The following is a 116,803-nucleotide window of genomic DNA, read 5'->3' as shown; positions in this document are numbered from 1 at the left end:
AATTCATTAATTTATTTTAATCAGTTCTTTATCATCATGGAAAAAATTACTATCATGTTCTCTTTTATTCAAAAACTGTGTTCGTAACTTCTGAAAACATGTTGTTACTTCAACCCCACACAGAGGTTTTACTCATAATGTAATAAAGCAAGCCAAGACTTTTGAAGACTCTGTAATGGTTTGAAAAATGAAATGTTAAAATTATCTGAAGTTTGAACTGGGATAATATCTGAATTTAAAACTCCTAATTATGCCATTAGATAACTTAAGACCATTTAAGAAGACCTATTATCACCTACTGTGCACATAGCATAAAACTGGCTTTCAGGTGAAAAGCAAAACCATCAAACTCAGATAGAAAAGGACTGCCCTGTGACAGGGACACAGCCTTCCTCTGCAGTGTGGGCAAAGGCAGAGAAGGGTTCCCCACAGTTGTCTATAAATATACTTTTAGTCATGGACATCACGATGGCAATAAGGCTTAAGAAGTTAAACCAGTCTGTCTGCCATCCAGTCCTTCCTTTCTCCTGGACATCCCAGCAGGAGTCCTAATTAGACAACTCTGGTTAGCATAAGCCTGTGCAGGAAATGACATAAGATGATCTAATGTTTCATGGCTATGTGACAATAATAACTTTCAGTCATCCAGAATCTAGATTTGAACAGATCTGCAAACAAAGTTCTCCGTACTCCTTAATTCTCTAAAGCACTTACACCCCCAGCCGATTTTAACATGGTGTGTACTTTCACCACCTAAATTCAGGTTAACTCCTGTTATATTCAGTGGAAGTAAACAGGCTCTTCAAGAGGGTGATTTCTAAGGAATAACATTTGATTTACACCAGTTTACAGAAAGAAGCATTTAGGCTTTGAATGCTATATTCCAGGCCTAAGTTCTAACTATTCAATAAAAGCTCTAACAAAAGGTAGGCTACCTTTGGTGACTTGGTACTGTGCGTTGTTACTCAGCAAAGTCAGTGGGGAAATTCTGTGTCCTTTTAAAGGCAATAAATTCCCCCTGTAGCGCAGACACCCTTTCACTCAGTGAGCTTTGAAACAGTCCATGGTTAGAAAGTTATCCAGCCCCAAAATCTGAAAACTAGGGTTCCGGAAAGGCACAGAAGCCATATACCCATTACTACTGCATATGATTCAACAAAATTGCAGGAGAATGCACCTTTGTAAATATTTTCCCAGAGAATAACAGAAAATTCTTACAAATGATTCCAAGCCTTTTCATGCTTAAATGTTATAAATTTGAAGTAACTCCACTGGAACTCATGGAGCTCCAGGGCTGTAAAATCTGTATCAGTGATCAGAGACTCCAATTTATTCATTTTTTGGCATATCTACCAAGTTTTCTTTATGTATCTGACTAGACTTCTAGGTGTAATTTAACCAAGAGAATAAGCATTATTTGAATTTGTAGACTAAATGATTGCATGTTCTGGGAAATACTTCTAACAGGTGCACTTTCATCTAAAGTAGATTTAGCTGGGGCATCGTTGCTAAGATTGTTGGCACCTGGCTCTTTATTGTATAACAATCTAGTAAGAGTTATGGCAAAAGAGTGAATCGGTTTTGGAGCAGACAATGTGCATTAGACTCTGGGTATGTGTAAACCCAACATATCCAGCTGCATTCTAGGCATTAAGGAGTTATATATACCCACTGGAAGTGTACCACGGTTTTGGCAGAAGTTCAAGAATCTCTGAACTTTTATAAACCCCAGAAGACTTGTTTAATAACTGAAGTGGGGGAAAAAAAAACGTTAGCATATCAGTCATTTTTTGTTCTTATATAACAACAAGGCCTTTTTCAAGCAATGAAACTGAACTTTCACTGCAAAAGTCCTAAATTACCTTTCAAAGACAAAACTTGCAGAAAAACCATGCTGGAACAATCCCAGGAAGAAATTGGTCTAAAAGGCAAAACAGAAAGTTAATGAGTTAAAGAAAGAGAAATATACATAGTAATGGATATAGTATCAAATGTATTACAGAAGGGACATAACCCCAAGGGTAAATCAGAGACTGTAAAACTGATAGCAGACAGAAAACAATTAAATACAATAATTAATTTGTGCATCCAATAAGTTAACAAGTACTTTATTGGTATAAACTGTCCATTCCCAGTACGTCAATTGACATGAATGCATTCTGCCCTGAAAACTCATACCACTTTCAATATCCTCTTTATTTCACAATAGTTAGTAGAGCTGATGCAGCACAGGTTCTGATATGACTTACTCTTTTTTGATTTTGTATTTTGCCACAGACTCAAGTGGTTTTGAAAGCAGAATCAGCCCTTGTTGCTAAAATAGTAAATCTGCATAGCGGGCACTTCACACCTGAGATACAGATTAATTTCACAAGAGACGGATTAATTTCACAAGATACATCCACAACTATACAAAGCCAAGCAGTGTTTTGTAGCGATCTCACCAATCTCTTACTCAAACATCCTGGGAGTCTTGGGGGCCTGGCAGTGGTCACCTGCAGGGACCCATGTGGATTTTGCTCCTTTAAGTTAAAAATGTTCACTGCTTCTTTCTTCTGGACACCTTTTAACTTTCTTCCCAGTTCTTTCTTTGAGGCTCACTTCAGCAGTTGCTTTTCCTCTCTCACCTCTTAGATTACTTTCTCTATCTTTCTAAGGACATTTTCCCCAGATTTCCTGTTCTGTTCCCTGTGTCACATAACAGCGCGTGCCAGAAACTATGCTTGACTTTGCAAGAGAAAAATGCTCAAGAAAAAGTTATTATGCTAACTATAGCCCATGTCAGCTACTACCTGTTTGTCCCACCTTCCTTGAAGGCCCTCTTGTGATAAATGAAACCATTACCAACATCAAGGCCTGGCATGGCACATGTCTGTGCCATTTAAGGCTTACTGGGTGGTGGTCAGTAATGTAGCCAACATTTCTCGGTGGCCAAGACACAGGCCTTGTCTTTGACTAAGACAGGAGGCACCCACCCAGTCTTGGTCCGTGCAACAGGCTGTTGATTGCTTCTAATTGCAATTAGGAGCATGGCTGCCAAGTAAATTACAACCATATGGTCCAACAGACAGATGGATTCAAGGCATGTTAAAGACAGTGTCAGCTACACACCACCAGGTAGCCAGACATACATTAGAAGCAAATGTTCAAAAGATGGATAAAGTAGCATGCTTGTTGCACCTGGTAGAATGAAATATTGGCGACTGAGTAACAGAGAGCCAAAGGGAAAAAACATTTGGTGCTTTGCTTGCCTCAACCATTAATGAGCCATTTTTATATCAGTAGACACATTATTAGCATTATTAGCACTGTTAGTAGGACCACAATGAGATCCTACAATGATGCATTCAAGATTCTAGCAGCTGTGAGTGACCACCCAAAGAAAACCCCACCAGTGATATTCTTCCTTCTTTCAATTCATTCCAGTATCTGCCACTATGATATACAATTATCAAGGCCATTCTGGCTGCTTCCATAGCATTTCTAATAGTTATTGAAAATTTGCATGTTCTAATATTTCTTTTACAGGAGATAATTTCATATCAGTTGCGTTTGGGGTTATATTTTGATACCGGGTACAGTATTTAATGAGTAATCAACTAGAAAACACAGGTGGTTTATACAAAAAAAAGATGGCATCCAATAACAGCTACATTGGAGTCAGTAAACACGGTTTGATTGGAAATGTCATTAATTAAATCATATTCACACATTGTTCTGAAACACACACGTCTTTTTCATACATAAGCTAATGCTGTTTTCTTATACTTCTGCAGAGTGGTCTTAAAATGGCTGGCACACCAGGCAACCACTTAACTGAGGACTTGATCCTGGATAAAAGTGAATAGTTTCCATCAAGTCTTGCCACTCTTTATCCGAGCTGTATCCAACACAATCCTTCTGATCTCAGTGGGGAGGACTGTCTCCATCTCAGTACATCTGCTGCAAGTGCTGTATGCAACCAAGAACAAGGGAGCATATTTTATAATATTTTTTTTTACTTTCTAATACTTTCAGTAACACTTGATCTTTTCATTTGTTTTTTTCCAGACAGGCAACACATCTCCTACCAACCACTTTTCCAGTACTACAGCTTGGCTATTGTTCAGTTAGGAGGACACAGACACCTTGTACAACACTGCCGCCTCCAGCTAACTGGCAAGGGCTCCAGCATTCATGCTACTGACTTGCCTGAGTTTCCCAGTCCCTGCTCCTCTCAATGCCATGGCCAGCAAGTAGGATCAGCCAGACTTCATATATGAAGCAGTCATGTAGCCAAGTCAACTATCTTGTGTCTAGGGTAGACAGAAAAGATGTGTCATGTAGCCTAAGTGTTGAATGTTAGACAAGTTTAAGCTTTTTCTGGATTTTATTTTCATATTTCCAATATCTTTTCATGTGGGTTTCATACCGTGGCCAATCTGTGCCACTCTTTATCTGTCTTTTATTTAAATATGCACTGGACTCTGACTCCTTTGTCAGAGTGTCTTTCCAACTGGGAACTATTACCTTTCCCTCTAAACTTCTCACAAGTGTCTAAGTTTGGTCAGGTTCATCCTATACTCAGTGCTATACACATACCAGCAACCAAAGGAAACCCTGAAACCACAAATTTGAAAGTACTTGTACTCAAACAAGGCCAGAGATGCTGTGAGGTTTATCATTTTCTCAGTCCCAGTCAGGCTCCATTTTCATTTTTCTGTGAAATAAAAGTCAAATCCTCAGCTTCATTAATATCTTTTCCATTAATTTAAATTTGAAAAATTGAACATTTTTCTGGTCTTTCTTCCCCTTCTCACTTTTAGCTGGTGGGGCTGGCCTATTTGATATTTCTGAGAGGTCTCATCCTCTGAAGTCTCAGCATGTGTTTTTTCCCTTTGGCTCTCTGTTACTCAATCGCCAATATTTCATTCTACCAGGTGCAACAAGCATGCTACTTTATCCATCTTTTGAACATTTGCTTCTAATGTATGTCTGGCTACCTGGTGGTGTGTAGCTGACACTGTCTTTAACATGCCTTGAATCCATCTGTCTGTTGGACCATATGGTTGTAATTTATTTGGCAGCCACGCTCCTAATTGCAAATGGAGCATCCTCAAGTCTCTTCTGTTCCAGGAGATGCAGCAGTTCCTCATTCCAGCATTAGGATTATTGGGAGATTGATTTCTCAGGCTTTTCCTTGCTGCTTTACAACTTCTCACAGAGCCGTCTTCAGCGTTCAGCAGTCCTCCCTGGGGATGTCCAGCAATGCGAAGCCTTTGTGCAAACCCTAATGCCAGATGCAATCATTTATAATTTTTCCTGTGACATACAGGCCCCAGTCATAGCCAGTTTCTGTCAGAGAGACATCTGTCCTATCAGCGCCCGAGCAGCTGTGCTGGCTCTCTTGCTGTAAATTGGAAATACTTCTGTCAATTGGTGAAACTATCATAAATGCCCTCATGGTCTTCCATTGCTTTTTCTTCATCTACTACCAAGCCAAAGACAGAGACGAGACAGAGACAGAGTCTGACCTCCTACTGTGACCCCTTTGTTCAGTTGAGGCACTGACCACTTGGTTAGCCCAGGGTTTGATGCATGACCCTTATCAGCCTTTCCTGACATAAGATGCATCACCAGGTACGCCACAAGTATGCCTCCTGACATGTCATAGGTCACCAGATGGGAGGGATATACATTTGAAGCATGAATTGCTAACTTCCAGTTATTTCCAATCTCTTCTATAGTAATGTATGAGGAGATAACTGCTCCTATTTCAAAACAAAGTTATCTTAGCGTTTGCACCTTCCTTACATTCAGAGAAGGAAATTGTGATCCTTCAAACCTCTTGTCCTGGAAGGTTATCTCTCTCAGTTCAATTAAGCTTCAAGCCCACCCAGAAATGCCAAATCCGTTGCCAAAGTGATAAATGTGGGCAGTGGGCAGTCAGCAGCTGAGATAAAAAAGTCTACCCTCTAACAGACAAGCTTTACTGGAAGATACACAACTATGCAGAGCTAAGCCGTGATATGTAGCCTCTGTTAATAAAATCTCGCCATTCTGTTGGCCAGATGTCCTGTGAGTCTTGAGAATCTGGAGATGGTCTACAGCAGAGATCATGCAGATTCAACTCCTTTAAGTTCAAAGCATTCACAAGTTCAAAGCATTCACAAGTTCTCTGTTCTGGTCACCTTTTAAATTTTTTTTTCCAGTTCTTTGTTTAAAGCTGGTAATGCCTCCGCTTACCTCAGCAGTCACTTTTCCTCCCTCAGCTGTTGCATTCCTTTCTTTATCTTTCCAAGGAGGCTTTTTTTGGCTTTCCTTATCTCCTTCTGTTTTGCTTAGGGAGTCTTAGATAACGCAATGGCAACAGCTACTCTTCTTCATTAGGAGAGAGGGAGGAAGGTTCAACCATAAATTAATCATGTTAGCTGTTGCTTATGCCGGCTACAGGCTACTTGGCCTACAGCCGACTGACTTAAAATAAATTATAGACTAATTTAAATGTAGCTTTTAATTGTTTAAATCTAGTCACACTAACTCATCATTAATAATTCTTTACTTCATCAATACTTCAATAGATATCAATAGCTTTTAAAATTCAAGCAATTTGTGGCTATGAATTCTGTCTATCTGTTTTTCTGCTGAAGTATTTAAAGGATTCCTGCTCTACAGATGCAAGATTTTCCTTTACATAAGCATCATTCATGTTCTGTCGTATCATGTCATCTGGATGCTTTATAACTATTTCTAGCTAGCATTTCATCCAGTTCATCTAATATAAGTTTTATTGACTTTTCTAGGATCATCCCCAAATTTGCTACTATTCTCTTCCTTTGTGTGGTGGTTTTAATCAGTGGCAGTTTCAATCCGAGTCATGTGTCAGTGCTGGAAGCTCTAACCAATATCCTCATTACCGGGTGTCTTTGCAGTTCCTGGGTGTTCTCTCACAGAGCCCTGGAGTTTTTTTACCTCTTCATTTGAAAAATTGTTCCTTGACACTATTCCATCTTTATTTGACACAGGTAAGATCAATGTAGTGAACTCCCTGAAATCTTCTGAAGGTTTTTGGCAGCCTGTTCATCTGTCATAACCATTTGTTTAATTCTTCGAAAGCTAGTAAAAGCCATCACTTCCTTTATAGGTTTGTTGTTCCTAATATACTTAAAGGTTGTTGTTTGTGCTAATGCCTTTGTAGAGGAAAAAAATGAGTCTTTAAATAGTATGTACTCCAGACAACACAAGGAAACAATTCAAATATGTAAACACATGTTTAAAAACATGGAGAACAAGAACATGACTAGGAACAGTCGGCATGGATTTACCACAGGCAAATTCTGCCTGACTAACATGATAGCTTTGTATAATGAAATGATTGGCACAGTGGGCAAGGAGAAAGCAGTAGGATAATTTATACGTTGACTTTAGCAAGGCCTTTGTCATGGTCTCCTATGGCCAAGTTGGTGAGATATTGGCTGGATAAGTGGATGACAGAAAATTGTCTGGACTGGCAGGCTCAAAGGGTTGTAATCAGTGGCACAAAGCCCAACTGGCAGCTGGTTACTAGTGGCATCCCTTGGGGATTGATACTGGGGCCAATACTGTTTGATGTATTCATTAAAGACCTAGAAGACACTCTCAGTAAATTCACAGATGAGATCAAACTGAGTGGAGCAGTTGATATGCTGCAGGTAGAGATGCTATGCAGAGAGACTTTGACAGGTTTGAGAAAAGGGCTGGCAAGAATCTTGTAAAGTTCAAAGAACCCAAATGCCAAATATTCCAACATAGATGTAGTAATCCCATGCAACAGCATAAGCTGAGAAAAAAAATGTAAAAAAGCAGCTTTGACAAAAAGGACCTAGGTGTCTTGGTGAGCAGTACATTGAACACCATCAGCAGCATGGCCTTGCAGCAAAGGCGGCCAACACATTCTAGTCTGCTCTAGCAGGACTGTAGCCAGCAGGGTGAATCAAGTGGTTGAATCAAGTGGTTCTTCCTCTGTTTGACATTAATGAGATCACATCTGGAGGACTGTGTCCAGTAGGGGTTCCCAGTACAAGAAAAACATGGACATACTGCAGCAAGGCCAGTAAAGGGCCATCAATATGGTCGCGGCTAGAGCACAAGATGTATGAGGAGAGGGTGTGAAACCTGGCTTTATTCTGCCTGGAGGAAGAAGGCTCAGTGGGACATCTTACTGCTACCTTCAGCTACAGGGGTACAGGGAAGATATAGCCACTTTCTTCTCAGAGATGAATGGAGATGTGACCAAAGACAGATGCAACAGACACCAGCTGGAACATGCAAAATTCCCATTAAAGATTAGGAAAAACTTTTCCACTACAAGGGTGGTCAAATACTGGACCAGGTTGCCCTGAGGCATTATGGATCCTCCATCTTTGGAGTTGTTCAAAACTTGACTGGATGTGGCTCTGAGTAAGTTGATCTAATTGGACCTCCTTCAAACCTTAATGACAACCTCCATCTGCAAATATTATACATCCACCCTGGCAAGTCCTAGGCTGTTTCCACTTTCTCTGAGATTTTCCTTTGCAATCCAAAGCTCCCAAATGACTCCTATTCCTGTAACATGAAATCTTTAGCAATGGCAGCTGTGCTAGGAAGGAACTGGAAGGGCTGAGATGGTGCATCCCCATTAATAAGATCCAACAGCTTCTGACAAGCAAGTGACTTCTCTGAGTCAGAAGCTGGGTGCTTCTCAGCAGCTGTTTGTTATACATAGTACCTATATATATGGTACCTAAACTAAAGATGGCTCAGGTATGTCTTCTCCAAAGCAATCATATTTCCTAGCTGATATTTATGCTTAGCCTGCATCCTCTCCCATTACTAGTGATTGGTAGGAGGAGGGTAGTGGGATAGTGACATAGTTTTAGGACTTCTCCTTCCCACAGTTCAGATCTCATTCAGATCTCCTCTTGTCTTTTGAAATTTTACTCTCAGGCACCCCAGCATGATTCCTGAGTTACTCTGAATTTCCACTTTGGTAACTGAGAACAACATTGACTCTTGTGTTGCATCCATTCTTCCTGTGCTTTTATGGTCACTTTTGAGAGAAGACAGAGACACCATGTAGGTCCTATTATTTACACAAGTCGGGGGCGGGAGGGGCAGACTAAATTATATTAATACAACTCCTGTTAATTCAGCTACACTTTTGAAGGGAAAGAAGTAGATTTGCCATTTATACTTACACTCATACACTGTCCAAAACAACAAAAAAATAGCTCTCCACTTCCTCAATGGTCCCTTTAAAGTTGGCATTACAATTAGCAAATCAATTGTCTCCTGACATGAAGAAGGGACAGAAGTTATCCAAATAGAGGAAACAAGCAGGTTTCTCTGCAGTGGAGCTAATGACCCCCTATTGATTTACATCTCAAGGGGGAAACCTTCCATGGGGATTCTTTGATGTCTTTTAAGGACAGTAGCCTTCCCTTTAGTGAGGTCCCTAAAAGGGCTTCTTTCCTCTACAAGGATTTCTATATTTCACAGAAGGTATAAGAACACAGTGACTGTAAGACTTCATTAAATTTGGTAGAAATCAGTCACTAGATTGAAAAATTAACTGCGCAGGCAAGCATTAAGGCACTAAGGCACATGTATTCATATGCCTTCACAAACATAATACACACACGTGTACATGCCTGTTACAACATAAATCTCATTTCCTTAAGCAAGCAAAATAAAAATACCTTTACAGAAACACACAAAAAAAGGTCCAATGAATAATAATCATCCTCAGCGCTTTCATTAGAGAAGATTATTTTTAACAAAACAATAATTTAGGAGCAATTATTAATATTTCATACGAGCAGACTACCCACTGCCTGCTAACAGAGGCGGCACACAACTATGCTATAAAACTCCACGAAACACCAAGAAGAAAAGCAAGGTAAATCACCGCCTTTTATTTATGTTATTCGTACTCTTCCAATTATGAAAATCCATTTAAGGGATGACAATCCCAGCAGGATTACAAAGGGTCTGTGTCAGCACTTCCAGCTGTTCCAGCCCTCCCCAACAAACACGCGCAGTCGCTGCTCTCAACTACTCAACATTCATTGCAATCACCCCCACTTCCAGCTCCCCACCTAGCTGGCGAGGACTCCAGGCAGCAATATCCTCCTCTGCCCCCATGACCCAGGACAATATGGGATTGGCCACGGCACCACCCATGTCTGCTATCAAACTCATACTTCTAGCTGTGCCCGCAAGGCAAGTATTAAAAATAGTTGGCAACATTGACAGGTCTAAGTCAAAAATTCATGGGAGGCTCTTTAAGCTTGCTCGGCTGTGTTTTCACTCAGTAATTTCCAATCTTTTCTGTGCCTGTGCAAATAAGCAGCCCATCATGCCCAGCTACCACCACATCTTCCTCACCGCCTGCTCGCTGCCCTGACCTTTTTGTCGCTGGTACCTTGGGACCATCCACCTCAGTCAATGGAGACCGTGGGTGGTGACATCGATACGAACCAGACCTACTGCTGGCACGGGGCTGAAAGGTTAGCTTCTGTGTGTGTAAAATGAAAAAAGCTGAAGGTCTTGAAGCGCATTTCAGCAGTAAAACTTAAACTGATGTAAAAACTGATACAGGGGAATCACTGCAAATGTGTGTTGCAAACACCGTCATATCCACTTAAACTTAGCTTGCATCTTCTTTGTACCGGTATCTATCAACCCAAACCAAAATTTAGTCAAGATTTCCACAGATTATCTAACAGTGTGACTTACAATTGGCTTGGTTAAACTCATGTAGGTTTTGAGGCTAGAACAGGCATAAATTGCTAGTATGATCTTTCCAACCACCAGACTAGAAAAATTATATATTCTAAAGAATACTAATCATCTAAAAGAATTCTAAAATTATTCTAAGTGAAAATTATCATCTCTTTGGGAGCTGAAAGTTATAGAGGCAAGCTTCATTAAAATGCATAATTAGGTACAGGAAATACAAAAGATTGATCATAAAGCAGCACAAACTAAAGCCCTGAACCACTGAAGGTATTCCTGAAGGATTATCCCAGAGTCTTAAAAAAGTGATTTGGATTTGATCAAGAGATTTTAAACCAGTAAGAAAATGAGTAAAATTTAGGCTGCAGTTATGCCAATGGGAGCTTGGTAACTTAAGTGTTGTAAGAACTTTGTTCTACATTCATAATTTATAGTGAAATTTGCACATTGGCATTAAGGATGAAAGCAGTACATACACAACTTTAACTTGTATTTATCTGCTTTTCTGTAATTTCATAGCATATGAGGGGTGTTCTTCCTCCAACATTCCCTCAATGCATCAGCTCCCTCCTACTCAAGTCAACAGCAAGAGTTCAATTCCATTATTTTTCCTTTGAGAAGTCTAGGGCAAAAGAGGTAATGAAAAGCTGCAATGCTGTATTTGTACCTTGGTGCATACCCAAGTTGCCGAGTTATTATCCTTCTCTTTTTTCTCGTGCCTTCTCTGTTATCTAGCTTTCTAGCATATGATGGACATCTGTCTCATCACAAATGCAGCTCTTAGGACAAGGACATGTTCTTGTTTTGTAAGGTGGCTACCATATTCTAAATGCTTATAAAAATATGAATGATAATATTGTACAGCCATACCTGGCCACTTTATCTTAAATCCTTATCACTTATGGGCAACAGCGTAAGTCTGGGAAGGTAGCAGGGAGCTTCGTGAGTAAAAGGATTGATAATTAAAATTGCAATTTCCATCAGTTTCTCAGAAATGAATTGACTGACACACAATATAACACTTTGTCTGTCGGCCAATTAAAGTAAGTGTAGTCACTAGTTAAGCTGTTTACAATGTTGTAACTTCACTTTGTGCTCAGCTAAAAACATCTTTGACCATGAGGCTGAGACAAAGCCTGCTGAAGTAAGTTCAGACAACAGCAGTTCCAGAAGAGAGACTGCAATTAAAGGAACAGGTATCATTTCCCAGGCTAAATGAAATACTAGGAAGATCCTTGGGACAGGCTAGGATACAACCACTTATTATTCATAACAGATTAGTATTTATTTCCATTTGCAGTTTTTTTCCTACTAGAATAACAGTGGTGCAGTTAAACAGAGCATCATCTATAGACACTTTAGCCAATCCTGTAGATTTTTTCACTGGTAATATCACTGCCTATTACATTTTGTGGGTTTTAGAATCACTCTTTTATAAAACTTCTATTTGACTAGTTTGAATTTATTCATTTCATCTCCCAGATTAATTCCTGCAGGACGTTTCAGTTAGGAATGGCCTTTTTTTAAGCAGCTGAACTCAAGTCCTTATTGTTGTTTGCATCACAGAAATAAAAGTCACTGTGTATCTCTTAAGAGTCCCCAGTACTGCGTGGAGAGGAATATGGGTCAAATCCTACCCCAGGTTATCCACAAGGTACTCTTCCCTTGAGGCTGTGGTGTAAATGCCAGGAACCAGGAGGCTCTGCACATATTGCAAGCAAGCTTGCTGAAATAAGAAGGTGAGAACTGGGTGATTAAGCCTTCTGTTTAAACTCTTTTACAGGGCCACCCTGCAAGATGTCCACACTCCTACATCCCCATCAACATAAAAGGAAATGATCTGAGCTTATCCTTCTTTCTTTGTAACACAGACCTCAAAAAGAAGTTCAGGTTCAGCATGCGATACCATCTTCTCTGCACCACCTTGGTAACACAGCAGCTTTTTACTTTCCCTGGGCTACATATACATATCCTCCTCCAAAGTAGGCTTCTTTAAGTGCCATTCTGCTGCCAGCTTCTGACAGCCCCACTCACCCACACGGACCCCAGCTGGGGCCAAGGTCACAACCAGGTAGGACTGCAGCAGCATCATGTGGTCGGTCGGTGGCCCTGGCACTCGTGGTATTCTCATAAAATGTTGCACTGTCTCTGTCACAGCCCATAAACCCTCACAAAGCACATGCGTGTCTGCACCGAGCTCTGAAAGTACACGTTTGGATGTGAGGGGACTGCCTCTTCACAGCACGTTACACTGGATAGATAGACGCTGGATTTGATTTAAATATTTTTTTCCCTATCCTCAGCCAAGAGATGCTCACTCTCTCTTTTGTTTAATATTCCATCTTAATGAGACTATTTCTATTTTACACTAAAAGTGAGCAATTTCATCCTGCTGCAGAGTTGTCCTTTTCTTTTACATACATATATTAGGTCTAATTTGCAAGTATATATAAAAATTCCTTGGGGATGAAAATCAGTCTTATCTTAAGCTACACAGTACACTCCACATATAATATTTTCCTAAGAATCGGTGTGTACTTCCCTACCCATCATTTATTAATAGGCTTACCATCTGTATTCATCTTTAAATTCCACCAATTAATAGACTCAGGCCTGGAAACATTGTGGGTACAGCTTTCATAATGTGCAAAATCTGATAAGCAATTCATTTTACACTGAGGAATTTAACCCAATACCAAAAAGATTGTAAGAACAGATTTGTTGCAAAGACTTAAAATAAATTGATTTAGTTGGATGAGACAACTTTCACAGGCATTCATTTAAACACTAAACTTCACTAGCTGCACAGAGTTAACAAATGTGCTACAAAGCTCTTCAACTCCCACACAAGCTGACTCACACAAGATAACAAAACTATTAGTTCTTGAAAGAACTCTATATTTTTCTTTATTGTTCCAATGACTTCCCCAGTTTTGAGGGGCACAATTTCAGAAGTGTACACTATAGGGAAAGCGATGTTTGGAGATGGATGGGTGACCATGTTATAAATCAAGGAAAAGAGTCCTGGTGACAAGTGGTTTATGTCACCATCCCAGCTGCAAAATCCATTCAAAACTCAGTAATTTATCCAGCTGCATCCATTAATTTTCCCACTAGCTAGCAGCCCATTCCAAAGCAAGCACAATCATTGCCGTTCAGTTCCTTCTTTTCACTGCATCCCTCTCATCTCATCTTTCTTCTTTTGTTGCTGTCATTTCAAAACTTGTGCTGGATGTCCTCAGTTAATTTGCCCACACTACTCATTTGTGGGTCCAAATGTCATTTTCTGTGACTCACGTGTTTTCTTCTAATACTTTTTATCTCAGTTGCTCCACAGTGAAAGACTTTTTTGTCTGCTGGATCAATATGGACCTGCCAACCCCAAATCTGAAGTTCAAGATTTGTAAATGTCAAATTTAGATCAGATATGTCTTTGTTTTAATTTTGATTTGTTTCTATTTTTATTGGTATTCTCAACGAGAGTCCATACAGTTATTTCTAGGAACATTATTTCTTTGCTTTGTGTAATACACCTGAATGTATAGTTACTAAAAGCAGTGACTTGCAAAGCAGGTAACACAAATGCAGCCTTGTGTTTTCCTTCTATTTTGTCTGACTTAGGTCCAAATACAGATAAGTAACAAAAACAAAATAACAAAATCCCTGGGTGTTCTGGTCTTTTAGGCTGTGTCCAAGTTGGGGCACCTTGGAGCACTTCCAGCCTCCTCGGGCTGGAGTAAGCGCTCCAGAAATTTGGACTTTGGGCAAAGAGCAGGCACTCACACCAGCTTCTTCACCCTGACATCTCCTGTTTTCCCTGGAGTGAAAGCCAGAATACATGAGTCAGATCTACCCATGACCTGAACCTTCAGGGGACTATGACTGCAGGGGTGCTGCTGTACCACATGCACCAATTAGTTTATATATAGCATTAGAAAAATAAACCAAATTATTGAACCGTATGAGATGGATTAAGTCTTGTACGGGTAGCTCAATGAGAAAGTCAGGAATGCCAAATAGCAGTCTGGAACAAAAATGCTTATAAAAGAAAGCCTGCTGTTTTTGTGAAAGGAAGGGCAAAAAAACTCCTCAAGTAGGTTTGTGGGAAACCACCAGAGAGAGGACTGGGAAGGGGGCTCCACAAAAGAGCTGGGCAGAGGAACCCAGGTGGCACCTGATGAGAAGCAGGTGCAGAAATTCCCTAATGTGCCAGTCAGGTACAGAAAGAGCTGATGGTATGTCTGAAATGTGAAAAGAAGGAAGGGATGGAAGAAAGAAGATTGAGTTTGGATTAAGATCAAATTTGAACTGAGAATGTAATGTGAATTGCTCAAGTCTGGATGTGGTTACAGGGAAATGGCAGAAGGGGAGGGAGGGTATGCAGCAGGTTTTTGGATCCATCCTGTCATTAAGAATGGGAATTCTTGAATCAGTATTGAAGAGGCTGAAGAGAAACAAACAAAACTCTGTGCTGATCTGTGCATTGATATGTAGAAATAAGATTAACTGCAACTACCACCTGATCTATTGATTAGATGCCACCAGATGATGAACTGCAAGCTAATGGCAAGCTATTACCCAATTCAGTCTAGGAACAGTGGAGTAAATCAATACATAGCAGATATGTGACTTTTTCTGCTGGTTTTGCGGGGAGGAAAACCTGTGAGTTGTTACATTCTTTTAGGTACATACAATACAGACATGCACCTTAGGAACTACATTTTCCTCTTAGATTTCATGGGACAATTAAATGTGTTTTCTCTGCTGGCTTCAGTGGACTGACTGGACCATCATTTTAACAGCCTTAATCCCAGAAGTATCAGCAGCTTCATTGTTCAAGCTACACAATGGATTTCTGCCTGAGAGGTAAAAAGAGGAAAGCCTGTACAGGGGATGCAGATAATACCTGGAACTTTTCCATCGCTGGAACAGCCAGCTTAAGTCAACTGTGGAATTCTCATTAAAATTCTGGAGCATGTGGCTTTCATCCTGTCCCTTATGCAGAGATTAGACCTTGTTGCCCTTTAAACTTAATGAGTTTTGACAATGTTTATGACATTATTTCTAGAAGGTGGAAGAAGAATATTTTTGCAATTGTCACTTTGAATATTTGGGGAGTTATAGTGCTCTCAAGTTGAAAACCCAAATTGTAGAATCAGCAATATCAGTCACCAGATGTCATATACTTCAGTGCTGGGAATAAGTATGATATTATTGTCTCTCCAGATTTAAAAAGTCATTGAGATGACAAATATGAAAAGGAAGACATCGGTTCAAAATACTACAACTTCAAATGATGGAGGAGTACAGAGAAGGTGTAACCACTCTGTTCTCAGAGGTGAACAGTGATGTGACCAGAAGCAACAGACACAAGACGGAATATACAATATTCCCATTAAAGATTAGGAAAAACTTTTCCACTACAAGGGCGATTAAACACTGGACCAGGCTGCCTTGAGAGGTTATGCGTCCTCCATCTTTGGAGTTGTTCAATATTTGACTGGATGTGGCTCTGAGTAATCTGATCTAATTGGACCTGATGTCCACAAATTTGTCTAATCTATTTTGAACCTCCTGATACTGTCCCCTGCCTTATTCTGAATGCCCTTTCTGATGATTTCCAACATTCTGTCAGCTATTTTTGCTGCTGCGCATCAATCCAATAAATAAATAAAATAATTTGGTTTAGTCATGAAACAAAAAAATTATTAATCCCATCGTGCTATGTATTAGTCTTTCTGAGCTATACTATGAGTTTATTGATTTACCTCAGCCTCAGTCTTGATACCATCAAATAGTGTCATGTTTTGAATAAGTTTACAAGTTCCTAATGACAATGAACATGTCTTCTATTTTATTGTGAAGTGCCCGTGACAATCTTGATCATCCTTCAGGCCTGATATAGCAGAAATGAGAATAGCAGGTATAGCATGAAGCGTGAATTACTGCACTTCGGGGCTAATAATAATAATTTTTGTTACCAGTTAGTTTACTAATACTAGAAGGAGAGAAAAAAATTAGGGTTTTTTAACTGATTATATGGTTGATCCTAATCAAAGGTGTCAAGCCTGGAGGTGATTTTGGTATGACAACTCATGCAATTTAGGATTAATCGGATGATGCAAAAAGAGGATTGGCACTACTGTCATTGGCACCACGGCCAATGGTAAATCCTGATTTGGAATGCTATGCATCAGCTTGGTACCCATTTTTACAAAAATTGGAAAAGATGTTGGGATGGTCTAAAAGAACAATTGGGAAAGAAAATAAAAAGAGTCAAAGAGCTCAGTTCATTAACCCAACAAAACAAAGTCTCAGCTGAGATATGATTCCTCTCTAGGGATATAAAAGGGGTAACATCAGGGCTGGAAAGAGCTATATAAATCAAAGCAAAACACCAACACAAATGGCTATGAATAAATTTACATCAGAAATTGAAGACCAGAACCAGAAGAAAGGGGGTAGTGGGTTGCTACAGGAGGACTTAATGTGCAGTGACTTACTAAAAATTGACCTCTCTCTTCAAGATTGTGCAGATCTACTTGAACAGTTCCTGAGAGCAACCATCTTCCTTAGCCAGGGACAGCCTAGCACCTTGACCCATTCTCTGTCATAACAAGTTTAACAACCAAACAGAAGTTTCTGCTGCAGGCACTGGTCTCATAAAAAGGCCCTAGCAAACATCAAACCTCTAAAATTCCAGAAACTAGATAGTGAGGAAAAAAAATCTCCCATGAAAGATTACAAGAAGGTACAAAAGATTCAAAACAAGATGGATATTTTTAGCTTAAAGACTATGGATTTTGTCAATCTGCCAGGTCACTGCTGTCTGTATCTGCCCTGAACTTGCTCCTCTCTCTCTCTCTCTCTCTCTCTCTCTCTCTCTCTCTCTCAAAGCAATGCTGTGGTAGAGGAATTCTGTTCAGCAACAGACCTGTTCGGTCTCAGCTGGAGAACTTGATTTAACTGCTTTCAAATAGCTGTTGAGAGAGTTCAGAGAGAAGGCATGCACACACACATGCAGAAAACCAGTTTTCGAAAGTATCCTCTTGTGAAAGGACAGGAGCAGTAAGCCTGCCCACCCTGGGGAGAGAATCTGACATCTGTTCACAGATAGAGATGACTAGGACATCATGAAGAGAAAGGCTCTCACACAGTGAGATGACTTAAGTTCTTCCTTCCTAGCAGAAATGAGATAATGAACTGCAGAATGTGATTTCTCAGGAAGATGAGAGGCTGTTTACAAAGGAAGAATCAAGGATCTGGTTCTAGCAATTATCAAACTAGAGACTCGATACATGCCAAAAATAAAGGTGAAGTCCTGCTTTCCCTTTTATTATTTTCAAACTGTCTGCAAAGCTCATTTTTCACACAAATATTTCACAGGTCAAGTACGGAGAGGAGCATGAAGTTTGCACTATCCCTCTCCTCATGCCGCAGCACTTATTCTGGAAACCAAGGGGGGCCTTTAAATGTAAATTTTGTTCTTTGCAGCTCCTGATGATGTTACAAGAATTAACACTCTGGAGTTTCTGGGAGAAACCAGCAGTTTATTTGATTCATTTTGCTTTCTTATTTCAGAGCCTCTCCTTGTTAGAAGTCATTGCAGCAAAATTATTTCCACTGCAAAACTGCTTCATAATTTTTTCGGCCCTCTGCCTGGGTTTTTCAGTACATAGAGCAGTCCTAAGGAAAACGTGGGGAGGCAAATATTGGCCTAGTATATCAGTTAAAGCCTATGAAGTGGGAACATAAGATCAATCCACTTTGGAAAGCCTCATCTTCAAATTTTTATTTATTCAGTATTGCTCCATTCACCCACTTTGATAAAAGATTCCAGACAGTACAACAAGTCATGATTATACATCAGCTAAGTGCTTAAATTGACTCTTTATCCACGGCCTGACCAGGAAATGACAGTCACTCTACTAAGAAATTTCACAAAAATCCTTCTTATTGAAAAATAAAACTTTTTTTTTTTTTTTTTGAGAGTGTGCAGAGGTTCCCATGAATCACATAATTCTGCCTCTTGGCAACTTTTCAAAAGTTACCAACATCAGGGAGAAAGTCAAAGTGTTATGAAGTGGATGAGGGCAAGCTCTCCCAGGGAAAGAAGAGAAAAGCTTGAAGATGCCTGTACATGCCCTACAGGGAAGCTTTCAGACCAAGATCCCTTCTGACTCATTTCTGGTGTCAGCTCAGTGTACGTTAATGATCACTTTGATTTTTCAAAAGAAGCCAAAATTTCTCTCAAGTGATTACTAAAGCTGCACATAGCATATTATTAACCACATAAAGACCTGATTCTGCCACTAGTAGCAGCTGGGCTTACTGCTCTACCTGCATCTCATAAAAGCCGTGGGAGTTTCCTGCAGACTTAAAAGTCTACTACAGAGACTGCATCTCACAGGATCTGGGTGCCTCAGTAGGATCACCGATCTCTCAGGGAGCCAAGTTCAGCTGTGGGGTCTCGAGTCATACCTTCCCAGTGCTGCAAAACTGTGACAGACCACCAGTCATACACCAGAAACTCAATGAAAAGCAAAATCTCAACTTTCAATTTCAAAGTTATCCTTCGCCCTGTTGCCTTCAAAAGAATTCTCACGAGTTGGATGTATTTCCCTGACTGCTTTCAGCTGTAATTTCAACCATCAGCCTCCTTTTGCTACCCAGCGTGCCTTCCCTGTACTGCACTCAGCTGATGCAAAGGCAGCCGGCTGCCCGCTAGGTCCTACCTTCAATTTGTGCCAGCCCGGACAACTTGTAACGAGTGAGGTTAATATTCACAGACGTGCCTCTCCTCTGAAAAGACATGTATACACAAAGCCAATGCTCAGCAGGTGTAAAACTCACAGGCCTCACTAGGGACCTCGAAGGAACCAAGAGGAACCCCCGCAAGCTGCTGGAGACAGCTCTCCTGCTGCACTCCCTGGCCAGCTGGGGCTGCAGCCTTGTGTCTATCAGCCTTGAAAGGCAAAGCCCACGGGAGGCTTATCAAGGATCCTTCTCAGAAATTTGATGACTGATTGGGTCCGGAGCAGAAGGCAAAAGGAGTATCAGGTGACTCGTGACAGAAGGGCAACTGGTGGAATGCCATCAGAAGTTTCCCAGCCTTGCACAGAACACGGCTCACCAAGGAGCAAGTTGCCACCTGGAGCTCTCCGATGCCTCCAGACCTCTACATCCAACCAAGACTTTTTAACCTCTCTTCCCCATCGAAGCCCCTTGCTCCTTTACAGCCAAACTCACCAGCATCTCATTGCGCTTTCTCTGTGGTCATTGAAGTTGCCTTCCATCAACAAATATCAGTAAGCGGTCATATAGCTGCAACTTGAAAATAAAATACAACCCCCTGCCAACAAACTAAGTGTACTGATGATACAGGCAGTTTAATTCAAAACCTGAGTGAAAATATCAAGCTCCTACTAAGAGAGCACAAGGTTGACAGAAGAAAAAACCCTGTCTAGTTCCATTTGTGTTTTCTCTAGCAGAAGAGTAGACCCAGTGCACCAAGTGTCATTTACTATAATTGAATTATTCAGGGAAGTGTCCTCTCTGCTTTTATTTGGTGTTACCCCAATAAAAGTTATTGAATTTTTTAAAAAAGGAAAATCAAGAACTTGTGAGCTGAGATGGTAAAAAAAAAAGAAACACTATTATCTCATTTTAAAAAATAAGGAACAGTGTTTTATTTTAAAGAACATTTTATAAAATTATGATTTATTTTTAGCATATCATGCACTTTCCTGTTAAGTACGTATCCTGTTACTATCAAATATAAGGTTAAATTAACACAAGCATCAATTTATTATTTAAATGATACTTAACAGTTGTAATATAGTTCACTCTCTTTTGGTTTTCTAATCAATTCTTAGAACTCCTCACATATACAACCAAAATTAACTTAATTGAAGCTTAGCTTTAGCAGAATCAGTCTTCAGCAGATTTCTGTAAACTGTCCAAGTATGTTTGCACTAGGAACGTATCCTCCTGCTGCCATAGTAGAGATAAGAAGGGACTTTCTGACTCCCAAAACAAGCACGAATGCTCAACTGAATCTCTCAGAACCCACTATTTTCCAACCATGCTTATAATTTAGTAAAATATCAGCATTTTTTTCACCATCACTTTCCATTTTTTTCCTCTTTTTTCATGAAGAGTGCTTTATGCATGAATGCCTACGGCCAAAATTGTCACAAGCTTTTTGTTGTAATTCACCGTTCAATTAATGAATTATGTCTTAAGCTTCAGCACACACAAAACCAAACATTTAATTTTAAAAGTGTATTAATAGAAATCTTTTAGCAGATTTTGAAAGAAATATAAGTAGTAAACTGTCACTGGAAATATCTCTGTGTTTTCCTTATTTTCATTTTCCTGGAAGAATACAAAATTGCAGTTGTGCAGTTCATACCTAACAGTAATTTATATGAGATAAAAAACATTTTAAGTTTCTTTCAACTGTGCAATATAGAATTAACCACCTTGTGGGGACATGCTTCATTATTTCCTCATCTTAAAGGCTGACAAAATTACATCTTCCTTGTAACTTTTAAACTCTTTCACAGATGCAGTGCGGGGTACGCAAACTTAAATTACACAACCTCAAGAATAAATAATAATGTAGCTATCACATATATTCATGTATTATGTAGTACATGAACTAAACAATTAATTGAAAACATGTAACTTTCCAATTTTCCATTAATCTGTATACAGTATTATCTGTTACAAATGATACACTATCATGATGATGTATTATCAAAGTTCAAAGCTGGTGCATATAGATCTCTTAGAGTTGGAGACGCTACTAATGGGGTCTTATTAATAATCTTGAAAATAATCATGCATATGGTGGATGATTCTGCTTTAAACTGTGTAGTTAAAAACAATTATGGGAAACATTTTGATATTTCCATGATTTGAGTCCAAAATAAAAAACATGTCCATTTCAAAAGTCTTCGTTTTCTCAACTGAAAAAAGGATCTAATAGATTGTTAATATACTGAGTATCCGCTCTACCAAGATTTATCATTTTAGCTAAGGTAATCTTAGAAAACAACACTAATTTGTCATCATTATCACCCAAGCTCTGCAGGTGACTATAAGTATTATTGTGCATTTTTTGTTGACTCTTAAGCAATTTTATTTTTATAGCCCTTAAGAAAAAGTTCTGTGCATTTTATTTGAAGCCATGCTTAAACTTTTAAGACCTGCTTTTGCCTCACATCTGGCAGTGCACTACGATTAACTGAGAAACTTCTGCATAAGCTACAGCAAGCCTGAAGTGACACGCTCCATTCCTGTCTTCACTGAACCAAGCAGCTCACGTCTCCTTTCCCTCTAGAAAGCATAAGGGTTGAGCGTTCCGTATCAGGGCAAGAAGGTGACATGACCGGGTGCTCCCTAGCTGGTGGCTGTGCAGCCAGGATGGCAAACTCTCTGGGAAGAGCACGACCTCGAGACAGCCAGGCCCAGCCAAAACAACCCTTGGCACTACCTTACAGAGCCTTGTGGCAAGCACCAGCTGAACCTCTGCAGTAAACATCTCTTGTCTCTGTTCACACAGCCATTAGCACACCTTCCAGGGGTATTTTTCTTGAGTGTCAGTTCCCTACCTGAGTTTAAAAGAGCAGACAGGCCAGGTTTAATAAAATCTTTTAAAGGGCAAAAATGAATAACCATTTATCTTTTTTTGTGTGAACTTTATTGCAACCTTAGCTAAAGACGCAAGGAAAATCTTTTATTATGTTATTCTTAGGGTATGGCATTTTCTTCTTAGCTTTGAGTTTAGTTTTTGTCAAAAGATTTCATTGCTTTGGGCTGCCTTGATCACTGAAAACAAGGTTTAAGCAACAGTTCCACTGCTTAGTGCTGCTTTTTAAAGGTTTGTTTGACTAAGTCAACTTTTACCTTACTCATATAACAAACAAGAGTCTATTAAAGTAAGAAGCCTGTAGAAAAATATAGTGTAGCATGACTTCTTCATCTGACAGCAGTGTCTCTAGGAGAATCTGAAATGAAAACTTGTAGACTGTATAAAACAATTTTCAATGTAATTAAGCAAAAATCTCTATTTTTATTAAGTTTCTGCTTGAATTAGAAGGGGTTTTTTTCCATTTTATGTGTGTGCGTGTGTGTGCATGAAACTCTAGCATGTGCACATGGATAGTTTGTACAACATGGACAAACTGGGATGAGTTTATTGCAGTTCATGTTATAGTACAGCAAGACTGCCTCCACATGTGCTCTGAGTGAGACATTGGATGGATTTTTTAGGAAATTCAAAGCATCAACAAAGGTTAATTTCATTTATTTCACTCCTGTCAATCTGAGGAGGGGTTTTTTTATTGGCTCGTAAAGATGGCCAGTTTTATTAAAGTAGAAGGACCAACCTCCTGCTGAAGCTATCTCCGTCCAAAGAAAGGAGCCTGTTGCAGGGACCCCCAGGTGAGCTGCCCCGTGCACAACGCACTGCTGTGCAGAGACACCAGCTCACATCCATCAGCCACCACAGCCAGCACACACCTCACCAGGCCGGCTCTCGGAGCCAGCGCTGTCCTCCGCACCCCTTGCTGCACTTCCAGCTCCAAAGGCAGCACACAGCAAAGCTGTCTCTTCTGCCCACAGCATAGTTATGCCCAGATATAGCTATAACCTGGGAAGGTATAGAGAGCTTTGAACTCAGTCTCAAATTTTCCTCGGTTATCTCGGTCCTTAACTTCCCAATTGCTTTGCGTTTGAGCTTGTGCCTGTCAAACAGGTTTACTCGTCTTCTTCTGTATCAAAATGAAAGTATGGCTAGTTTAAAAGGGCTGACAACAAAATCCTGTAAACTGAATGAAAGAAAGCAAAACCAAAAAAACCCCTACCTCAGCATAATCATCCCTCTATAGCATGAGAAAGAAAAAAGTGACAGCAATTCTCAGATTTTTAAATTATCCTTATTGATTCATGTTGATGTCATTGCTGAAATGTGAATAAAAGATTGAGTTTGTTTACTAAGATCTATTCAAAACTTTACTGATAGCTTAACAAATAATAACTGTATAAAAAATTCAGCTGGGTGGAGGCAGACGTACTAAAAGGTATCTTCTTAATAAGGGAAAAGTTCACTGCCATAGGGCAGTATATTCACCCTTGAACACACCAAATGCATTTCCTGCACGGAGGTTGAAGGGAAAAGTACCAGCATGGGCACTGACTCTGCTGGTTCTGCCCTGCTAAGAGAAGAGCAGATAGGGAAATTTATTTTTGTGAGTAGTCAGTTGATTCGACTAGCACAAGGAACTTATTTGTTGAATTATCTTAAAATCATCACATTTCAGAGTAGAACCACACTTTAAATATGGGAAATGTTATTTGCTGTATATGTATTACGAAATTAAGCATAATTAAAGTTGAAAGCCACAGAACCACACTCAATGCTACTACAAGACTATAGAACATTTCTGTGGCCAACACACATGCTGAAGATGTCAGCAGCCAAGAAGTAATACACTTAGTAGCCTAAACTACAGCATGCTGTGGGCCAGTATCTGTGCAAGTATTTCAGAAATGAGTAATGAATAATTATTCCAAGAAACAACTATGCCACTGCAAACATCATTTCTAGATACGCAGACTGCCAAAGACTAAATATAAACCTTGGAGAAGAACAAAACCTCTCTTTATAAGGATGCAAAATTCTACAGTAATTCCCTGTTTGAGGCATCTCAAAGATACCATATCTAGCTAAAGTATTTCACCTCTTGACTTTTCTAGAAGCCTTGCTGTGATTTTTTCAGGCACTAAGTCACACAGAATATTCTATGTTCGCTTTGTACACTTCAGAAGTAGACAACAAAAGCTTTCCCCCCACCCCCCCTTACGTTATGTTTTATTCATAATCATTGAAAAGAAAAATTGAAACTATGGTGAGAGTCACTCTTTAGACTTTTCTCTGTTAGCAAATTGAATCAGAACTGTAAACGGTTTCAGACACAGATACCCAGGACCAGCACTGAAAGCAAATCAAGAACTGATGCAGACCTGGAAAAGGCAGTTCCAGTACAATTTTTTAAAATGCAATTGAAATGAGATCTGATTTGCACCAGGGTTGCCACCAGAATCGTTCACTGGTGAATGAGGTAAGGGCTATCTCTGAGACAAAGAAAATAGCTGTAGGCTTCATTAGACTCCAGAAGAGCCACGGTTTACAGCGTGCATCCTCCTCCCAGCAGTTCTGGACTCCAAGCACCTTCAAAGGAACAAACTGCCCCAGGAAAGGCCACCATTGGCAAGGGTGCTGTGAACATGATCCACAGTGGCTCTCCCTAAACCAGAGGCATCTGATCTGATGCTCTGGGATGTTTCTCAGCTAAAAGAGAGTTTCTTAGTCTGTATTGGAACAATCTCATTTCTTGACCTGCATAGCACTGAAATGATGACAGTTGGAGCCTGATTCTCTTACACTGACTTATTTCTGATACTCTGATACTTGGTAAGAATGCCCTCTAGGCCTGAGGATATATGAGCCATGTTCCCAGCCAACAATGCAGATTTTGCATTATCAGAATGTACCGAAAGGTGGCTGTTTTCAGTCTTCTACATTCACAGGTAGCCATAAGGAATAAATCATACATTAGAGAACCTCTACAATTTCATCGGCTTGTATCTGCAGCCAGATTGTTCCCTAGGTATGAGGAGCACAAAACTTAAGTTCTTCCTAAGCAAAGGGCCAAAGAGATAAAGAGTCAAGACATACTCACTAGAGAAGTTGTTACCTGACCAGTTCCCACTCCTCTAGCTCTGCACAAATTTGACTAAGGTAATTTTGAGAAGAAATTGTGTAATTTTTCTGAGAGAAAAGGAAGTCTAGCTGAAGGTATCATGGGGGCTACAAATTTAGAAAAACTTCTATAGTGATAGACCACTGACCAAGAAAAATATAAGGGTTATGAGATGTTTAGCCAATTTATCACCATTTATATTACACTACAGGTATAAGCTTATATGTGAATATACCAGTGCTATGGTAAGGAGGGCTATAGAAAAACCTATGCATAAATAAAAGTGAATTACATTTAAAATAAAACTTTTACTTACCATCTTTCTTTCTTTTGATTGCATTAAGCAACACTTTTGAATTTATCAGTAGGGTTTTCTTCCAAAAGAGGGGGCACCCCCCACTATTCTCTACCATGTGTGGGCAGAGAAAAAAAAATCATTCACATTTCTTTAAATACCACAAAACAAAACAGATAAAAAACCCCAATGAGCTAATATTTAGATAAAAACTATTACAATTATGTCATGTATTTTTTTATATCAGATGAATTGTGGCCTCAGAATGTTAATAAAAACCATAATGTTTGCATCCATAGTTCACACTGTTTAAAACAATGACAACTGATAACAGGAGTCCAATGTATTTTATGCACACTACTTATCCACTTAAAAAGTGGATAAGGGAAGACAGCAAGGAAAGCAACAGGGGCCTGATCCTGTTCCCATCAAAAAAAACGGGAAGTTTGCCATTAACTACAAGATGCTGGATTGTGCCTTTGGTTTGCTGGCAGAACTGTATGTGAATTTTGTAATTTTCTCTTGCAGCTAAAACACAGTCATTTGCTGCCCTCTAGAAGCAGACTGATGCATACACTTTGGTTTTCTTCAACAGAGGCCTGTTCCAAGCTGTAATTTTTAAAATATATGGAACAACAACGCAAAGCAATGTCAAAGGACTACAGAGATGTGATGAACTACGAGGTACTGAGAATGTTGAAGTGTTCTCTGAATTCAGAGTCATTCGATAACAAGACTGATTATTCTGGTGGAAACATGGAATGGTGTCATGTATTGCTCCTGCGATTATCAAGCAGAGTTAACTTCCAGGAAGAAATTAACTCAGATTATTTCTTTACCCTGTTTAATAAAACTGAAAATTAGCAAAAGAGGATCATGACTGCATTTTTTAAAGCACAACCCTCACCACACTGATACAGACTACAGAGAGGAATAGGAGATTCATCAGGTTATGCTGAAAAAATCACAAAATAAATCAGTAAGTTTCAATTATGTGTAATGTTTTAACAGTTAAATTTTTATTGCCTCCAAAAGTAGTAGCAATCTCACTTATTAATAAAAACTATTTACTTATCAAGCTTTTAGAAATTTTTGTTCAATTTTATTTTGGTTTTATTAGTAGGAGAAAAAAAAGTCTAAAAATTGCTGGGAAGTACCTGGTTTCTACCAACTCTCCAATGACCTCGGAATGGCTAATGAAATTTCCTTTAAATTATAAAAAAAAGACAACCCTCAAACCTTCTAACCTCAGCTCCAAGCAGAAGTCAAAGAATCTAGGTGTGAAAGCAATGAATAAGATTCAAATGTCATTTACCATTCAATTACCATCGCATAATGCAATTAGATGACGAGTATACAGTTTTCGTAGGTAAATGGGTTTTTTTTATTTCACTACTACCACAAGTGGATTTTACGGGTGAAATATTCAAAAGCAGGAATATTGCTCTAGCACCATTCCACAAACTGCCAAATGCCATTTATTTAGATCTCACACCATGCTCATTACTACATTATGTTCCCTAAAGCGACCAAGGACTTGCAGACCAAGACTTGAACAGCTGAAAAGTTGTTGATTCTCCTCACATCAGACTAACACTATCAGAAAAACTGCCCACTTAAGGATATCTGCACTAAGCTACCAAAAATCCAATGTATTCATATTTACCACCCATTTTAAAAAAATCTTGTCTTGCTTCTTTTCACAGTACTTTGACAACAAATACAAGGAGGATGGGCTTGCAACTTTAAATCTGAAGCTAGGTACTCATTAGAATCAAACTGAATGAGATTGTTGTGCCATATATCATTTTAGAGATGGATAGAAACCTCCAAATTAAGATTTTGGTTGGTGAAATATATTTCTGATGTCTCATTTAAGTGTCAAAAGTTAGGTAAAGTGAATCTGTAGCTGTTTACATCTCCTAATAAACCTTAATTTATTAGTAATGCTAATGTTACACACTTTCCAGAATAAGTCTGAATATTTTTCCTTTGAAAAGTGCAAATGAAATATTCAAGAACTCATTTCATGCACACTCTCCTCCTAAACAGATCTATGCTATCTTTGCTTCTAATTGACTTATCTAAAATCAAAGCTTGGTTTAAAGTGAGGTACACGGCAAGGTCAAGACCAAGGGTCCAAGAGTTTAAACAGGTTTTCCATGAATAAAAAATAGTTGTAGTTTTCCAAAGAAGAGGATGAAGAAAGAGTTCAGTCACTTTACTTTGATTACTTGAGTCAACGGCAAGGTCAGTAAACGTGTATACACCCACACTAAAATACAAGCAGAAGGTGGGTCATGCACATGTCAAGCCCTGAGCATACCAATCAAGACTAGCATAAGGTTAACTATTATAAATACCTGTAACGAATGTCAAGCCAGGAACTCAGAAAGTTTTCTCAGCTTGTTGGCTGTGGAGTTTTCAGCTAAATAAAGCATGGAGTGGATGCCACCAAGTGGTAGCTGCTATCACGTACCAGTATCTTCAGTATCACCTCACTTTAGGCTGCCACTTCAAATGCAGAAAATATTCCTGATACAGCAGTTTGTTGGGAACAGAATACTACTATTGTAAAAAGAGGAAAACCATTTGCTAAGAATAAAATTTGATTCCTACTGCTAATGACAGAACTGTCACGGACTTAAATGGAACAAATATCAACTTCCTTTTGAAGCCTTATAAAATACTTAAAATCTTCTGAGAGCAAATCCAAGGTCACCCGAAAGATCAGATCTGCAGTTCATGCAGACAGCAAACCTGCAAGAGAGCCCCTAGGTGCATCTGGAAGAGATCCTCTCAGTATAACTAATTGTTTGTTTGGGTATATCTAGACTGCTAAATGTTACAGGGCCATGAGACAAAACCAAGTATTGCTTAATTGTTTTATCACTCCCCTACTCTTGGCAGTTCCAAATTGTTCTCTCTCAGTCAAAGTACAGGCACAGTGCTGGGAATAATTTACTCCAGGGAATGATCACAAAAGTCAGTTGGTTGCAACTGCACGAGGTTTGCTGCGTCTGCTCTGCGATTGACTCCCATTCTCTACCATCCTTCAACTTTATTGCAGCAAATTTTGCCCCTCAAATACCTCATAAACCACATCCCAGGACATATATACCCTCAGTTCCATGCTATAAAAACACACAGGAGGGCTATTTCATGCCTTTGCATAATTTCAGCCACAGTGGCACTGCAAGAGACCCAAAGGAGACTTACATGCAAACAGTACAGATGCAGCCAGCCTGCTCTGCTACCAATACGGATCTAGTAATTACAGTGAGGGCATAAGACAACCCCTGCCACTTGGTGTTGGAATCTCTGGGAAGCAGTTGCTTACATGAGAAGCAATTCAGAAACATGCCCTGTCTACAATCTCATTATTGAAGAGCAGTATAGACATCCTTCAGGGATCCTGCCACAACTACCAGTATGAGTCTGACATAGAAGACATGAAGAAACTTCCATCAGAGGTATTGCACCCTGGTGCATGTTGCAGACACCTGGTCCAAGCACATGAGCTCCATTCAACTCACCACTCTTCCAACATCACTCACTTCAGTTGTGAAGGATCTAGAAGAAATTCCCTACCTGCTGAATTGGGCAACAAAGAACTCTGTACTCTCCAATTTGCTTCTCAGGCAGCAAAGTGACTTGCCACCAGTTTTGTATTTTAATAAATACAAAATTGAAAAAGAATAATTCTGACTTGCTTGTTCTTGTTGACTCATACTCATTTCAATAATAAAATATGTCTGGAAAATAACTATTTACTAATTAAAATTATGTACTACACTAATAATACAAGCATCTATTTAATTAATGTGTGTATCATCACAGTTATCTGAAAGCAAAAGGCAGATTACATTGCTTCTGGCACTAGCCTGAGGGGAATGGCAAAACAGCCTGGCTTCACTGCCTACCCTCATCAATCAGAGTCCTGGAAAGCCAAGCGGGCTGCTTCAGTGCTACTGCCACTGAAGGAACAAGGGACGGTGCTGTAGAATGAGTAGCAGGCCCACTCTCCAAAGCTTCTTTTCCTCACTATCTATACCCTAATTTCAAACAAATCTTTTGCTTCTTACCAAAGATTCCCATGGAGAAGTGCAGTAATAGTCTCCTTCCAAGAGTCCCCTCCACCCTGTCTCTCCAGCAACACAAGTAGATTGGCATAGGCTCTTTGTCTTCAACAATGTTCACAATGTGCCTACATGGCTCAGGAACCTTGAGCAGGCTTCAGTAAAGCACTTTGACAGCCTAGTCTAGGATTTCTACAGTGCTACCAACAATAACTGGAGCACCATTTGTTGACACTAATGAATAAGAACATTCAGAATCATCTAGACTGCGGATCCAGGAAACATGTTTTCCAGCGCCTTCCCTGGCATATGAATCAGTACTCACTACACGTAACTGAGATTGTGGTCTGCGTCACAACAAATGTGATTATCTTAAACAGAGTATCAAACATCATAAAACAGTGTCAACACAGAACATCTTCATCTGTCGATATCTGAGCAGTAGGTCTTAATGATAAACCAGAAACAATGTGGATTAGCTAGACTGGGGGAACAACTCAAGGAGATAGGGTCCTGCTACATAAATGAGAATCTGGGAGAAACAAGTCTGAAAGTGTACATGGTATAAAAAAGTGGCTGTAAGACTGATACAAAACCTTACTTATGACAGATTACTGAAAAGAAGAGACATCAAACAAACTTGTATAGCAGCATGTTCCAGACATATTTTGCATTTCACCTTTGAACTCAGTTTGCATAAAGAGAAGCACAGGAGCAGAAATACTTACCCACAGGTAAGCAAGGAAGCAAACAAAAGAACTCTTCTTAGTTTATAAAAAACATAACACCATAAAAGCATGAGTGCCTGTACTGAACAAGATCAAAGATCCTGCTAGCCCAGCATCCTACCTCTGACAGTGGCCAAAGCTCTTTTAAAGAACTAAGAACACAACAGGGAAATGCATAAATCATCAAGAGGCTTCTACGCTCTAACCAATACTGACAAAATGGATGACAGAAGGTTATACCAGCCTACGGGTATTAGCCTGAGGAAACAATCTTTTACTGTTTTTCTAATTATGTTGTCAATTTTTTCTCTAACAAACTAACTGATTTTTAATTAAGATATCTGGAACTTGGTATTGGAGACTTGTGCATCAGGGAAGGATGGTTCCCACAAGCTGTCTTTTATTCTTGAGAAAACACAGAGCTTTGAATAAGACCTGGTCTAGTTTCTGCATTAAGGGAACTGCAGACCCAAAGAAGTGAAATAGCAGGAAGACTGGAACTGCTGCAGCAGAAGAAAACACTTGAAATTATTAAATCTCAAAGAAAAATCCCCAATCCACTATGAGCTAAACTCATGTGCTAAAATTAATGTTGTTTGACATCCAATGTCTACAGTGATTGCCGTTCTGTACCTACAATGGGATTTGATAGCATAGGTGGACATGAAAATGGGAAACTATAAAAAAAGTTTAAAGAATGTAAAAAATATTCTGAAGTTACAAAACACACTAGGATAAAACAATTAGTCACACGAACATACAGGCAGCTCATCAATTACATACAGAAACTTAATCACATAAAATGTAGTGCACAGATGAACCTCTGGACCTGTATGGATCAGTTTGTAATTACTATACCATATAAATTAACATCAGTTAACTTAAATGAAAGTGACTGAATATTCTTTTGGTATTTTACATGTATATCTAGGACAAACTCATTGATGAAATGTGAAATTCCAACCCAGAAAAATGGATCTACCTTACCAATGGCTAAAGTGTTCCCTAAATATTACAGAAGAAATTCTATCCCAATTTGTGCTCTTGAAGTTTCCACAGACTCATGCATACCCTGTTTTTTCTAGCAAGCAATGACAGGCAATTCTTCACCGCTGCTGAAAACTGCTGGAGTTTTATACTGTTGTTCAATACAACAGTACAGAGAATTTACTCAAGTTCATTTAAGTCAGGAAGACTCTGTTGCTTATGCTCTGGAGAAATATTGGAAAACACTGTCAATTGGATATTTCAGAGCTTTCTTATCTTCAGAATTTGTCATTTATAAGATGTCATCATCTTTAGTATGTTATTCTGGAAACTTACTTAGAGGTAATGAGCAGGAAATTTGACATTACTTTCAACATCATTCTCCATAATTATTTCTAAATCATAGTACAAAAATATTTTTCCACTCCATGATTTATGCAGCTTGTGCTCTTGTGCGCTCTTTGATGACTCAAAATTTCAACAGGCCCTCATGACATTATTTTCAACTTTCTATGTGCAGCTGGAGCTGGTGGGCCATACATTCCAGGACTATCTGCAGCATCATATTAAGAACTATTAAGTCAAGTCATGTGCAAAATCAGCATATACAAATTAAGTTTTTTAATGTCTATGCCAAGTCCTATACTTCAGGACTGAAGTAGATTTGCAATAGCTGCAGATGAGCTGTCGTTCCTCTTTTGTGTCTTGTTCCAGTGACAGCTACTTCTTTGATTTTAATCACAAGCAACTTTTCCTTATTTTCAAAGTCTTTTACCCTCCCATTAAGTGTCAGTCTCTGTTTCTCATTGGCCTGTAATTTGAAGCAAATAACTTTGTACTTCTTCTTACGATGTTTATATAGCACCTCATACAACACCATTCTGCTGTTTTTTAAGAATTTCTGGGTATTCTGGTACCTGCTTTGCTTGAGCTTTCCTGGGTGACCAAGTCTAAACATGCTTTAAGTAGCAGAATAGATATTTTCAACTTTCAGAGCTCTTAACACTACAGAAATGGGTTACAATTTATGAGCTAGAGGTCCAGTATGGGGCCTCGTGAAGAGCCAAGACCACTGCAGGAGACCAGGAGATTGTCCAAAGAACATGTCAAGGGCAACGATTTGTACTTAAGCACTTAAGAGCAGGATGCTGGGTGAGCACAAAAACAGTGAAAAAAAACCCAACACATTTAACAGGATAAGCCTTGCTTTGGTATGTCAATTGTTTGCATATAGGATAAAGGGCTTAGACTTATTTGGAGCTAGGTAGAGGAATCAAGACTAAAATGGAACAGTATGTCTCGAAGTATTCAAGGTAAACAATACGCAGACAGTATGAGCTAGATAACTGAAGGGCAATTTGGGGGACTTTTTTTGGGGAAAAAAAATTTCCCCCAAAAAAATCTGTCCAGAGATGGATCATATTGCACCCCGATAACAAGCAGTGTGACATGCTAGAGAGACAGGTCATAGAATTGTAATTCAGTGGTAGTTGTGTGTAATAAATAAGACTTAGAGTGATAAACTCAGATCTTGCTACAGTGTGAGGAATTACAGAATTGCACATTAATAATAGTGATGTCATTATTAGCTAGGTCATTTAACTGATTTATTAGATTATTGGTAGGGGGTTGATTTAACAATAAGCATTATAGCCTGTCATGTCTAGCCTGCAGTCGAAAGAAGTTAAGAACTTCAGGTAACAGCTGACCTCTCACCCCTGCATCCTCTGAAGGACATTTTGGGATTGGATGTATTAGTCTGCCAAGTCCTTAAGGGCTGCAAACCTTTGGGGTAAGTTTTACCACTGATTTCACAGACTTTCCTTAAGGAAAAATGGCACCATTTCATTTTAGCTTAGTTGGTGCAAACCACTAAATAGATCTAAATAGATCCTCATAATTTGAAGAGTAGTTTGCTTCAGGTGAATTAAAACTTCAGCTTAAGTGATCTAAATAATATACTTTTAACAGAAAAAAAGATGGAAAGTTTAGAACCAAATCTTAACTAAATCAGTTTCTATTCACATGCTCAGGCAAGCCTGTAAAATTTTCACACACGTGCTAAAACCTAAGTACTCAGCTTTTGTGCATTGCTGTATTTTCAAGTAGGTTTGTATTGGACACAGCACACTTCCCACCTTCCCTCCTTTAAGAGCTTTTCCTGCATTTGTCTTGCACAACACTTGCTGGGACTTTGCCTGCAGCCTCTTTCTTCAGCGCTGAGACAGGGTGATGCCCGCACAGTCCCTAGTCACGTTCCCAATACATTGCCTTTACAGAGAGGGGACTTGCAGGTTTTTTAACTGGGTTGGGGCTTTTTTTTTTTTTTCCTTTTTTTTTTAAAGGCCTTTCCTGGCACTCCATGGGATTTTTCCCCACGGCTGCCCAACCTCAGCAGCTCTCCCTCAGTGGCGGCAGACCGGCGGGCCACTTCCCCTGGTACTGTTTCTCAGTTGGCAAGCTTGGATGTACAAAAAAAAAAAAAAAAAGAAAGAAAAAAAAAGAGTATTTCCCCAAAAATGAGTTTTCTGAGCCTTCCCGCTTTCTGCTCCTTCGCCAGTCCGGGTCTCCTGGGGACAGCCCGCTCGGAAACGGGAGGCCTCCTCAGCCCCTGCCCTCCGGCGGACTCGGGGCCTAACCGCCCTCCGGCCGCCGAAAGGGACGGGGCCGTTCGGCGGGCGGGAGCCGGTCCCGGCGGGCGGGAGCCGGTCCCCGCGGGCCGCCAGGACTTGGCGGCCTCCCCTCACGGCGGGGCGGGGCGGGGCGGGGCGGGGCCGGGGCGGGCGGTGACCATGGAAACCGAGCGCACGCGGAGCACCGCCCTCCTTCCCGCCGAGCCGCCGCCGCCGCCATGATGCTGCTGGGCCGAGGGCTGGACGCCAGGTAACGGTGCGGTGAGGGGCGGAGGAGGCCCCCGGGGTGCCGCCGCCTCGGTGCCTGTTGCGGGTCTCTGCCCGTGCCCCGGAGGGCTGCTCCTGGGGGCTTGCGTGGCCGGGGGCTGGCTGCGTCGCCTGGCCTTGCCGGGCAGAGGAGGAGGAGGCCCTGTTTCAGTCAGGGTACCCGGGGAGCGGCGTGGGGGGCGATGCGGACCCAGTCCCCCTTACGGCAGCGAACCTCCCTCGGGGTGGGGGATCCGCCTCTGTTTTCCTCAGGCAAAGGCCGCAAAACTTTTCTTTGCTTAGTGTGCTATGCAGGGATGAAGTAAAAGACTTGCCGATTTAATCGGGCCTCTCGCTGACGATTTTGTGGCCGCCTTTAAGCGGTCACAAATAATTAGGAGGGGAAAAAAAAAGAACTCTTCACACCCCCATCAAGGAAATGTAGTGTTTCATGTCCCAAAATTAATATTATTTGCATGGGAGTACTGTGAGATCAAAATTGTAAAGTGGGTGAGGAAACGTGCTTAAGGCTTCCCCCTGGGAGAGGAACGCTTTCGGACATGAAGACCTTCCAATAAAATAGGAAAGATGTACCTTTTACTGCAGATTTTATCAGATAGTATTAATTTTGAAAAACAACTTTATTAATACTTAATGAGACTTACTTTCCCACTCACTGGGTGAAACCTTTCCTATTCGAATGGTTCTATGCTCAAGCATGTCCTGGAGGACTGAACAACTTACTGGGAATTTTTTTTTTTCTTTGAACAAAATCTCTTTTGAACAGGCTTCTAGCTTGCTTGCCATGAAGCAACACAACTGGGTTTTTGCCCGTAGCAGAACTTTGGTCTGAAATATTTTTCCTGAAGAGTTCCTGAAGAAAGGTGTCCTCATTTGAGTTGACTGCATTGTTGTTTAAAGTATTAAATTTCTTCCAATTTTTCTGATGTGTCCTGATATTAAGTCAATATTTAAATATTGGTCAGCATTTGGAGTTGGGATAGCTTAAGGATATGAAGGGAGTTTTTGTTTCTGTCTGTCAGCGGGACAGTAGTATGAGTGAATTCTCTTGCTGAGAATTTCAGCACTTCACATGAACCACCTCATGTAGACCGTGGAGGTTTCTTGGGACCCAGTATCTGGCAGTTACTGTTAGCTAAATTGTCCTGTAGTTGATTCAGATCAACAACTGGTATGAATGCACTGACACTGATTTGGTTTAATATTATCACAGAAGCATAACTAAAGCAAGACCATCAAATGTGGGAATAGGAAAGCAAAATATCAAGTGAAATAGATGAATTAAAAATTCAGAATGACTTACCTAGATCATCAATAAAACATACAGGCATTTGGTTCAAATAAAAAAAATGAATTAAATTAATATAATTTAAAAGAAAACAATTTGTTGGTGTGATGAATCTCCTTTCTGTGTTTTTAGAGTTTTCATCTCTGTACTTGTGTCCATTCACTTTTCTTCTCTAATTCACAGGGATATTTATCCTCTAGTGCTGACCAGGAGCAGTTTGGTACCTGTTCACAATTTAAAGAACACTTAATACCTTTACAGATTTGCCCTGTACTGCCTAATTTCTCCAACCACTGATTTGTCTGTTTAGATTGCAGACTCTTGCAGGAAGTTGTATGACCCAGTCTTCTTTGAGACCTGCAGGTGTTACCACTATGTTAGTAATTAATACCAACAGTAATAGCGAGATTTTGCTTAACCACAGGAGGAAAACTTCCAAGCTGATTTTTGTGATTTGGGTTTTCCTCTATTGGTTCTTTATTTTTAAGTATAAATCCTGCTTTGTTTCTTTGTTATTAATTCATAAATAAGCACATATTACATCAGACTGTTACAACATTATCTTTTTAAGAATAGATTTCCATTTTGCACTGAAATGAGACATCTAAATTATGTATAAATTATTAATAATATATAGTTTTTCTTCTGTATGTGTTGTAAACATTTGCCCCCTTCTTATTTTTCACTTATTTTTCTTTGGTATCCAGGGACAATCAGACTAGACAAATACAAGATGCTGTTTCAAATGTGGAAAAACATTTTGGTGAATTGTGCCAAATATTTGCTGGATATGTTCGTAAAACTGCCAGACTACGAGACAAAGCAGATCTTCTAGTAAATGAAATATATGCATATGCAGCCACAGAGACACCAAACTTAAAAGTTGGACTGAAAAACTTTGCAGATGAATTTTCCAGACTTCAGGATTATCGCCAGGCAGAGGTACAAAATTAAAGCTGTACATGTTTTGTTTGCCATCTGAACTTTGCAGTTACTTATCTGTGATTAAAAGGCAAAAGATATACTCTGCAGTCAGGAGAGAAACATAGAAGACGCTTAAATATATTAGTGGCAAAGCAGGATAGGGTGCCAAAGCATTCATCATTTACTCTGCTAATAACTTTAGTGAAAACTGCCTGTGGTTAGTCCTGTTGAAGTCAGTGAATTTATCCATATGAGCACTCACAGTATTTGAGACAGAATAAGTCTTTTATTGGTCTCAGGCTTTGGATTATAATCTATAGTTAATAACGTGTTCTTTTAGTTTTGTGACTTGAATTGTCTAGCAGCAGCTGAGGTAAAATCAGTCATTTTCCTTTTGCTGAGTCTGTTATCAGGAGCAGTATGGAAGAGAATACTAACTGGAATCCTTCACTGGGCACTGACAGCCCCTCTGAGGTGCTATCAGGGACCACTGTAGATTTTGTAAGTCTGTAGTTCAACACTAAAAGTACAAACTTGATTTGGACTACATGTGAGAATATAGTCACATTTCTGCTAGATCAATGAGAGTGTAAAGAAAGGTGTTTATGCCACTTACACATCTCTGTGCAGGGCCAGTCAAACTGTAACTTATGATCCAGAATTCCAAATGCTGAGATTTAAGAAAAATTAAATTCATTCACATGTACTCAAACTACGTTTTTGGAGTACATATGTATTCTTGCAGTAGGGCATAGAAAATTCCCATTTATCATTTTGAAAAGCTAAGAACCATTATAATTTAAAAAAGAGACTAAAGTAGTTGACATTCTTGGTGTTTTCAGATAGGATTTTTTTTTTTTAAAGAAGCATCGCAAGTAGTCTCTATATTAACGAAGTAGAAAAAGAAAAGCTTTTAATTAATCTATGAGGTATCTAGTCTACTAAGTAGAGGGTTTGAAAAACAAGGAATACACATAGAGCTTTAACAATGTATTTAGGGCCAGATTTTTAAGAAGTAATAAGAAATCCAAGGGTGTGGATAGTGTGGGGGGTTTTTTTTGGTTTGTTTTTTTTTTTTATTTTTCCATAAGCTCTTATGCATCTGGCTCCAGCTGAGCCAGATCTAGGTTCTTATGCTTTAATTGATGTAATAGGAATTTATCCCTCTGTTAATAGGGTAAATTTATATTATGGCTAAAGTTGTATGTGAACTCAGACTGCATGATCTCTCTGTCTGTTTTCGCCTTTAAGCTATGACTCTGAATTTTGAGGTGCCTGTTTAACAACCTGATTTTGCTTCTTTTGATTTTTTTTTTAAGTGTGTTTTTAAAAACTAACATTTGGCCTACAATTCTCCTACTGTGTCTATCCCCAGACCACCACTGCCCTTTGAAGGAGAAAAGGCAGAAGCAGGAAAGGAAAAGAGAAGCTTTTAGCCTTTAAATCAAGTTCTCCTTTGCTCATGAAAACCAAATAAATAATCTCAGCTTTATTTCTTTTGGGCATCAGGTTAATTAACAGTTTTCCTATATATTGACAATGTGGGCAAGAGAAAATTAGCTTTTAGGGGTTATCGATTTCTGGTCTTCAGCTGCAGTGCTAGATACATAAATGCTGAGGTGTTAGGTATACTTGCACATCTGGAAGGGTAAGAAAGCAAGATGGCCAGGTTATTTGGTATGTCCATATCATGTGCTTCATTTAGAGCCTTACTGCCCTATTGCATTCTATTCTATTGTTAGTTTAAGTGAAATTGTTTGACAGTGCACTGGTAGGGGGTAGTAAAGGAGACATGTTTGCTTAGTTGGCATAGATTTTGACTGACTGGTGACTGCCAGTTTAGAGGGGAGTGTAATGTCTGTCCCTTCCTAGTAGAGGTATGTACCTTGTCCTAATGCAGACACAACAACGATGGGCCAGATGACTCACTGGTCCAAAGTCATCAGCAGCTTATGCTGGGGCCACTCAGGCAGTATTGTCAATTTTGACAAGCAGGCAGGTCTTATCCTATTGCCTGTCTACCATATGTAGCTGTTTTTCTGACTAGGAGAACTGAAACAAGAATTCAGATGCACTCATCCATGAGAGCATTCATGCATTTTACACAACCTGTTGTTGGTATTTTTAATATTTTCAATACCTGTGATGCTGTTTCCGTTATTTTTAAGAACAGAAGTGTTGCATTTCATACAGTATGTTTGGTAGCAAAGATGGCTTAGTCCATAATCTATCAACAAGTGTAGAGCAAATACATTGATCTTTAGGTAGAAAGCTACAGATCTCCAAGATGCAGTGTTTGATGCATTTAGTACTCAGTTGTTAGAATCGCCATGTTTCATTTATCCTGATGTATTGCCAATGAAGAAAAAGGAATTCCATGAGAAATCAGCTTGAGCTCCTCAAAATACAAATTTTTTACTGCTTAATTTAATTGCCTCTGGTTTTTGCAATATTTTTAAAACCTCCATCCCACTATATTTTCAGCATATATGGACTAAATTCCTAATAAGATGAGTCACTAGTAAATGAATTGTTTCCTGTTTCTGCACACCATAGATGTGGATGATTTTAGTGACCTTGTGATTTCTTTTGTAGGTTGACAGGCTTGAAGCCAAGGTTGTTGAACCTCTGAAAAGTTATGGGACCATAGTGAAGCTTAAAAGGGTAGGTTAAACATCTGTTTTCTTACAAGGTACATTTTGGTGTTCTGGCCACTCAGTTGAAAACTTCTACTTTACAGGGGGGAGTGGTTCTGATTTTTCATATTGCAGTAATCAGTCTAGCTAAATTATATAGTAATACATCTGAATTGAAGCTATATATATATGTTGGAGGGAAAAGCTTTGATGTGAAGACAAGGATATTCAGACTCTTGGAGCATAAGCAAATGCTAAAAAAAGGCATTGTGGATAGTGTGAAACTTCCTGGATAGTGCAAATTAAGGATGTTTTTCATTATAAATAATGTTGTTCTGTTGTTATTCAGACTTCCAAAAGGTGAATTACATGTAATGCTTTTGGCTCTTTGTCATCTATATGCTGCCTTTAACAGCTTTTCTAACTTAGAATTGCATTCTACATTGAAGTTCATAATGTAGAAGACACTTTTTGAAACTGATAAATAGGTAGTGGCCCAAATCCCTCTCTGTCCTGCAAAGTCATCGGGATGACCTGAAGATACACAAAAAAATGAGGTCCCTTCATTCACTACATTCTGGAAACAGTGTATATAGGGGTTTGAAATATACCCACAAAATATGTGTAAATTTCTTTCCTCCAGGAGGAATAAGCTCAAGCAAGTAAATTTTAATAAGCGGATACTAGTTTATAGGACGAAAGTAGTTCTTTATAATACTTGTATATTACATAGAGGATACCTTCATCCTGTAAACTGAAATCTGTAATTTATATATATATCTGTATCATAACCTATATAAATCAAAATGTAAAATTATCATTATTTGATGATATTTTACATACAAAAATCTTACACTGTGTTCATCATGGTTAATTTGAGTACATCGTGGCATTGCATCTCAAACTAGCATTTTTCATATGGTTTTGTTCTTGTACCTTTTCAATACGGTGAAGAACCAATTATAGTGTTTGGAACTTGCTGCACAGCTATCTCACTTGGTTGTTAGAGAAATGGTTATGAAGGAAACGCATCCTGCACTTGAGCAGTACTACGTGTGGTAGTCCTGAGCAGAGTTGTAGACTTCAGAGCCTGTATCCTAGAATTTGGTATCTTAACAGTCACTCTGAAACCCAGTTTCTGAGACCTGGAACTGATTGAGTATTCTACAGGATATAAACGTTGAGGGTGGAAGACAAGTTTCATGTGTTTGTAGCAATAGCGTTGCTGAGGAGACACAGAGCACTGCAGCAGTGCTTCTGAAGGATTGAAGATACTGGCCTGAGGTGTGTTGCCACTGATAGCCGGTAAATGCTGAGGACAGAAGCAACTGAAGGCAGGTCATCCCTTGCAACAGTGAATGGCATTTCCTATCATCTTTGCCGTTCAGAATGCCAGAAAGCATTACATAATATTTATCTTGGCTACAGTGAGTACAAGAGCATTCTTAAACTGTAGATGGTATTAACTATTTTATCAACATACCTGTTAACTAAGAGAGACTCCACTAAAGATGTAGGCCATTAAATGATTGTATTTCTTTTCCCTCTGCCCATTACCATAAAGCTTGGTTAAAACTTCTACTGTCTGGTCTTCAGTTATCATCTCTAAACACTGGGACATTTTTAGTGAAGAAGGAAGTTTTGTCACTCATGTAAAGCTAGCACAGGGTGCTAGTTGTAGGACTGCTTTACCTGTGACTACATTAGCTGATTAAGTAAAACCAGGCAGAATGTGTCATTATAGAGCTATTTATAAAGGGGATGTTCTCACTGCTACTTACTGGATATGTTCCAGGGTGTACACAAAGTATTTTTGTCCTGTATCTAAAAAGAACTGTTACTATTTCTGTGGGGTAAGACATCAATGTCCTGTGATAATAAATGCTTTAAAGAGGCCTAGGTCAATCAGAATAGTGTTGTCCTTTAACTGCTAATGCAATAAAATTGCTTCATGCACATGTCTGGGTTTACTATGCTGAGTAGCTCTCTGGGGCAGGATTTAGCAGCTTCAGTGGAAGCTAATATAATATTCTTGTCCTGTAATGCAGCTTAAATGTAGGATTTTAGGATTTCTTTCTGTTTCATTGTTCTATATATCAATCTTTACTTTTCTGCTTTTTGGCAACTCTGTTCCTGGTTCCTTCATATAAAACAGGACATCATAAAACCAAGGTGATCCACCTGCAGAAGAAAGGATTGGTTTGCTTTAATAACTTCAGTGACTAAAGCAGGTAACAGTACAGTGATAAGGATCTGCCAGCTCATTGTCTGGTGGATGGACTGTAGCTGTACTTCTGTATGGTTTGAAATTAGATGGCTGACCAGAGTTCTTATGTGTGACTTGAATTCATAGTTTAAATCCAGAGAGACTATGAGTAATTTTATATTCTCTGTACCTGTCCTTTATCTCACTGGCTATTACATTCCATTTCATTTTTCCTTGGGTGTAATTAAAGCATATTTTCCAAAAACATGTCAAATCCTGGTATGAAGACACTGGAGGGGAATGTAGGACTGTTTATGGTAGTTATTGGTTAGTTGATGTTTATGGTGTTTTGTTTTAAATGAAAGACTCCATCTAATCTTTGGTTCTTGTTGTATGTTCCACTGAGATTAAAGAGAGCTGTGATGTTCTATTTTTTTCTGGATGAAGGTATTTAGATGCTAGTAAAAGCAATTTTTCATTCTTTTCAGTTAGCTAATAATGTAGACCTTAATTCTTTAACCATAATGTCATTTTCCACAGCTTCTGAATATTTTTTATGGTTTTTTTTCTGCACCCTTTTCAGTTTTTCAACATCCTGGACACAATATGTATGTAACTGTGCCCTATCTTTGTACATCCAAAACTTGTATATAGCTCCACCACTATAGCCACGCTAGCACCAAATCTTTGTCAGGCCTTGGCTAGCAGAGAAGTATGTTTGGTGGCTGTTGTTGCTACAGAGAACAGAGGTAGAGAAGGGAACAGTGCAGTCCCTGTAGGTATTTCCAAAGTACTATGTGCTAGAAAGAAAATAGTGAATTTTATAATGGTAACTCTAGTGGTTTCCTTAGCATGTTCAGGTATACTTTGCATGAAAGTCAGAACCCTTTCAGCCACAGCGTTAAATCTGATTGACTGTTTTAAATGGACCTAGAAAGTCAGTCCTGTTAACAGGGCCCAGTCATTAAATAACACTAAAATTTAAAATGTAAAGCAATAAAAAAATTGTTTTCTATTACTGCTTTTCTTGCAGCTGCATGGTTTTCATAATGGAGAAAGCCTTTTCCAGCAGTCTTTCAGATAGCCTTAAAGGTGGTGTAAATTCCCTTTTGAAAGAACAGCAGAAAAATTAGTTTTGATGAGCTAAAGATGCAGTTATTTTTATTATCAGAAACCAGCTCTGTGTCCCTAAAGATGAAGCAAAATGACAGTGATACACACAAGGACATAGAAACAAACAGTAAGAATAGAAACAAGGAAGAAGCTGCGTGTTTTGATCCTGACTTCATGTACAGACTCATAATTGAAGAAACACAGCACTCTGAAATTTGGCATGCTTGTGCTTGTCATTGATTAGTGATCCAGTCACAGGATCACAGAACTTTTTGAAAGAGACACATTCTTGGTCGCATGTCTTTCTGGGTGAAGGAGACCAATAACCAAGTTAAAACTCTGAAATGCAAGGAAGGAGCACAGACAACTTCCTGACACGATAGTTTTTAATAGCTTTAATCCGCTCCGTTCTGGAGTGGTAGATAAATGGGACTGTTCTTTTTAGAGGAAATGATGGTTTGAAATGCATGCTCAACCCCTGCCTTAGATTTTGTTAGACTTGTTCCTTTGGGCTGTATTTCTGCTTATTCTAAGGTACTGCTCCTTTAAATTAGAGCCATCAAAATTAATGTCATTTTCCCACTCCAGTGTCAATGGAGTGATAAATATATGACTGACAATTTTAGATTCCATGTATGCCAAACTATTTGCAAAATAGAGTTTTATAGCGTGAACAAGAATTTGAGAGTGCTACGTAAACATTCTTAAATTGTCACAGGTCTTCTTAGAAGTACATCCTACTTCTCCTTTGGAAATGAGGAGCAAAAAATAATTATCAACAGTGTCTGCCTTTTCTAGATCAAGAAGTTTCATCTTCTCCAGCTACATCATTATTAGGATGTATTTTGTTCCAAATATATTTAAATACCTTACTAACTGCATATATAAATATGCAGTTTAACACTTTCAGCCATGGATTTTCTATGGCACCTTAAGCTCTGTGAATCAGTTTTGTGTTCTTTATAACTTCTGATTGGTACTGACTGCTGCCTGTTTTGTTTTTTTCTTACTGATTTATTTGATGCCACTTTTTATTTCTAAATGCCACCTTTGTTCCATTGCTAAGCTCAGAATGGGTCTGTCTTCCTACTGTTTTGGGGATCTCGGCTTTTGACCATCTACTATACTTTTCATGAAAAGCTGTAAATATCTTTTTCTTTTTTTCCCCCACATTTTAAATTATAGTGTGTGCTACAGAGACTTGTGCAAGGTGCTAAGCTCTCTTGGTCCCCATTGACTTCTCTTTCAGGGGATCATTTAACAGGATAAGATCAGTAAAATCTGGTTTTGTTAAAAGCAGAAGTTTTGTTCATGTTTTCTAGGCAATGCATGTATGAAGAAAAGTATTATCCTAGATCTATTTCAAACATGTCTAAAACATTTTATTTCCAGGATGATCTTAAAGCAACTTTAACAGCAAAGAACCGCGAAGCCAAGCAGTTATCTCAACTGGAAAAGACACGTCAGCGGAATCCATCAGATCGACACATTATTGTATCCTGTATTTCTAGTGGCTATAAGAAATATTTTTAAAATTTCTTGGGAATTAAACTATTGTGTTTAGAAAGTAATAAGAGAAGAATCCTCTGTAGAGGGACTGTTTCCTATGTTGATGTTGAATCTTTTCTTAAATTTTATGATGAGTTACAGCTTGTAATAGCTGCTTTGTTACTCCCTTTTTGATTGAAAAGAAACTACAAAGTATTTGATATGTTTATGCAAGAGAGCTAGGCATAGATGGCATCTAGGGATTTGGAGGGTTTTGAAAATAAGTGTAATCAGACAACTCCTTTTTTACTTCTGTGGATTTTTTTGTTTTACTGTTTTTCTCCCTGTCATTTTGGTAGTTGCTGTGTTTCCTTGTACCTAGGTGGGGTATGAGTTTCCTCCAACTGTGAGATGAAGTGTGAAAGGGAAAGTTGTTATTCTGTTAGTAGAATACTCAAACGGACTACTCTTCCTTTCAAAAGACCAGTGACCCTCCCCAGTATACTATTCGGTATCACAGAGGGAAAAATTAAGCCTCCACAGAATTTCCATTAAAATTTCATTGAAATTTCAAATTCTGAAGCAATCAGAATCTAGGAAATCCCAAACTAAAGGGGATCAAGGCAATCCTACTTCAGTCCCCTTATGCCTGTGTATTAAGATAGAGATTTTAAGTTCATGATGACGTGCTGTTTGTTTTTCATTACACTCTAGCGTTGGACTCGGGAGTGAAGCAGTCCTTTTCTTTGTTGGATTTAATCAACTTTATTTCAGAAATTAGGATCTTTCTAGTGATTGGGGCATGGGACTGCAGAAAGAGCAAAAATTGTGATGGTCAAATGCCACCCATGAGAATTACATTTTATTTTTGTCTCTGCCAAAGAATTCCCATTTAATATTAATCAAATCAGTTAAATCAAGTGATGAGTAATTTGAATTCTTCATGTAATAAAGACATATGGATGTGAGCCGTAGGGTTAGAACTTGACCTGTGATGCAGAGTTCTGTTCCATTAGAATTAAAGGAGTAAATGGTATTCTGCCCAAAGGGAGACTGGTCCCATTTTTTTCCCTCTTGTGCTAATTCCCAGTTGATTTCATCAGTATATGGCTGGCACCTAGCTTGTTTCTTCTTGTCTCTTGCTAAGCTACTCCTTCTGTGTAATATCCTTCTGTGGCTTAGCTTCTTGTAACACCTGTGTTTTCTGTACTTAAGACTTTGCCTGAAGAGTTATTAAATCTCAGTCTGGTTTTGCATATGGCCAAAGGCACCAAACGCTACATATTTGCATTTTAAAGTGATCAACACAAAATGCATAAAAAGTATTGGGAGCAGGAATATGTTCATTTGCTTTTGAGGATGTATGCAGGTCAGCTTTTCGGTCTGAGAGAGGCTTCACCGTGTTCGTTAGCATAGCTGTTAGGCTCCAGCAGTGGTTCTCTTATTCTTGAGCAACTGTGAAGTTTCAGCAGCTAACAACTTTGGCCACAGATAGCAAAGGATCTGTACTCACTCCCAGATTTCAAGTTCATCTTATAAAATGTGGGGGTAGTACAGCTTTGAAATGAAAACCTTACCAGATATTTTTTTAAATATAAAATTGTATTTTTTAAAATCAGAGTTGATTTTTCTTTTTTCCCCCTGAAATGGGTCTACCTAGGTTGTCTGATTTTTTTTTTTTATTTTTTTTTTTTTTTAATAAATAAATAACCAAACCCTCAGTCCAAGACAAACAGCTGTCCTGAAATATTTTTGCCTGGATACTTGAATTCTAGCAAAGCTGTAACAACCCAAGTAATGTCTTAGAGCAGGAAGCTTCAGACAACATAATAATAGCACCCTCCAAGTATACCTAAGTTTTGAAATAGCTGAGGTGAATACTTCACAACATATTAAAAGTAGAAGTGAAAACAGATACTTTTATGAATATTGATTGTTATTTTGCCATTTTTTCCTTTACTAATATTTCCAGTCACAGGTAAGTGTTTCAGAAGAGAAAATACCAAACTGCTGTTGTGCAAACTATGCAGGTTCTGCAAGTTTAGACATTTCATTCCACAACAAACAAAATTCCTTTCCCAAAGCATCTGCGCACAAAATCTGGCCAGTCTATTTAAGATGGATTGAGAAGATATATTTGATTATCATAGAAATAACATACTGTATTTGCATGTGTAGTGGCTGCTTATGCATAACAGCTGCCTTCATTTACAGAGAGTGATTGTAATAATTGAGAATACACAAAATGTCTTTTCTTAGTCTGTTTCCCTCTGCGTTTTGGGCAAAATCAAGAAAGCAAGATGAACATGTGACTTTATGTACTACTAAAGATCATTACCAGTTTTGTTTGCCCAGTAATGGCAGAATTCTGTCTATGACTTTAAGCTGTTTTTGTAATGAGATTGTTTCAGCTTCATAATCCTGTAATATAAAGTTACCAGCTTTTAATCAAAGAAAAAGAAGTGACAGAACATGCCTTGTACCTTAGGTTTCCATATACATACAACACTAAAAACTAGATCATGGGAACTGGGGCTGTGGTGTCTATTTCCATTTTTTAAAAAAAAAGTTCCTCTCTTAAGTTGCAGTGTTGTAGAAATGGGAAGAATCCTATGTCTTGATCGTAGGATGCAATTACTTGATCCATATACTATTTCCAAATCCCAGGACAGAATAGATTCCTGATGATATTCACTGACAGAGCCTGTAAGTAAATACTGTCTTGACTAGTCTATGATGTTTGACTAGTAATGTATGGAAAATAAGTTTAGACCCAAATTTTGCAGTCTTCAAGTGCAAACTCTTGCATCTTTACATCATTAATTTGTAATAGTATACAGTTCTCAGACTTTACTTAACCAGAATAGCATCAATATCTTTATTGAAATGGTAGTGTGCATTTTTATACAGTTCATAGTTATATCTAATAAAATACATATCTAAAATGCTTTTTGTAGTAACAAAATAAGAAAAACTGTGTATTTATGCATTAGGGATTGGTTGGTGTGTCGCCTTCCCAGTGCCCTGTTGAAGATGGTTTTTATAAAAGATTTTAATAATATAAAAATATAAAATACCTGAAATGCTTTTGGATCTAAAAATGGTATTAACTCTAGTCTGCTGATTGAGATACTTACGGGAGAAGTGCATTAGTTCCAGCTGCTGCTCTATTATCTATTCAAATAAGTCATAAAAACTTAGTAAGACGAGGTTCAGCGCATAACACTGGAAAAGATTCATTCTAGACTCAGCAGGTTGATCTGCACTTGAAAATAAAGGGTGATCTTTTCTGCTCATCCACCACTCTGGCCTGTGAACTCCTACCCTCTCCTTTACACCAGCTTAAAAAATATCTTAACTTTTCTGAAGGGTAAACCCATGTGCTGGGTTAATTCCCTGAACCCAGTCACTGTGTCACCAGTGGAGTGTCAGGGCTGGCTCAGTGGAATTATAGATGATTATTACAGAAAGTGGATTAGGGCAGTGGAACTTTCCCGGCCGGCTGCAGCTAGTCATTTTTCATGTTTCAGATCAAAGTCACAATGGTGTAGAAGGCATCTTTTTTTGTTTATTAAGCTACTAACAAATTTACAAATGCAGCAACACAGATGTGTAGTATCTTGAAAACCTGAACTTAAATGTTTTCATGGCAATTAGAGCAAATATCTTTGTATCAAATACAGGACTAATTTCACCTTTGTGTTACTTTACCAGGCTGAAAGTGAATTGCAGAGAGCTTCACTGGATGCAACTCGAACAACGCGGCAATTAGAGGAAACCATTGATAATTTTGAGAAACAGAAAATAAAGGACATAAAAGTATGTGTGCTCACATTTCAGTATATGACAGCACATTTCATCTTGCATAATAAAGTTACTATAGTTACTCTGGCAAGATTAGGAACATTTAGTATTAACTTAAGCCTACATAAATACAAATCTTGTGGTATTCATTAATATTTCATAATCCAAATATCATGAACTTTGCAATTAAAAAATCAGTTCATTATTCTTACAGTTTATTGAATTCAGAATTTTCCTGTATCTGATTGTTTAGTGTCTGCACCTTCCAACAGTTGCTGTATTCTACTTCACTGGTAGCTGCATTTGTTAGTGGAATGATACATGTGGATTAATATCAGCAAAATTAACAGAAATAGTGATAAGTAAATAATATATTTATCCATGCTGAAATTTGTGTAGGTTACTGCAGTTAAAACTTTTACTGATGCAGCAAGCACAAAATGTTCAGTGAGTGCAAGTAATCAAAGCTATCATTTCTCTCTTAATGTCAAACATAAAGTGGCTTAAGTCCCAAAGACTATAGTGACTGAAAAACACTTGTATTATGTGATCTCAAATTTAATTATAAAATTGCTGAAATTAGATACTTTTTTATTTGGGAGGAGGAAACAGACTAAGTAGGAAAGAATGAAAGATGGTTGAAAAACCCAACCAAACCAACCAGTACTTGGATGTTAGAGTAATGAAAAAGATTGTGTGAGTTCTGAAGCTGTCATCGTTGTTTTTTAATATATATATATATATGTAAAGAATATTTTATTATATAAAATATATAATTACCTGTAAATTATAGGTATGTATAGAATTTATAGATAATTTGTCCCCAACCTGTTAAAAAATACTGCCATCAATACATCAAAAATCCACTGACTACATCTTGCAAATATGTATCAAGGAATATCAAGGGAGTTTTCAGCATGGCATTTTATTTATTCCTAATTAGTCTCCTCTTTGCTTTTCAAGCATTTACTTGGAATTTAGTATGAAATGAAAACTGTGTGACAGCCTAGCCAACATTTATGTTTAATTTCTAAAATTCAGATCCGACTACTTAAAAGTACTGGGTATCATGCAGTTATTTGTATCATATAAATACCAAGTACAGAATTCAGTAATTTCTTGTATTTGAAGTGGAAATGTACTTTACTGCGTTGAGAAAACCTTTGTTTTCATTTGCTTTTAGAACATATTTTCTGAATTTATAACTATTGAAATGTTATTCCATGGGAAAGCTTTAGAGATATATACTGCTGCCTACCAAAATATCCAAAATATTGATGAAAATGAAGATTTAGAGGTAAGAGTGATTAAGATTTGCTTTTCCATTTACTTACTACATAAAAACAGTTTTCACACTTTGGGGCTGCACGGGTCCCAGGCAGAAAATGCAACATGCATCAGGTTCTCAGAACAAACTTCTTAGTATACTGAGCCCTTTTCTGCACTTTTCCAGCAAGAGCATGCAGGTTTATAAACTCAAGAGATTTTTAAAAACAGAGGAGAACTGCAGTGGCTATCTAATCTTTCCCACAAAATACAGATAAGAGACTTTTCCTAAATTAACTGCCACTCCAAGTTCAGCTAATCATAGTTCTTAAAGAAAACCCCTGCAGTGAATCTCATTGTAAACATGCACAGTGAGAGAAAATCTTACACTGCTCTAGTAAGATGTTCTAAAGACTAATTACTTCATTAAAAATATCTCTCTTCTTTCTATTCTGAGTTTTGTTTGCTTGTTTTCACCTTTCAGTCATTGTTTTTCATTAGGCTGTTACAGAATTAAGAGACATTAGTTACCAAATTGCTTTTTTTGCCTTATGGCACTTGCAGCTTCCTCTCAAGTCACCCTTTCTGTTCTCTTTGAGTTATAGTCTCTCTTTTCCAAGACATGTTTTTCAGTCCTTTATTCATTCTTGCAGTTCTTCTGGATGTTGGGCCTTTAAACTTACTATCTTTGACATGTATGTTGTGTATATGCATTCAGCTTGTCAAGAAAGTTGGATCATTTTCTGTCTTTTTTTGTAAATCTTATCAGTCCTTATTTTTTCCATGACGTAGCTCAGGACCAAGGATGGCAGTATTCAGTTAGCACAAGACATACAAAATTGGGATTCTTTGTCACATTTGAGACTACTTGGCATTTTTACTTCATTTAAACTACGCCATGGCAATTTTGTACTATTGTAGCTTCACAATTGAAATGTCATGTTGCATGACTTCAAAAATATCCTTTAAGTTAATACTTTGTCTTTCACAACCAAATTTCTAATCTCATTTTATATCTCCTGTTAATTGGATAATATTTACTTTCCACAAAAATATTGACTGACCATAATTCTACCATCTTCCTGGACTTTATTATTAATAAAGTCTTGCATGAATAGCTGCTTTATTTTTAGTATCAGCCTGTTAGTCTGTAATTTGTTCTTTGGCTATTGTAAGGAACTTGTAAATATAATGGATATTACAGTCTCCCCTGTATTCTAAGGGTTTTCCCAAATTTTTCTTGAGCTGCACATCTCCGGTACATTTCAGAGAAAATTTCTCTGATGCAGCTGTGACTGGCAGCAAGGATTTGCTTATGAAGGGGCTAAGAGTTCATCTCTCCAAGAATTGGAAAGCCTGCAGGGAGTTGCTGGGGTTCATACTTCCAGGTTAGCATGAAACTCAGCTACATATGTTGGTGGGAAACCATTGCAGTTTTCCTCTTGTAAATCCCCTGAGATCTCTGAAGAATGTTTACTTTGACTATGTAAATGTGTTGACATGTCTCAGGTTGAGCAAGGATGTTGTTTCAGCTAAAAGTGATTGAACTACAGCTGATGCATAGCTCTAGAGCAGGTTTAATTGTCCAATGCTGCATTTTTGTTAGTTTCAGTCTTGGTGATTGCTAGCTTGCAAGCTGTATCATGGCACCCAAGTCACAGCTTTCTTCATTTGAACAGGTTTTTCGGAGCTCACTTTATCCACCAGACTATCAATCTCGCTTAGACATAGTTCGTGCAAATTCAAAGTCCCCCCTGCAAAGAACTGGCTCCTTAAAATCTTCATTGAGGACAGTACAGGTAAGAAAGAAAAATTAAATGCTAGATCACTGTATTAAAAGAATGTCTTAAGTAGAGCCTTGGCTAATATACATGTACATGGATCCACGATGTTTACTCAGTTCAGGACAGTTACAGAGGTAAAGACACTTCCAAGGGCATAAAGATCATAGTAAGCTTTTAACAATGCAGCTTCTAAATATCATTTTTATTTGATGAAAAAACAGAATGAGCTTTTAAAGCTGCATTGTTTCCTTTTGAAAAATAGCCATTTCCAGCTATATTATTTCTTTCATCAACAAACTGTGGCATCTTGCAGAAAAAAGATCTAGGAGCTTACTGGAAACAGAAGTGACATTCTTTAAATAACGCATATTCTTAGTCTCAGTATCCAGATCTTAGAGTGTGGATTCTATACCAGATCCTAACTCAGACTAGGGATACCTCCTAGCAGCAGAGCAAACCCATGACCAACAGACCTTTCCTTTTATACTCTGAAAATTCAGAGCAGGTGAGGAAAAGGAGGATGATAAAAATAAGTGAAAGTGCCACTGCCTTTGAACCAGCTACCTTGCAAAAATATTTGACACTTGTTTGCAGCAGTAAACTTGCAGACATTGCAAAATGGCTAAATTATTTTTTCTTTATTGCAGCCTTAATCGTGTAACTTAAGATGATTCTTATCAGTGTTTCGGTTGAAGATGGCCAAATTTAAAATGTACATTTCCCGCTTTTCTTCTTTGGATAGAATCATGCATTGATATTGCAATGCTAAAAAGTTTTCTTGACTTCATACATACCACTACCCCTTCTCTGCTCTCAACACAGAAAGGATCAATTATTAGTTGAGTTATTCTGTTGAAAGTATGAGTTGTGCCATCTGAAAAGATAAAAGAACGCAGTGATGCAGTGCACGAAGACCAACCTTGACTTTGAATAAGTTGCCTATCCTATCAAACAAGCAAATTTCACGTTCAAGCTACTTCAGAAAATGTTTACCCATTCATTTTTTTGAAGACCAGAGGAAGCTGTCAAAAATCTGTTGCTATTTTCCTTGAGAACTTCCTGCAGTGCTGTAAAACTGTATCAGAGGTATAGAAGCATCTGTAATTACTTTGAGGTGCCACACATAGCTATGTTTTGGACTCTCTTAAAAAAAAAAAAAAAAACAAAAAAACAAACCAAAAAAAACCCAGCAACAACAGAAAACAATGTGTGTACACTGTGATTTCTCTCAGAGATGGAGTAGAACTCCATTTTGACGAACTTCCAAGTTTACCTTACTCTTCTCCTAGACCTCTTTTAGCAATAACTTCAGATGTTAATGTTCTCATAACCTCTAACTGGAATGCCTGAAAAGAATGGGAAGTCATCTAGACCTAGAGGGGAAACTGCAATGCATTCAAAATAATGTCATCTTCCTGGGCTATGCAGTGGAGGAGGATCACATGGCAGAAGGAGGATCTGCATGAGGAGGATCACATGGCAGAAAAAAGGCCTGGAACACCCTACTAATGCAGTCACTATAGGGCAGCGAAGAAGAGGCAGGCATCTTGTTCCATACATCCCCCATGCTGCCTTTTCTGATTCTGCAAATAGTATATTGCATCAGGATCAGTACCTTGAATTACCCTAAGGGCTCTAATCTCTGGAACCCACCAAACCCCTCGCTAGCAAAAAATGCTGCATTCAGAAAAACCTTCAGGTGACTTGTTTTACCTTTCTGTAAATCTTTCACTCCCAAAGTTTACACAAGTCTGGTTTCATGCTACATAATAATCATTTACTGATCATTTACTGACCATAATGTAGTACTTTGGAATTTGCAATTTAAAGCAATATAAATAACATGGTAAGCAGTTCACCGAATCACACAGACTAAGACTACACGGCAGAGGGGGCACACAAACACTGACCTGTAGGTGGGGGGCGCGGGGTGGATAGTCAGGGCATACCAGATGGGATAAATGGCACTGGTAACACAATACTTGTCTTTCAGAGGATTTAGCATATACCATCCTTGAATTTATTTCTGGTTCTGTGGACTACCTTTCTGTATTATTTCCATATTAAAAAAACTAAAGTACTCCTTGAGCTTGCTTCATTTTTTCACAAAGAGCTACCTTCTTTTAAAGTTCTGGTGCCTTAACGTGATGTCATGTTGTAATCTAAGTGTCACGTTGCTTTGTGAAGCAACATGATAATCTAAGTGTGTCCTGTCACTTACTGCTGGAGTGAGTATTCTGGAAGGAGTACTGTATGCTAAATTATCAAAAGCAGGAATTTGCAAAGACCACTGATATTTTTGTGTCCATCTTAATGCTTTTGTCCCGCAACTAACTCTTCCCCCCCTTGACTTCCATAGTTGTTTTCAACTCGCACTTGGACTAGCTGAAGCAACTGAGATGCTAGTTTTTCCATCCTACTTGCTAGGCTTCATTTAGCAGACAGTACTATAAAACCGCAAGAAAAGGAGCCATGGCCAATCCTGCTAGAAAGAATTAATGTCCCCAGCTGCACTGACAGTACAACAAGATGACTCGCATTTTTTCATTTCTATGTAATTGCTATGATCACAAGAGAAAACTTCTATGCACCAGGGAAGCTGTTTTTCATAGGATGGCTCCCCATTATGAGAAAACCTCTTCAGGGGTTCAGGGCTTTCTTTAAACATGACTATTGCAGATACTTAGTTTTATACAAGTTCTGAAAAGGCCATTTAAGTTTTCATGACAATCCTTTGTCAGTCCCTTCATTTTGCACTTTACTTGGCAATTTACTTTCAGCATTTCATTTTACTGATTCAGGTTGGTATGCTGTACTTCAGACAGAACTACAGCAGAAGAGAATGACCTTTTCCAGATATTTTAAATCAAGCTTAACTACGCAAGTTTTATCCACATGCATTTAATGTAGCCAACTGTTTTGCACCTGCCTTCTAAGACAGCAAAGCATCATTTTAACCATGGTTGAAGATGTCTGCATCCAGGTGTTCCAACACTGCCCGCCGTGTGAGACATGAGGAGAGAACTGCCATGCTTTCTGTAGTAGCACATGCAGTGAAACATGCAGCTTAACAGCTTAAGCAAGGACAGTCATCACCTACGTGCAAACTTAAAAGAATTCATTTTCACAAAAAATTGTTTCTGATGAGCAACAAATTATCAGATTCCATTAAATTTTTTAAATTAAATTCTTTTTTCAGCATTAAGTAATCAAAAATTAAATATTCAAATACTGGTATGTTCTAGCTTTATGGCAAAGTAACATGGATTTAAACTGCCTAATTTCCTTTCTCACTTTCCTGACTGATCCAGTTTGGTTCTTAGGTTAGCCATCTTGCCACCACCTCACCGCCACCAATGATAATATTTAATTTATTATTTAGTTAATTACAGCATGGTCAGAGGTACTTGAGTAGTGAGCAGAAAAAAGCCCTAAAGCGAAAATAGCACCTCTTATTTCAGGAAAGGGGAAGGGGGAGCTTTTGTTCAGAAATATGATGAAGTTCTGCTTAAGAATTTCAGATGCTCTTAACTAGAAAAAACTTGGAAAATTAGCCTATCCATTGAAATGAAGGTACCTTGGTAAACAGGCTCAATATGCAGCACTCCTTAATCTCCAATTACAAATCAGTGTCATTGTCTTTTTCTTCTTTCACAGAATGAAAGATTGCTGGTTTAGGCATTTAGACTCAAGTTAACCCAGCTTCATCCAATGATTAACTCCATTGTCTCTTATGTTCAGAGATTTGTAAGCAAGCATTTGCTTCAAGCTAAATTATGTACTTTCTGAGCGTCAACAAGACTAAGGATTTTTCTGCTTTCATTAGTTCAGTGATTGCAGTTTGCTTTATGCACACACAAAAAACTTTTGTTACATACATAGCTGTATGAATTATGAAATCTCAGAAGTCAAGTTAATAACCAGCATTTAAGGACTTTTAAAATAGGGGGTTGTTTAAAAAAAAAGAAAAAAAGGCAAGTTTTGTCTTCAATACTGAAGTTTTATTATATCACTTATGTGAGAAAACTCAGAAAATACAACCAAAATTAGCACTGCAGATGCCCTTAGAGAACTGCTGAACCTAAAATCATTTTTCAAAAGCATTCCAGATGACTTGTATAACTATCTTTAATGTTCCTTTTCTCATGGGGAAAGAAAAAAAACAACATATATTCTACTTTAAATTGTAAATGTTGCATCTTCTGTGAAGAATCTGTCTTCAATAGGAATTAGATTAAGCCCTCATTACAAGAAAGTATAGATTGCAGACTGTGTCAGATGAGATGAAAGCTTGGCAGCTGGCACTTGTTTTTAACATTTGATGAACCAAAAAAGGACTACAGCATCATTCTGAAGGGCAAGTGCTGATGGGCAGGGAAAGAAGTTCATATATGAATCAAGACTCTTCTAGTAAAGTTTGTCTAATTTATTCTCAAAAACAGCTTAGAGCAGCATCATGTTTAATTTTTCATTTAACTGAAGAGGTCTGATGTCTTCAAGATAAGATTATGCCTTAATACTCATCTTCAGCCTGCTGTCTCAACAGCCACCCCAGAAAAAAACTGACTTACATCCTGTTGATTTTTTAACATTAATTTGATCAATGCATAGTTTTCCCTATCCTATAATAGTTCTCAGGACTACGGGGATTTTTTTAGCTTTTAAAAATCATTACTGTATTTATATTCTGTGCCATATGTCTTTCTGTTGGCATAGTGCACTTTACTAGAAGTTGAAGGGTTAAAGGATAAAAAATTTCTCCCCCTCCCCTAAACAAAAAACCTACAAGTACTTAGACTGGAAATGCCAACAGAGAATTCTTTCAGGAGAACGAACACTTGATTTACTGTTGCTGGATTTTTGTTTTAGCAGATTTCCAGCAGTATGCTAAGAAAAGACGAAGAAGAGGAGGAGGAAGATGAAGATGAGGAAGAGGAAGAGGAGGAGGAGGAATTAGATGCCCCTAAGGAAGTGAGATAACAAAACTGTTCTAAGAGTCTTTTTATTTTTTTGATTGGGGAAAAAAAAAAAATATTTCCCTTTATGTAAAGGCTTTTGTGTGTTAATCAAAAACTTCACTGAGGCTGTATTTTTAAAATTCCAACAGGAGCAAGAATTGGCACGAATAGTAGAGTGCCAGACAACAAATGACCAGTTTCAAAGAATGGAACAAAATCTGCTGAAAATGGACAATTTCAGTAGCTAGAAAATGAAATATTTAAAGTAGAATCCTGTATTATATTTCCATAGATGTTACATTGCAGTCACATTTGCTTAAACTATATGATGAACAGTGTCCAAAACCTGCACTAAGCTGACAAGCAGTTACGAACATAAGGGTTTGCTTGTTACTTTGCCAGTATATTACCTTATTCTCTAGCTACATGTCTTGGATTTAGTAAGTGCTCTAGCTATACCCATCATAATTGGTTTTATACGTCCTAAAGTAACTGTTGTACTCAAGAAGCTGATGACGGCAACAATCCTGTTAGATTTCATGTTGTTACCCACCTTGGATGGCAGAAGGCAGGGTGAGGTGTATTGTTTTCTCATCCTCATTTTCCTCAGGCTTGACTATGACTTTTGATTCCTTTACACATACAGAATGAACATTCTGAAATAAGGACCTAATAAGGACCTAGCCCAGTATCTACTTTAATGCTGCTTTGCTTTTAAATAAAAGTGCCTTCATAATAAAACTAGTTGATATTTTATATAGTTGACATTTATTATATTAGTTGACATGCTACAAGTTTCATGTGTCTAAACCAGTTGATTCAGTTACCAATTCCATCAAACATACAAGAAATTGCACTTTTTGAGTGTAATTTCTTATCCTCTTTGGAGATGGTGGTTATGCATGTTCATTTTTTAATAGCATACACTTGTCTGCCAGAAAGCTGCTACCATATTGTTTATCTCCAGCTTTAGTATCTGCTAAAGAAAGAACACATGTATAAATCTAAACTTGTAACTGGGAAAACAATCTTAAGTTATAACCAAATATTCTTTCAGTTATGGAAATAAACCAGAAAGTGCATTTTTAATATTGATGCTGCCTTTGTCCACTAATGCAAAGTATGCAATGCATACTTGTTTTGACAGGTGAAAAAAAACAGGTTTTGCAAAAATTAATGTGATGAAAATATAAGTGAAAATGTTACAATATAAGGTTCTGTTTTAAACCCAGAAAATAGTTTTACACAATTACACACTATTGACATTGAACTACTGTTGACAAGGGGTAGAATACTAATGACTAAAACGTAAAAAGTAACTAATTCCCATCTATTTCAGTGAATAGGGCACTTCAATAAATATTTGTATCACAACATCAGAATTAATGATGATCACTTTACCATTTCATATTCAGTGAAGTCATGTAGTCCATCTCCAAAACAGATGGTTAACTTCATGACTACACCAGGTTTTCATATAATGCACATATATGCAATAGCGATTATTTCTGTACTATGTCTTGAAAAAGGAATTCTGAATAAAAAAGGAAGCAATGTTTAGATTAATTCCCACTACAAGAGTAGTAGCTAGGGTACAGAAAGAGAATTTTTTTTTCCTCAGCAGCTTCAAATTCCTTCTCCTCCCCTACTGCACAAAAAAGTCAACTTTAAGAATTACAGAAAAAATTATAAGAAGGGAGAAATATGGTGTTGGGCAACTTTGTCCTGCATATATGATATCTTAAGTTTGCATGGTGGACAGAAATTGCGTGACCTCAAAACTATAGATGAAAAAGTCACTGCTTAAAAGTATTTTAAAGCCAGAAGAATTTAGAATGTAATTACGGAATTAAATACTACCTAAAGATACTTTTGCAAAGATTTTTCACATGGCATTAAGTGCTTACTGCAAGACTGACAGTACTCCATTTGCTCATATGTATTTTTGACTACTGATGCCTAGATGATGCAGGCTTGTATCCATTCTTGTTGTAAGAGTATTTTGCCACTCCATTGAACATGCTGGCCCATCCTTTTGGGACTAAGGATTATCTTCTTGTACTCATCAGATTGTCGTACATCACAGCTTTCCTGAATGCCTCAAGATGCTTCTGTACGTGATCACTATTACTAGTTTTTGATGACAGAGACTATTCTCCTTTAAATCATAATTTTTGGACAATGGTAGCACAAGCAACTTCAGAGTAAGCATAATTAAGGAAATTAGCTATATTTTATATCAGCACCACAAACTGCAGCATGTCATTTGTTATTCTTTTACTATATGGATAGTACTTAAAAAGGAAGAGCAATAATTCAAGCCATGTAATTACAGACTGTCTCTGATTTGTCCTTTATACGGAAAGTACAGTACCTCCAAACCGTTAAACATCTCAAGTTATAAAACCCTATTATCAGTAAATGCTGTCATCACACCATGCACCTGTACCACCTATTCAGGCAGAATCAGAATATAATGCCTGTATGTACGCATCTACATCCCAGTTGGGGGGAAAAAACAAAACACCAACCAAAATGTACTTAACAAGGTAACAGCTATAAACTGTGAATCAACTGTCCTATTAACGTTCTTCTTATTTAACTGATGTACTGGCATCCCTTCCCAATTTCCCTGTGCTTCAGATCATCTGTGCATACTTTGAAGTACAGCTTTTGTCTTTATAGACCTTTAAAACACTTTTTTGGCCTATCAATCAGATATTTCAGATTAACCTAGAGCAGTCATAAACTCTAATCTGGCTTTAAATTAGACAAATTAGCTACAGGGCAAACAAAAAACATTTTGAAACGCCTTATTTATGACCTCTGCCATTATTAAGCTTTATGACTCTTTTTATTTACTATTTATTTATTCAGTAAGGGGCGAAATGTTTACCATCCCAAAAATTAATGGTCTCGCATCAGCAATTAACTCTTAACTTTCTTGAGAACGGATAATGCTTTTTCTAAAAGATAGTATCACACTTAGCCAGCAAAAAATCTACTAAACTCCCCTTTCCAGCTTCCAAATCCTTTTTTTCATTACAATTCATGTGTTTGTACAACACTACACTAGAAGCACAGTAAAAAGTTTACCAATTTATTTTCAGTGTTTGAAATCTCCTGTTGTGTAGTAGCTAGAACTGTAAAACCAACAAATCATCTAGAGCTGATTAACTGGAGAAGTTAGCTGCATTCACATTTACAACACAGCTGATAACACAGAGGCAAAAATTAGTAGTAAAGATGATGTTAGCTTACAAAAATAATCACAATGAAGTTTTCAAAAGCATGATTAGGTCAGACAAGTTTATTTTGAGGATTCTCATAACACATCTTTATTCTCCCTGCAAAGTCTTCTGCCTCCTTGATCACTTTTATAGCAGCTGTGAAATAAAAGCACTAATTTGTTGGGTGTAATTGCATTTAAATTCAGCGGAGGATTCAACAGTAAACTTCTGAAGCTAATTCTTACCAGACAGCAAAAAAAAAGGTATCCAACTGTTCAGAATTTGAAAATTTGTCCACATTGAAGTTTCTTTTCTCAGAGGAATCTATACATACAGACTTGGCATTATCGTTCTTATTCAAAAGGCTTTTTTCCTAGCACTTAAAACAGAGGACAAATAATATGCAGAAGAGATAAAGCTACACTAGCCTTTTAAAAATTATAGAATAAAAAAAGTTTCTCTTGATTTTGTTCGCTTCTACTTAAAGAGTTTACATGGAAGTTTAGTAATGATGATGACTACATAAACAAAGTAATTAAGGTTTGACCACCAGTGAGGGTGACCAGTCACTGGGAACAGGCTGCCCAGAGAGGCTGTGGACTCTCTATCCTTAGAGCTATTAAAAATCCAATGAACAAGGCCTTGAATAACCTGTTCTCGTTGATGCTACTTTGAGAAGTAGACCTCCAGGTCCCTTCTATGAATCCATGATTTTTTGGTATTGCCCAAGCAAAGGTTACAACCAGTTTCTACCGCCAAGTTGCAAATTTGTTGTTTTAGTTTCAGAGGGGACTAAAACTTCCTAAAATTCTTCAGTATTCCAGTACCATCTTGTACAGTTGCAATGTCAACAAAGTCCTTATCCACACAACCAAAGTTTCCTGCTGAGCCTGAATTTTGAAGCTGCTGTTCTTCCTCAAACAGACTAGTTTTTATTTCTTCCTAAAATTTAAATATGCTGGTACCAAACCAATCAAAGCATTCTAAATACTGACAGAAGCATTTATTTTCTTACATAAGACGACAACATGGTTGGTTGTCAGCTTGGTTGCCAGTGACAGATGTTAGTTAAAACTAATCAGAGATTGACCTGGAATACATCCAGACATCATTAGCAACTTAATATTCATATTACGAGCATATGGAGATAAAACAAAGACCACTCCAAAAGCTCAGGCTGAAGTCAGAATTCTTGATCCAATTCCAATATTCATTTTGTGCCTCAAGGTACTACAGTAAGCAAGGAGAACAAGAAAGCCTATCCAACTGATTAATACAGATTTTGCAGTCTTTGTACACTACCTATTCATTGCTGTGTTGACGAACTGTAACAGTTCACTCTTTCCAGAGGAAGCAGCCAGCATCATTCTCACGAAGACCCATGTATGCTGAGCATAACAGTTGAGATCATTAACTATGCAAGTTTTAAATATAAGACACACATTTAATGACAATTTATTTTTTATTTTAAAAAAGTTGCAAAGCCAGCTAATGTGAACAGGAAGCTCTTTTTTCTTGTTTTAATAGGAATACCTGCAAACACATGAAACTGAACAAAACCTGAACAGTTTACACAAAAAAAAAAAAAAAAAATCAGTTATTTTCTAATTTTATTAAGCTAACCTCAGTAAGAAGTGTTATTTACTAATGCAGGTAGCACTGAAGTTCTTCTATTTGAACCGTTTAGGTGGTCAGTCAACCAGCACTTACATTTTTATTTGATGCAAAGTCATAGGACATGGAATTAAAGCAAACTAAAAAAAACCCAAAGCATTACAACTCCATGCCTTTATACCTCGATGTAAGACATTCAATGTCCTCCAGAATTTCTGGGCTCTTCTCTGCCACAAGAAGTAGGCACAATACAGTTCTCATATCTTAACCATACAGATATTTCAACCAAGAGCTAAACAACTGAACTAGGTATTATTTACAACCGTTGATGGAAACCGTTTCTTCTGCATCTTCCAGTAATTAAAAAAGTGAAAATAACTGTCAATACTGTCAAATCTAGAATGTTTTATTCTAGAGCATCTTTTCCTCCTTCACAGCAAGCTCAACTTAACTTTCCGTGGACCAATTGGCCTATCATTCAGTTCATTAATAGCAGCCATAGCTTCCTCATAGTTTGTCATAGCAACGATGGCATCACCTGAAGGTAATCCTTGTTCGTTGTACTGTACAGAAACTGACTCTGGTATCACTCTGTAGCCATAGAAAAAATCCAGAATCTCATTAGGAGTAGCTTTAAAAGGTAAATTTTTTAATCGAATAGGAACAACACGATCAGAACCACCACTGAAATTTGGATCTGGCATAAATCTTCCTTCAGGAAAACTTCCCATTTTATTATTCCCAAACTCCATTCTGCCAAAAGGTTCACTGTCACCACCAAAATCCATCAGGGGTGGCGGACCTCTAAAATCCTTAGGAGGGCACATGAAGTCCTCAGGGGGGTGCCTAAATTCAGAAGGATGCCTAAAGTTCCCAGGGGGACCAAATGAATGCATGGGTGGCCCCTGTGGTGGCCCAGATGGTGAACCAACTGGACGGGAAAGCTCACCTCTGTCATATGGATGTGAATGACCCTGCATTTCATTTGGTGCAGACAATGGTACAGTTACACCAAACTTCTGCATCTGCTCTTCAGATATAAGTCTTATTAATACCTCCGTTCCCAAAAATCTTCGACGATTTAAATTTTCTGCTTTCATGGCTTGCTCTTCAGATTTAAACTTCACTAATGCTTCTCCCAGCCCAAGTCCTTTGTCATCATAAAGCAAGTAAATATCATCCTCATCAATATCAAATCTCGCAAAGAACTTTTGCACTTCGATTTTTGACACATCAAATGGAAAATTCCTTACATAAACACACGTCTTAGGGCCAGAATGACCTTCCCGATAACTTTTTTCTGGTATGGCCTGTCCAGGATGATCTCTGTCTTGTGACCTTTTCCTCTCACAAGAATCAATTATTTTCAACATTGACTTTCTTGAAATGGGAAAAATGTAAACAGGACGATTGAGAAGAACCTTTCTATGACATTCCAAAGCAGCCTGATAATCTCGCTCACTCCTTAACATCACAAAGGCATCTCTAGTCCTCCTCTGATGCTTATCTGTTAGAAGCTTGATTTGTTTGCTGCATATATCCAGATCAGGAAAAAAAGCTCTCAAATCTCTCTTCTCCAGATTAGTAGATAGATTTCTTAAATGTATGTAATATTCCTGGTGGGAAGATGAACGAGAACGTGTTCTTTGTCTCCTTGGTGATCTTGAATGAGAATGCTTCCTTGAATGCATGTAGCCTGAACTTCTTGGAGAATGGTCTTCACACAAAAAGTGATCGATTTCATTTGGAATGTCTACCCTCCCACCATATTCAATCCACCGTTCCTCTGTAGTTGGGCTAATTTCTATAAACCTCTGACCCATGTATTGTCTATGACGTTTAAGTGCTTCTAAGGCATCACCAGGCGTAGCAAATTTTACCAAGCAATCACCATTGTTTAAACCATTGCGATGCTTTATCAGAATCACTCCATCCACATGTATCCCAGAAAGGAAAGCACGTACTTCATCTTCTGTTGCAGAGTAGGGTATACCACGTAGAAATAAGTAAAGATCATCCGGGTTAAACAGATGAGAATCCTTTCTTGACTGATAGCTTGATTTAGGTACACCTATATCACCATGTCTTGTGCCGTTGGTATGGAAACCAGCCTCCGGATGATTTGGTGGACCATAACCAGGTTTATTTATTCCTTTTGGAAAAGCCGTGACTAAATGTGGAATGTCTCCAACACCCGATGCACCAGAACCATTAGTACCTGTTCTTCTAGAGCCCGACATAGTTTCTCGTCCCCCACGGTCAAATCGTTTCCGGCTCATTTCTATGGTATTCTGCATTTCTGCCTTGCTGCTGAGAAAAAGCTCTATGCGCGAGTCCTTGATAAACCCTCCTGAACAGCTCATGGCACGCCGTGCATCTTCGTCTGTTGCAAATATAATAAAAGCCTCCCCAATCTCTCCTCCAATAATATGCACACCTCCATCAGGAATATTCAATCCCAAGAAGAAACGACGAATATCTGCAGGACCCGCAACAACAGGAAGCCCCTGTAAACGGATGACTACAGCCATGCTGAGCTCAACCCACAGCAAAAATCACCTGCAGACAAAAAGGTACACATGATAGCACGTCTTTAGTACTCAGCTATTACAGTATCTTAACACTTAAGAAGCTAGAGCCTTTTTAATGAATGTCCTTGTCTCAATCAAGAGAGAAGGTATCAAAAAACCCACAAGTTCACAAGAACAAGATTAAAACAAGATTCACTGAAAGTTGATTAGTCAGAACAATTAGCTACTCCACCGGCACACATGCACAAGTCTATCAATATTCCCTATCCTAAGGGCAACAAAATCCACCTAAGTCACTTCTCACCATCCACGATACCTAAAGAACACCTAAAGTCTTTCACGGCATAGTTACTGTATGCCAGAGATCTCTGCCCAGTCCTAAGGAACAAAAAAAAATCCCGTTTACTTTTGAACAGGACACTTGTGATCGTAACACAGAAAATACTAGATGATAAAGGAGAAAGGAAAAAGGATAACTGTGTCACTGGAAAATGAAGTAATTCACCAACAGTGATGACTTTACTGCTTTGACAAGTTGCTCTACCCAGTGATCAGTTCTGTTCAATAACGTATGTTTTCTCAGCGTTCAAAAATGTTGTCTCTTTCATGTAGTCAGAGTATTAACTGCAGCAGCCACATGCACTCAGGAGAGCATATCCTAGTTCCCAGCCACAAGTCTGTGAGAAAAAAATGCTGTGTATGATCTTGTCACAATACTCAGTGAGAAGTGTTAAGCTTTTGGCAGCTTACCTGTTTCTGCTTTGAAGACCTGATAAATTCTGTAAAATCAACTTAACTGTGGAAAGAAAACGAAACATAATTAATGGCTGATATCCGTACTTCGTTTTACATACTGTGCTACACTGCCGCAGCTCATCCATAGCAGTGGCTAATATTAAAGCCAAGCATGTAATGAACCCACAGTTTGGGATACTATGAAGAACTCCTTCCATGTTCCAAGATGCTATGCACTGCATCTTTGTGTTTCCATTTTAGAAGCAAAAGAAATTCAAAATTTAAGTTGACTTCTGGAAATGATGAAAACACGATGAGATTACTTGGTCATCAATTCTGCCACACTGAACTGTTGAAATGAAACAGACTGACAGAGTATCGAGGGAAAAGCTCTCAATTCAATTCTTTTGAGTCCTTGAAAGATGCGCAAGTCCATCTCAAGATTACAGGACGTGTCCATTCTTCTGAAATCCACCTGCTTTCAAAGTTCACAACAAGACTATGCTACTCACCAGTCCAACACTGCACTTAACGTACACAGTGAAGACTATCAAATCAAAGAGCAAAAACACCCAACAAGGAGAAACTTCAGGGAGTACTTCAATTTACAAAGCAAACTTCAGTATTTTCCCTATGTTTACTGCCTTTCAAACATAAGAACAAGAATCACTTTAATACACTGACTTAAACATATCCTGATTTTCAACATTATCTAACATCACACAATACATAGGACAGTACTCTCAGAACAAACACAAGCTTCTGTAGCGAATGACTACATGCCTTTAAAAAAAGCCCAACGTGCCAATGACAAGTGTTTGAGAACATCCCTTGTACAAACCCTTTGCTCAGTAACAAACATAAAGCATTAGGATCCTGATGCCAAGTTATCTATTGATAACCGTAACTATCACTCCACCTTAGTTTAGCAAAACAAGAGCAAAGCCCAAATTCTGTAACTAAAGGATTCTACATCACTTCTACATCAGCACTTTGTAAACACAACAAACTGAAAACAACTGCCTATTTAGTAACTTCACTAAAGATCATCTGTTCTCTGTATTGTGGTGGGTTGACCCCAGCCAGCAGCCAAGCACCCTCACAGCTGATCGTTCACTCCTCATCCCCACCAGCAGGATGGGGAAGAAAATAGGAAGAACAAAGTCAAGAAAACTTGTGGGTCAAGATAAAGACAGTTTAATCAGTGAAGAGAAAAAAAGTGAAGCAAAGGAAATCATTCACCACCTCCCACAGGCTGACTGATGTCCAGCCTGCCTCCGAATAATAAGCACTTTGGAAGCCAATAAAAAGTCCACCCCCACCCCCAAAAAAAAGATAAACCAAAACCCTTCTTCTTCCTCTACCTCAGTTTTTGTTGCTGAGTATGATGTTACATGGTATGGAATATCCCTTTGGTCAGTTTGGGTCAGCTGTGCCAGCTGTGTCCCCTCCCAGCTTCTTGCCTACTCCCAGCATACTCGCTGGGATAACAGAGCAGGGGAAAAAAGAGAAAGCCTTGACACTGTGCAAGCGCTGTTCAGCCATAGCCAAAACACTGATGTGTTGTCAACACTCTTTTAGCCACAAATCCAAAACACAGAACCATACGGGCTGCTATAAAGAATGTTAACTCCATCCCAGCCAGACACTGTACACTTTATAATGTATCTTCTCAATAGATGTGACGGCAATGCCAAAAAGCAAGGAGAATTCAAGGGCAGAATTTTCTTATAGGACCTTCGTGTCTTGAAAAATCAAATCCGCTGCCCTGCTACTTCATGATGTATTTAATCTGTAGTATTTCTGAATTTCACAACTCTGCATTCTTATCCCAATTTTTAAACAGCATTCAGAACAGATCTCCTCCGTATTTCTTCGGTGATAAACGGCAAGTTCTCCACGATGTACCATGGATACAACATACAGCTTTCAGTGGTGAAAACTAGACACAGTGATTCCAGATCGTAATGTGGTATTTAAGAAGTCCACAAACAGGAATGCAAGTTCAAATAATAATCTTTTACTGACTGTATATTAAACAATCAAGCACTTGTAGAAAGCGTAGACAAGCCATCCAACCATTTAAAGTGAATGACCAAAAAGAGTGACTTTTGGGATGAAAGTGCCACACAAAACTAAGACCAATTCATTAACTGAACAAGGACTTCAGAGAGCAAGGATTTAGATAATGGATAGATAGACAGCTTCATGCCACCAATTTAAATGCACAGAAGTATGCACACCATTTTAAGAAATTTTAATTTGGACTGAGTTAACTAGAAAACAGTACTATACCTATATACTTCCAGAGCCTCAGCAAATTCCAGATACCATTGAAACTTCACAAAAAAAAACAAAAAAAAAACCCCAAAAACCCAAAACCAACTTGGAAACATTGTAGGAAACTAAGCTGCACTAGACTAGCATTTTTACCACAACGCTGAGAGATCATGCAGTCTGCATGCAGTGAGCATGCAAACTAGAAAGAACACCCACAGAAATACCCCAACTATAAAACCGGACCAATATGAGAATAACTGGTGAATCAGAGAACGATTTCTTATTCTCATCTTCAAGATAAGCCTTAACAATCGAAGTAAGCTGTTGCTAATAGCAGTGTTCACATCGCTGAAGGAAGATGCGAGCGAGCCCTGCAGCCCTGCCGGCGGCACGGCCGGCTTCAACACGGGGCCGCTTCCGAGCGCTCTGGGCTGCAGAGAGCCAGCCAGACGCCCCGCCGCCAGCCGCGCCGGTCGAGGGCCGGCCCGCACCGGCCCTCGCACCGCTCTGACCACAGACGGCGCAGCCGAAGCCCGGAAGGGGCGAGCGGGCCGAAGCTCAGGGTCGCGGGCGGCGGGACGGGGAACAGGGAGCGAGGGGAACGGGGCGAGGGGGAGACCGCCCCGCGCCACACGCGCTCCGGCCCGCCAGAAGCCGCCTGTGATCCGACCCCGCGGAGACGCCCGGCCTCCCCACGGCACCGGGACAGGGCCGAAGGGAGGCACCGGGGGGGAAGGGTGATGGGCAGCCAGGCGGCATGAGGAGGCCGCGGCCCGGGGAACTGCCGCGCAGCAGTTCCGCGAGGGTTGAGGCTGCCGAGAGCCGGCTCACGGCACGAACCCCGCGCCCTCGGCTACACGCAGCGCCCCGGGAAGCCGGGCGCTCTCCCTTACGCCATCCACCCACCGGACGCGCCACTAGGACAGGCTCCGCGCCGAGCCCCGCTCCCCGCAGTTCCCGGCGCAGCAACCACCAAGATGGCGCCCTCCGTCGCTCCCCCCCCCCACAACACTCTCAGAAGAGGCTGAGTTGCGCCTGCGCAAGCCCCTCCCCTTCGCCCCTACTGTTGAACCCGCACGAGTCCTTCCGGCCCTCTCTCGCGCCGCGGCGCCGGGCGAGCCCTGCGTGCACATGCTCCGAGCGCGCGGGGCCCCAGAGCGCCGCCGGGAGACGGGGCGGCAAGTGCCGCGTTCGTCACCCTTGCTCCCTCACCTGCGCATGCGCAGTCTGACGACAGCCCCCCCCCCCGGTCATTTCAGTACGCATGCGCGCCCCTTTGGCGCGCAAACGGGATCGGTGCTGGCAGAGGCGAGCCGCTCTGCAGCTAGTGCGCATGCGTCCCCGTGGGGATCCCAGCGGTATCTGTCTAAACCCAAGGTTTTATACGGGAGACAGCGTCACTTAGATCGCCCTTGCTTTGGCGTGCTAAGCGTTGTCTTCAGTCTCTCATCTCCGTTCGTCCTAGTGCCTGCCCAGCCGAGGAGGAGGGGCGGGGAGGAAGGCGGGCTCGGTGGGGCCCAGCGCTGACTGGCCTGAGCCTGTGGGTGCTTCAGGCGCCGAGGAGGGGGTGTGCACCCGCCGCTTCTCTTCCAATGGCTACAGGCACGATCTCTAACCGAACTCGGGGCTGGCTCGAGTCTGGGGTTTGGGAGGAAAGGCAGGCAGGGACGGAGCGGGGAAGAGGAGCAGGAAAGGTGTAAGGCGGTGTACAGGGAAGGGGAGAGGCAGACTACTTTGGTTGTGCAGCTGAGGTAGTTATTTTATCCTCGTGTTTACCCCACCTGCCTTTCCCTGTCTTTTACATACTCTTCCCCTGTATTTCCAAGCTTGTTCTCTATGCGTCGGCTCCATTTTTGATAGGCAAAAATCTGCATTATCTGTGGTAGATACACCTAGTAAACTTGTTGAACTCAGCAGAAGAAATCTGATGAGGAATAAAGCATTTGGTGCGATAAGCATGTGGGCTTCCAAGCAATGCTAATACAGAGAATCATAATAGTTAGGCAATTAGCACACAAGGAAGGGGCAGCGAGGAGTAATTAAAATCCAGGACACGAAGTGCTCTGCAAAGTTCTGGTAACGTTTGAGGGAATGTGAACAAGAGCGTCCTGGCAGGGGGTAAAGATAAAAGGGAGTAACTTCAGCAGCGCATCCGCTCCTCTAGGTGTTTTGTGTGTGCGTTCGTCCCGTTACCACTTACACACACATATTACATTTGTATTACGCATGGTGTAATGGTTTTAGAGATGAGGCACCGGCAAGAGCAAACCAGGCCTCTCAATGGTTTCTTCCCGCTGACCTCCTCCAGCTCCGTGCTCTAAAATGAGCCAAACAAAACCCTCCTAACTTCACCTCTCTGGCTTCGGCTGCTCCGGCCCTTCCGCTCCGCCGCTCGGCTTCCCCGACCTCCCTGCCCCTCCGTAGCCGGTACCCTAACTCCTTCCGGCGCTCGCCGCCCCCCCCCCGCCCCGAAACGCTTTGCCTCCTGGGGCGGGCCCCTCGCGCTCGCCGTACGGGAGGCGGTGGACCAATGAGGGCGTGCCGCGGGCGGCCGCCGGTAGCCATGGCGACGCCGGGGCGCTGGGCCGCCGCCGCGCAGCTCCTGGTCGTGGTCGTGGCGGCGGCGGCCGCGCTGCCGCCCGCCCGCGGCTTCTCCCTTCCGCTGCAGCGGCCCGCCGAGTGCGGCGACGCCCGCTACTTCGACATCTCCCGCCTGGCCTGCGGGCCCTGCGGAGCCCACCAGCGACAGAGCGCCGGCGGTGAGCGACCAGGCCCTGCCGCGCGGGGTGGCGGGGGAGGCGAGGCGGGGCTGGCCGGGCCCGGGGGCCGTGCGGGGGCTCAGGCAGCTCCGTGCTGAAATCCGCCCCCCAGCTGTGGGAGGTGGCAAGTGTGGGCTCAGGTTTTGGTGGTAAAACAGCAGTCTTCAGGGGCAAGTCTGAAAAGGCAGCGAAAAGGGCCAGGATCCCGCAAAGACGTAGGTGGCCACAGCACGACTTTGATACCTGTGCCTGAGATACATCCCAGAGAAACGTCTGTAGACCTTTTTTTAATAATCTTTCTTTCCTCGGGCACTTGTATGGTTATAAGTATTCGCATTTTCATCAGTAAAATTCCATAGGGCCCTGCATTTATGTTCTCGAACACTTCTGTGACTTGAAATTCCTTGTCACATCTTGAATGTCTGAGATGTTAAGTACCTGAGATCTTCAAGCTGTGGGCATGCTGATCCAAGTCCCACGTGGGAACCTGGAGGATACACAACACACCTTGACAGTGCGAAATGAAAGATACAGATGGTAGTTTCCTTTCCTTAGGAGTTAAGATGTATAATAGTGTTCATCTTTTATAAATACACAGTCCGAGAGAAGTGGGAGTTCAGTGTTGTGTGTTCAGGAACCAATTCGAGACTAAGACCCAACAGGATCTCTTCAGAACTGGTAACTCAGTCAGATGCAGTGATCTGGATGGCTGTGTTCACAACTGCTGTGTAAAAGCTGGTCACTTTTTCCACCACCATCATGGTATCTTAAAAGAGTAACACCGTAGTTTACTTGCAGAAAAAATGCACTGTAATAGTTTTCAGACCCGCTGATAATGTGGGTGTCTAAATCCATAACTCCTTTCTGGGTTTGAATCTTCCTCTAATTCGAGGGCTTCAAGGAAAGATAAATTCCAGCGGGAGGTCAAGGATCTGTTTTTTTCCGCAGCATCTGACTGGAGCAGTGTAGGTAGCTGCTACTCAGTCTGCTGTTTGCATCTTGTCTGAATTTCACTTGGGATTGCACAAGTCTGCCCATGCATTCCATGGCTAGCTGATCACTGTGGATTCTGCTTTCAAGCAACGTGCCTAATTGTTTAGGTGTCATCATGGTGAATGTCACAACTCGAACCTCTTCATTGATCTAATCCTATTGGGCTTTTTCTTCTTTATAGTTAAGTATGAATGGTTGATCATTTTGACAAATGTTTCTGTAAAACTAGTCTCATGAGGACGTACTTTAAGGTTATAAAACTTTTCGCAGAATTTTACATGATTTTTACATGCACAGTTCCATAAGCTTAAATAATAATAAATACAACAATAAATACATTTAAAAATACGGAGAGAGGTCCATGATAGTGAGACTGAAAAAAAAGTTGTTGAGCACTAGCAGCTGTGCACTGTGATGTGCCATGAAAGTAGCATTTCATTTCATACTAAATGTTAAGTATGTTCTGTTATTCACTGAAAACCATTCAATATAAAGCTTGATCCCCATGCACAATTTTAAAAGCTTTGAGTTTGAAATAGCTTTACAACTGACAGTTATATTTTGAAAAACCTTTGCATATAAACATGTTTTGTTTGTAGGACTGACTTCCTATTCAAAGGATAAAAACTGTATACAAACATACAATGCTGGTGGTGTACAGAGGATGGGCTAAGAATGGCACTGTGGCAAGATTTAGAGAGAGAGATTATATCTGTTATTAGACCGACTGATACAGTTTAGTTTAAAAAAACCCACAAAAACACCAGCTCTGGGTTCCTGTTCCGACATGGTATATCCATCAGCCTAGTAACATTTTCCTAAAACATCTTTGTACAAACTGTAACATGAACATTTTTTAAAAAGCAAGATGATTTTCATGCAACTGTCACTCAGGTGTTTTCTTTGTCTATCTAATAATCTATACTGACCTCTTGAGAACAGTAGTGGTTGTTTTTAGTATTCTGTGAAAAAAAGTCAGTTTTACATAGATTAAAAGCGCCTTTGGGTTTTTTTCAGGTAGTTCATGTGTATGTCAGCCAGGATACAGGATGGTTTCTAGTAATGGTGGGTCCTCGGTTATTTGTGAAAAATGCCCAGAAAATATGGTAAGTATTGAACTTTTCATACTTTGCCATAATAATAGGTGCTTTTTTAATTTTAAATTTCCTCCTGACTGCACATTATTTTTCATTAATTTAAAATTATTTTGTATAATAGTCTTTGCTTGGGAATTTTTAAGACCATGCTTATAGGTAGTAATTTTTTTCTCTTTAGAAGTGCTTATTGCTATTATTTTGCAGGCATTTTTTCGTTATAAATTTGACCCCACAGACAAAGTAAGAGTATTTTAAACGTTTAATTTCCTTCCACTGCTTTTCTTTTCTGCTTCATGTTATGTTATCCTTGCCCAGAGAGCACTGTTTTATAGAATGCCAAAGATGCTTCTCAGCTCATGGGTATCTTATTTGATTATTTGTATAAATCTTATTATTGTAATATTTAGGCTGTATCTTCGTGGTCCCTGATACTTTATCTTTTTACTTCAAAATGAGCTGCTGCTATTATGTTACTTTAATTATATATACCTTTGTAGCTTGGTCAGTTCTTTCTACCTTTCTTGACAAATTAAGCTATAATTTTGGGTCCTATTCACAGTGTTGAGCCAGAGGCACCAGGCTTAACCAGCTTTTTCCCGCTATGGTAAATAGAGAAATAATTTTTCTCCAGCAAAAGCAACTTTTCAGGGTGAAAGCCTTCCTGAATACTTCTTTCTCTCCAATAACTGTAGAATAACTCTCAAGAGACTGGCTTAGTTGCGTAAGTTAGGCATTTAATGGCTAATGGGTGATGCAGGTAATCTCCCTCTTTCCATCTTCTTGCTGCATTAGACAGACACATTGACAAATACCTATTGGTGTTTTCATCATTCTGCTGTTTCTTTCTTTCCTGTAATGGTGGCATTTGTCTTTGATTCTATGGCAAGGCTTACGCAAAGATAAAATGATGATAGCGGAGAAGGGAATAAATAACATCAGTATCACCTGAGGATGGGCAGTTATCTTCATTTTCCTCACTGGTTTTGATCTGTAGTGCAGCTACTTCATAGTATAAAATAAGTGTGGATATGAGCTGTTTGGGTACATGCAAAATTCCATGCAGTTATATAAGCTGCTTCACTTAAAACTCCTCCGTTTCCATTACTTCTATATATTTATATGCAAATATGTCTATTGATGCAGTTATGTCTATTGATATTTTTGTTCTAGGGTAGAACCTCTGTATCTTTTTTTAAACCTTCAACTTTTAATCAACTCTTATCTTTACTAAAGGGTGTTAGCTAATGGGTTCAGAAAAACTTAAGAACACTTTTTTTTAGCCTACATCTGCATAGGAATTACTTTTGCTAGATTGTTTAGCCTTTTTTATCTTTAAAAGCTTCATGAATGTTATTGATGTTGTTGTATCTGAACACGTTTCCAGTTAATAACATCTGGATCAGGCATTCTTCACAGATATTTGGTGATGTCTATATTTTTGAAAATTATAATAGTTTTACATTTTATTTTAGAGCGGAGTTACTCGGGATGGGTGGAATTGTATTACTTGCCCTAAAGGCCTAACTTCAGAAGGAAAATGTAAATGCCTCAATAATGAAATATTAGGTAAGAATTATATGCAAGTTATGAGATATTAGTGCTTGTTTTAGATATTTGAGTTTATTAAGACATGCTCTTCTGTTAAATAAGAAAGGAAATGTAACATATGTTTACATAACTAATGTAAAAATTCAACATTCCTCTTGATCTTAAACCTCATTCCTGAAAGACAACAGATAAATCTGTACCGTTGTTCATTGCAGTAAAAACTATTATGCAAACATTCAAAAAATGAATACTGGTGTATCACTTCCTTTAAGCTGGTTGGCAGTTGGTGGAGGTATTACAATTGGAATAAAACCAATGTCAACATAGACTAAGAAAAAACATTAAAATGTTTTGAAGTATGTGATGCACAGGTACTTCACAGTACAGGAATTACACACATATGAGTAGGTGGAACAGAATAGCCTGAGCAAGCCAAGCAAACCACTGTGCATTAATATCAGTGGGTTTCATTCCTCCCTGAAACACGTGCCTCTACCTGTGATTTCCTGCGACGTGCTTCCCTGTATCTGTGCTTCTTACTTGATGCTCTCTAGTAGTTGCAGATGAATTTCAGAAGACAGAGAAAATTAATTTTAATGTTAACTTTAGTGTCTGTGTTAATTTTTGCTTATCTTGCATAGTAAAAAACTAAGAGCAAAGTATAATTTTCATCAAGGGTGTAAAACAAAAAAGCTCTCGGGAGCTCTAGTTTTCCTTATTTTCAAAGACATAGGATGGAAAAGACTTTCTGTGTGCCTGTAATTCTTTGAATAAGTATTACTAATGTCCACTTTGGTTACATTTCTAACAGAGTATACTGGACAATCACTGTTTTCCAGATCATTAATTTAAAATTTTCCTAGGAATGTGTAAAAGAGTGAATAGCAACCTGGTCTAGTGGAAGGTGTCCCTGCCCCTGGCAGTGGGGTTGGAACTAGATGGTCTTTAAGGCCCCTTCCAACCCAAACCATTCTATGGTTCTATGATTCTGTGATCTCCCTTAAACTTTATGAAAGTTACAAAATACATTCTGAGCCTTTATGGTAAAATACTGAGAGCAAAGCTGATTCTGTAATTTAACATGCAGAAAAGTATTAGTATTGTAATTCTTTTGATTCTCTTTGTATCTCTTTTTTTTTTTTTTCCTTCATAATTAGACTTGAAATCTCTTGCCAAATGATTTAATTGCTGGAAGATGCAGTTCTGAAACTTTGAATTTGTGACATATGCATGAATCATTTCAGATGAAAATTAAAAATTTTTTTTCCCAGTAATTTGTAAACTTGATGTTTTGAGTTTTAGCTTTGCAGTGAAGCCTTGGTTTGAAATTTGGTTCAGAATAAGTGACAAAGGAACAGCAAAACTGGACGTGAAATATTGCATTTCTCATTAAAACTAAAGTGCATGTGCATAGCTATAAACAACACACATATACATATATGAATGTGCATTTATAGTGGATGTTATTTGCAAGTTGTGCTCTTGATTTTTTTAAAATGAGATCTTTGCATTTATTTTAGATCTGCATAGACACTTTATTTTTTCACACTTTTCTTAACCTGTGTGACATACTGTGCATCATGCAATTTTATCACAGTTGCTTTTCTTTTCCACTTAGTGGAAAGAAGAATGGATGGCATTTTGCTTAATGAAGCATTGTGCATACATTGTAATGGAAGTGAGCAATCGTTCTCTGCTTCAGATGCATCAGGAAATAGGTGAGTATTCTTTGCCTTTTGTGATGACAAATTTGAACATGTCATGTTCTGTTTAAATGGAATATTCTTGAGGAACAGTCTGTATCTTTGGGATGACAGTTTTAAAAGCAGTGAATTGGAAATCCTCAACCCTATATCAAACTCAATATGTTTTGTGTTCACTGAAGGCTTTACATGACCAGCAGCTTGGTTTGTTTGTTTGTTTTCCTTTAGTGTGACTAAAAAGCCCACTTTGCATTGGAAGCAGAAACAGAGTTCTTATTTTGATAATTAACTATTTCATTTCTTTTTTACTCCACTGACAGTAGAAACAAATCAGTAATGTCTTTTCGATTTCAGTTCGAACTAGTGAAGATGCTGATAGTGTTATCAGGCATACTATGTAACCAGCTTTCACTAAGTACTGAATCTCATACTCAACTACATTTTAAATGCATTCTTCATGTTTGTGATCCATAGGTGTGTAAGATGTGAACAAACATTCATCAATGTAAGCAAGTCTTGTGACTGCAGCAGCCCAAATGTTTTAGTAAGTAGAAGAATGCTTATTGTATTGAAGCTTAGAAAAAGAAAAGTAAGTTGACAAGTGTATAAATTTCCTGGTTTGGTTTTTTTTTCTTTCAGACTGGGGGATTGTGTTTCAGTGCTAGTGAAAGCTTACCCCCGAAGGGAGTTGCAACTGTTCGTTTTGCACAGCTAGTAAGTGTGTTTATTCAAAAACATTTTCAAGCTATCTCATTATTTACTTTCAGTAAGTCTTTTAAATTCTGTTCCTGAAAAACAAAAGGCTGTGGTTTGTTGTCTGATCACAGTGATTGGAAGGTAATTTTCATCAAGATAGAGTGTAGACATGTAGACCAGGCAAGCATTGTTCTATCGAATATGTTTAAGAAAATTCATGCCCTCTTGGAAACTGAAAAAGGGAAGTAATTTACATGAATTTAGTATCAAAACAAGCAGCATCTTGTCTACTGTATTAATTGTATGTATTTAAAGCACACTCATGTATCACAAAAACATGCTGAAGAGTCCACGAGGGCCTCTGGGCTTTTTTTTCTTTCTTTTTTTTTTTAAATATGTAAAATTTGTATTCATATAAAATATTTGAAAGAAGGTACAAGGATTTAAATGACATTTTGAGTTGTCAGATGGTTACAGCTGATAGAAGAAAATAGACACCTATAAAATTTGAGATTGTATATGAAATTGTTGAACTCCTTGAATTGGCTAATGAATGAAATTATGTTCTGTTGAGAAGAATGAAGGTGTTTTCATTGGTTTAGCTAATGAACTTCTATTAGTTGTGAAATCTGCTCGAAGTTAGGACCATTTTCCAAGTAGTTCTGAATTCAGGAAATGCTATGTGGCTAATAAATGTAGTTTGTTCTTAAATGAATTGATGTTAAAGGCTACTGCTTGAAAGAAAGCAAAAAGCAGTCTTCCGTTTTCCTGATAGCAAATACTGGTCTTGCTTTCTGAAAATGCCATCTTCTAAATAATATTTTATTGAGAACATGTCTTTTCAGTTGCTTACAGTATGTACAAAAGCTCTGTTTAGTTCAAATATGAGTAGTTATAAAAAGTAGGTTGTGAAATAATTAATTTTGCAATTTGGTCCTGAGTTAAATTTATCACCCAGTGTCATGGTTTTACCCCAGCCAGCAACTAAGCACTGCGCAGCTACTCACTCACTCCCTTCCCACCCAGTGGGATGGGGGAGAGAATCGGAAGGAAAAAGGTAAAACTTGTGGGTTGAGATAAGAACAGTTTAATAGGACAGAAAGGAAGAAACTAATAATGATAATAATAACAATAATAAAATGACAATAATAATAAAAGGATTGGAATATACAAAACAAGTGATGCACAATGCAATTGCTCACCACTCGCCAACCGATGCCCAGTTAGTTGCCGAGCAGCAATCTGCCCCGCCCCAGGCCAACTCCTCCCAGTTTATATACTGGGCATGATGTTGCATGGAATGGAATACCCCTTTGGCCAGTTTGGGTCAGCTGTCCTGGCTGTGTCCCCTCCCAGCTTCTTGTGCCCCTCCAGCCTTCTTGCTGGCTGGGCTTGAGAAGCTGAAAAATCCTTGACTTAAACACTACTTAGCAACAACTGAAAACATCAGTGTGTTATCAACATTCTTCTCATACTGAATCCAAAACATAACACTATACCAGCTACTAGGAAGAAAATTAACTCTATCCTAGCCGAAACCAGGAAACCCAGTCAACACCTTACCCTTGAAATCATTAGTACTTCCCTTGTGCAGTAAAGAAAATCTGTTTGTCACAGAATCCATATTCAAAACTTAAATATTTCTGCTCTTGTTCTGTATATTTTGTCTAATTTAGTGAAGTGCAAGAAATTACTGCATTATGGTTGTGGTTTGAACTGAGCTGGTTTGATTGAGACATTTACAAAGGACAGAATGCTCTTAGAAAATAGCATATTTTAGCTGACGGTTTTCCAGACTGTTATGTTATGCATTGTATTGGTTTTGTGTGGCAAGGTTTTGGTAGCAGGGGGGCGGTTACAGGGGTGGCTTCTGTAAGAAGTTGCTGGAAGCTTCCCCTGTGTTCGAGAGAGAGCCAATACCAGCTGGCTCTAAGACGGACCCGCCGCCGGCCAAGGCCGAGCCAATCAGTGATAGTGGTAACGCCTCTGTGATAACATTTTTAAGAAGGAAAAAGTTGGGACAGGCAGATTTCGGCAGCCGGAGAGAGGAGTGAGAACATGTAAGAGAAACAACCCTGCGGACACCAAGGTCAGTGAAGAAGGAGGGGGAGGAGATGCTCCAGGCGCCAGAGCAGAGATTCCCCTGCAGCCCGTGGTGAAGACCATGGTGAGGCAGGCTGTCCCCCTGCAGCCCAGGGAGGTCCACGGTGGAGCAGATATCCACCTGTAGCCCGTGGAGGACCCCACGCCAGAGCAGGTGGGTTCCTGAAGGAGGCTGTGACCCCGTGGGAAGCCCGTGCTGGAGCAGGCTCCTGGCAGGACCTGCGGATCTGTGGAGAGAGGAGCACACGGAGCAGGTTTTTTCCGGCAGGACTTGTGACCCTGTGGGGGACCGATGCTGGAGCAGTTCGTGAAGAACTGCAGCCCATGGGAAGGGCCCACGTTGGAGAAGTTCATGGAGGACTGTCTCCCGTGGGAGGGACCCCATGCTGGAGCAGGGAAGAGTGTGATGAGTCCTCCCCCTGAGGAGGATGAAGCGGCAGAAAACAACGTGTGATGAACTGACCGTAAACCCCATTCCCCGTCCCCCTGTGCCGCTGGGGGGGGGGTTGGTAGAGAAGCTGGGAGTGAAGTTGTGCCCGGGAAGAAGGGAGGGGTGGAGGGAAGGTGTTCTGAGATTTGGTTTTATTTCTCATTACCCTACTCTGGTTGATTTGTAATAAAGTGAGTTAATTTTCCCCAAGTTTGAGTCTGTTTTGCCTGTGACGGTAAGTGGTGAGTGATCTCTCTCCTGTCCTTATCTCGACCCACAAGCTCTTTGTTATATTTTCTCTCCCCTGTCCAGCTGAGGAGGGGGAGTGATAGAGCGGCTTTGGTGGGCACCTGGCAACCAGCCAGGGTCAACCCATCACATGCATAAATTGTTCTGACCAAAGGCATTGAAGCAGTTCCTTATTTACAGGGTATAACACTGACATCAGCGTGGTTTCTGAAAAACCTGCAGTCCTCAGCCTCTGCCTGTTGGGTGAGTTCCATTAATGTTTGCAGTTTGCTTTTTTATACAGAAGTGAGACTCTGTATAAAAGCATGGCAGTTCAATTTTTGGAAGTTAGCTTGCTTATTTTTAAAGAATCTTATTTGAGATGAAAGTAGATGAGAAAGAAATATATATACAGAATATTTAGAAAGAATATTGAGCACTAGTCAATGTTAAAACAAGTCTCCAGGGTTGGAATCTTCACAGGGCGAATGGTGTTAAAGAAAAAATCCTGCAATAGTCAGTAGGTATGTGAACCGTTACTGAAAATATCCAGTAAGGGATCACTCAGAAAATCAACTTCTTGCGTATTCAGTATTGATTGGCAGCTGGTCTTTACCTCCTACTTGGCTTTCAGTTTTTCATTTTGTTTTGTGGTGGAGAAGAATAACCATAGAACCATCCTTTTTAGCTTTGCTTTGCTTTGCTTTATGTATGCAAGTGTTATTTACCATTATGATGCTCTGGGTGGCAGTAACCATAGGTAGAAGAGTGGCTGCAGCAATAGAATCATGCACTCTTGTGAAGGGGATATGCCTCTGCCTCTTTTTTACCAACTCTGTTATCACACATCCTCATTTCCCTTCTGTATTCCTCTCCTCAAAATCAGATTTTAACTTCTCAGGCCCTACTTTCTGTCCCAATCTGTCACAACCCAAAGGGTTACCTGGCCTACAAGTGTATAAAGATCACAACAGTGGATTTGCAGAATTCCATAATACACAAGCACACAGAGTCTTTATTTCCTACATTTCTTTATTACAGATTACTACAAATTACTATCAGTAAAATGAGTATACTTACGATTATTAAAGCAAGTATATGTGTATTCCAGTGGTAGCAGCAATCAATAGTAGCAGCAAGCATATATTTCAATATTACAAGTTACTACAAAATTATCACTCGTAAAGCAGCAAATACACTTATGATCAGTTACCTATATGCATGCCTATGTATATTCATTATTCAAAATAGTACCAGTACAGAGCTCACGAAATGGCTTCCAGGAGTGGGGCCTCGAAATCAACAACAGATGAAGTCTCACTTCAAAGATGATCTGCATCACGGAGTCTGGAGTCAGCCAGGTGTCCCCAGCTATGGTCTGATAACTTGCCTAGGAGAGCTCATAGAAAAGTTTGTGCAGGGGGACTTCTCTGTGTGTGTGAGAGAGAGAGAGAGAGAGAGTGACAGACAGACCAACAGGGACAGATTCACTCTCCATTTTGGGTAAAAAGTAAGTCATTTTTATATCGCAGAGACGTAAGGCGGTATAGGACAGCACCACCTGGAGCAGCCAACAGATGATGATGTTTTGTATTCTCTCAGACCAGTTTTTATTTTTCCAGACTGTTTTTCTGCTCTTTAAGCTAGAAAAGCCAATAGCAGTTGCTGATTCCTACTTTCTTAGAATGTTTTCCCTCTTTTCCAGACTATTTTTCACATTTCCAGATTATAAGTTTCTGTTACAGTTCCTTGGTTTTGTGCTTATCGATGGTATCTCAGGATGTCTCTGGTGTTTATGTACCCAGCTGCACTTCTCAGGGATGTTTCTGATTCCCAGGACTAGTTCCCAGGCTAGCAGTTCCCAGGCTGGCAGGCATTCTCTGTGTCAGTATTTCAGCAGACTTCTGTTCAGTATTTTCCCAGATCACCTTTGTGGCTGTTCCCATCGCCATCTCATACACATAGCTCTGAGATGTATTCTACTTAACCCATTCTTTTTTACAAACTGAGACTATCCTTGTCACTTACAGAAGTTTATCCTGTTTGTCTTCCTCAGCCTGCTCAGCTCTTCAGAGGTGCTACCTGAATGTAACATGCAACTGCCAATCTGACCCACACAAAGGCAATAGGTGGTGGCAAGTTAATACTAGTGCAGTGATCACTGCACACAGATGCCAGGCACCACCTCTGCCTATCACATGGCAGTGGTTTGTTTACCAAAATTGAAGAATAGTGTAAATACAACATAGTTTAGGAAGAGCAGAATAGAAAAAGTACTAAAACTGAAAAGAAGGTATTTATGATACATGCAGCTATAGTTGTCAGTCTTAGGTCTTTGATGGAGTCATCTTTGTCATACAGCCTAAGTGATGTTAAACATTTTGATTCGTACTTCATTTTCTAAATGCAGATTTTGACATTTCTGTCACATCATACCATCTAGCTGATGCAACTAAAATAAACTGAAAAAGCGAGAGCATTGATTTCATGCTGCCATCTCCAGACCTATAAAAATATGGAACTTGAATAGCTGGGAGAAAATATTAGGTGTTGACAAAACGAAATTACTTTCAAGTAAAAACGAGGGTTTAGGAGTGGCTTATTAAAGATAACATTAATTTTATGATTGCCTCACCAAAAGGAGGGGTAAATAAATACTTTTCTGTGTTCTTGTGTTTCTCCACTGCAGTTGTACTCTAATCTAACAGCATGCCAAGCTCTTGGAAATATGTGTGTGATGAATATGAACTCATTGAGTTCTTCAAGTACTGATGCCTGTGGTTTATTTCAGTATATTTATGTCAATACAGCAAGGCTAGGCATTGTTCATTCAATAGCCTTCTGGTAAGTTGCCTTTTCCATAACTTTCAGTCTTTAATAGTGTTTTATAGAAATTATTATTCTAAATGTTCTTTGATGCAAAACATTATGTTTCTTTAGAGAAAACATTGTAATTGTTTTCAGGAGGCATAATCTTCCATGGCTATATTATGGTGATCAACCAGGATTAGCATCCCAAGTGCTTGAGGCAAATCATTTCCCTGCAATCTTCAGTTTTAAAGGAACAGATAAGGTAGGTGTTGGGTAGTAGACATTGGGAAGCGGACATTAGGAAGAGGACATAAAGAGGTTTAGATTTATTACAGATGTGGCTCTACTAAAAATAATTTTTAGGCAGTCAGTTTAACAAAACCAGCGTGAGGTCTTACGGAAGAGGAAGGTGGTATTTATGTAAAAAATCTCTAGGTAAGATGATTTTACTGACTTACACTCGCTCACACATTTGCTTTGCTCATGCTTTCATACCCACGTTCTCATAAGGCCAGGATGTGCTTCCTTGAGTGGTCTGACCAGGATCAATTGTGTGTGACACAAGGAGCAAGGGCTGCCAGCTATTAAGTCCTCATTGTGTCCCCAAGGTTATTCTGGATTGGCAGTGATGAACTAGTAATTAGACAAATCTTTTATACCCCTTAGGAGTTAGTAGTTGTTTTGGCATTGTCCTTTGCTTCAGAGTTTTGTTTACTTCAATCTCTGTAAATCTGAGGCAAAGTTGGTCTTTGTCTTTTTCCCTCGTTTGAAATATATACACCCTTTTGTCAGTTTTCCTGGTGAGCTAATTGGAAAAAGAGGGGTATATGTGATGCACTGTAACTTTGCTGCCATTCTCCTGCTGCCAAAGTGCAGGGTCTTTTGCTGACAGGTTGTCTGTACTGTGGTTTTATCACAACCCATTTCTCAGCTTTATTGCTGGGAACAGTGTTGTTCTTTATTGCTATGCAGTGTTTAACCCTTTCTTTTGTTGCTTCTGATGCTTACACGCACCTGTCTATCCCTACTTCATTTATACCAACCTCAATATTTCTGTTGCAAATCTCTACAAGCTGAGTTGTATCAGATATGGATTCAGTCTATTACTTCAGCCTTTTCCTCTTCCTACAGTGAATTAGGAAAAAAAAAAAAAAAAGAGAAAAAAAAAAAGAGGTGAGGAAAAACAATCATTTCAATGTTAACAAAGCCAGGTATCCATCCCTGGGAGGAATAGACTGCTTAAGTAGCTTGTTAACTGGCACAGTTTTAAGAAGAAATCAAACAGTAATGTGTTTTATTTTACAGATTCATTGTAACATTAGAATAACTAGAATAGTTTATTCAAGTTAAGCTAATCATAGAAAGTAGTGCTAGAGATAGCCTGTTTGTCGGTCATACTGCCAAATTTATCTTAAGTTTTCTTATTGACTCAGAAATAAAATAATAGGTTTTTTCAGCCATATTCCAAAAGATTGTGTTTTAAATTAAACAATGTTGCAATGCAGCAATTGTTTTAACAACTAAAATACTTATTATTCTTCCTAACACTGAAGGTCCTGGAAGCCCTCAAGATCCCAGCCTGGTATACGTTAGAAATCTGCATGGATTTCTGATTAGTTTAGAGCATGTCTACTTGTGTAGAAGTTCCTTTGGAACTTTCTCCACGTCACCAGTGAAGCTGTAGAAGAATGGTAAAAGTATGGTTTTTTAAACAAAGTAAACTAGCGAAACCAAGATTAAAAACATAAAATCAAAGGGGGAGAAAAATGAAGCATTATGCTGGAATTTTTTGGGAAGCATCAAACGATGAGACAGCAATCCCTAAAGTGTGTATGTCCACTTTATGGCAGTTTCATTGTTTCTGTATCTTTTTCATCATCAGGATGTAAAGCTGCAATTTATTGCAGCCTCATTTGATGCCGCAGGAAACTTTCTTAAATGGCAAAGTGTGGAAGGAGGCATCTTACAGGTATGTTTGATTTTAATTATCTTTTTTTGATACCATAACGTTCTGATTGCCTTTACCCAAATTAAGACAAAAGCCAAGAGTTTGGTTACTACACTAGTGACAGTGCATAAGGTAACTATAGAGCTAGATTAGGGAAAATAGCCCTTGATTCTTGCTCACGATGATCTCTACAAAATGAAAAGTATAAATTCAGCAACATTGTCTTCATCCATTGGACCAATATAAATTTAGAATATTGGAAAGCTCTGAAAAACAGCGCTAGTCATTTAGAACCAACAGTCTCTTTCTTCCATTCAGCATACAGTTACCCATGTACATAATTTATTATTAGCCCTCTTTTTCCTGTCAAGAAAAGTGTATTAAAGAATACAGTCTTAGTCCACATATGTTTATAGATGATTCTGTGAGCATGTCCCTGTTAGATGCTGTCACCTGTTTTCACACATTATGGGGATGCCAAGCAAATCAGTAGTTATGTCACTGTCAAGAGAGGTAGGAAAAACTGATCTACTACCCCATTTTCTTTCAGTTCTCTTGGGATTTTTTGTTTGCTTATTTCTTTTGGTTTTAAATATAAAATGTACACTTTGGCTAGCATCTGCCTAGCTTTTTCATAACAGAAAGTTTCAAAAACTTGCTGGGAAACTTTACTTAGAAATGGGGAACACTGGCTAGAAGATTCACAGTATCCTTGGACACTCTACCCTCAGATTTCAGTGGCACACACACATTCTACTTTAGCAGTACTACGCTGTATAGATAGGGAAAAACACAAGTAAGCAGCAAGTGGAAAGTGCAATAGTAATTAGCCTAACAGTTAGCTGAAATTGGCAGCTGTGAAACATGTTACAGAGTAGAATTTGTTTAGCAGTCCAGTGGTGATCTAGGCACTCTCAGCAGTTCCCTAGGCAGGCAACAATAGGAACACTAGCAATAACAATTGGGAATTGTCTGTCCCCTTTTCTAGGCTCTTCATGTCACTCTTGGAGCATGTAACTTCAAATGCTCCAGTATCTACAGAAGAGCAGCTGACATTCAGGGTTTAGATAGTGACTGCTATTTATTTTGTTACTGTCTTGGGATGAACTCTCTTGCATCTACCTCTCAGATTTTAAGGAAAACTAGTGTCTGAGAAAACAGGTTACTAACCCAATTACTGTGCATAGATTTTAAGGTTTATTGGGACACCTTAATTTCCTAAATGCAGAGCTTTTAGTAGCTATCAAAAATCAATGGGAAAGGAATAGCTTTTCTATTCAAAGCCTCTTTTAATGTAAGAGATTGTGTGTGATGATAAGACATCACAGTGCTAAAGTGCTGTCAATGTGTAATTGTAGCAATTCCCAGAATTTCAGTTGCACATTAATAGAATTGTGTTTTATTTAAATTTAGACTTGATTTTCATTTTGGGAAGATGGCTATGCCGTCCAATAAGTGCCATGCTCATTTAGTTAGAATTTAGCCTATTTTTCTGGGTTCTACTTAGAATGGCTTGTTCTTTGCAGAAAATGTAAAAGTTACATTGAAAAAGTAAAAAAAAATCTGTTACTTGCCATGATAACTTTGATCCTCTGAGAATGCTACCTTAAGAGAAGGGGGGCAATATGAATGTGGAGTTTTTTTCTGATGGGATTCTTGGATTTAGCAGGAGCCACCAATAAAGCTTGAGACAGCACAGTGCATTAAACATTCAGTCCCCAAAAAGATTATTTTTGCCTGGTTGGATGCTGCTGGCCACAGATTTCAACTTCAGTGATGAACTGAAAAATACTTTGCAAGTGTGAATAAGCTAAAACAGCATTTTAAGAGCAACAATATTAGTACAATAAATACTTGTGTTTACTCTTCAAAATCAATCCCTTTCTTCTTAAAAAATAGAACAAAATATCTTTTGTGAGAACTGTGAATACATAAGCTGCTTGGAGTACCTGTAAATATTTCGTGTGAGAAAATGATACTGTTGAATTAACCTAGTTATAATTATGTTTTGTTCAGCTTTGTCCTGATACCCAAACTAAATTGAATGCAGCTTATGCATTTGGAACAACTTATCAACAAAGTGTAAGTAAGAGATAAAATGCTATTTTGAATTAAGTTGCTTTATAAGTCATCAGTAATTCAGTGCATATTGAAGGACCTCTGGAGTTTAGCAATAAGTTGCAACATGGACTTCTTTCTTGTGAAACTTGCTTATTTTAATTTCTTTATTATGCAGTGAAATAAATGTGGGTTTTTTATTTAACTATACATCACAAAACTTGTGTACTACATAGGATAATCAAAATAAATTGACCTGGCATTTGTATTAGTGAGGTTGCTGACTTAATCAGTGGAAGAACACAATGCCTGAATTCTGATAGTCATATACTTTGTGTTGTAACTTCTAATTTTCCTGCCTCCCTCTTTGGCCAGGTTTCATATGGAAAGACGACATATACAATCATGTCATGCCTGTATGTTGTCCCATTAACTCTTTAATATATGCCCTGATTTCGGTGAATTCAATAAAGAGATTGAAGGCAAGTTTTAATCGAACAGATGACTCATCAGAGGAAAGAGATTCTTTAGCTGTCTTAACTATGGAAAAAACTATTGGGGTTTTCACACCTTACTAAACACCAGGAAAGGGAGAGAGGATAGAGCACCTGAGCTTGTGTATATGTAGATGTTAAATTCAGTCAGACATAGACATGGTTCTGCCAGCAATAAAGTTTCATTCATTTTTTTTACTTACGTGTTAAATGGAGAGTTGGTAGTCTCTTTGACAGGGGGGTGGAGAAATAACTTCTTCATTTTTATAAAACTCCATATGTGTGTGCAACATCTAATACCTATATCTCCATTAATATTATTTATTAACTCGTCTGCATTCAAAACCATCCCCCGCATTATGGGTTGCAGTGTAAAATAGATAAACTCTGGCTGCTGTTTGGGTGGTGTGAAAGTCTTGTAGTGTAATAGCTGTCAAAGCTTTAGTCCTTGAAAAACTGAAGTGTCTACCAAATAATTTTGACAAAACTTTGTTAAATATTTTTACTCTTCCAAGTTGTTTAATGTTGTTTAAACTATATTTCAGACAGAATGGAAACTTACTTTCTATTTAGGATCATTGAACTAGTCCAGTATGGTTATTCTTTTTTTGTGCTTTTTAAAATGTTATGTATTTGATCTATTGAGTCTGTAGAACCTGTTGTTAAGTATTAACAGCAGTTAGTATTACTGGGTTTAAATATAAACACCAATAAATATTAACTTACTGAGTACTTTTTAATGTAATGATATTCACGGATTGTATGCATCACTTTTTTTTTCCTACAGCTTTGGAGAAAACATGGTTGACGTTATATGAGTATTTAAAGACTGCATAGTTGTTCACATATGCAGAAAACTGCCTCTTTTCACATTTAATTTCTTCACACAATCACAGAATGGTTAAGGCAGGCAGGGACCTCTGGAGATGATCTTGTCGAACCCCCCTCCTCAAGCTGGGCCACCTAGAGACAGTTGCCCAGGACCGTGTCCAGACAGCTTTTGAGTATCTCCAAGGAGTGAGACTCCACAACATCTCTGGGCAACCTGTGCCAGTGTTTGGTCACCCTCACAGTGAAAAAGTGTTTCCTGATGCTCAGAGGGAACCTCCTGTTTCAGTTTGTGCCCATTGCTTCTGGTCCTGTCACTGGGCACTGAAAAGAGCCTGGCTCTGTCTTGTATACCCTTCCTTCAGATAGTTGTACACATTGATAAGATCCCCCCCTGAGCCTTATCTCCAGGCAAAACAGTCCCAACTTTCTCAGCTTTTCCTCATAGGAGAGATGCTCCAGTCCCTTCATCATCTTAGTGGCCTGTGCTGGACTATATCAAGTAGCTCCATTTCTCTCTTGTACTGGTGAGCCCAAAACCAGACGCAGTACCGCATGACTTCAGTGTTTGTGTTTCTTGACTTGAGTGTTTGTGCTGTTTCAAATTTTATGTCTGTGAAATTTGCTAGGATATTTTTTCCTAATCTGTTGAAAAATGTTAGCAGAGCTTCATTCTCCTCATTAGTCATTCTAGTCAACTGCAGTCATTTCCAAGAGGTTTGTATAAAATCATTAGTACTTTGTAATTGCTTGCAAATAGCTGCAATGCCTTGGCTTTGTGAGAAAGTGGGACAGATTCCACAATAATTTTGTAGGGGAAGATTCCACAACTTGATAAAATCATTAAATGGCTAAAGTGATCTTTCTATTTTAACAATTTTTTTCTTGTAGTGCAAAATTCCAGTTTTGAAGATTTTATCAGATTTTGCTAATCCAATCTTTTATGACCTATTCCTTGAATATAATGGTGACAATGGACAGCCATATCTTTGGGCCGTGCCAGTTTTAAACTTGAATCTTCAGTACAGTGAAATGTTTGTTAATCAAGGTAAGGCTGTCATAGTAACATTTCTGTGAACGTAAATAATCTGAATAACTTCAAATAGAAAGAATTTGTGTTAATTACTGTTACTGAGTTGTTTAAAGATACCACAACACACCATAACTGGTTTCTGTTTTAAGAATTTAGTATTTTGGGGGCAAGTTCTGATAGTGTTAAGTGCAAGCTGTGGTTGCATACACTGGCCCAGTCAATAATATGCACAAATAAAGTAATCTAATTTCACGATGTATTTGTTTAAGTTGAAAATAAATAATTGTACTTCCTGAATAGTTATATGTATTATACAGTTATATGTATCATTTCTAGTAGATTTCATTCTTTTTGTGTGTTGAATTAGTTTTTTAAATATTATGTGACTGTCATGTTTTTTCAAAGGCAGTAATATGAACAACTGGCTTTTGACTCGTCGATTTTTTTTGGTGGATGCGCTAAGTGGAAAAGAGAATGACTTGGGAAAACTACCAAGAGTAATTAGGATTGCTAGCAAAATAACAATAAGGTGACTAATTGCATATAATATATAGTACATAGAAAATAAAGCCAAATTTGTGCAGTCTACGTTTTATTGTCTTAAAAGAAAATTGTTTTATTATGTTGTTTCTCCTATGTCCTGTGCTGCTTTTTCCATTGCATACTTTCCATAGGTTGTTCTGATGAGTGAGTGAGAAAACATAACATTGACTTGTGGGGGTTAAAATTACTGTGATTAATTTCCAGGTGGCATGGATCAGACTATGTATGCATAATACAAGTTAGCAGGCATTCAGTCACATCTTAGAAGCAGATGTCATCTGGAAAGACCTAAAAACTCCTCTGTTTATTCTTTTTCGATGTGTATGTTGCTGACTATACAAGGATGCTGTTTCATACTCCGTATTCTTTTTTGCAGTATTTTTACAAACTGTTGCCTATTCCATTACACAATCCAGAACAGGCTTATAGTCATTTAACTGAAATTGTAAGACTACCTGTTAAGGTCATTACTGATGGTTAATCTCAACTGGAATATGTTTTGGAAGAACCTCTTTTTCTTTATGTAGTGTCTTCCTCTGAGATAACTGTCTAAAAATTGAGATCTCCCTTCTTCTTCGGCTCTTCTTCACAACTTATTAGTTAAAAAGATGGCTGAGTAGCACTGAGTACTGATCCATACCAGTAATGATCCTGAAGAGTAGTTTAATGTACTAACTCCATTTGCTGAGAATTACATATTACATTGTTTCAAACAATAAGGATTAGCTTATGTATCTTAGAAGAATGTCCTCCCACCCCCCCTTCGAAAAAAGGCTAATGCCAGAAATTCAAAATACACATAGAAAAGGTCCTTCTGTAATGTTTTGAGAAAAGTTACCTTTTGGAATTTACTTCAATTGTAGCTATCATAACGTGAGCAGTAGGTAAAGATTGATTCAGGTATTTTCTTACAAATAAATGATCCTTCCCAGCTTTTTCTTATTATATATTCGTGTACATGCCTTTGTACATTCCAGTTGCTTTTAAAATGTGAATTGCCATATCATTGGGTTTGAAACTCACATTTTATTGATCAGCTGTTCTGTTCATTTAGTATTTTCTTATTAGTACAAGTTTCAATGAATACGTTCCAAGCAAGTCATCCATTTTCTGTATTAAAAATAATACTCCTGTTTGTATTTCTGCAGTATTCGTCTGGTATCCCATACTCAGAGAGGAACTATCTACCCTCCTCTAATTACTATTGCTTACACAGATGTGCTTGTCCAAAACCCTGAAACCCAGAGTGTGATGGTGAGATCTTTGTGCTATCTTAATTGAACTGATTTGTTAATCATATTTTTATTTCTGATGGAATTCTAGTTGAGTGAATGTTTTGGGGTGGGGGGGTAAAATTCTAGTAAGTTTCTAGCTCTGCCCAGTTATGAAGTTGCAAGTTTTCACTAACACTTAAAGCTTTTAAAACAGAACAGTTAAAAGTATTCTCTTTTTAATTCATCTTGAGTCTTTTTTAACTTAAAATACTTAGAATTTTACATTTGGTTGTGAAATGCTAAATAAGGCTACAGTTCAAATGAAATACACACAGAAAATAACAGGAGAAGTACTCTTTATGCAATGCACTGAAGGCAGCAATTTATGCAAGAAATAGAATATATAAAGCAGTGCATTAAGAGGAGGTTGTTAGGGGACGGATATTTCAGGTCACCTGTAGTTTAAGTTAAAATATTGGTAATATATCTAAAACATCCTCTAGTATTTTGTCTGCCGTGTATTTTTTTTATAGCACATCTCTAAGAATTAAAGTAAATAATAAAAAAATCTGTAGCCAGAGGGATTGGAGATCCGTTTGGGGGATCTTTCTCTACTGAAAGCCACCAAATTCTGCTGTAGCAGATGCAGAAGGGGACATTTCCTACTTGCACTTTTGCCTGCCATGATGGGCAGCAGCTCACATGTCCTATTCCTGTGCCTTGTTTGCTTGTTAGGTCGCACTGCTTGAAAAAGTGAAAATGTTGAGCTTAATATAGTAAAATAATCATTCTGCTATCAAAAAAATTATAATGTTAACATTTTCTGCTTATCAACTTTCAACAGTTCAGGCTTCCAGTACAGACAGACATCTAGCTAGAAACTTCTGGTGCTAGAACCATTCCTTGCGTTCCATATTAGCTGCATGAAAGGAAAGAAGAGACAGGGAATTAGAATGATAGAAAAATTAGTCAGACAATTCTTCCCTGCCTAAATGATGTCTTTATTTAACCACAAAACCAGCACTGTTTTTAGAAAATAATTCATTCAAATGGCGATGGCAAGAACAATTGTTTTCAGTTTCTCTATTTTCTGTTATACTATTTCATCCTTACATCTACATCTGATGTACTGAGGTCTTGTCAATTTTGGATGTCTTGTTGCATTTAACAAATGTTGTGCAAGTAAAAAATACACTGAATTTCATTCCAAGTTCTATAAATACTGAGATTCTAGTAACTGAGCATGTTTAGACTTAAATCCAAGTGAGGTAATAGAATGAGCTCTGACAGAAACAAATGTTTTAGGAAGCCAAGGTGGGGGGGAGGAGGGATTGGTTTGAGGGGGGGGGTGTCCTTTTTTTTTAAATCGAATTAAAAATACTATTCATTATCATACCTGTGTTAACTTTAGCCTTGCAGTGACAAATGCTCAGGCCAGAATGTTATAAAACCAAGATGCAAATCTTTCAGACCAAAGTCAAAATAGGTCTCAGATTAGATAGATATTTAAGCTAGAGGGAGCAATTTTGAAGCTGCATGACAATTTTTATTTCATTCAAGGTGGAAAAAAAAATTGGTGTCTGAGCTATGTAAGAGCTCACTTTGTGATCTTGCCTATTGCTGTAATTACATTAAAGTTACTTTTAATCAACACTGATAAAAGTGAAAGTATCAAACCTTTGGTGTCTCAGAAGGAAAAAAATTATGCACATTTAAAGGATTATAATTAGGTACAGCTAGTAACTTGCAGATAGCAGGCATTACTGTTGGTGAAATCTGCACTAAGCATAGCAGAGCATATGCTAGTACTAAGCCTGGCACTGTAGCACACCAGGTCAGATGTATACAGTAAAAGAAGATATATGTTGTCCTTGTATAGTAGCACTAGATGGGAATTCCCACTAACTGAATGTGTGAAAACTACCACTGTCTATAATGGTTGTAGCATTTCAGAATTTCTATGCATATTTACTTTTGTATCTTAATATTCAGGTTTCCTTCTCAGTCAATTATGAGATGAATCAGTCAGAGGCTCAGATTCAGACTGATGTAAGTTGTATTTCCCTTTAATTTGTCGATATAATGATTTACTTATATTTTGTGGTTTTTAAAAATATCTGCAAATAATTTTTCATTCTCTTCAGATCACGCTGGGTGTGTTGGGTGGGCTCGCAGTGTTATGGTCCCTTCTCAAGACTGCAGGCTGGAAGAGGCGTACAGGAAGCTCTATAATTGACTTGCAGGTATAAACAGCTGGTGACCTAAAAAGGGACACATTTTCCTCTCTTTAAGGAGACCTTTGCTATCATTCCTTGTGATATAACTTTTCTGTTTCTTAAGGTAACTGAAATGATTTCTAGCCTAGGTGCATAGAACTGTGACCTAGAGTTAGGCTCATTGGAGGAAGTAGGTTTTTTGCATTTTTTTGGATTCTGATGTTGTCATTTAGGAAATACTTTTGCTAGAAATAAAGGTATTTACAGAGCTGTTCTGATCAGTTGAGTGGACTGTTTTCAGATTAATTGTTCTTTGAACAAAGACTAGCATGTAGGAGTCTCAGATACTGAATATACCATAAATATATGACCACAGTAGAAAAATTTTGTTCGAGGCTGCTTTTCAGTACTGGAGTTCCCTGTAGTGTGACCTGCATAAAATTTTATATGAATATACATATGCATTACTTAATTAGTTTTACAGATCTCTACAGTGTGTTTTTATAATTGCAGACGGTTTTGAAGTTCTTACTGTTTTATGCTGGAGACCTTGCCAACGTTTTCTTTATCATCACAGTGGGCACAGGGATTTATTGGCTTGTGTTCTTCAAAGTAAGTGTTTTTCCAGATTTGGGTGTTATGAAAACCTATTAATATTATATATATTTTTACACAAAAATTCATTTTCTTTCTTTTTTTTTTTTTTTTTTTTTTTTTTTGCCTTTCTGGTCAGACTATTGAGGCAAGTTCTATATCATATTCTGGTTTGTGTGCTTAAATTTTTGTGTTCACCTGTTTCTTAGGATTCATTCTACTTGCAGTCTGCTTAATAGTCACTTAAAATATTTTACAAATTCAAAATGATTGCATATTAAATATTGAATTTTCCTGAAAAATGTTGTTCACTTTTAAGCGTTTAGTATGTTGTTACATATGCCATCCATACTATTTCAATGTAACTTCTCAATTATAGGCTCAGCAGTTTGTCTCTGTCCTTTTACCACTTCCATCTCAAGAAGAAGATTTTGTTACATACATAGCGTGTGCATTTAGTTTAAAGGTAAATATTAAAGACATTTCAACATATGCTTCTGTATATTTTCAGCAAGCTTGTTTTTAAACATCTTGTGCAGTTCATTTTATTAGTGTATAGACATAAACAATTATTTTATTCCAAGAATTATTTTTCCACAGAAATTTACTTTGTGGAGTCTTTATAGGGAAATGAATGTCTAAGAAGATATCTATGGAAAATTATTCTTTCAAGAATAAGGTGTAAAGAAACCCAAATAACACCATATCAAGAATAAAGCAGAATATAAGTGCTGTCAGTTCCTGATTAAAAAGAAGACAGATTAAAATAATTTTGTTTAAACATACTTGTAGAATTCAGAGATCGGTATTCTTTCTTCATGGGACATACAAGTATTTTATTAATTATGGGTATTGAATTGGAATTCATAATACAGGTTAATATTTTATGGGAAAATACTTAGACAATTTTTTGGAATTTGTTACTTTGCTGCATTTTCTTCATAATTTTGGACAACATCACATGACTTACCATTATTCCAAGCTTTTAAATTTAAAAAAAAAAAAAAGATGTGTCAAAAGTTGGTAACAAAGTTGCAGTCTCAAGTGTAGTCAAGTATATTACTTGTTACGTTTAATGAAGGACAGGTACAATGACTGTTTCTTCATCTTTGTCTGTATGCTGTTGCTGTCCTTACTTGTTATATTTCTCCTTTTTCTTTCTTAGGCTCTGCAATTCTTACAATTGCTGGTTTCACAACTTACTATAGATATTTTCTTCATTGACTGGGAAAGACCTAAGGGCAAAGTTCTTAAAGCAGTTGAAGGTAACTCAAACTGTGCTTGTTTGTATAAACAGCTGTGGTTAAATTTGGATATTACTCTCAAGTATTAAATTTCAGAGCTTTATTGTATGTATTCTTTTTAGGTGAAGGTGTTATTAAAAGTGCTGCTGCACCTGTGAGCATATGGAGGACATATTTTATAGCAAATGAATGGAATGAAATTCAGACAGTGAGGAAGATAAATCCCCTCTTTCAAGTGCTTGCAGTTCTTTTTTTTCTGGAGGTATTATTACTACAATTATTATTGTTACTGTTAGTAATTTTTTATGATTCACAACCAGAGTCTAACACAAGGGTCTGTTTTTTTAATTCTTGCATTCTCTATGGTAATAGTGGATGACCTCCAAGTTCACTTCAAAACATGTAACTTAGTAAAATAATTATTTTAATACAACTTTTAATTTATATGTATGTATATATAGGTCATTGCAATATTTCATTAAGGAAGACTTTTAAAAAAAAACCAAAACAACCTTTAATTACCTTAGAGACCTTTGTTAGTTTTGTTTGGATTTTTTTAAGGTAATGAGTTATCCCAATGGCTTAAGAGACTGATAAATCTGTGTACACACCCCATTCTTTATTTGCCTACTGGCTCTCTCCTGCCACAGTCTACAGCTTCATTTCTGGTTTCATATTTATCTGAACTGAGCTTCCTTCCTGCTAATTTGCTATAGTGACCTTTTATAAAGTAGGAAATGAAATGTGCCAGTTCTGTTACTGATGGCATAACACAAAGCAGGATGCCTTCAGTTACAGCTTAAGGATATGTGAGAAATTGTGCTTTAGCTATTCAGAAACGTTTTTGTTTGATTCTTCTGTAGTTTGGTAAGTACTTTTATTTTGGGAAGTATTCTTAAAGCGTGTAGCATATAGTTGTTTATGTGAGGTTCTTTTACATATTTTTAATACTTTTGTTCATTTTTATAGTCCTGTTTTTAAATTTCCTATTTTTCTTTTAAATTAAATACAGTAAAATACCCCAAACTTTGCTCATTCACTACATCAGTATTTTTGCTGTTGGTAAATACAGGCCAGGACCAACTTAGTTGCCATGTTACAAGGAAAGAATGGGAGAAAAGAGAGCACATATTCCCAAAACTAACTAATCTCCTCAGGTTAGTCTTCATAGGCTCCTGATATTACTAAAAGGGAGAGGCTACTCCTAATAGAGAGTGATTAACAACTTGCTCTATAACTCCTGCTATGAATTTCCCTCTGGAGAATCCCTTTCTTGCCACTGGAAAGATACCTAAATAGGCTAAAATTGGTGTTTGTGAAAACCTCAGATAATCTTTATAACTTTCATTGTCATGGTGGAGTTTGGAATGTAGTTTCCCTAGAAGTGTAATGCACGGCGTAGATATGGCCATCAGCTGCTCACTACAAGGGGGAACTTGGGTATTGCTCAAAACCTGTCTTCTTGGGTTAGCAATTTTGATAAAGTGACTGTTCAGTTCTCATTAATCATGGTGACACGCTGTACAGTAGTAGAAAACAAGCCAGGAAAAGTAATAGTTGGAGGAAGTTGGGAAGCGTAGAAGGAGTCTCCCTCCCCTCAGGCCTCATGCCTGGCACCAAAGCAGCCGCTGGTTGGCACTGGTTGCCATGGCAGTGTTGACTAACTGGCTAGTGCAGATAGCACTCTGGCAGCAAAACTTTTCAATATTGTACTGGGTCTGGCTGGGATGGCGTTAATTTTCTTCATAGCAGCCCATAGGGTGCTGTGTTTTGGATTTGTGGCTAAACCAGGACTGATAACACACCAATGTTTTGGCTATTGCTGAACAGTGCTTGCACCGCATCAAGGCCCCCAGCGAGTAGGCTGGGGCTGCACAAGAAGCTGGGAGGAGAACACAACCAGGACAACTGACCCCAACTGACCAAAGGGGTATTTCATACCATATACCATCATGCTCAGCAGTAAAAATGGAGGGGAGGGATTTTCTGGGGACTGGCTGGGCATCGGTCTACTTGTGGGAGGTAGGTAGTGATTGCCTTTGCATCACTTGTCGTGGAGGTTTTTTTCACCACCTTCTTCCCTTTTCCTTCCTTATTAAACTGTCTTTATCTTGACCCACAAGTTTTCTTGCTTTTGTTTTTCGGGTTCCCTGTCCCGCTGTGGTGGGGGTCAACCCACCACAAGTATGTTTCTGGTGCAGCTTCAGTTCTGAATGATTTTCACAAAATTTTCACATCTTTAATCAAGACATAGTGTTTCTCTCATCTTTTTTATTTGGGAACTTTTACTAGATTGTTTATTTAAAATGGATTCAGCCATACAGTGGAGAGAAATATATTTCTGTTCAATAAAAACAAAAAAATCAGTTTCTTAGCGTTGCAAAACAGATTAAAAAAATGTTTTAACACTGGAACACATAGGACCAAAAAGCTGAAACTTGGCAGAAATAATATCCCTATGCAGTCTAACAGTAGAATCTTTTGGAGTTTTTCAGTAAAAGTCAATGTTGACTTTTTGTGAGATTTAGCTGCATATGTTTTTGAATTTATGTATCAACACACATATGTACAGTTTATGTTTTTAATTAAGTTTCTCAGTAGTAACACTGGATCACACAGTTGGGCTCTATCATAGTGAACATGCTACTATTCCCAGCTCCATTTTTCCTAATTTTTTCTTCTTATTTCCTCTTAGGATGGAAACAGCAGAGTCATAATTAATACTATTCATTGCCTCATGTTGTTATGTTGACCTTCTTATCTCTTCAGGTGGTAGGATTTTCAAACCTGGCTTTAATGGATTCTTCTTCTAGTCTTACAAGAAGCAGTGAGAGTTTCATAGCTCCTTGGAGCCGTATTTTAAGATTTGGTGTGTCTGCTGCACTCTGGCTAGCCATTGCCTTCTTACAGGTATGTGAGACGTGACATACTGAATTATCATTTTCAGGACGGTTCTTGGAAGCTAGAATATATCACTAGGCAATCCATAGTACGTATCATAGCATTGGGTGTATTCTTAACTATTTTGCTTGATCTAGATTTTTAGCTGCTTTAGCATGGTACACCTTTAGAACTCAAAATGAATCTTCTGAGCTGTGAGACATCTTACCTTGTAGTCAGAATTTTAATTCTCTCAAAGATGTGAATTTATGCAATCGCTTTGTTTTGTTTTAAACAACTTTGAAGCATCTCGAAGCTCAAAATGAAAAGCAGGTTATTGCTACAACTTTACTTAGAGGAAGGATGTTGATCCCATTTCAGAGTCCAATGCAATGGTGGCCCCTACCGAAGTCTGTAATTTGTGGGTGTTAAACTGTGAAGTTAACTGCTTAATGAAGTCAATTCTGATGAACTAATTAAAAAAATGTGTTTTATTTATTTCAGATTATATTTTTTTCTGTGTTTTATGAAAGATTTGTTGAAGATAAGATAAGCCAATTTGTTGATTTATGTTGCATGAGCAACGTAAGTATTTCTTTGTCTCTTTGTACAGTGGCATTTTTAATAGAATAATAGATAAGATATAAGAGTATTAAATAATATTTATTCATTTAATTTAATCAGAGATTACTAGCTAACAGCAAAAGTCAGTGTTTCTTTCAGCTCACTTTATTGGTACAATCTACAGGAAGATTTCAGTTAAACTTGGAAAAAGATTCTGGAACCATAGGTATCAATGTGTTCTTCTAGACGTGGGATTTTTAGGTTGTTTTTTGAAGTTAAATTGGTTACATGTGCTCATACAGAATTTAAAAGTAACAAAGTATGACATAAATTAGGTCTGGAACCATTTGCTGCTGTTCTGTCTAGTGGTTTGCATTTTAGTGCTTTCGTTTTACAGACACAGCCGTCTTGGTTTTATTTAATATGTTTATGTACAGTTTCTGCTCCTATCTTGTGGTTGTCCCTCAACCACTGAAATTCATGGTTGTCCCTCTTGGACAGTTATCACCTTTTTCATGCATTTTTGCTTACTCGCATCTGAACTACTTCCACTTCTCTAGTTTAAACATGGGCCTTGAAACTTTGTACTGCAGGCTTTCCTTATTAACCAAAGAAGAGTGCAGTCAGAACACATTGGATTAGCTCATTTATCCAGAACTTTTTAAAAATACAGAGATTAACCCCTTTTATCAGCCTTTCCAGCCTTGGTTATTCCTCTTCTGTGAAACACCCATGTAGGGCATGGGTTGTAGAGAGAGTTAATTTTGTGGTTTATGTGATATATAAGCATTGCATCCTACTGAATGAAATTCTGTTAAATACAGTCTCCTAGAAGCTCAGCTGGAATCATGCATATGTATTATGTATCACAGAAATAACTTTTGAATCAAAATAAAAGCTACTAACTTTGCTTTAATTTTTTGGCTCTGTGGAATTAAGTAGTGATCCTTGCCGTTGATAAACTAAACTTGAAGCTGATGTGTGTTTCTAGTTAAACATACATAAAACTAATCAGTAAATGAGTTATTAAATATTTTTCTGCCGTATTTATTTTGGTACCTGCCTACTTTGTATTTGTAGAAGGGCTAGTCTTGCTGATCTCCACTGTGAATTCAAAAGTTCAAAAATAAAATGATAATGTTTAATTAAAGTATTCTTTTTTTCCGCATCTCTTTTAGATTTCAGTGTTTCTCTTGTCACACAGCTGCTTTGGTTATTATATCCATGGTCGCTCTGTGCATGGACATGCAGATACCAATATGGAAGAAATGAATATGAACCTAAAGAGAGAAGCAGTAAGTAAAAGTATTAAAGTTTACACCTGCTTTAATTATTTATTTTATAAAAAACCCCCACACCTTTTCATTATGGATCTGCAACTGTGCATTACATTGCACCAAGTTATGATACTTAAAAGATACCAACTGTTGGTGTATAAATATATGACTCAATAGTTCTTTTAACTAGCTGTTCATCTTTCTTCTTCTTCACTATCTCTTCTTCTCTGTTACTTCTTCAGATTTCATAGATATAAAATACCTGGTTTTCTAAAATTTTTTTTCATGTATTTAAGAACCCTCTATTTGATATTGAAGCTTTTCATAAGCTCATGGCCGCATTCAAAAAGATGCATACCAAAAAGCTTTCATAAAGAGGCAAATCTGAAAAACTCCTAATAAAGAAACATCTACTCTTCCAATAAGTTCTTTTATTCCATCTTTTCTGCTGTGGTAATATAACCTATTCTTTACAGAGATTAATTTGAAGAAGTATTTTTTCTAGTTTGTCCTATGTTGTATCTGTGCTGCAAGATCAGGCAAATGTAAAATGTCTAATACAAGATTGGAGCACTTTGCACTAAATTTCATGATATCTTGCATCTTTATAGGGACCAGTAGGAAGAAAGTACTTTAGACAAAGGATATTTCTATTTCAATGATAAGTGGACAGAAAAAAACATAACCATGTGAAAATTAAATCTCAAACTTGAAATGTAGAGGAATCCTTTTAATAATATTTTTTACTTGTGTGTTCCTATAATTTTTTCCTAATTGCTTATTTTAATACGATTTTGGGAAAAGCAGTTTTTTCCCTATGGAGGTGTCGAATTTTCTGTTTTCTCAGGGTTTTTTCAGATTTATTAAATGTGACCTGAAAAACATATGGAAAAAGTCAGGAATCCAAAGCACAAAAAAAGCAGGACAAGTACAGAACAAACAATAAACATAAAAGAAAGGGCTTCAGGGTGAATGTCAAAAGATGTATTAGAAGCTAATGAACTGAACACAGGTGAAGAGAGGAATATGACTTTGTGACAGCAGGGGTCAGGATTTCATGTCCGAAGAAAATCTTGCTATAATAGAACCAAGGGTGCAGTGGATCCAAATATTTAGAGATATTAAGTACTATGTGTACATGAAAGAGAGGAAATTAAAAGCTTTTGACTTTTGGTGGTCTATGAATGACATTAGTAATGTTAATTTACAATTGCTTTAATTGTATAGGAAAATCTATGTAGTCAGAGAGGTTTGTTACCGAACACAGATGGCCAGACGTTTCAGATTTCCATTTCAAGAAAAATGCGACTGCACTATGACAGGATTCATGAAACCCTGACAAGAGTAAGTGAGATATTTGTATTCTGTAAATGTTATTTAAAATATGTAATTTTTCCGCTGAAGTCATGGTCATGTTATATTTCAGAAACGTGGTCCTGCTAGGCTTTTGGACTCATCTGCAAATACTTTCGAACAAAGCACAAGGGCATACAACACCATGAACAAATTTCTCAATTCTTTTATTGATCACGTATGTATGTTGACGTTACTATAGTAAGGAAAATATAATTATAGTAAGTAGAGAATAAAAATTGTAAATCTGAAAGACTGTAATTTCTCTTTTAGCATATGTCCTTAAAGACTTGTTTTTAAAGACCTTATGGCAACTAGAACAGTGCTTCATTCAAAAAAAAAAAAAACTTGGAGTACTGTCCAACAGTGCAGTCTGCCCTTAAAAATGACAAATCCTTTTTTGTTATGTACTTATTTTTGTCTTGGAATAGAACAGTGCTTTTTGTCATTCATAAAGGTCTAAATAGCTGTACTTCACTTTGTAACAAGTACTTTTTCTTTGAAATCATAAAACAAGCAGTATTGTTTTTCCCTTTCTTATAGGTTCATAAAGAAATGGATTATATTGTTAAAGATAAGTTGCTGCTTGAACGGATTCTTGGCATGGAGTTCATGGAACCACTAGAGAAAAGTATTTTTTACAATGGTAAAAAGATTTGTGACTTGGTATTTGTACTATTATAAGTATGTAGGTTTTGTGTAGATTTCTTTCCCAAGATTTACAATCTAAACTGGACTTTAGAGCAGGAGGGGTCATTAAATGACCGCTTGTGAGGGAGGTATTTAAGAGAAGGTCCTCAGGTTACAGAAATCCTATTTATAATTTGTCGCTGGACTCCAATGCTTTTTCTTTTAGGCAACTAAAAGGATACTGTGTAGAGACATGCATGTGTTTACGAAGTGCTGCTTTGACTTGCTATCTAGATCCAATATCCACTTTGTAAATGGAAAGACGACCCACAAGATTTAAATAGTTCCATGCCTTTTTTTTTTATATAGAACCAAATTTCTTATGAAACAACTAAAAGTACAGAAAGACAATTTCTTTAAAGAGAATATTGATCACAGTGAGGACATTTTAGTGGAATACTTGATGTTAATACACCACTCATCTTTACAGACTCCACTAAATAATTTGGGTTCTTGAATATTTTATTTTGAAGCTTTTTAAGCATTGCCAATATCTACAGCAAAAATGAGTATTCCAGCAGAAATAGGGATGATGCCAGTTCTGATTCTGGTCCCTGGAGCTATGCAAAATCAGACAGACTTGGGTTCTCCAATGCATCGTCCTGAATCCCAAGCCCATGCTAAACCTAGCCATAAGTATTTCCAAGTGACCGATACATGTGTTAAAAACAGATTTAGTGAAAGTTCTTGACCATATCTCAGCCTTCAACCTAGGTTCCTAAATTGGAATCCCTGGAAGATTGAAGCTGTGAAACACCAAGGCTTTAAAAACCTTAACCTAGTCATAATTACTGCCAGGTGACCATACCTGCATCACTGGAATCTTCACCCAGTGTTAGGTCCTCCACTTCCTCCACTTACAAGGTTCTGAAACCCTGAGTCCTGGTCTCCCCCTATTAACAGATGCAGTCTGGGGACCAGTATCCACACTGCAGTGAAATATAAGCTGTGAACTTAGGCCTGATACCAGTCTGCTTCCTCAGTCCCTGAGCTGTACAGAATCCATCAAAAATTATCTTTGAAAACCTTAGTTCAGACCCTGATTCTACCCCTAACCATAAATATGGCCACCACCTACATGAAAACTAAACATTAACTAGTGATCCAAGACGATGCAAGCCCTCATTTTGAGTTCCTCAAGTACTTGGCTCTCCAGCCTCACTGTTCAAAAAATCTTAACCTTATCAGAACTGTAGTCCAACACCTAGATATTACCAGATGACCATTACACATCCTAAACATGTCATTATTCTTATATAATAGCAATCCGCAGATTACATCACTGAGCTGTGCAGAATTTTTCCTGCTCTATGACACTGGGGCTGCAAAAGCTGAAGCCTAATTTGAATCTCAAACCTTGCTATATAATCAGGAATGCAGCACATGCTTTCGAACTAGCCATGGTTGTAGTCTGATATTTTTGCTCAGTCTAGACATCTGAGCTACACCTAATTCATTAAAGGTTTGGGCTCTCCTCCCCTGTCATGGTAAAGCACTATCTTCAGTAATAAACGTTGCCAGATAGCCAGTATCTGCCTTAAAACTATAACTAGGACTTTCTTCAGCCTCAGTCTGTGATTCCACGCCTTGCAATATCAGTCGTTCCAAACCCTATTCTAAACCCCAGGTCTACTCAGCCATAAATATTGTCAGGAATGCAATGTCTGAGTTAGAAATAAGTGTATAAGCATGATGTGATGTCTCCAAATTGTGCAGTATTCAACAAAGGTTTGGTCTTTTGACTGCCATTGTTTCAAAGTTCATAATCGTAAGCATTGATACAAATACATTGTTTGATGGTTTAGATTGCCGTGCTTTCCAGTTTAGACACACATCAGGATTTCATGGCAGTAGGACATAGAAAATTTGTAATGAAAATATGCTGTTTCCAATAAAACCAGCATTAGACATTTTCCTGAAAAAGTAGAAAGAGGGAAAAGAATCTATTTTCTTTAATTGTTTATTTTAAGTGTTCTTTTCTCTTTTGAAAGTGGTGCTTTTTGATAAAATAAAGAAGTGGATAAGTGGTCTAGACTACTTTGGCTATGAAGAAGGTATTTTAAGCTTAAAAGACCCATTTCCTGGGAAGACTGTTAACCAATGAACAAAGATAATGTTAAGCTCTGAACCTCCTCCTAAGTAAAGCTTTAAGCATATGTTTTTATTATTTTTTTGAGTTGGGGCCAGAGGTAACACTTGCTAAAAATTTCAGTGACAAGGAAGTTACATCTGCTTCTTGTTCAAACCAGCCTTTTTTAAACAATGTGATTGAGATTTCAGGAGTGAATAAAGTTGCGTGTGGCACGTGGGCTTTTCCTATTGTTTTCCATCAGTGTTAAGCCATTTTATAAGTTAAAAGGTTTGTATTATTTTGCTTAAATAGAATGACATAACTAGCTCTTATGATGCCGTAGAATGCCATAACTAGCTCTTGCTCTGACTTTCCTTTTTCTTACCAGCTTTCTCAGCATGGACTGATGAACTCCACAAACTTGCACTTCACAGAAGTAATCATTTTTCAAAAATTATTTTCTTTCTGTAGATGAAGGACACTCCTTCAGTGACGTTCTCTATTACGGCAATGAGACAACACTGCTCATCTTTGATATCCTGTTTTTCTCCATTGTGGATCTGGCTTCCCAAAGTTTTGTTTTAGCAGCTATTCTAACATATTTGCAACAAGAGGTAAATTTCAGTTTAAGAACAAAGTAATATTTTTAAAATGTGGGTTAATATGGAAGTTTGTATAGTTAACTAGATAATTAAAGCAGTAAGTTAGCAGTATGCAGTGACAGAAGATTATACTGAGAGCTTATAAAATAGTTATTTGATTTTTTTTTGTCAAATAGGCTTGCGAGAAATTCATTTTATTCACATGCCTGTCATGAATAAAGAGGCTACAAATAACTTTCAATGGAAAACACAAATATCTGTTACAATTAATCACACATAATTATATCATATTTCAGGGTAGAAAGATACTGGAAAATGTTTCAAAAATGCTAAAGGGAGTTGAGCATCCAATTCACTCATGTTATTTAAAATTTAAAGATAATATGAAGTTATTATTTTATGTTAGGTACTGAAACATACTGGTTTAAGTATTTCTTCATTAATACATTTTTTCTAAAATGTTCTTAGATATTTAGGTTTATTCGTAATACACTTGGGCAGAAGAATTTGGCATCCAAAACCTTGGTGGATGAAAGATTTCTCATTTAATTGAGAAGATGAAGAACTTTGTTGAGGAGTTCATCATGGAAATTACGTCCACGATCAAAGCATCTCAGACCAGCAGATTAATTGTGCACTTTTCAATAATAATAATAATGTAATGGTTTTGAAATTTTATCATTTTTGATACTGTGTGCTATTAAGCTTTATTTTTGTGTATTTACAAATATTTTTTTAATTTGTGAACACTAAGCCATAGGCCTTTAAAAAGAAAGGTACATGAAAATAAGACAGAAATAAACTTACTGTTGCTATTATTAGAATAAGATAAAAAAAAGTGACCACTCACTTTGAGGTGATAATTCGAGCATTCTGGTTGGCAGGAGAGGTTGTCATATCTTAATTTTTCTGAAAATCATTTAAGTCTTTTTTTTTTTTTTTTTTTTTTTAATTTATTTTGAGGTATAATGTTTAGCAAACATATTTCCAGTTTTACACAGCACAGGATTTGTTCTGAATTAAGTTAATATTTCAAGAGGATTTTTTAAAGATCACTTATTTACAGCAACTCCAACTTGAAATTTTAACTTTTCTTTATTGTGTCATAGTATTCTATGCTTTTGTCTCTTCTCTTGGAGTTTATCATTGTTTTTCTTGGGTGTGGCCTACACATGACAAAGTTTCCTTGTGTTTGAGATACAGTAGTGTTACAGCAATGCAGAAAAACAGGCTAGTTATGATAGTGCAGAGGAGATGGTTATAGGTATTTGGGGTTTGTTCCTGATCTTCTGTCATCTGATGCGAGATGCCCAGGGAAATAACAGTAATTCTTCTGTGATGTCTCCACACAAGTGAAATAGAAGCAATTGTTCTTCTCTTTTTGGAAGTGTTTTCACAGGTGCCTATATATGCTCATGTACCTCTGTCTCTCTTAATTTTCTGGCTTTATTATCTTTAGATATAACACAGAGACCATAGTAATTTTACCATCCTCATATTTTTGGAATTTAGACAAGTTAATAATTATTCAAGTGCCACTTATTAAGTGTTAAGGGAGATTATGAATGGCCTTCAAAACACCTTAAAGTGAGGTGTCTACCTCCCATTTATATCTCTAAAAAGTCTCTATACCTTTTTAAAATTATGTTTTTCAGTAAATGGTTAAACATGAATAGTTGTGTGCTGTTTTTACAGCTGTTACTTGTCTTTAGATGATTCAACAAGGGACTTTCACCAGCAAAAACACCATGAAAACGTAAGTCGAGGTTAGCATGCTTATTCCAAAACAGAGACTGAGGACATGATTAGTTGGACCTGGCAGATTTCTAATGTAGACATGCTTATCTGAGTTGAAGCAACATTGTATTTCAGGTGTTTCTTGGCTTCATAAAGAAGAACATGTTCTCATGTTGATATCATATCATATCATGATATTAAACTTACAGTAACATGGACATAAATCTCAGGGTCACTATTGCTCTACGGCATTTGCGCTTGGTGTTGCAAAATCTGTGTAGCTTGCTAGTCCGATATAGTTGCTATTAAGTGATAGAATGTGTCTGCCAGTAAGGTAGATAACTGAAGAGTGGATTTTCAGTGGGACATCCATTTAATAATATGCAGTTTAGCATGGGCATTTCCATGTGATGCTTTCCTTTCTTTTGTCTGCTTATGTGCACAATTCTTAGTTTGTTGGTGCACATTAGGTTCTGGATCCACTAAAACAGCCGAAGATCATATTTCCATTGAGTACCATGACTGTATGACTTCATTAGTTGTGAGTTTTCTGTCATATTTCTTGTCAGTGATCTACTGAGTGCCAAAACTGTAAACTAAGCTAAGGAGCCATCTGAAAAATGGTCTGCAGTAGGACATTTGCAAGGCAAAGTTAGGCTCACATGATGTCTGTGTATTTCTTTGGTCGATACCTTTGCATAGCATAACTAAACTTTCCAGATCTTACAAGTCCTACTGAAATGTCAGTGTACAAGAGGAAATACAATCTTTCTCATGTGACCATATTTATTCAAGATGACTGATGTAACTAAAGAGGTGTAGAAAGTTGCTGTGGTCTGTAAGTGAGCAAGTATGACCCTAATGAATAACCCTAATACGGGTCTTTTTTCACTGTCACTTTCCAGCAATAGTACTGTGCATCATTGTCAATGGTAACAGGCAGAAGCTTTTTCTCTGTGTGAATTCTGAGGATGTGTTCATAGTCATGAAGTTATTCTAGGGAACAGAACCACACTTCAAACATACCTCTTCCAGAATGGTCTGATTTATGACCGACTTCAGTCAGAATAACTAAAACGTAGTAACTGGACCCAGGTAAACCAGGGAATGTCTGCAAGCAAAATGAAGATGCGATTGTGCCATCTGTAGACAGAGACATATAGTTTTTACTTAGTCCAATACCAGCAGAAATGGAGACATCTCAGCATGTGGGCTGTCACTCAGTACCCTATTCTCAATGCTTTTGCTAACCAGGTACAACTTTCCATGCAAAAATCATGCTTTGAGTTTGCTTTAGATATGCCTTTAATTATCTGCTGCTCAGAAGGGCATGTGAAAGCTTTAATGACCTTGCAATTTGCAAGAACTACTGTTAGAGGCAACTCTTGTTACAGATAAATGATAAATTAATCTAAAAATGTCCTCTCAAAACAGTTCAGTCGGTTGGCCCCCTCTTGCTTCTCGGTGCACACACTACTCTGTTGTGTTTTATTTTTCCAGGTCATTTATCTAAAATGTTAATATAGCTAACATAGGCACTCTACATGATTTAGGAAATAATTACAGGAGTCAAAAGCTTCAGGAGTTCATAGAAGCTTTTCTTCATTCTTGCTGTCCAGTGAACACTTGAAATGGGTTGACTGCGCTTTGTTCTCCTATTGCTTGGTATTTGTTCAAGAAATAGCTCTTGTGATTGTATTTCCAACTTAATGTTTTTGCTTTTTTAAAATTAATATGCAGCTACAATGTGTTGTTCATGTGAAGAGTGTCTTTCAGGTTTCTAAATGTTTTATTTAATAACATGGCATTTCAAACTCTCATATCTGTCCCTCTGAGCAATAAAAAAATTTTCAAGGATTGGATAAGTTTTTTTGCACTTGTTAAATCAGTTGACCCAAGCCTACAACATGCTTTTCCTTCCATGAACATGAGAGGTTTCAGAGTAGGGCAGGAGGCTGCTACTGGCCCTGCAGTCCAGAGGAGCTCTGTCAAGACAAGCATAAGAAAGGGATTTTGCAGTCGGTGTGGCAACGGAGGGTACCGTTTTGGATAGCCACAACTAGGGGAATGAGATGGTTGCTTTTTGCCAAGCGTCTTAGGAGTTAGATACCAAAATAGTTAATTCCACAAATAATTATAACTCGTATATACAGACAAGGTACACTAATTTCAAGAATATGTTTAAAATTCACAGGTTTCATTTACTAGTGAGGACTTGATTGATTTATGTTTTACTACAGCATTCATTTTAATGGTAGGGGCGGCTGTGTGATTGAGGTAAATCGTACCAGAGGTGAGAAGTGCAACTGGCATGACGCTCGGAACTTCACCACACCCATCAGATTGCTGCAGCATGGGCAGTGCGGTGATGCCATCTGAGCCAAGTTCATGGGGTTTTCTGTTTGTTTTCACCCTGAAAGGGAGTGTCTGGGCGGTAGGTGACTAGGGGAGAGTGACATTGTGATATGCTTCTATGAAGATCACGAGTAAACGGGGATGGTGGAAGGAGGTAACTATCAAACCTCTCAAAACCGGTCTCCCTCAACACCACCTGCTTTCCCCTACATCTCTTCCTTTCTCTAGCCAGGATCCCAGTACCGCACCCTTTTCTTCTGTACCTTTTCGGCATTTAAAAGCACTAATCCCCCGTCCCTCTCTCCTGTGCCTCAAGCCGTGCCCCCGGGTGGTGCCTGCCACAGCCCCTTGCTTCGCCCCACCGCCTTCAGCTGCCGTGCAGATCGTGCCCTGCCTTCCCGCCTGCGGGTCTGGCAGCAGGGCTCTCCGCTGGGGCCGTCGCTGCCTATCCCCGCTTCCCTGGGCAAACGAGGGAAACGCGGTCTGGCAGGCCAGAGGCTGAGGGGAGGGGGCCTGTGCGGGAGAACGCTGCCAAGCTGGGTAGCAGTGAATTGCGTGCCAAGGTGTGCCTCGAGGTAGTAGCGCAGGTTCTTTGGTGAGAAGAATGAAAATCCAAACAGCGTCAGAAATCCGTTTAAAAGCATGAAGTGCCAACTGCCGTGTCTGCCTAAAAGGAAGAAGGAGTGAAACCAAGACACCTCCAAACAAACTGCTCTTTGAGCACTGGCTTCCTCCGGCTTTGCCTCTTTTACTGCCTACATACCATCTCCACCCCAGCACTCCCAGCTTCCTCGGGTGACTCCTACCACGCCACAGCAGACAGATGACACCTGCTACAGGTGGCATGGAAAAGCCACCGTCCTCGCTGGCCCACCACTGGCTGCCAAAGGCAGCGGGACTGTGGATGTCACCCCGCGGGCAGGACGGCCGAGCTGCTGCCGGCCTCTGCGGGCAGGAGTGCGTGGGCGGTTCTGCACGCCGGTGCCCACAGGGAGGACCCGGATCCACAGATGGGGCTGGGGATCACGGAGCCTGAGGGGCGTTCCCCAGGAATCCCCATGGGAGATGCATTTGCCTCTCTAAGATGAACGTTTCCATCTTATCTTGGTAGAGCTTCAGTAAGCCTTGATGGTCCAGAGCCCTGACCATCTGTATCCCTCTCTGATCCAGACTGCTTTACCAACCTACTGGTGCTACTCGAGACTTGTCACCCCCTTAGTTTTCCCGGGTGACCTCTGTCACAGCAGGAGTAGCGGTAAGCCTGGCAGCTGGGGAGAGGTGAGGCAGCCCTTGGGGTTAATTAGGAAATATTTTATGTTCAAAGCTCACCTGTGGAAGAGCTCTGCAGCTTGGTGGGTCTGCAGAGATCAGGAGGCAGCACCGCATTAGCTAACATTGAGAATTTCCCTTTGAATGTTCAGAATTGTTCTTTTAATCTGTGAAAGCTGAGCCCACACCAGACAATCTCCTCACAACCTGTGATGTTCCTGGTATCAGAAGCACAGGCTTTATCTGAGCAGAGAGAAGGAAGTGTACTTGTCGTAGCACTAAAGCAGTTATGCCTAGAAAACATGCAACAATTAAGAGACAGATCTAGATGGTTTCTTTCTGTGGTTGGGGGGTTTTTGCAAAAGTGCCTGCTATTACAGCAGTTACCAAATTTCCATTTTACAGCTCTGTGCGTCAGGGTGGCAGAAAGGCTCATGCAGTACGGAAGAAACTGGAATGAAAAAACGACCTGTAACCCCATGGTCTCCGTGACCTTTTCACCCTGGTTTACAGCTGCGGGGAAAATAATCCCCTTCAAATCATGCAAAAACTAAGTCTCCAGTTCTTCCTGCAAATGCTGAACAGAGATATTTGCTTTTGGCTTTGCCTGATCCCTGGGACAAGAAGAGTTGCCTTGACCTCCCTCCCGAGCAAATAGCTCAGTATCTCCCAGAGCCTGGCCTGCTCCCCCTTCCCACCCCGGCCCCGCCAGGGGCAGCCGAGCTGGGATGAATGGATTTTGTTCTTTCATGTGCCGCGGTTTCCCCTGAATCCTTTCCATGTGCCGTGGAGCTGCTGGGGCACCGGGGGGGCTAGCACGTCCCTCCACAGCCTCTTGGAGTACGGATCCAGGCACCGGCCCTTCCCCTCACCTCTTCATTTCCAGGTTCACCTGGGCCTGCAGAGAGCCAAACCCCCAGAAATCTTGGCAAGGGGATGCAGGAGTTATGCTGATATCATTATGTTTAATAACAGCTGTGCTGAAAGCTCAGTGTTTATTACATTATCCTGGAAGGTCAGAGCAGAAATGATGCTGGGAGAGGGGCCTCTCAGCTGTTCATTTCTCCTAAAAGCATACAGTCAGAAATTAGTTTCTGGTTGTTTGAGACAGATTGCACTTTTTCCTGGGAAGGAAAAGGCTGCATTTCCCATTTTCAACACTTTCCTTCTTTTCGTGTGTGTGGATATAAAGATCTGAGCTTCACCACTGAAAACACCGAAGTTGCTCATCTGTACCTTGTATGCAGTAGTTCTCTCTACAAACACTGGAAAACATTACCGCATGGTCAGACACATGACAGGACATGCAGAAGTTTTCTGTCGAGATTGCTGTGCAGAGGTGGGTTGTGTCATGCGGCATCCAAGCTCAATGTAGAACTTGCTGAGACTCCAGGTTCCCCCCACAGCATCCCAAACCCACAGGGACAGGGAGATATCCCTCTCCATAGGCATGGAGACAAAGCCTGACAAATTCTTCTATGTAGACATGATTAGAGTTCTCAAAAAAAAAAAAAAAAAAAAAGAGATAATATGGCTGCCCAGTTTGCACAAGCAGCTGCAGCTCTTACTCCTGACTAACGCCAATCTTATTGCATGTTACTTCTCTTAGATGGCATCCTGCCTTTGCATTTGCAGAGCCCAGCAATATGCTGTTTGGAACGCAAAATACTGAGTTCCTTTGAAGGCTGGAGATGCTGCAACGGGTCCCAGGGATTTGTGAGCATGGTGATGGGAAAGAGCTGGATCTGAGACCTGTGGATCAGGACCATCTGGTCTGGCAACAGAAACAGCAGGATCCTACAGCGATGCTGTCTGGTTTGCAGCTGCAGATGTGCAGATAGAACATCCCTGTTATCCAGGTTGGTGTAAGGGAGGGTCGGCTGCTGTCAGTGAGGAAGTTTTGCTTCCTCACCACAAATACTGTGAGCAAACCGCAGTTTCCTCAACTTTTTTGCTGTTTAGAGCTAGCACTGCTCTCCAGTGTCTTATTTCTGGCAGTATGAATAAATGCAGAGCAATGCTTTGATGACACACTTCTTGGAAATAATAATACTGATTGCCCACACTCACCAGATGTCAAGCCAGAAGAGACCATGAAGTAATGGAGCCTTTCTTAGTGGTCCGTCCGTCCCCCGCCGCTGTTCTTGGCTCCTCTGACCCTGCCCTACCGATTCCCCATCATTTGTCATCAAGGGCAACACTGCAGCCTCAGCAACCATTACCTGGGAAGGGCGGGGACTCTTAAAGATGCAATTAAGTAGCAGACGCATTTAAATGTATCTAGATGGAGGAACAGAAAGGAGTTGATCCCCTCTGGGGAATGGCTGTTTCCCGATGGCTTTTAGCTTTCTCAGCTTCCCCTTTCTCTCCAGCACTGCTGGGTTGCAGCTGCTTTAACTGGGAGAGCTTGAAATGGGTGCAGCAGGTGAAAGCAGCAGTTACAGAATTTGGGAAGCTTAACCCCCCCCCCAGTCATTGTCATGCCACCGGTAGTTATAAAAGCTGTACTGGAAACAACAGTGTAAAATTAGAGGAGGTGGATGTTTTCACATTCCGTGCCTTTGTATATGCTGGAGTGCAAAATCCTAGCTGCTTTTCACACCCCTTGTCAGTCTCCCAGCTCAAGGACGGTACAGTAGGAGCCTGCAAGGAGAGCGAGCCAGCTCTGCGGGTTCATGGGCTCAGCAGTGAACCCCACTAGAAAACAGCTCACAGCTGGGAACGAGCCCTGGCCCCTAATGCCATCTGGGCAACGGCGCTGAAATGGATCTAAATGGGCAAGCGGCTCGGAGGGTTGTCGGTAAGCAAGGAGCCCTGGCAGGGTTTGCTGCCCTGCAGGGCCAGGACGGTGCTGGTGGCACCAGTTGAGGAGAAGAACAAGCGGAGGAGCCAGGCCTGGGAAGAGGTGCCCGGGGCAGCGAGGGCACCGGAGCAAAGCACAGCATCAGCTCAGGCCCACCAGCTCTTTTGGCTGGTTTTTTGCATTGCACAGGAAATACAAGGCAGACCGTTCTCATGTGCTCCTCCTCTGCAGCTCCTTTGCCACAAGAGGAGCGTGCAGTAAATGTGAATGCTGAACACACAGTACCACCACCATCCCTGGCTGTCTGCAGTTTGGCCACCTGACATGTGCTGAGCTGGGACGAGAGTGAGGGACCCAAAGCCGATGCAGCAGGGACGCTCACCCTGTGATGACACCTTCTCACACATGTATTTGTATTCAGACCTTACCCAAGAATCACCAGACAGATTCCTTTGTCCCAGCAAATACAGCATTTCTTGAGAAAAGTGCCTACCGTCCTGTCTGTTGCCATCTTCAAGCTTTTCCCTGTGTGACAAAGACTCAGAAGACCGACAGTACATGCATGACTGGGACCTGCAGGTCTGATTTCTGGCAACTAGACCCACTGATACTCCTGTTCGATCCCTGGGCTCCCTCCTGGGTGTGTGGCCACGTGCTTGGTTACCTGTGTGTGCCCAGCCAAGGCAGCCTGATGTCCTTCCCCAGGGAGTACTTGGGTCTCTGCAGTCACCCCCAGAGTGAAGGAGGGACCTTTGGTGAACCACCAACCTTCCCATTTCGTAAGCAATCATTGAACCATAGAATGGTTTGGGTTGGAAGGGACCTTCAAAGACCATCATGTCCAACCCCCCTGCCATGGGCAGGGACATCTTCTGCTAGATAGGGTTGCTCAAAGCCCTGTCCAACCTAACCGTGAACACGTCCAGTGTTGGTGCATCTACAGTTTCTCTGGGCAACCTGTTCCAGTGTCTCCCACTCTGACTCTGACTCATGACTCTGCACCTGGTTTTATTCCTGTATGAGAAAAAATGCTTTTCTGAACAAGTTGCTCCTGCCAAGCTCCTCTCTACTGAACACCAGTTACATTGGAGAGCATCTGCTTCAAGAGCCATTAAGGCTGAATTTTTTACTCAGGGTGAAACCAGCAGAAATTGCACACACGAAGTCAAAAGCCTCCTATGATGTGGTAAACAGCAGGAGAAAGTGTGTGCACATGTTGGGTTGGGGGAAAGATGGTGTATCTGGGGTCCCTCCTGATGGTGAAACCATCTGGATCTCCTGCTAAGGAACAGGGAAACTCAGTTGCCTCTCCATGGGACATCTTAACAGGCCAAATCTCCTTAGTTACAAGCACTCTGAAGCAGAGTTTAAGGAAACATGTATTTATTGAGAGAAGATGTCATTTTAATTTAACAACAGAAGCCAGTAGAGAGTATGTGCATCTAAATAATACAGTGCTGCCCAGCCTGCTGGGTAGGTTTGTCACTGACGAGCCTAAAACCCATCGCTGAGACGTCCCGAAGACTTGTCTCTTGCACCCCAGGTTCATGGCTTCAGCCCAGGTCACCCCTTGGGACCGGAGGCAGCCCCCCAAGCACATGCCCTCATAGCCTCAGGCCAAGCCAGGTCCTTGCTCCGCATGGCCAGCTGTTGCGGGATTTTCCCAGGAGAAGAGTAAGAAGCTCTGGGGATGGCCAGGGACAAAGCCTGATCCCCTCAGACAAGCTGCCTGCTGCAAGAGAAAAGCTCCTTTTCCCTCCCAGAGACTCCCTGGGAGCTGCCCCCTCCCCTGCTTCCCTGACAGTTCCTGCTGGGAGGCACCCAGGACCAGTAAGGGCACTGGGAGTCACTGGCACATGCAAGTTAAACTGTCTGCTACACCATCAGCAAGGTGGGGAGTAGAGAGCACCTTCCTGCAGGGCTCCCGACAGTGGGTCTGGGTATCCCCAAAGTCCTTTCTTCCCCCAACCACCTCTGCAAACAAGCCTGATGGTTCCCAGGAGGGTGGCCACGCTGGCGGCTTAATAGTTAGCTCCCCCGGTGTTTGTAACCATTAGCCCAAGAGCCAGTAGGGTCCAGTTGCTCTCCTGGCCCCAAGGCATTGCTTAAGAGTTTAAAGGAAGGCTGTAAGCAATCATAAAACTGCCCCAAAGCTCACATCCCTGTCCAAAGTCTGGTGATGCTGCAGCTCTCTGTCTCCCCTGTTGCCAAGGACTGATTTTAGCTAAAGGAAAGGGGAAATGGCCCTGTTTGCTTTGGCCGGTGATGCTGGTGCCTGTAAATGCTTTTCTCAAAAAAAACGACCAAGCACGTGCTGAAACCCCACCGGTGGCCTGTTCCCCCCTGCTGCCTCATAGCACAGGCTCTTGCACAGTTTGCTCCCAAAATACTTATTTTTAGGGTTAATTTCTGAACGGGGAAGGTACATGTGCTCCCGACGAGCTACACTGTTAATCAAATGCAATTTTTCTCTCGGTTTACACATGTGTAATGAAGTCTGTACTCAAGCCAAACCTGGAACAGAAATGTTTTAAACAACCTTCCTCTTGTTTGCTCAGTCCCGGAGCAGTATTGACTTAAGAATATTGTCTTGCGGGTGACCTGTTAGAAAAGTTGAAATTTCTTTCGTAACCTGGAGAGAAAAGGGGGCCTCTCAGTGAAGCCCTTTCCTGGCAGCAGCAGGAGTTTGTGCTGGGCTCACCGCAGCCCCGCTCCCCAGGCAGCCAGCTGTGCCCTTTAATTCTGCTGGAAGGCTGCACCGGCCCGTCATCGGCGAACCCGGAGGGCTCTGCAAAAGCACGAAGCAACGCAGCTGATAATTCCCTGTTTGCCTATGCCTGAGCCTACAGGTTTAAACGTATGTAAACACAGCTTCAGAGAAGTGATTTCGGAAGGCTGAGCCAGCGCCCGAGCCTTGCTGGGGTTGGGCTGGCTCCTGGGTCAGGGGGCTGCGCTCCCAAAACACGGCAGAGAGCTGACAGGGGTGATTTCACCGCGGCCGGCATCTTTGGGAGCGTGTAACAAAGCGGGACAAAAGACACGCTTCTTTAAGCTGTGGGGGCCGAGGGAGGAAGGGTGTTTTCTGGCACCCCTTCCTCTCTCCAGCTGCTGCTCCCAGCGCAGCCGCGGCAGCACTCCCACACCCCTGTGCCGCCCAGCCGCCTCCGAAACGGCCCTTTTGGCATCAAGGCAGCACATTAGGATCAAACCCGTTGCGCAGCAGCAGCTCTGCTGTCAGGCCGAGCTCTGCTCAGCAGGAAACTCCTCCTCAGCACCGCAGGAAGAGGAGCTGGAGAAGCTCTGCGCTGCCAGCCCGGCGCCCCGCACACAAGGAGCAGTTTTCACACCGCTCTTGGACATGTTGCCGGGGGTCACTTGGCTGGTCGCCCCAAACCCCTCTTCCCTCCTTAGCCCACAAGTCCACTTTTTCATCCTCTCTGAGGACATTTTCCCACATTATGCACCTGCCTATCCCAAACATTACATCCTGCAAGACCCCGAGCGTCCCCCTGCCTGCGTGTCCCGCAGCAGGACGGATGCCAGCCAGATGCAGTCTCTCCACACGGACAGGGCTGCCACCGGGAACGGGTGCAGCCAGGCAGCTCTAGCTACCACCATCCTGTGGGGTTACTCCCACGCTCGGCTGCTGACAGAAGTCAGGTCGGACAAAGCCAGGCTTTTTCTTGGACAGAAAGCGACTACAGGACCACCTTTGGCCCAGGGAAATTCTGCATCCAGGACCGATGCAGGGGTTTGGTTTGTTTCCTGGGATAGAGGGGGCTGGGGGCAGGGGGGGAGTAAAAACGTCTGGGGGAACGGAAGAGGAGAAATGCCTCTTGATGAAATTTGCTGTTGTTTTCCAAAAATACCTGGGCTGAAGGCTGAAAGCATCGGTGTTGCAATTTAACTCGCATGATGCCACTGCAGCACAGAGGGTTGGGGATGCCCACTGAGAATGGTGGCTGAAACTCTCCAAGCTTCCCAAATACTTTGCAAAATGTTATATCACCTCTTTCCCATCAAATCTCCGCCGAGCACTTGGAGACCCCTGGTCCAAGCCTGCTCTGCGCAGCCTGCTCTTGCGCAAGGACAAGCTCTGGCCCAAATGCTCCCTGTCCAGCAGCAACCCCAGAGCTGGCAGCTGGGTTTCAATGCTGAGGCTTCTTCAAAGCATGAACAAAACCGTGACCTCCTCCGACCACCCCGTCCAGCAGCTGCTTATCAGACTCTGCCACTGCTGGCTGCCGAGGGGATGATTTTGAGGCAGAACCCAAAGGAAGAGCCTTCCACTTCTGCTTGTGACAACCTCTGCATTGAACTCTAAGATGGATTTTTAAGTGTCCTACAAAAGCACAAAATGTGTCTTAAAGGGACTTCAAAGCAACATGCATAGAATAGGATCTCATAGAGGGAGAGAGGTAAATGTGAAAGATTACATGGATATATATCTGTGTGGCCAGAGAACAGCAGATTAAAAAAAATATTAAACATTGCAAAATATCAGGTTATAAAACTTCCCCCTGCCAGGACGTGACCTTAAATAGTCTCTATTTTATTTTTTATCATGAATTTGCTTATGTTTATTTGCTTCAGCCTGCTCCATGCCGTGTCTTTGGCGTGTCTTATTCTTGTGTCTCTCTTATGTCCTCCTGTGCTGTCCCTGCTCTCCATGCCAAGTGAAGAGGTTAAAGGGACAAAACAGCAGAACTGAAGTTTCCAATGGAGAAAGTACAGTCCTAATTAAACCCAACCTTCCTGTAATTATCTCAAGTTAATGTTGGTTTTGTAATGTTATGCCTACAATAATCTGAGTTAAACCTGTTATATCGTATTGTTATATGTTATATATATGTATTATTATATGGAACAACATGCAAATCACTCCAGGGCCATCAGCTTCTTGTCACTGCCATCAACATCTTACAAGATTTATTGAGAAAGTGTGAACTGAGGCAAAATAGCTAGACATTACCAAAACCCCAGTTATTTTAGATCAATTATAATCAGAAATATACTTCCATGAAACCATATGCTGGGGCCATATACCCACCTACATAAACATACATTTCCTGTTTATGTACTCGGTCAATTCAGTGATTAAAATCACATTTTTCTCACCCCCAGCATAGCAAAAGCTAAATACACAACTTGTTTTGCTGCTCTGCTCTGTACATCATTGCCGAGCATCAGCCACAAAAGGGTCCAGGAGTTAGTGCTTAGCTGGCAATTTTGCTGATAATGCAGGAGGCAGAGCAGCCTGCTCGTTTACAGCCACCTTGCCTCTGCTGACAGAAGTAAAAATGGGCTTCTGTCATTGTCAATAAACAAACTAGAAACTGCTCTAGAGAGAAACGAGCCCCGGTAGCCCCATTGCATCAACAGGCAAAGAAGGGGAAGGCCAGGCCCTTCCAGCATCTGGCTGCAGGAGATGTGAAGAAGGACCTGCCTGCCTATAACACTGCTCCTCTCCGGTCCTGGTCTGCTTTGGAGGCAGCCCGCGGACCCTGGCCAGGTACGGACCGAGCGGGGCCACATTCCCCAGGCATGGGGACTCGGAGCTTGCTGGCCCAGCTGACACCGGGTGCTGCAGCTCCGCCAGGCAGTAATGTACATCCTACAGCTGGCGGGATTTTTTCCATCAAAACAAGAGGTTTTCATCAGAAAATGCCAGTTCATCAAAATCAGCATGCTTTGAACCAGCAGAGCAGTTTCTAATGAACTTCTGAGAAAAAAGAAACAGATTCTTTTCAGGACCTGCCTCATTCCTTGCTGGTTTCTTGAGCTACACAGTTGCCCAGGACTCCTGCATATGTGGCTCTGGGGGGCTTCCAATTTTTCAGACTTTTTATTTTCCAGGGCTGGGAATCCTGGAAACGCCTAGCAGGAACAAGGCTTATAGCTCCCTGCAGCACAGGACAGAGCCTGGCATCCTGGAGGATACCATCTCACACCAAGGACATTAGGGTTCCCATGCCCAGGGAACAAGGAGCCGGGATGCATTGAACAGGACTCGGATAATGCAAAAGGAAAATTCCTGGAAAAAAAGGATATTCACAGGAACACCAAACCCTAAACGACCAATCTAAACCCCAGGATTTCCATTCAGGTCTCATACATGTCTACATGTTTATCCAAACATCATTTAGAAATTGGACATTTGCTTTGTGGTCTGTGAGGAACAAACCCACCACCCATCCTCTCACTGCTGGGAAAGGAGAGTGGGTTTGTAACTCTCTGTCCCTTCCTCTCACTTGGTGCAGGAACTGCAGGTTTTCCTGCGGATTTCTTACGGGAAAATGTATTTCCCT

General features: G+C 39.4%; 3 protein-coding genes across 8 annotated transcripts; 2 read left to right on the top strand and 1 right to left on the bottom strand.

The window, feature by feature from the left end:
- The first annotated feature begins 34,383 nt into the window (after positions 1–34,383).
- Positions 34,384–57,053, top strand: CIBAR1 (CBY1 interacting BAR domain containing 1). 4 transcript variants are annotated; one of them, XR_003922925.2, is made up of 10 exons: positions 34,444–34,480; positions 36,493–36,727; positions 39,305–39,373; positions 44,057–44,158; positions 46,125–46,130; positions 47,867–47,971; positions 49,140–49,253; positions 50,902–51,021; positions 51,654–51,718; positions 51,829–53,086. XR_003922925.2 is itself a non-coding variant. In XM_030011114.1 (9 exons), exons 1-9 carry the CDS (start codon positions 34,449–34,451, stop codon positions 55,984–55,986), a joined length of 891 nt encoding a protein of 296 aa, XP_029866974.1. In that variant the 5' UTR covers positions 34,384–34,448; the 3' UTR covers positions 55,987–57,053. The 4 variants fall into 4 exon arrangements, 3 of the variants coding, with proteins under 3 accessions (XP_029866974.1, XP_029866973.1, XP_029866975.1); XM_030011114.1 differs by lacking the exons at positions 51,654–51,718; positions 51,829–53,086 and adding an exon at positions 55,879–57,053 and having other exon boundaries at positions 34,384–34,480; XM_030011113.1 differs by lacking the exons at positions 51,654–51,718; positions 51,829–53,086 and adding an exon at positions 55,876–57,053 and having other exon boundaries at positions 34,384–34,480.
- A 3,584-nt stretch (positions 57,054–60,637) lies between these two features.
- Positions 60,638–67,435, bottom strand: RBM12B (RNA binding motif protein 12B). 2 transcript variants are annotated; one of them, XM_030011111.2, is made up of 3 exons: positions 67,261–67,435; positions 64,090–64,135; positions 60,638–63,367 (listed from the first exon to the last, which is right to left on the bottom strand). In XM_030011111.2, exon 3 carries the CDS (start codon positions 63,337–63,339, stop codon positions 61,240–61,242), a length of 2,100 nt encoding a protein of 699 aa, XP_029866971.1. In that variant the 5' UTR covers positions 63,340–63,367; positions 64,090–64,135; positions 67,261–67,435; the 3' UTR covers positions 60,638–61,239. The 2 variants fall into 2 exon arrangements, with proteins under 2 accessions (XP_029866971.1, XP_029866972.1); XM_030011112.2 differs by lacking the exon at positions 64,090–64,135 and having other exon boundaries at positions 67,261–67,391.
- Positions 67,436–68,909: 1,474 nt separating this feature from the next.
- On the top strand, positions 68,910–105,925 carry TMEM67 (transmembrane protein 67). 2 transcript variants are annotated; one of them, XM_030012556.2, is made up of 29 exons: positions 68,910–69,113; positions 71,124–71,212; positions 72,676–72,769; positions 74,370–74,469; positions 74,929–74,998; positions 75,094–75,168; positions 78,113–78,175; positions 80,601–80,755; positions 80,876–80,984; positions 82,605–82,691; positions 84,687–84,752; positions 86,942–87,098; positions 87,489–87,612; positions 88,775–88,880; positions 90,833–90,889; positions 90,985–91,083; positions 91,570–91,668; positions 91,790–91,798; positions 92,030–92,116; positions 92,816–92,915; positions 93,017–93,156; positions 95,664–95,804; positions 96,279–96,359; positions 97,517–97,633; positions 98,843–98,959; positions 99,042–99,146; positions 99,512–99,614; positions 102,201–102,343; positions 102,800–105,925. In XM_030012556.2, exons 1-29 carry the CDS (start codon positions 68,918–68,920, stop codon positions 102,878–102,880), a joined length of 2,970 nt encoding a protein of 989 aa, XP_029868416.1. In that variant the 5' UTR covers positions 68,910–68,917; the 3' UTR covers positions 102,881–105,925. The 2 variants fall into 2 exon arrangements, with proteins under 2 accessions (XP_029868416.1, XP_029868417.1); XM_030012557.2 differs by lacking the exon at positions 91,790–91,798.
- The last annotated feature ends 10,878 nt before the right edge of the window (positions 105,926–116,803 follow it).

This window comes from Aquila chrysaetos, chromosome 4, assembly GCF_900496995.4.
Source record: "Aquila chrysaetos chrysaetos chromosome 4, bAquChr1.4, whole genome shotgun sequence".
In the NCBI taxonomy this organism is placed as follows: domain Eukaryota; kingdom Metazoa; phylum Chordata; class Aves; order Accipitriformes; family Accipitridae; genus Aquila; species Aquila chrysaetos.
Note: the sequence above shows the minus strand (reverse complement) of the source record. Positions and strands in the feature narration are given on the sequence as shown.

What these genes read in the sequence shown, in the direction of transcription:
- CIBAR1 (XM_030011113.1), top strand. Translation starts at nt 34,449, where the DNA reads ATGATGCTGCTGGGCCGAGGGCTGGACGCCAG. An exon ending in GGCCGAGGGCTGGACGCCAG is followed by an intron (nt 34,481 to 36,492) that starts GTAACGGTGCGG and finishes TTTGGTATCCAG; the next exon opens with GGACAATCAGACTAGACAAA. An exon ending in AGAAAATAAAGGACATAAAA is followed by an intron (nt 47,972 to 49,139) that starts GTATGTGTGCTC and finishes ATTTGCTTTTAG; the next exon opens with AACATATTTTCTGAATTTAT.
- TMEM67 (XM_030012556.2), top strand. Translation starts at nt 68,918, where the DNA reads ATGGCGACGCCGGGGCGCTGGGCCGCCGCCGCGCAGCTCCTGGTCGTG. An exon ending in TCAGATGCATCAGGAAATAG is followed by an intron (nt 74,470 to 74,928) that starts GTGAGTATTCTT and finishes TGTGATCCATAG; the next exon opens with GTGTGTAAGATGTGAACAAA. An exon ending in TTCATGAAACCCTGACAAGA is followed by an intron (nt 98,960 to 99,041) that starts GTAAGTGAGATA and finishes GTTATATTTCAG; the next exon opens with AAACGTGGTCCTGCTAGGCT.
- RBM12B (XM_030011111.2), bottom strand. Translation starts at nt 63,339, where the DNA reads ATGGCTGTAGTCATCCGTTTACAGGGGCTTCCTGTTGTTGCGGGTCCT.